Source organism: Aulostomus chinensis, chromosome 18 (genome assembly GCF_037954235.1).
Source record: "Aulostomus chinensis isolate RoL2024-O1b breed Wild chromosome 18, RoL_Achi_v1.0, whole genome shotgun sequence".
Taxonomy (NCBI): Eukaryota; Metazoa; Chordata; class Actinopteri; order Syngnathiformes; family Aulostomidae; genus Aulostomus; species Aulostomus chinensis.
Window position 1 is genome coordinate 21,851,043 of NC_141337.1, and position 108,175 is coordinate 21,959,217.

The window sequence follows — 108,175 nt, forward strand, 5'->3', positions numbered from 1 at the left end:
AGAGTGTGTGAGTGTGTGTTTGCGTGCGTACGTTGTGTCCATTCCACGGATGCTTTGTGTGTGTCTGTGTGGGTGTATCTCTTTGTGTAGAAGGGGGTGGGAGGCTGAGCAGGCGGGGAGGATGCTATAAATAGAAAGCTCTCCAGCTCCTCTCAGAGGGGATGCTGTGAGAGGGAAAGAAAGAAAGAAAGTAAGAAAGAAAGAACGAACAAAATAATGAAAAGAAAGAAGGAAAAAGAAGGAGAGGAGAAGGAGAAAGGAAAGAAAGGTAGAAAGAAAGGAAGAAAGAAAGAAAGAGGCTGCTCTATGGTTGCCTGGAAGACACAGAATGAGGAGAGGAGAGGCAGTGAGCCATGGTGTCACTTCCTTCTTAGGGTGATGCCCATAAAAGGATAAATCCACAGGAAGGAGGTTCTTCTCTATTTGTTTTATCCGTGACTCCTTAAAATAGAGAATGAAGCATCAAGAGGACCTGCGAAGGGGGAACTGGGGATGTGCTCCGCCAAAATAAATTAGTGAAAAAATAAAGCACTGGAATAATTGTGGTCTCTCTCTCTCTCTCAGTTAGACTCACGCACACAGAACCCACGTTCCACTGTACCTGAATTATCCTTCTAATAGTGACATCTGTGGAACTTTGGGAGGACTTCAGAAATGATGTGACTAGCCCTCAAAAGACTGGGATGTTTCAGCATAAAAGATCAGCGAATTTTCAGCTGAATGTGAAATATTTTCAAACATAAAAACCAACGACTCGGACGGATGTTGAATTCTCGCAGAAATTAAACTTGGATGTAAAACCAACAAAAGGCTGGAGACCAAAGCCGAGCCTGATGAGCAAATTCACTGTGATCAAATGTGATGACACGGTGAGTAACGTTCCAGCAAACCATCGTGTGCTGGCAGGAGGGCCCTCTCACGGCTGACGTACGCGTGGGTGTCACTGAGCTGGACACATCCAGTCATCAGAGCTTGTCTTTACATCCTCAGGCCTTCGTGAGGCGACCAGGTGACTTTTACCATTTTTATTTTAAACGTTTTGAGGGTATCTTGACAGTATTTGTCATCATTTTGTCTTTGTTGTTTTTTTAACCATGTAATTTGATCAAGGTATATTTGTCCATTTCTGCACGGAGAAGAAATAAAAAAATACTTGACATGGGACAGATTTAACATATAGAAGGTGCAATTAAACTCTACTTTACTGAACTGCTCATCAGACCAAGTTAAAGTAACTTCATGATGTTTGGGACACACTGGATTTTCAAACGGTTATTTGATGTCCTCTCAAGAACCAGACGAGGAGAGAAACCCCCTTCTCTCCTCTCTGTGTGCATCAGACAGCTGAGACCCGCAGAGACCTGCTGACCTCTAGTTAGCTCTGCACAATGAATGGAAGCGAATGGGCAAGCTAGCATACCCTACCTCTGTCCTACCCACTCAGCCCCCATACCTGTAGTTCATCCTTTGTGTAAGCTGGTTCAGATCATCAGATCATTTTGGATGAAAGCATAACTCATTACTTTTGATGGTGCTCTGCTACACAGCCCATCCGCTACCATTCATTGTGCTAAGCTAACTAGCAATCACCTCCATCACAGAGGAGAAGAAGGTGTGCATCTTCTTGTCTGTCTCTGAGCAGGATGGCCAATAATATTAAAATAATTGTTATAAATTGTCATAAATGATATAGAAATAGTACTCACAAAAATATCTGGCAAGTTCCTTTATAGCTGACATGTCACCCCCCCCCCCCATGTAGTATTACCTCTTTCAAAAAAAATAAATGACACATCTATACAAATGAACATACAGTTCATGGTACAAGCAGTAAAGACATAGACCTAAAACTAAACACACCCACACATGCAGCACACATTCATCCCCACCTACACACACACACACACACACACACACACACACACACACACACACACACACACACACGGAGGAGTGCATTTTTCCGCACTTTTGCTGCAACCACTGATTGTTCTGGAGGTGGTCCCTCATCAGGTTGCACACCAGGAATTAGCCTGGTCCGTGCACTGCAGGGTTTTCTGTGTGCGCTGCTTCATCTGCTGTAAAAAGAAAAAGAAAAAAAAGAAGCTTCACTCTCTTTATTTTTGCTCAGTCCTGCACCTCCCCCCCATTCCACATGTTAGGTTTTCAGTTTGATAAACTTTCTGCACTAAATCTGTCCATTACTTTATTAGCTGGCGCTGGTTTCAGCCAATTTCCTCCCAATTGCTTCAGTCCTGTGACGCTAAGAATGCTGGTTAGGTATTTTTTCAGCTCGGAGCACGACGCCGGGGGGGAGGAAACCAGGACGTACAGAGCTAGGAGCCTGTCACATCCACCCAAACACCTCGTGCTTGTGATTTTGTGTTCACCGCCTCATCTGATAGAGTAGAAACATGTGCTTTCTCTTCCCCACATTTTCTCCAGTATTTGTTTTACTTTGCTGTATACTGTAAGGAGGCTAATACAATATTGAGTCTGTCTTTATTGACAGTTGTAGTCTCAGTTCTAATTTTAGCTGCTCCCGTTTAAAACTATTCTTGCCATCTTCCAGAATCTCACACCGAACGTACAATGTATTCGTTTTCCTAGCACTCCATTAAGTGTTTCACTGTGAGAGGAAGTTCTGCTACAGCGGGACGTTCTGTGTTTATTTCACATAAACTTCTAATTTGCAAGTCTGGTTTGGAGAGATCATTCAGGATCTTTCTTCGCCAGATTTAGTTTACCAGCAGTTGGAAAAAATGTTTTACTCTTTTTTTTAATCAACCGTGTTGAGTAAATTATTATTATTATTATTATTATTATTATTATTATTATTATTATTATTATGTATAACAGCTGGGTTCCCCCAAGTTCTATTGGAAATGATTTGTAATTGTGACATCATTCCCTCTATGAGAGGAGGAGGAGTCTCGCCGGTGCGTGAACCAGTCACCTGAATGACTGGGTTCTGGTGCTGCCCTCTCATACTGGATGATCGAGCAGGTGTGCGGCGATGATGACGGCCAGAGAGAATCAAACTTTTGAAAATCAGACTTCAAGAACCTGGACCGGTGATGGTCACCGGTCCAGGTTCTTTCACAGACAAACCTGAGAGTTTGCGTCACCATGAGCTCCATCAAAAGCCAGAAGAATTTTAATCTCTGATTTTAGATTAATGCAGGAAAAAAGAACAACAACAAAAAACGCTCAGTGACTTCATCATGGACACACAGCTTCAACATACCCACAACTTCCTTTGTGCTTCTTCTTTTTTTTTATAGGCGATGATGTCAAAATTCCACTTCTTGCCACAACAACTTCTTGTAGTCTCCTTCAGCCACTTGTTAGTAACTGCAGTTTTGAGGGCAGCGCTTTGTTTACTGACATTTTATGCAATGAAGGAGATGTTTTCAGGCATTTAACTAAAAAACCCTTTCAAATATAGCCGGGTGAGACCATCTGCGATCTCCTATCTGGAACCAGCACGACAGGCAACTTCTTGCATCTCGCTGTTCTTACTGAGTCTATTTCTGCAAAAACTCCACTTACTAGTGATGTCATCAGCCACAAGAACCAATCAGAACCATCTGTTAGGGGGCAGAAGAAAAATTTGCCTTCCACCTCTACTGATGATATTAATAAATATGAACATAATAACTGAGTAACAGGAGAGATGTTCAGGCCCAGACCCAGGCTCGGTGTAGGCGTCCATCAGCCTCGACCAGTGGAGGTGACAGAGAAAGAGCGAGAGAGAGAAACAGGAAGACGAGGACAGAGACAGAAGAGGAGAATTACACCATAGACAAGCACACAACAACAAGGACAACAACGACTACAATGACAACAACAACAACAACAACAACAACACACTAATAGCACCGAAAGAGAACTTCTACTGCTAACAGCATGTATTGATGATAGCAGTAATATCAGCGATCATCAGACACTCCTGGACTGAAGAGGCTAGAAAAGAAAAACACACAGAGGTTGAGATGAAGAAACCAGGCGCTCTTCAACTTGCCTCTGTGTTTTAGGACTCATAACCGCTCACCACTCAAGTGTTCATTTAGAATAATGTTCCAAAATATTCTGATACATCGATAACTGCAGATTTAACCTCAGACAGTGAAATGTGGTTGCGTAACAGAAAAAAGGGACTTTAAATATGAATAACTTAAAAAAAGAAGCGTCTGCATAGTGTTGGAGACATTAACCTTTACGTGTTAATGTGAGACATCACCCTAGGAACTGTCTCGGGAGGCACGCAGGCCCTGGGTGGCCCCTCATCATTCCACCCCCTCAGATGATCCAAGCATGCCACCAGCTCCAATCCATCACGCTGTAGTAACTGTTCACGTGTAGCAGTTACCTGTGTGTGTGTGTGTGTGTGTGTGTGTGTGTGTGTGTGTGTGTGTGTGTGTGTGTGTGTGTGTGTGTGGACGTGTGCTTCCCTGACAGCGTGCGTGTGTCTGGGCTGCTCGGGTTACGTAAGAGGCAGGCAGAGCGGCTCTGGGCGCAGCGGTGCTCCAGCTGCCCGATCCTATCTCTTTAAAAGACACGGAGCTGTTCCGCTCTGCGTGTGTGCGCGTGTGTGCGCGTGTGCATGTGTACGTGTGTTTGGAGGAGAAATTACGAGACAGAGGGCCACTCTGTTGTGGAGGAGGAGGACTGGGCGATCGCAAACACAACACGGACGCTCTTTTCGCTCAGATTCGAGCAGCCGGAGCAGGAGATTCTTCATCTGCGTTTGATTCGGTCCGATTGCGCCTCTCGCGCGTGGATGGGCTCGGCGGGCGCATCTCTCGCCTCTCGACAGGAAATAACGGACAGGGCGGCCTCCTAATATTTATTTATTTCAGCCTATCTGTGCCGCAACGTTGGGAGAAACGTGATCGAGGGATAACAGCGATGGATTAATGGCCGAGTGAATTTTCATTTGAGAGGTAAGAGATTCTGAAAATAAGGCAGATGACATGGGTGCAGCGTGTGTGTGTATGAGAGAGAGAGAGGGAGAGAGAGAGAGAGAGAGTATCCTGGTGATATCTGTGGTTGTGATGGGTGACGGTGTGTTGGGTTATGGCAGCAGCAGCAGCAGCAGCAGCATCCACACTGCGGCTCTGCGCTCCTCCGTGGCGGAGGAGACTGCAGAGGCGTCGGGGTGATGGGCTGAGCGGCTCTGGGTGGTCCAGCTCTTTGTGTTCACGGAGGAATCTGTGGGAGACGAAGCTGATCAGCCGCATCGAGCTGCGGATTATTAACAAACACCATGACGTCAGCGTCTGTCAGTGACGCAACCGCCTTTGGTTCTCATTTGAGCAGCAGTGGGATTTCTTTCTCCTAAAAACAACAACAACAAAAACAACAACAACAAAAAACAGTGACTCAACCTTTTCTCGGGTGTCTTTATTGTGGATCAACACCCTGTAGCTGGGCTCCAGCCACGGCATGAAATGTGTTGTTGTCTTGGACATCATTTCATCACATCCGCCCATCAATAACCCTGTTTGTTTGTTGTTTTTGGGTGAAATATGTGGGAATGCCTTTAGAGTCATGGAGCTTCTGACTAATGCTTGGCAGCACAGCTCACCTTTGAATGTGCGGCCTGCTCAGGTTGTTGAACACGCACCCAGTAGCCCTCACAGTTACCAGTGGAAACAGACAACACATGGCAGTGTAGCTCCACATCCAGGGAGCTGCACACCAGCAGTGTGCTGAAACAACTCATCAACATGTCCTTCTGTAGGAATATGTCACATGATGGAAAAACAACCTGCATTTCAACTGGGCTTCCCAAAGATTAAAGGGATAGTTCACCCAAAAACTGAAAATTCAGACATCATCTAACGGAGATTTTTTGTTCAAAGAAACTGGAGTTTCACAGGAAAAGGTGTTGCAGTAAACTCCCAAGCAATCAACGTGGACGGTGAGACATTTTCAAACATAAACAAAACCTCATAATAAAAGCATGATTGCCTCACGCTGCTCATCTGAAGTCCCCCAAGGGCCCCGGAGCCTCAACAGGTGAAGCTCTTCAGAAAAACGACTCCCTGACACCATGTTGTTAGAGCTCCAGCAGCATTTTGTGGACTTAAAAAACTTTTTTGTCAACCTTCCATAAATGAGGGTGAATTTTCATGTTTGGGTGCTCTTTTCCTTTAATCATGCATCAGAACATTATTGGACCAATGTCATCAATAATTTAATTACCACCAACCAGCTGATGCACAAATTATGGCCCTTTAAAACTCACCGGGGACCTCTGGTGATCCAGCTTCAGTTTGGTTGGTCACTTCTTTGAAACTCCAGAATGCGAGAGGAGTCAGTATCTTCAGCTTGACGCTAATAGCGACTCATAGCAACCAATCACAAAAACATCCATTTACAAGCTCTCAAGGGCATCGTCCGGTATCATTCACGTCTTCTTCCTCAAGCTGTGTGCTCAGTAATCCACAAACACTGATTGGAGATTAAAAAAGTATACACACCAGAACACCTCAGGTTCCACGCCACACCATCAGCTCATGCTAGCGAGATGGTTCAACTGCATGTGCTAGCTGGTGCCTAGATTTGTTGTGGCGGAGGAGCACCACTAGCTTCAAGCTAAATAAACATGGCTGGCTCCTTCTGCATTTTGGAGTCATAAGACATAACACAGCAGTGAAAACAGTCTTCGGGAGCTCAAGAGCTCAACAGTGATCGCCCAACTTGGTGCCAGATGGAGTGACATTCCCTCCAGGCATCGATGAGATGCACCAGGGAATGGAATGGCCATGTGTTGATGCTGACCTTTGACCACCAACATCTCAGGGAATCCGTTCATCCTCGTGTCCAAGTGGGCTTTTGCGCCGATTGTGAATAAAATCTCACCAAGGCATTGTGGAGAAATTACTTTCACAAGAATGTTATTCCATTCACGGCCTGAATCCTTCAAACACTCTGGTTGTTGTACCTTGATGACATCACTCTGCCATTGCGAGGGTTACAGTATTTTTCACTCACTCACTCACTCACTCACTCACTCACTCAGTGACATGAATAACAGCCATCAATTGGGCACAGACACAAAAACCCAAACCAGGATTTTAAACTGTTTAAATCTGGGTTTGTCAGTGACGTAAATGAGCAAAGCCGTCTCTCAGACAGCGGGGGACCACGGTTGTGGCGACTGATAATTGTAGTCTGACTTGACAAAGGGTTAGGAGCTGCAGCTGCTGAGACACTTACAAAAACCAAACAAAAGCACACACGCATTTTACCACTGACTTTTAGCCCTCAGTTTAGTCTCACAGTGGGGAGATAAACCCTGGTGAGTGTTTGTAACATCTCTTGTGTATCTCACATACCTGACAGTCCTGCAGGCTCACAAAGACTACGAGAGGTTCACAATAGATGTCAGAGATGAGAGCCTTCAGGTTCAGAGGAATGTCAGGCTTTGCTCTCTGTCTGGGAAACTAACTGGATGTTGAAAAAGTCCCCACCTGCGTAACAACGAAGTTCGTGCACAAGAACGAGGCCTAATTGTTTCCTGACCAACCATCCATTCCTTTTCTAACCCGCTTATTTGTTGAGGGTTGAACCAGCGACCCTTCGGTCGCTAGACGGCCACTCTACCTCTGAGCCACGCCGCTCCTGTCTGCTGACCTTGAAGGGTAAATTCACTGAATTCTATCACAAGCATATTTCTATACAAAGCTGCCAATCCTAGCAAATTCTTTCAAGTTACATTTTAGTTTCATTGATCCAGAGTTTGCCTTTTAAAAAAATGTTTTTTGGGTTAAATTTTGTCTTAAATTAAATCTTGATTGCACAACATAATGACAGTGGAATAAAGACACCAAATTGGGCCTTGCTGGCACACTTTTTCTGACTGTTGAATTTCACCGTATCCACTGTCACCATCTTAATCGTGCCGTGTCTGTAATTTCATTATAAACGTAAAACAACACAATACCATCCTGGTGATGGGGTTCGGGTTCCTCGTCTTAAGGGCTCCTAATGCATTAATATTTTAAAACCAACAGTTTTATCAGAAGTATGTTACATTAACAAAACTGAAGATTACATAGCTTATTTATTTTCTACAAATGTTTCTCTTGGCCAGTGCCGCACAGTCAGAAAGTTGTGGGTTTGATTCCGCTGGCTGGCTGGACCGTTGTGTGTGGAGTCTGCATGTTCTCTCCGTGCCTGCTCTCTCCGGATGCTCCAGCTTCCTCCCACACACCAAAAACATGCTAGTTTGGTTCACTGGAGACTCTAAATTGCCCGTAGGTGTGAACATGAGTGTGAATGATGGTCCGGCCCTATGTGTGGGCCCTGTGATGGACTGGTGATTGGTCCTTCTCACCCGATGACAGCTGGGATTGGCTCCAGGCCCTGCGACCTCAAACAGGGCAAGTGGTATAGACAATGGATGGATGGATCTTTCTTGGCCAGTAATAGCTCATGCTTACATAACTCTTCATGCATGACCTCAAATTATAAGGCTCAAGTCCAAGTGAAGCCGTGAGACAACACTTTCTCCACGTGAACTCTGCAGGGGGGATGAACTCTTTCATTCCAAAATAAAGTCCCTCAATTGGTGGTTAGTCAGTTCAGTTGGGTTTAGATCTGTTAAGGTCAAGACATGTAATTCCGTATTTTGGTGCTCGTCAGTTTGAGTCATTGTTGTATGGTCACGCAGTACCAAGAAGTTACGGTAACTAACTGACTCCCCGAACTCTTAACCTGACCAGTGTGAGGAAGCCCAGCCGTGGTCCAGACCAGCCTCCCTGCAGAGGAAACTAATTTAGTCCCATTCTTTCAGTCAATACTCAGAGCTTGTGACCAGGTGAGGGTTGGTACCTCAACAGGTAAAGTGACAGTGCGTCAAATTGCCCAAGGCACCAAAGGAGCCACAAACACAACAACAACAACAGGACACAGCATACAAATACCTAGTGATCCCCTTGGCCTGTTGCTGAGGCCGGGGGCATCTGCCAGCCTGGCACCTGCATGACCAGCTGCTGCTAACGCACTCAGATGTGGCGCAGTGATGCACACATGGACCGAAACGGGTTGACTAAGTCATGGAGATGAACCTTTCTGGGTTTTTTGTTGGACGCTCACACACCTTTTCATCCAGCGTGTTGGCTGAGTGAGAGACAGGACATCTACAGGTCTGGTACACTGTTGTGGGAAAGAGGGTCCCCTGTGGTCGGTGTCTCAGGCTCCTAGGTTGAATGGTGTCGGTGAAGGCAGGACAGGTTATACTTGAGAGACGCCCAGCGCTTGGCCAGATTCAACCCTGCCTGTGTCGACTGCAGGGGAAGCTCGCACCCACTTGTCCTTAGTTTTTAATGCTTATGATGCCCAGGAGAGGAGTGTCCACTGGGCGAGGCCCTGGATGCTCAGGGGATTGCTGCCAAAAAGTGTTGTGAAAAGCTGCGAGCGTTCCGATAGAATGGGGACGCCATGTCTTCCCATGCTTTAGTTGTATGAAAATGAATCCCAGAGCTGCAGCTCCCATGCTGGTCCACAGCACCTCGGAGCTCCGCTTCTCTCCTGGCCAGCACAACACTTAACTGCTCTGCTCTTCCTCAGTCCACACATTTACATGTTAAATTATTGTGTTACATGTAGAAACATGAATCTGACTTAAACTGTATTGTCAAATGATACACTAACATTCCTAGAAAATATGCTTAGGAATCAGATTATTCTGGCATGTGTGAGCCTCATTGGGCCTGGCGGTCTACAGTTATCCCCTCGGTCCTGCTACGGCGTCTAACCTGGGAGTCGAGCAGCGAGGGAGGGATCATCATGGCGGGCAAACTTTAGGATGCCTCAGGTTTATTAGCTGATTACCAGTTTCTGCCAGCTCTGATATTATTTCTTCTTATGTTCCACTGATATTATTGAGTCTTGGTCTTTTCCACAAAAGCTGTTGTGTCAGAAATAAGACTTCCCACTATCAGCAGTGATTCAGGGAAACGACACAACTCAGATACCATCAAGTCCACTTCTGTTGATGTCTTGGTCAGCTGTTCTTTAGGAGCAACACGAGTCCACCGTTGGACAGATATGCCGCTACTGCTGGTTATCTTCTGAAATAAGTCACGCCAAAGGTGAACGAGAAGAAAGTCTGACTGCAACTAGTTGTGGGGGGGGGGGGGGGCGTGGTACTACCCTCTGATCGGGGGGCAGATATACTTCGGTGAATAAACTGGTTCTCCATTTATGTACAACAGCGATAATAAACCAAGTTAATGGCAGCTGTTCATGTAAAGTCACCGTCAGGTGTAAGCAAACAAAAGGATTTTTCAGACCCTTAAACCTTTTCCACCCTAAAATACACACACACACACACACACACACACACACACACACACACACACACACACACAATCTATCTACAATATCTGTAAAATGGTTGGAAGTTGACTTTAACTCTTTGTTTTGTCTCTACCACCTCTAACACGCTCAGCTGTTGCATTATTTTGATTAGATTCTGAATGACATCCGAAAAGAACCAAAGTATGTCTGACGAGTCAAAATGTAAAGAGGAGGAAAAGACAAAGATGGACTGAGGAAAGGAAGGATGAACACCAAGCGGAACCCTAATGGTGAACAACTGCCACAACCCCAGAATACAAGCGTTACTGCAATACAAACCACTGATTTAAGGCCTGTCACATCTACTTGTAGCCCACTGTAGAAGATAAAACGCTTTCAGAGTGGGAGCTACGTAGACATTTCAAAAGCAAAATAAATTGGCGAAGTCTTTATGGATATATACATATATATATATATATATATATATATATATATATATATATATATATATATATATATGTATATATATATATATAATTATTCTTTTCTCAGTGGCAGACACCAAACCTGCAGAAGGCCTGTACGCTGAGTGTTGTCGGGGCGTCTAAGTGGTCAGAGGCAGTGGGAGCTGAAGCCTGCAGACAAAGCAGGAGAGCTGCAGCAGAAATGGATGATTTACTGGAATGTTCTGTTCATCTCTCGTGATGCTCGATCCTCACTAATATCATTCCAGGTTATCATGATGTGGTACTGCTTCGCTGACACGGATGAGCCCAGTGGGGAAGACAGTGGCAATGTCTGTCATCAATGATTAATTGTAGCATCAGACTGATTGATTTAACTGTGTGGGTCATGTTGGTCTGCTTCCTGCTCTCTGAGCCATCGCTGTCAAGGGTTCTGAGTCTTCTCCCATCATGCATCTGTGGGTTGTTTGTAAGACCTTCTGAATGGAGTTGAAATGTTGGTTCCTGAGCTGTGACACTTGGAAACCTATGAGTACCGAGTGGTGTAGGAATGAGTCTCAAAACTGATTATAGTTATTTAAATGCTGAGCTTAAGATATTCAAATGTTGTTGGTTTTTTTCATGGGCATGAAATACGTATTTGGATACAGGACTTGTGAACTTTGAAGTTGTTTATGTGTCTTAAAAATGGCGTTTGCTCACAAGTGGCCAAACCAGATGAGAGCGGTTGCTGCAGGCATCACCTTGAAAGCAGCGTCAGCAGCGTGAAGCTGTCAGATCGTGGAGGTGCAGGCAGGAGCAGATGCAGGGGATGAAGTTCTGAGGAACATCTTTGATGAAAGTCACAAAAACAAATACTAACACAACACAGAGAAACTAAATTTTACAGTAACTTACAGCACATGGGAAAAAAACGAGGGAGAGCGAACAGGTCAGCTGAGCAGAGGGTCTGACAATGACTGAAGCACAGCACCAGAGTAAAACACAAACTCAACTAATCCCACTCGAGGGAACGGAGCTGGTTAGGTGGGGAGCACTGGGATCAGAGCTGTGGAGGACCAGGAAAGAACAGCAAACTGACACAAAACGCAAGTGGAATTCAAAACAGAACGGGAATGAACTCCAACCTGTAAACTACGGGAAACACTGAATAACGAAGGTCTTTACTGAGCTCGTCCGCATCCAAACTGAAAAGTCCAAAACCAACTCAGGGTGTCGCTTGTTGGTAGGTGAACGTTCGCGTGGGTCGTCCCAGTTCCACCGCTGAGACATGAAGTGGCCTCTGGTTGAGGGGCCTCATGACGACGTCAACTTCAGGCGTGGGGCCTCCGGGGACATCGGCAGCTCAGCTGGACTGTACCACAACCACATCTGACAAGACGCTAACTCTGTTTTATAGGTTGTTGGTGAGCATGCTCACATGCCCACTCATAAACAAATAATCATCATATTTATCTTATTAAGCGGTCATGTGACCAGCTGTGGCCGATATTATTTTTTACTGGATTATGGGACATCTGATTGAAACTCAAGAAACTGTGCAGTTTTCCATTGTATTCTGTGCATATAAACAGGTTAATCTGATTTGTTGGAATCTTTAATCTGAGCAGACGTGCTGCCGTCGGCGTCGGCATCAGCCTCGCCACGTCGAGGAGATGTTTTGGGAATGGTAAATGTGAGTTTTGCATCATTTACTCAGAGAAGTGCCTGGATCATACAAATCAGGTTTTTACAGCTATTACATTGTTTAAATACATGTAAACGCATCAAATCAGATTATTGCCATTAACGGATTATCGACAGTTATGGATTATTGACATTCATCGGATTACTGTGGGCATTCGTTTACACATTCATTTATTCACGTCCGCTCAGGGACTACAGATGACATCATGCTGTTAATCAACTCTGCTGCACTGTCACTGAAGTGGCAACTGAAATGCTGAGCAAAGGAGGTCTCCTGGAGTGCGTTGAGCTGCGGGTTCACGGTAAACGGATGAAGCGACACCTCAACCTGTGGACAATCAGAACAGTCACACCAACGGGACTCAAACACACAATAACCCCCCCCCCCCCCCCCCCCAAAAAAAAAGAATTCAACCTTGAGCATTGAACTTTTCAAGTCAAGAAAAATCAAAAGATGAATGGAAAGATGGATGCCTATGAACAGGTTATCCAAATATGTTGGCATGGCATCCAAAAAAAGAAAAAAGCAACACATTCTGAGAAATCATTTGATTTTTCCTCCACACTTAATGGTTGATTTCCCACCTAAACTAACGATGAAATAAATGCTGTGCATCAGATAAAAAAAAAAATGGTTGCAGGAATCCAGGGGATGTTACAAATTCTTCCCACAACTGCAGGAAACAAATGATCCAGCCTGAGTTCACCGCGGCTGTTGACTGTTGTTGCTGACTCGGGAGGGGAGACGAGTGACTGGGTTGGCGTGAGGAGAGGGTTGATGTGGCGGCAGCGGCTCGGGTCCACTAACGTTACTAACATTGTGACCTGACGTCGCTCAGTTGGTGCTGAGCTTGAAAAACTTAGCAGAGCAACAAAACAAAAAAAAATAGAACTGAAACTCCGTCGCTGTCCTCCAGGCTGCTTTTACCACAGCTGCCAGATTGTAGGGAAGCCCAGGATGCATCACTGTGGTGCCGTGGCTACGATCGTGATGATAATGATGATGCACTACAAACAAAAAAAACCAGGAAATTCTTGTGGAGTCATGATGAGAAAGTGACCAATCGGCTTCTTGAAAGGAGTTTACCTGAGTTTAAAAATCCCTCCTACTGTGTACGTGGGTTTCTGCAGAAGCAAAAAGGTAGAGAACCCTCGCTGAAGGTTTTTTTGTGTTTGAGCTGAATCCCTTTGAGGAGAGGTGCACTTCACTGCAAAGACGCTGAACGCCTCTGACTCTTGTGTTATCATGACTGAATCTGAGCGGTGCAGCAGGTTATTCAGGACAAAGTCTCATTACAAACAAACCAGGATAAGAGATGAGAATGAAGGCTCGCCTACTGAGGATCTGAAGTAAAGTACCTCAAATATCTTAAGACAAGCGAGCCTCTCCACTTCTCCTCACACTTCAGCGCACCTCTACAAACAGTACATCAAATCTCTCGCTGTAAGTTCTCGGGGGAGAATCCAGAAGTATCCACTGAAGAGTTGTAGTACAAAGACACCAGGCAGGCGAGAGCAGGTGTGGAGGGACTCGTGGCTGGAAAATGAGCTTCAGGAGGTCCATTTCCTTCAAAATTGTCAGGGATTTGTTTTTTCAGTTTTTGCCCTTCTGACCATGTTGACATTACAGTTTACCTGCATCAAATATGGAGGAGCAATTAGAGAAGCATCCGTTTTTACCAGCTCTGCCTCCTGACTTTGACTGCTGCCTCTGTTTTTTGTTGGATCTGAATTCTTTTTATATTTGTTAAAGGGATAACTTCACCAAAAGAGTGGTTTGTTGTTTTGGGGTTATTTTTGCCTTTGAAGTGCTCACAAGTAGGTGACTTTAGCTCACAGAGACACTGCTCCCCCTTGGCTCCAACTCCAGAATGGACAAAGAGCCAGCTGTGCATGTCAGGACCAAGCTAAAGGCAACTGATGCTCAAAAATGTCAGGTTACAATTTCTTAAAGGCATCGCCTGCTATAATCCAAGAGTTGGTTTCACAGCCGCATGCTCAGTGATCCACAAACACTTGGATTTGAGCTAAAAAAACAAGCAACAAATTGTAACCCTTCAAGTTCAGCGTTTGTTTAGGCTGTTGTTAGCTTCAAGCTAAATCTATGTGGCTAACACTTTCTGACTCCTGGAGCCACAAATAGGTGACACAGGAGGGACAAACATTCTTTCTGAGCTCAAGGCACCCATTTGTGAGTAACTGAAAGACAAAATACAGTTTATGGGTGATTATTGAGGAATCATTATTATCACTGAAAGGATTCTGGGTTTTTATTTTGTCTTTTGGAGTGAAGTATGACGCTGTGGTAGAAACTCTGACACTTTTATGTGAACATGCTCACAACGAGACCAACGTTATTTAGCAAATTCTTTTGTCCAAACCAACTTACAAAAGCATCTTTTGCATAACGTGAAAGCAAAAAAAAAAGAAGAAGAAGAAGAAGAACCACCTTTGTGTTGCTGCTTATCCAGTATTGTGATTGCTTGTGATTCTCACCAGCTCACTTTAAGATGACCTTGATACGCTGACGCTGCTTCATGATCCAGTTGTGTTACCAAAAAAGAAGGAGTGGGCATAAAGGGTGAAGTGGCCAGCATCTACTGATGTAACTGGAGAGCACAGAACAGCTCTGCTGCACCGCCGCCCTCAGCTTCGCTGCTCAAAACCTGTACCTGTACAGAATACCTGTACAAGGAAATGGACGAAGAGCTGTCATGTCAGTTATGAGGAGGCAAACAAAGGGCTTGTCCCTCCCTCTGTGGTATTTTACCGATGACAATGTGAAGAGGGAAAAAATAAACAGCCACAGGGAAAAAATGTCGCCACCACCCAGCCCTAGGAAGAGGGGGGCCAAGAGAAGAGGTGCCAGAGATAAAGAGAGAAAGGTCAGCAGATGGTGTGCTGTGCAGCGGGCCTGTGCGTGAGTAGCACAAGCACGTAGTTGTTCTTTCTGAGATGAGACTCACAGTCTCACCAACAGACGTGAACACCTGTACATCATCGTTTCCAGCATCAAGCAGAAAGTCATCAAACACGAGCTTATGAAGTGTGTTTGATGAGATAATCACCACACAAACATCCCTTTTATGGTTTTTGAAGTGGAAATGTAATTGTTGGAGGTGCACAGCTGAAGGTTGAAGGAAATACACCACCAACGCATGACTTTAGCACCAAAACAACCTGCCCGGCACTCTTTTTTAATTCTTCTGTCTTTTGATTCTGTGTAACGTCTGCAGTAATCTCTGGAGTTTTTGTAGTTTGTCAGCGCCAATTTCCAGAGACATATTGTAAAGGATTAGAAACCTATCCATCTTCTACACCGCTTATCCTGTTAAGGGTGAGGGGGTGGAGCCTATCCCAGCTGACATTGGGTGAGAGGCGGGGTTCACCCTGGACGGGTCGCCAGTCTGTTGCAGGGCCATCAGGAGCAATGAGGGGTTCAGTATCTTGCTCAAGGACACTTGGACATGGTCACCAAGGGGAGGGAGGATCGAACCAGCGACCCTTCGGTTGCTGGACGGCCTCTCTATCACTGAGCCATGCCGCCCCAGATTAGAAATTAGGGCTGCACGATATTGGAAAAAACTGAATTGTGATTTTTTTTTTTTAACCCTGCGATATACACAGTATTGCGATTTGAAAAAAACAGGAAATAGGAAATGAAAAAGGAATTTTCACCAGATGACCTGAATAGCACTTCATGTTAAGCTGCACTGAAGTGGAACGTCAGACTGACGTAGAGCTCCGTTGTCCGACTGGACCACAAGTCCATCGTCGCTGAATAACCCTCCACATCTCACAGCTCTGTTCGAACTTCTGCCTTGCATTTTTGTACAGCTCCAGGCCAACAACTTGAGAAAAAAATATCATACCGTTTGTCAAGCGAGCTGATCGTTTTTTTTTTTTAAAACTATCTTTGGAGACGGTATAAAAGTGTATCGTGTCTGTAGCCAGTTGAAACGTGACGGCATCCGTTATTTCTTTCTTCCGTTGGGAACCTCCATCATACGGTGTAACGCTTACAAAGGCTTCTGAAATGTTTTTTTTTTTGTTTTGGTCCACATTCAGATCTGGCTTTGCATTCGTCGTGCTGAGCTGTGTGGTGCCAACGTAAATGGTCAAACAAATTAGTTGTGTTACCTCTCGCTGTGCCAGGAGGTGCAAGGCACTGTCGCCACAGAACACGCTTGGTTAATATCATCCTTCTTGTAGCCGAAATAATTCCAGATAACTGTCGCTTTTCTTTTTGGCACCAAGTCTTTGTTTTCGGTGATTTCCTCTTGTTCGGTGCTTATTTTTCAAAGTGTTACCAGCGACTCACTCCATATGCAGGGGAGTGGTCTGCTTGGCAAACTGATCAAAAGCGATTGCGACTGGTGGATTGCTGCGTGCGGTGTGTGTCATGTACCCTTGAAATTAGACAAGAACGCGTTAAGTTCATTTGCCTCCTACATCGTATGGCCTGCAATGTGACTATCAGGCACACGTACATTGTGATAACGATATATCATGCAGCTCTATTAGAAATCCATCCATCCATCCATTTTCTACCTCTACCTTGCTGGGGGGTGGGGTGGGAGGTGGAGCCTATCCCAGCAGCCTTCCCCCTGGACAGGTCACCAGTCCATGGCAGGGCCAACACATAGAGACAGACAACCATTGGCTCTCCCAGCCACACCTACGGTCAATTTAGAGTCTGGATTAACCTGGTCCCTCTTGATGTCTTTGGACTGTGGAGGAAGCTGGAGTACCAGAGAGAACCCAGCAGGAACAGGGAGAACATGGAGACTCACACAGAAAGACCCCGTACTGCAGCCGGGGCTCCACCCACAACCTTCTTGCTGGGGGGCCACAGTGAGGACCACTGCTCCACCGGGCTGCCCAGCTTTGCACATTGCCCAATTAGAAATCCATAATTTTAATTTTTACTGATATATTTTTTCTGTTGAACAAAACATAAAAACAGTTGAAGCTAATGCGAACCACATCAGCTTAAGTTTCAGCTGAAAACCCATCCAAACATGGCCACTGAGAGGAGTGAGCAGGATGTTCAACGAGGTCTTTCCGTGTTTTCAGACTCATTCCTAAACTACAGTGGTGTTAGGGGTGCGAGGAGTTAACAGCGTCTGAGCACACAAGGGTGCACGACAGCCTGAAAGGGTGGAGGCGCCCAGGAGGTGTGTTGGGGTTTGGCATCTGTCCTTGCATCACAGATAGGGAGCAGCACCCTGATGTGACGCCATGCAGACGTTGTTCCCGATGCCTTGTGATTCAATTTCACCCGTTGTGTTTTCTTTTCCCGTCAGTGTGTTTTCCTCCATGTGCAGCACGCCAAGCCTCAGGTTTAGCACGTCCCTGTCTCAGAGACGATCAACATATACCGAAGTGTGGAACGTCATTTGTTGAAACAGTGTTTTACTTTCAGAGATATATTGTAAAGCAATATAGTACATATGTAGTGGTAACAGCTGTGAGCTGGAGCCATGACGTGTCTGTCCCATTCTTGTTGTCTCGCGATATCTCTGGAACACCACGAAGGACTTTCTTTAAGTTTGGCTCAGCTGTCCATTGTTACTCGATCATCAAACTATTTTGGAAAGAATTTGTTGGTCAAAGGTCAAGGTCACTTTGACAGGTAGACTTTGCAGTGGCATTTAACCGCAGTCCTGTGTTCCCAGTGTAATTTTTCAAACATCTGTTTTGTAGGTGCTGGTTATTGTGGTCCTCCTGGATAGCAATGGTTCAGTAACAGTAGTAGTCGATTCTATTGTTCATCACAACCCAGGACCATACGAACGCTTGTCTGAAGTCAAAGACCGTGATGCACACTCCAAAACTGAGTCAGCAGTCTTGTACCCTTCAGTTCACTTCGAATCCTTTCTGTTCTTGGGTATTTACTTTTGGCCTCCTGAAGTCAAGTCAGTTTTATTTGTACGGCATCAAACCCCAACCAAAGTTCTGTCCTGACTCTGTCCAAGTAGAGCTGGTCCAGCACTTCACTCCTTCAGTGAACCTCCACCCAACAATTCTCCATCAGCAAGCACATCCTGCAACAGCAGCCACCAGAACCTTCCTTTACCAGCAGGAAGGTGGAGCAGATCCAGGATCAGTGGGGACGGAGAGAGAGCAGGAGAGCAAGACAGAGACAAAGACAGAGAATGGAGGAAGACAGAAAGACAGTAGGAAAGAGGGACAGAGATAAAGAGAGAGTAGAAAGGAGGAGAGACTGATGGACAGACAGGGACGTGAGCAGGTGGAGCTACGGGTGGCAGCTGGAGCCTCTTGAGGGGAGAAGAAGAGGACTTAGTAACACGTATGAGGACAGGAGGAGTAGAGAGAAGCCCAGTGCATCATGGGAGATCCCAGCAGTCTGAGCCTGTAGCAGCAGATCTGAGGGCCAGCCTAAGCAGTCCTGACTATAAGCCTGATCAACAAGGAGGTCTTAAGTCTGCTCTTAAACCTAGAGAGGGGGTCTGGGTCCTGGACTGAAACTGGGAGACGGTTCCACAGGAGGGGAGCCTGATAGCTGAAGGCTCTGGCTCCATTCTACTGTTAGAACTCTAGGAACCAGCAGGAACCCTGCATCCTGGGAGTGAAGGGTTCTAGCTGGATCATAGGGGACTATGAGCTCTGTCAGGGATGAAGGAGCCTGACTGTTGAGGACTTTGATGGTAGAAGAAGAATTTTGAATTCTGTTCTGAAGACCAATATTGTTCTTTTGAGGCAACAGCAGTACGTTTGAGGAAACTCTCTCACTCCCAAAACTGGACAGAACGATTATTGTCTTGTGTATCTATTTTAGAGTGAGGCTGTAACATGAGGTGGAATTTGTTGTCTGACCAGAAGCTCACTTTTCCCCTTTTTAAACTCAAAATCCCGTTTGTTAATTTAAGGGTGTATTGTCTGATTCATGGCGTTACATTTTAAGTGTCCTCAAGCAAGATTCTGAACTTCAAAAAGAGAAACGTAACAATATCGGCCCAGCTGATGTTAGTTTAGTTACAATGTGGACACAAGTGGGGATCCTGGAGGTGAATCCAGCCTCAGCAACAGTTCCATGAATCATGGAAGTCAGGGTGACTAAGGGAAGTGCAACTAAGTGATTCATCAGCTCGGTGTCACAGCGTGTGTGCTTTGCCCCGCAACCAAGGTCTTTTGCAGCGATCACCTCTGTGTTCTTGTGGCGCTCCGTGACCCAAGGCACTGTGGGATAAACACAGTAATGGCGTTCTTTAACACAGTCTTGTTATGCTCGGTTGAGCTATACTCAGAGGAGAGGAGATGATGACGAAGACTGCTGGATGAGTTCAAAGCAGAGTGTGAAACGGAGTGGGCTCCAAGTGTCTGCAGGGATATCCTCCAGCGCCCAGTCAGCAGCTTTCATGAAATGATTGAATGTATACGAGACGTAATGATAAATGTATCACAGGATGCAATTTTACTTGACAATAAATCATGTCAGAAAAGAAAGTGGAAGTGGGTGGTTATTATCTCAACAATCGTTCAGCTGGCGATCAACGTCAAGCTTGGCGTGTGCATTCCTGCCACTTCTCGGAAATGCAGTGTCTAGTTTGACCTACTGGGGTTTGAGGGTCTAGGCCCTAGGGTCAGACCCTAGACTCTAGGGTCTCATGTCACAAGACTTTTGAGATGACGGACTGAGTGGACAGATTCTGACCGACCGAAGACACGATTTTGGAAAGCTTTGATTCTGTGTTTCATGTGTCGATCAAATCAGAGATCAAAGACGAGAGCTCGTTGGACAGAATTCCACATTGGCTGAGATTAAAGTCAGAGATCAAAGTCAAAGTTGATCAGGGAACGCCACACAGTCCATGGCCTCGCCCCTCCATCAACAAGTAATGCAAGAGCTTCAGTTTTTAGGCATGTAGTCGCAATTTCAGTCGCGTGTTAGAGATCAAAGTTAGAGATCCAAGTAACAGCCCAGAGATCAAAGTGACGACTCTGATATTTGTCACGGAAATTTTGTGAGGTCTCACAACCCCTGAGCCCTGAAACAAAGTACGCTACGGCAGGCTGTCATTGAAATACATAAAGTGCAACATTTTACACGGTGAAAAGAATTTTAGACAATCCAAGTAATCGTATAATTTTTGTTGAAGTGTGGCATCGATTGCAGCATCCCTGTGATTAAACAATAAATGTGCAAGATTACGGATGAAATGACTCCTGTGTGAGTCAGGCTCCTAACAAGAGCTGTTCGTTATCGGCCTCATTACCAGTTAAACCATATTTATTCCTCGCTGAGGGAATTGGATCCCTCACACAGCACCGATCACTGTTTTGCCGGGACATTCGGACCAAGTGCTGAATCATGATTACAAGAACTGCTGCTCGTGTCTTGGGAGTCGGATCTGCTGGAGGCTTTGAATTATTCTCATTTTAATTAGGGAGACGGCCACGTTATTTGTCCGTGACACGTGCAGCAAGACACATGTAACGCTTGCATTGTGTTTGTGCACTCCAGGAAACAAGGTTCTCTTGAAGGAAATAGGCTGACTGAACGGCACGGCTTGATGAGGATGACAGTTAAATTATCAAGTGATGGATGTCTTAGTGTTGCTTGTGGAGGATCCCGGGCGTCAGAGCGGGCCTGTGCTTCAGGATCTCTTCCCCCTGACAGAGGCGGCACACAGCCACATGATGTAGGGTGGTAAATATCGATTGTGCTGTAGCTACACATTCGCTATTCTCAGATGAAAGGACGTCTTTCTCATTTGAACCTGGGCTGTCACGTTCCTCAGCTGCTGTGCGATGGGACTCCTCCTAAAGGCTTCGTAGGCTTCATCGGCTCGAGCTGACAACGTTATTGTATCATGTAATGGAGAAACCTCAGTGATACCGCAGGGGAGGCAGAGCCAGGCTCCATCTGCTCAGGGAGCGACTACAAAATACATGACATTGATCAAACGTGAAATACTAAAAGATGAGGCCTTATAGTTAAAAAAAATGCTCTCAGTACTTAATTGGCAATATGTGTAGATGAGTCGATGTGAGCGTTCATGGATGTAGCGGGCGATGGCAGCACAGCTGGTTGTTTCAGTTGAGTGGGGCTGAAGAATGCTGTTGTGAGTGAAGCCCTATAGTCGGGGTGTTACGTAACTGATGGGTTTTGAGCCTGTGAGCTCTCCTCCTGCTGCTGACACAGTGAGATGGCACAGAATAGGCTGGATGAGGCCATTGGCTCCAGCAGATCATTTACACTCTGATGTGTTTTTGCTTTCACTTGAACATCCAGCTGATTGAAACATCATGCTGATGGATACGGCTTTTCTTTATTATCTTTGTTTCATCTTTGTTTGATCAGATCTGTCACGAGGTATCATGAGCTCATGGTTGTTCCCTCCTGCCTCCCTTACAGTTGACTCCAGAATGCAGAAAGAACTGGCCATACATGCACTTTGACTATTGTGTTTATCATGAGTGTAAATACATCTTCTGTGCCAAGTTTCAAGTCAATCAGACTTTGTGTTTAAGAGTCGGAAAAAGTTGATTTCACAATTTTCACGATTTTGCGGAAAAAAATGTATCTGCCTAAATGGGCGTGGCCTATCACATGCAGTTCAGCTCAAACTTGAGCAAAAGTGTGGATTTTAGGGCTCAACTATGTAATATTCTATGTGTAATAGTTGCTAGTAATATATATATATATATAAATATTATATATATATATACACATACATATATAGATAGATAGATAGATAGATAGATAGATAGATAGATAGAAAGATGATAGATAGATATCCATCCATTTTTTCCACTTATCCTGATTAAGGGTCGTGGGGGGCTGGAGCCTATCCCAGCAGCCTTCAAGTGAGAGGCGGGGTCACCCTGGACAGGTCACCAGTCCATGGCAGGGCCAACACATAGAGACAGACAACCATTGGCTCTTCCAGCCACGCCTACGGTCAATTTAGAGTCTGGATTAACCTGGTCCCCTCTTGATGTCTTTGGACTGTGGAGGAAGCTGGAGTACCAGAGAGAACCCAGCAGGAACAGGGAGAACATGGAGACTCACACAGAAAGACCCTGTGCACCAGCCGGGGCTCCACCCACAACCTTCTTGCTGTGAGGGCCACAGTGATGAGCCCTGCTCCACTGTGCAGCCTTATCTATATCTATATCTAGATATAGATATAGATATTTGTGTCTGAGTTACATGCAGTGCTTTGTACTGTTGTCATTACCACTTTTATTGATGGAATAATACAGCAAAAAAGCTGAGGACACTTGGCTCTCTGGCACTCCTGCTAGGAGGAAGCCTCGTTCTGAGCCCCCTTGGGCCTGGACCCCTGTTCACACTTCCAGCTGGACGTTAGTTTGACACTTTGCTGAATGAGCATGGATGAGCACAAGAGAGTTGGTTCAACTAATGCACCAGCTGGCTGACTTTGCTGCTACCATGAACAAGCATTGGACCTTATGGGTTCTAGATTGTTTGTTTTTTTCAAACTAAAATGAATATGTTTGTGGATTACTGAGCAAACAGTAGGATGAAGAACATGGATTATACAGATGATGCACTTGAGAGGTTGTTAATCTTTTCAGGCAGATTTGCATTAGTGGGCATTCGCCATTAGCTTCAAGCTAACGATGATTAGCTGGCTTTTTCTGCATGCAGGAGTCACAAAGTAGAAATGCAGGTGGGGGGGGGGGGGCATAACTGTGAGTCCAAGACACCTATTTGTGAGTACTTCAAAGGCAAAAGATGACGAATAACTTTACCTCAAGTTGCACCGAGCAGATTTACTCTACAAAATGTTTCCCTCCCAGTCCTGATCATCAGATTGCAGCTGCGAAGGAGCTGGTGCAATAATGTGAAATATATGAAACTTGACATGACATATAGGTGAACGTGAATGGGGATAGGCTGAACCCACTGTAGCTGAGAACTGAGCAAACTCAGTGGCAGATGTACAAACATGTCCGTCATAATTAGCTGCATGAACCACGCAAACTGATCATGCATTCTGCCTGTTGCAGGAGTGGTTCTGTCACCCAGAGAGCGTCTCCACGCAGGCTGGGGGATGTACGGCAGTCTTTGGCTTTACCGGGTGACAAAACATGATTCTGAGTAGACAATTAAACAAGCAACGGGAGACACTGCCTGCCTCCACTGGCATAAAACGATCACGAATACTTTTGTAGTGTTGGATGTATAAAACAAACGAAACAGTTAGAGAGTCACAGAATATGCTGACAAGCCACAGTTTCCTGCTGAACTGAAAATATGAAAAACAAGCAGACATCCTGCTTGCATCATCACAACACAGGAGATTGTTCTGTATCACGGATGGTGTGATGCTCTCTGTCAGGTTAAAAATAAAAATAAAATGCTAGAAGAGGTTGCAAAATGGGGCGGCACGGTGGAGCAGTGGTCAGCACTGTGGCCTCACAGCAAGAAGGTTCTGGGTTCGAGCCCCGTCTCGCTGAATTTAGATTTCTTTTAATGTCCATCAGTGGTTCAAGGATTCAATTCAGATCAGGTAAAGCAGAACCGGTGTGGAACGGAGTGAACTGTTGCACTCCTCTAATGGCCAGTTGAGGAGCAGAGAACATGTCAGATTGTATGGACGTTTTAAAGAAAACGGTTTTACCGCACACGTGATTTATTGTGTCAGAAGTTTCACAGAAATCACTGGTGTCAGGTTTTCTTCAGTACAGCATGAAATTCATTAAATAGTGTGGATAAAACATTTTTAGAGAATTAAAGAAATGCTAAAGTTCTATTTTTGTGTTTGTGGATTTTTTTTTTTTTTTCAAAGTCGGTCCTATGCTGCGTATTACTATACAAGCAGTGCTCTTTGTGACGCTCTCAGGTCAGTTACTGCATCTCTCATAAGGCATTTTCAGATCCCTGACATCGGTTAAATCATTTCCCAGTCAAACATTGTTTCTCATCCTATTAGCATTTGAAAATGATCTGTTTGACACTTCTAAATCAGTAGTTGGAACACGGAGAACCGCATCTCGGAATGTAATGCACACCCATCATGTTCTGCTGCTCTTCTCATGCCAGAATTAAGTCATGCACGTCACCTCACAAGAGCTGATTATCACCTCTGACTCGCTAGTTTTCATGTAACTTTATTTCACTGGTGTTCTGATCTCAGTTTAAACAGTTTGAATAGATTCTGATGGCAGAAGTGAATAAAAATGGACAAAAACCTATCAAAACTCCCAAGTGATCATCGACCAGCCCTGCACTGACACCCGTTTATATGTTCTGGCTCCATCATAGTTCCAAGTCCTAAAATGTTCATTACTTCATGTTCTTGATGACGATGCAGCATGACACTTGATGTGGATGTGGAGAATTTGTCTCCAGGAAATGAGCTTGTCTCAAGCTGTCCACAGTAAATGGACGCAGGAGAGTGTTACCTATACTTGTTCAGCCACAGTACTGGTGGAAAACAAAATGTGTGATTGTTTTGTAGTAATGTTGTTATCGTTCCAAAGTAGTTCATGCTCCTTGCTAAGCCTCATCTTTCCCTGTGATTAAAAGTATCAACGCTGTCATTTTTGTCAAAGTTGGAGAAGTCCTCTTCATCTTCTTCATCTTTCTCCGTGATTGAAAGGGTTCTCTCTTCTTTCCCCAGGTTCCCGATGTTGAACATGTCCACCCCCAGTGAGCTGAAGTCTCCCTGCGTGACTCGCAACGGTATGGTGAAGTTGCCCCCCAGCCAACCCAACTGTCTGGGCAGCGCAAGTATCACCAAAGGCACACCCGCTGCCAAGAACCGTCTGTGCCAGTCCTCCTCGGTGCCCTCCATCCTGCCTCCTCCCCCGTCCTCCCTGCCCTACCACCACCACCACCACCTGGACAGCACAGGCATGCCACATTCAGCAGCCTCTCTCTTGTGTACTGATCTGGAGCCTGGGAAGCCTCTGGTGGGTCTGAAGCCGTCCCTTCGTCAACTACCCCCCCTGACTCTACCCAAACCCATACTGCTGGAGCGCCAGCTTGTCCTGGATGAGAAGCTGCTCAACCGGCTGCTCTGGTACTTCACCACAGCTGAAAAATGTGTGCTGGCACAGGTGTGCAAGACATGGCGCAAAGTGTTGTACCAGCCCAAGTTCTGGGAGGGCGTGACACCCATCTTACATGCCAAGGAGCTTTATACCCTGCTGCCCAACGGGGAGAAGGAGTTTGTCAGTCTGCAAGCCTTTGCACTGCGTGGCTTCCAGTCTTTCTGCTTAGTGGGTGTGTCAGACCTGGACATTTGTGAGTTCATTGATAACTACCCGCTCTCCAAGAAAGGCGTACGCTCAGTCAGCCTCAAGAGGTCCACCATCACAGACGCTGGGTTGGAGGTGAGTCTGGAGGTGCTGGGATAAACTAAAAAGAATGTTAGTTGAAGATGAATTTGCTTGTGACGCCTGGGAAATGAGTCAAAAAATGTTTCTGTTTCTCTTTGTATATAACATTGGATGTTATTTTGTCAAGAAGCAGAGGTCACGTGCTTACCATGGGGCTGGAGGACAAGGAAATGACATTTAGCGTTATTAGATCATGTGTTTCTGAGGTGCCACAAATAAGACCTTCCCAAATTTATAATAAATAATTTGTTTATGAAGCCTCGGTGATAACTGGAGGTTTGTGGTGTGAAAACGAATTGCACAAAAGCATTTAAGCTGAATGATAAATGGTCAAAGCACAGGCCCCTGAGGAACTCCATGAATCATAATTTTTGCAGGCATGGTGGAGTCATTGCTGATGTGATCTGATAAACCCGACGAGTGCAGGTATGATGGTCAGCAGTGTCAAACGCAGCTGAGAGATCTAAATAAACAACAGTTCTCAGTGTGACTTTGTATGATGCACTCAAATAAACTACGGCTGTGCATGAATTCACTAGATTGGTAACAGCTTTCGCCAGGTTTTAAGAGAGAAAGACACAAATGTACATGAACTGTACAGTTCTGACTCTTCTGTATATGTATGGGGCAGCACGGTGGAGCAGTGGTCCTCACTGTGGCCCCCCAGCAAGAAGGTTGTGGGTGGAGCCCCGGCTGGAGCACGGGGTCTTTCTGCGTGAGGTCCATGTTCTCCCTGTTCCTGCTGGGTTCTCTCTGGTACTCCAGCTTCCTCCACAGTCCAAAGACATCAAGAGGGACCAGGTTAATCCAGACTCTAAATTGACCGTAGGCGTGGCTGGGAGAGCCAATGGTTGTCTGTCTCTATGTGTTGGCCCTGCCATGGACTGGTGACCCGTCCAGGGGGAAGGCTGCTGGGATAGGCTCCACCCCCACCACCCTGAACAGGAGAAGAGGGAGAAGATGGATGTGTGGATGGATGGATGGAGACATGGATGGAGAGATGGATGGATGGAGGGATGAATGAATGGAGGGATGGATGGATATGTGTGGCTACCTTTCAGACATGGATTGTTACAAAGCAGCAGCAAAACACTGACATAATGACTCTGTTTTATTAGCTCTGCCTTTGTGCTCTTGTATTCCACTGCCATGAACAAAAGAGGTTTAATGCTGGCAGAGTGTTTCTCAGATGGCTTTTCATACCTGCTAGGCTAGGGTGCTATTCTGGGACGAATGGTTGGTTGCCATGGAGAAAGCTGGAATTGTTGGCAGCATGTTCTATATATGGGCTTTCCTGTTGTGGGGTGCTGATGCGTGCATTACCATTTCATTACAACATGAAACAGAAAGAACTGAAATAGAAACTGAAGATAAAAAAAAAATGTTTTGACAGGATGATATTGTGTTCAACTGTACATGAGACCACAGAGAATATTTAATATAAATTCAGTTCTGACTGTGTTGCTGCTCATTTTCACCTCGCAAAGGCGTCTACCATGGAGAACTTAGTTTCATGATGCGTGGCAAAGTGACTACCATGAAAGTTCTTGTGAAAGAGAAGTGTTTGTTCCCAATGTTGAATACTGAAAGGATGCACTCGTCCTGCTTCGTTTCCAAAAATAAGATTCTGAGACAAAAGAGGAAGAACCAAACCCGATGACAAGGTTAGGATGTCTTTCTACCTAGTGAGCTGAAAACAGTCCAATGAAAATGTCAAGACCAAAGTTGCAGTTGAAAAGCAGTACTGCAGAGCCAGATATGTACAACTTGAGTGTGAGGGCGCAGTATGAATATGTGGGGATCTGTATATTCATTTTAAGAATATCAGTTTATCTACCTAATCTAATTAATAGGTTACTACCTAATTAATTAATCTAAATTAACTGCATTTATCAATTTAACCCATGACAAGCAATTAAAATACCTAAATTAAAATATATCAGAACACTTCTTTTCAACAAAAATGCTCACAAATATGAGCCAAACAGGACCTACAGACCATCTCAGGCCACAGTTCTGCAGCCGCAGGTCCCAACTTTCTGTTTCCATTGTCGTTGACCAAACCACTGAGTGTGTTCAGCGGTGCATGCGGGGTGCTCTTCTTTTAGTTTCTACGGTCTAGACGCAGCTAAGGCAAGTAGCCAGTGGCTATCAGCCATCAAAGGTAGCCAGGACCTCCGTCTGGTGGCCTGAGATGCTCTGTAGGTCACATTTGGCAAGCAGCCACTGGCTACTCACAGCTCTCCGTTTACAAGCCGAATCGATGCCTGGGGCCAAGGGTCAAGGGAGGGATTGATCGTGCACTGGTTTTCTTTGTTACTTTATCTATATTTCATTCATTCATTCATTTGGCTCATCTTATTTACTTGATTCTATATAGTGAACTGTTTTTGGGGAGACGTGGTGGTGAGGGAATTAGCACGGCAAGCCCACCCGCCAACCAGGGGCTCACTGTGTGGAGTTTGCATGTTCTCCCTGTGTTTGCATGAATTCTCTCCACATGCCCAAAACATACATGTGCATTTTTTAAATTTACATGTAAAGATTTCAAATAAATCTCTAAATAGTGCAAAAAGTTTTCAATGCTTTGGGGACGTGGAAAAGTTGGTATTCCGACTAACGAAACGGATGCAGCTTTAGTTGGTTCAGGTTTGACTGGCGCTCCTGTAATTGCATCATCTCTCTGCGCCCTCTTCTTCTTCAGTGGTAGGCAGGAGAATTGTGCCTCCGACTGCTGCGCTGCACCATAAACAAAGAAACCACGTAACACTGAAGAGAATGGAGATGCACATATTCACGTTTTCCCTTGCAGAAGTTTTGAAAATTGACTTAAAATTTACCATAGATTTGCATGTAGACCTGACGAGTGTGAATGCTAGTGAGGAGCAGCTACATGTGTAACGGTTGAGCGCCATGACAATCATGGCGTTTTTGGTGCTTTTACCCTTTCACACATAGTCTGTTCCTGGAATACCTTCCAGGCACCAGAGGTGATTGTAACAGTTCACACATGGAGACATTCCTGTCTTGTGCTTGTTCATTCATGTGTCCTGCAGATATTTGGGGCAAGATGACCTGCGGTGGGCAGTCATATGCCCCTCCCCTTAGAGATGGATTCATAGTGTTAAATCAGTGCAATAAGTTATAGAGTGAGCATGAGTAATCATAGCCTCCACTGCAGCCCACGAAATCTAACTACAGACCACAGCAGCCCCCTCGAAACAACGCTCTTCCTCAGACGTATTTCTACATGCTTCATCTGCAGTCTGAGCTGATTTGGACTTTAAGTTCTTGTCAGCTCATGCACTGCTTATTCCACATCCTTTTAACTCCCAAACTATTTGCTCCATTTCAGCATTGTTAGAAGTTCATGGAGAAACTCAACACATAAGCTGCCAGGTAGTAGGTTAGGAGGGAGCTCCTCATAGACCCAACGCACCCCTGCTAACCAAGCAGAAGACAAGAACGTTCCAGAATGGAGGGAGAATGGGTTTTATTCTGTTATTTTGGAATCAGTTCAATTACTTTTTTTTAACCTCTTTCGTTGCTGCAAACCACAAAACAAAATGGTTCTCCTCTCAACATCCATCCATTTTCTACCTCTTATCCTGTTAAGGGGTGGGGGGGTGGGGGTGGAGCCTATCCCAGCGGCCTTCCCCCTGGACAGGTCACCTGTCCATCTCAGGGCCAGCACATAGAGACAGACAACCATTGGCTCTCCCAGCCACGCCTACGGTCAATTTAGAGTCTGGATTAACCTGGTCCCTCTTGATGTCTTTGGACTGTGGAGGAAGCTGGAGTACCAGAGAGAACCCAGCAGGAACAGGGAGAACATGGAGACTCACACAGATAGACCCCGCGCTCCAGCCGGGGCTCCACCCACAACCTTCTTGCTGGGGGGCCACAGTGTGGACCACTGCACCCCCTCCCAACATTAATGACATTTTTCACTCAGGTACTGTCTAGTCACTGCCTGTGTGTCTATCATGACTTTTTAGAGGCCACATAGAAGACAGAACGTAGTCCCACCCATACAGGAGTGGAAACTCTTCATGTGCTCCACTGACTTGAAATGCAAAAAAAGGCCGAAAAGCTGCTGTTGAGTGGGATGAGCCACCAACATGATGGGGGGGGACTAGTGGATCAGGTGTGAGCATGAGGCTTCAGCAGGACTACACTGATATCAAAGCTGCGGGGAAGCTGACATGCAGTGTAGCAACAGTTTAAAACAAGCATTCTGTCTTTAATAAGTCAGATGTCACTGAAAGTTAAGCTGGCATGCTAAAATACAGCTCACGTCGCCTGAAGCAGGAGTTTCTGCTGAGCGACAAGTTAGTGTTTGAAATGCAGCTTTGCCTCCATCTGCATGTGAGTACGAGTGAAAGACATTGTAGTTTGTTGCAGTTAAGGTAGAAGACCATTATATTAAGGTCAAGGTGCAAAGGTCAAGGAAAACCTCATTATCCCTGAGGGGCAAATGTGACTGCCCACCTCCAGAGTGGCTCCAGAAATAAACTTCCCTTTCAGCTCCTCCACTGACGTGTCAGCAAATTCTTTACATATAGATTTTAACTACAGGAACTAAGATGAGCAGCAAGCAGTTGAACTGGGAACAGAAAATATTAACTTTGAGTCAAAAGCATATCAGGAAAACAGAAAAAAAGGCAAGGCACATAATTTCCTGAAGAGTCCATGAAGTACTCGCCCATAAGGCATTGCAAACAATATTTCCAACCCCGCATTGTTTGAAAAAACTACGTTTTGTGACCTCATGACCATTTTGTTGTTGCTGGCGGGAACTCGTTTAACTTAAGATGGGCACCAGTGACGGGTTTAGTATTTTCCAAGGTAACAGTGCGCCCCAGCAGTAAGAGGTGTAGCTGGAACATGTTTCAGCACGTCAAATAAAGTGCGCCTCCCTTAAAAGAGGGTTAATATCCTCGAAACTTGAGTCTCCTGCAGGAGCAGAGGCCATCGACCTGCTCACTCGTGGTGAGAGTTGACCTTGGGTGGTGATAATCGACTCCTCTGTGGAGGATATAACAAGATTTTACCTTCTGGAATCAAGGTGGGCGGACAGCCATCAGACAAAGACCACTTGGAGGAATAAATATAATGTGACATATAATGTAAATGTACAGTGAGGTTTTAAAAAATCCCAAACAAGGGCAGCCGAAAAAAAGAAAAAGAATTCCTAAGTCTGTTGATCCTTTGCAGCCCATTTAGCTTTCCAACAGCGAATGACCATAATCGTCTGGTGGCAGCTGTCAAATTGGATGTTTCAGCTTCATACTGGCATTTTTATCTTGAAGCCTTCAGCATTTCGGCCCTCAGTTGCATATCATAGGGTAATTACCACTGCGTGTGTGATTCACACAGGTTGTGCTTATATTACAGGTCATGTTGGAGCAAATGCAAGGCCTGATGCATCTGGAACTGTCGGGCTGCAACGACTTCACGGAGGCTGGGCTGTGGTCCAGTCTAAACGCCCGGTTAACCTCTCTTAGTGTCAGTGACTGCATCAATGTGGCAGACGATGCCATCGCTGCTATCTCACAGCTCCTGCCCAACCTGTCAGAGTTGAGCCTGCAGGCCTACCACGTGACGGACACAGCCATGGCCTACTTCACCGCTAAGCAGGTAGGAGTCGGCGCCAAGGGCAGACATGTTATGGTCATGAGGCGTTTGTCTGTCAGCAGGAAAACTCTGAGGCGGGTTTTGCTAAACTTGGTGGAGACTGTGGTGTAGATCAACTCAAACCTGGTTTGTTTACTTATTTAGTTTGTAGAATTGGGACAGGACACATGAATCAAGATCTCACTAATATCACTAAATTCCCTCAGTAGTCCTACGGCCGGTACCATGAAAATCCGTTCTACAGGACATGGCACAACCGAGCCCTACAAACGGGCTCTCGTGTGCCCTCTGGTTTGCAGTCTTGCAGTAACCTCATTATTCATAAACGCTATGGACAAGAATATTTTCTTTTTAGATTTAGGATGCCCTCATATGAAGATTCCACAACAAATGTCAGCTCGTGGTTTGGTCTTTAGGGTGCGAGGACTCTGTTCTCATTCACGAGGGCTTTGTTCATTATTTATCCCGCAAACAGAGTGGAGCATTTAGCTGCTGAGGAGAGGAGAGACCAGGAGCCTCGTGGGTCCTGCATCCCCCCCACAGTGACACTCAAGTCCTGATATCCAGCACCAAACTGACTCAGTGCTGAGAGCATAAGATTGGAGATTTTTTATTGAAAATAAATTGACATAAGCTATGATACAGCTTGTTTTCAGCGACTACTGGAGATCAGCCCTATGAAACAATCACGACGGAACTTGTTCCCTCAATTTAATCATTCTATGCTTTTGAATAAGTTATATCTTCTAGCCAGAAATGAATTACGTTGAGGGATCGTATATCTTGTGGCCTGGGAAATAAGTAACCTGAGGGAACAGGTAGCATCCTGCGGCCTCTGTACTTGATATTAATGAACAAACGTGGTGTTCACACGTCTGCCGCTGCCTCTCCTCAAACAACTTTCCAGCACAATTGAATATAAACAAGAGTCCTTTGCTCCTCCCATGTTTTTAGGGTTATACTCTCTGTTGGGATCATTTAAAAAGTGTTGAACTGTTTTTTGTTTTTCAACCATCTTATCAGCTAAACTAAACCCCCTCCACCCACAGGGCTACACCACCCACACTTTGCGGCTTCACTCCTGCTGGGAGATCACCAATCATGGTGTGGTAAACATGGTGCACAGCCTTCCCAACCTGACGGCCCTCAGCCTCTCCGGCTGCTCCAAGATCACCGACGATGGAGTGGAGCTGGTGGCCGAGAACCTGCGGAAGCTACGCAGTCTAGACTTGTCTTGGTGCCCCCGCATCACCGACATGGCCCTGGAGTACATCGCCTGTGACCTGCATAAACTGGAGGAACTGGTGCTTGACAGGTCAGTGTGTGAGTTGTCATATAGAGGCCGATCCAGTGAGAGCAGCGGTGGGAGGAGGAGCAGGTAGCTGGTGTCTCCCTGGTTCCTCTCCTTCTTCGTGCAGATCTGTTCTGCTTCCAGTGAAAACACTGCACTTTGACTCATACATTCATTCATACGTACTCAGATGTGAGCTCCAGCTTGAGTCGGTCTCCTCGTACTCAGGCTGCATCTGTGCACTCCTGAAATGTTACATCTCCCACTTCTGCCCTCACTCTCAGATTTTGGTGCGAGCTCTCAAAAACCAGAAGCCAGTACATCAAAATGTGGTGTTGACCAATCAATGCAAGAGGAGTCATTTTTCAGGTGTCAGAAAGGTTTATGATGAAAGGAACGTGCCACATTTTTGTTAAGTGCATTTGGTGTCCATCATTTGTGGAGTCAGACAAGCAGACAGAGGCCCTTCTCTCCTCTCTGGTACATTATGGAGCCCCAGAGCTGCTGTGGGCTTTGTTAGCACTGCAAATATGCAAATGAAGCATATATTAATAATACGGCATACATTCCCAGAATGTAAGTCTAAACATTTGATGAAGCCAGGTTCAAAGTTCTTGTTTCATTTTCTTGACGTACGGAGTGATGGAGGGCTGATGTGTTCTTGTAGGCACGCCTGGACGTTAGCGTTGTGAGATTTAGCACGTTTGAATAATTTATCAATGTATGTGTGCTGTTTTGTATCGTTTTGCTGTTGAGATGTTATAATACACTGCAGGTGAAGGTAAAGCCCACTAGATGAACTACTTTGACATCCATACATCTCTCTCTCTCTCGCTCTCTCTCTCTCTCTCTCTGTGACATAAATCGCAAAATAGCAATAGAAAGATTAAAATAGAAATGTGTAAAAAATAAAACAATGTACCTTCATCAGGTTCATCATAGAAGAGAGACAGTGAACTGTGGGGACGGTCAGGAGGAGGCGTCCCCCCTGGTTTGGGCCTCGACCACCTGGTTTGGCCCAGATCCACCTTATGTCCCGTCTGAAGCTTCACGCCGTCGTGCTGCTTCCCACGTTGCACTTGATGAAGCGACAAATCATTGCAGGGATTTCTGGCAATGGCTGGCTAAACTTCCTTTGGGGTGAAGTCTGACATCCGTGGCCTCTTGTCTCCTCTTTCTGTCCTTTGTTGTGAAGTCAACCTCATTTCCAACCTCAAAAGCCTCTCAATCACCCTTAAACTCAAGATAGTGAACATACATGTCCTTCACCACGTCAGGCTGAGCACACGCCACACCCTGGCGCCCGACTCGCTTTTCCTTCTCCAGTTAAATACTGCGAACTCTGACTGCACCAGTAGGTTTGTGGATCTCTGTTTGGTTTTGGCGTTGTTCAAGATTTGGTTGCTTGTGGTGACTCGATCTTTCTTGCATGCGTCTTCTGTGTTTCAACTCCGCTCGCTTGAGGACTTTCCTCCTCAGTTTCTTGATCTGAACTTGAGACACTTGCAGGCAAAAAGCCTCTTATTCACTTGTGTGTAGTTGTGTTTTTTGGGTTCGCCAGACTAGACGAGTGTGTGTGTAAACAGAAGTCCTGTCATTCAAATCACATTCTGAATTCGGAGTGTTCTGACTTTGAGCTCAGAGTCCCTCTTTGATCTTTGTCTGCAATGTCTGAGTTCTCACTTTGATCTGACGTCAGTCCCTCTTTCCTCTCAAGTGAGTTAGTTTGTGGATTGCCGGTCGTATGATGCCAGGTGTGGACCCTGCTTTGTATGGTTAATGTGAGATATTGTACCATAATGTGGAAGTGTGGAACTCCACTTATAGCAACTGCAGACTCTCTGAGCTAACCTGCTAACCCCTGCTACCTTTGGGCACGTGCTGCTACCTGCTAGCATCTCTGCCGACACAGCTCCATGCCACAACTTGAATCCTGTATTTGTTTCTATCCCAACGTGTTAAAGTCTCAGTGGACCCGTCAGGCTGCTGCTGTAAAACGAACTAAAAATGATGACAGCGTGATTCACTTTCAGGCAACTTTATCATTCCAAAAAAAGGCGAGTTCATTTGCTGCTCGGCACATCACAAGCACCCAAGAAACATTTCAAAGGGTGTTTAAAGCACAGATCATTGGGTGAAGAAATCATGTTCAAAATGTCATGAGATTTGACAACCGTCTGAGTTTAGTCGCCTGATAGCAGCCTGAAAGACTGGGAGTGATGGTTATGTCTCCTGTCTACAGAACATTTGTATTCCTGGCTCACTCAGTCCTGTTAACACTGAACAGGACGCTGACTTGCATCACTCATTTCTCCAGTCAAAAGCCTGAAGAAAAACCCAAACATTCCCAGCATGTTTTAATGAATAAAATGCACTTTAAAAAAACGGGGCTGTAAATGACAAATGAGCAGGATTAACGGCTGTATGAGTGTGTAAATGTCGCGTGGACGTGCAGGTGTGAAGTGTGGTGAAGCAGATGGAATGTGTTACAACGGCACAATGCCCTCATATAATAGAGTGACTAACTCCTGCTTTCAATGCACAGAAAAACACAGAGGAAAATAGTATATTAGCCCAGTCCCATCGGGGGGGTGTTTCTGCTGAGCTCAGGTCCAAACAGAGGACTTGCTCATCAATTGTGCTTCCAAGTATTGCACTCTGTAGCAGCAAGGTCCCATAATTCACACAAACCAGTGCAGGGCCCATTCAGGTCTACCTGTCAACAGAGGCCTGACTGGTTTTTGTCAGTGCTGATACCGAGCCAGCCTGCCTCAGACCGGACATCTGGCTGTTCTAGCAAATGCAAGAGGGGCCGGGCCCAGTTGGTGGGCCACAAGGCTGCTGTCACCACCAGCAATACAGCGAACAAAGTCTGGCCAAATAAAACAAAACAAACATAAACAGAGGTGGCTCACCGGTCTAAACCAGGGTTTTGCAAAGGTTTTGTATCTGTTCACGACCCCTCTAGAATAGCGGCGTGTTCGTGACCCCGCTCCTGCTGGCCCACTCCCTGCACCTTTTTTTTGTGTGTGCCAAATTTCACTCTGTCCACAACGGTTTGATGCTATCTAAAAAAACTGCGTCACCACAAAACATGAACATGTACATTTACTTTTGGTCCATAACAGGAGAGCCCAAACTTTTTTCCTTTGAGGGCCAAAGCTCGAGCTGAAACCCAAACACACGGTGTACTGTTGAGATGCCTTCAGTCTGTGCACCACTTTCTCCACGTCTTCATCCATTTTATTAAGTTCCTGAATCGCCCCCCACGGTGATAACTAAAGTTTTCTGAATCTGAATACGTTTTTACTTTAATCACGACAAGCGAGGGCATCACAGGCAATGTTAGCTTAGCATCGTTGGATGAAATTCTGAAATGATAATTATGAGGGATTTATTGGCAAAATTGTTCAGGAATCTGTGTTGTCACTGTCAGGCTGTAGGGGGTGCTAGGGAGCACCTTGTGACAGAGCAGCACCACCGCCTGGCTGGTTACTGAACTACTTTTCTACCACACCGTCAAAGAGGTTCTCGTACATAAATGTGCTACGCTTGTGAAAATGAAAACCAAGCCTCCCTTGAATGCTGATTTATAATGTTTCTGCTCTTTCTTCTTCTCTTTCTTCCCTTTTCTCATTGCACAAAACGCTCTGGAGGTCCTGGAAGACGAGTGGAAATATTCCAAATAGCTGGTGGTGGCGAAAGCATTATTAACTGACAAAAAAAAGACCCAGCAGAGCAGATTTTGACAAAATAATGAAAACTATTTTCATTCTGATTATTATTATTGTTACTTTTTATATATAAATGGCAGGCCACATTTGGGCCATCATTGAGCCAAAGCTGTCAGGTAAACAAGTGTAGTTGCTGAGACGTGGCCCCCTCATGTGGCGTATGAGATCGTGACGGCTTTGAGTGTTTATGCTGCGAGATGTTTTGAGGAGTTTTCATCGGCTACGTGGGTACCAAGCTGACTGACGCAGCGAGCGCTACGTCCTACTGGGGCAGACTCTCACCAGTCCCTGCTACACAAACCCAGACGGATGCTGGGACAGCCAGTGTTACTGCCCTGGAACATTTGTGCAGAACGATTGTTCAGAGGAAACATGATAATCATGATGTGGTTTACTTGCAGGTGTGTACGAATCACAGACACCGGTCTGGGCTACTTGTCCACGATGTCATCATTAAGGAGCCTCTACCTGCGCTGGTGTTGTCAGGTAACACAAATGGCCAAGACTCTATGTCACACCAGGTTGAAGTGATTTCTGGAGTGTGTGCATGGTGATAGAAGCATTTATTACTCTTGTACATGTGGGGCTGCAGTTAAAGCACTGACACACTAGTTAGCGACGGGGTGTCCGTGCCACTGTGTTAAGATTCTACAAATCTTCCTCTAAGGGCAGCGGCGCTTCATTTTTGAGAGAGGAAACTTATCAGTGATGAACGACAGAATCAAAGCGACATGCTGCAAATTGATGACACGTTTTTATACATCAACTGACTTATCATCTCAACATTGTGGAATCACCAAAATCACCTGGCTATCTGAAGTCAGCACAAATACTTAGTGAGTATTCTTAAAGTGAAACGCACCCTAAAACAAAGATGTTTTCCCCCTCCTTCATTACTTCTTTGTGGTTCCAGAATGTAGAAAGAACCAGTTGTGTATAGTTAGCTTGAAGCTAATGGAGACTGATGGCTAACAGCAGCAGAACTGTCCAGACATGTCTGTGTCGAACCTCTCAAGCCCATCGTCCTTTGTAATCCTCTTCATCCAGCCTCATGCTCCGTCATCCACAAACACTCGGAGCTAAAAACAAACCTACAAGCGCTCATCAGGACCAATCAGAGGTTCAGCATCTCACTTTTGAGAGGTGCAGAGGTGGTGATCGAGCCAGGGACCCTTCGGTTGCTAGATGGCTGCTCTGTCTCCTGAGCCATGCTGCTCGTTCCTCCTACCGCCCCTCCTAGAGTTCCTACAATAAGAAGAAGAATCCTCACAGGCTCCTTCCACTTCATGCCTTCAGGCTCGCCACATTCCTGCTCAGTAGGAATGAAACTCTTGAAATGATGTCGAACTTCCAGAATCTATGAGTAGAAAATAATTGATTGTTTCAAAAGTAAACGCCGTCCACTGCAGACACACTCTGTTCATTGCTGAGGGGAAATGCAGTCACAGCCTAACCTACCAACAATGCTATCGCTACTAAACGAGCTCGATAATCTCTGTGAAAGATTAGTCTGCCGATTGAGTTCATAACCTACAAAAAATGTTCCCAAGCTGAAGATATAAAAGTGTGTGTGTGTGTGTGTGTGTGTGTGTGTGTGTGTGTGTGTGTGTGTGTGTGTGTGTGTGTGTGTGTGTGTGTGTGTCATGTGCAGGTGCAGGACTTTGGACTGCAGCATTTGTTTGGAATGAGGAGTCTTCGTCTACTATCCCTAGCAGGTGGGATCTGTAGTTTTATTATTCCATCCATCATCCATCAATTTTCTACTTCTTATCCTGTTCAGGGTGGTGGGGGTGGAGCCTATCCCAGCAGCCTTCACCCTGGACAGGTCACCAGTCCATGGCAGGGCCAACACATAGAGACAGACAACCATTGGCTCTCCCAGTCACGCCTACGGTCAATTTAGAGTCTGGATTAACCTGGTCCCTCTTGATGTCTTTGGACTGTGGAGGAAGCTGGAGTACCAGAGAGAACCCAGCAGGAACAGGGAGAACATGGAGACTCACACAGAAAGACCCTGTGCTGCAGCCGGGGCTCCACCCACATCCTTCTAGCTGGGGGGCCACAGTGAGGACCACTGCTCCACCGTGCCGCCCAGCTTTATTTTTCATTACTTCTTATTACGTTTATTGTTTCTGTTTCTGATTTGAGATCTGAATGGTTCAGTAAATAATGACAAAATGTCCACAAATAACAAAGAAGAACAAAGATACCGTTCACATATCATTCAGCTCTCCACCGACCCACTCACCTCTGCTGGCAGCGCCCTCTAGTGTCTGCTCCACTACATTACATTGGAGAGAAGAGATGACCACATCTGGTCATGATAAGAACCTAAACATTAGAGGAATATTGGATCTGAATATCTCGTGATCAGACCAGCAGTTTGTGCTGCCCTCTGAGCATGAATAGACCGAATACGGCGGCCTCTAGACTGCTGGAACCAGAAGAACGTAGAGCCCTAGATTTACTGAGCTGTGAGCAATAAACTGCATGAATAAACAAATGCAATCGAGTGCATACACACACATTTCCAATCAGATCCATGAAGGTGTGTTCAAACCCTTTCAACTCAGCACATTCCTAGCTGGTAGACCCCACTGCTGATATCCACCTCCATCTTTAACCCTGAATGGCTTAAAAAAATGTGATTAGACGGAAGTTTGTGTGAGGAAGATCGAACCCTTGTTCGTGTTTGAGATTTTAAGGACACTTGTTTTGATTTCCATCGTGAAACTAGTAATTCCCAGTGACTAGTGTACTAATCTACTCGTGCCAGGCCTAAGACTCCCTGATTACCCAACGCTGTGCCTCCTGCTGTGTTGCTCCAGGTTGCCCCCTGTTGACCACCACCGGTCTGTCAGGCCTCATCCAGCTGCAGGAGCTGGAGGAGTTGGAGCTGACCAACTGCCCCGGAGCCACCGCCGAGCTCTTCAAATACTACTCCCAGCACCTGCCCCACTGCATGGTCATCGAATAAGACCGCTGACCCTCCGCCCCGCCCTCCACCCACTGACCGACCAACCAACTGCAATATTCCAACCTTCCTCATCTTAACTCTTCCTCACTCCTCTCAAATGCCAGCCAGGAGACTGCAATGCTCCTACAGTACCACACCATTCCTCATGACCCCCCCCCCCCGACCCTCGCACCCCGACCATCTTCTTCCACACTCCCCAGGATGCATGATGGGATGGCGTTTGAGATTCATTTAGGAAGACGCTGGAGTGGGAAGCTTGGTGTGACGTCTTGTCCGACAGCAAGTTTCATTTTTTTGGAAAAGCTTTTTTTGAAGACGCGGATGATTTCTCTCGGCTGGTTGGATGCTCAAGGAAGTGACGCGTGCGGATCCAGCTGCAGCGCTGAGGAATCCGAAAAAAGGGGGAGGACTTGTGTCGGGTTGATATGATGGAACTCACACATGTGCTTATACATTTTTAACACGCTCGCACACATACTGTATAATGCCAGTGAAAGAAATGAGGTCCTCAGACCCGAGTACTAACGTTTCTATCTCCATCACTCTGTAATATAACTGCTGTTATTCTTTTTCTCAGAAAGTTCAGTGTTCTCTTGTTTGGAGACGGACAGACAACCAGCCAGAGGAGCGGGAATCAGAGAACCAACACAAGATGGAAGGAACTTCTCTTTTTCTCCCTCAGTGTGAAGTGTGTGTCATAGACTCATAGGTTCCTGTCTTTTTGGGATACCACGCCCCTTTCCCCATTTCTGTAACTTATCAGAAATCCAAAAAAGGAGAAAAATTTGAAAAACAGCTGTTTACATTGTTTTTGTGTTGGAGATGCACGCTTGACTGGCTCATTGTGTCACATTTTTCTCCCCCCTCCTTTTTTTAATTTAAGTACACATTTAAAGGATAGAGAATGAGGCTGTTGTAAACTTTGACTTGTGTTTTTTTAAGGGGTTGTGTGTCAGCGAGGCAGTGCAACACGTAGGAGCAGAGCGTGCACAGGGTTTCACCACTGTAGGGCTTCATCTGGTGGGACGTCTCATTTTGGAATTATTCACTTTACTTTTTTCCTCTTTCAGCTTTTAATGTTGGTGGAAACACACATGAAGGTTCCGTGTTTCAGTTTGATCTTGAGTGTTTCTGAAGCTGACAGTGTGGACCTGCTGAGGTCAGGTTACTTTGGGGATTTCAGTATTTATCACCTCCACCCAGGAGGTCATGTTTGCGGTGCTGTTTGTTCGTCCGTCAGCAGGATTACACAGAAACAACTGGGTCTGTTTTCATGGTGGGAGGTGGAGAAAAGAGGAACCCATTCACTTTTTGTTGTTGTTCCACAGGGACCTTGGTGGAGGTCTGCGCTGTGCGAGTGCACTTCAGTTCAAAAAGTGTCCAGCGCAGGTGGGCAGGAGCTCCGGGTCCTTGTACACGACGGCGTCTGAATTACTGTCAGTTTTCCCAGCAACCCAGAGTCAGACAAATGAACCTGAGTCACCCACAGCACGACAACCTGTGTCTGGTCAGGCAGGACTAAACCCGGAAGTTTGTGTTTGCTGTGTACAACAGTGAGGACTTTCATGATGACAATGATTTAATAGCGCTCAATTCTCCACTCTCAAAGCATAAACACATGGATAAACCAGATACAACAAACAAAAGCAAAGGAACAGACAAACAAACCAGCAAACAAAAACTGCAGATCTCCAAACAAAATGACGCAGCAAAGCGCTCATCCCGCGCTGTTGGTGAGGACAGAAAAAAAAGTGGCGTAAAAGTGGTGCGGTTATGAAAGAATTGCAATCCCTGTATTGTTGCATAAGCAGTACTACTGCAGTAGTACTGTCGTCTTCAGCACCAGGCATCCCAGAGCCACAGGAAATATCTCGGCAGCTTTAACTGTTGATTTGCGTAGGACAGCCGGCATTGACAGTTGCACCTCAGAGAAACTGCTGGATAGCAAACGTGGAAGAGCAGCGGCAACTTTCAGGTGCTGATTGTGTGTTTTGAGATATCTGGTACGTCTGATGTGACAGGGTTTCTTCTAGAATCAGAACGAATGAGTCCGTCTCTGGTTTCCAGTGGTCTTTGAGATGTGTTTAGTCTCCCTTTGTTGGACAAGTTGTGAGAAAACTGGACCCAGAAGTCCGATGGGAGACAGTTTCAAACGTGTGACCCACAACACCGACATGGATTGATGCAGCACGAACCACGTCCATCACTAATGGAGCCTCTTGTGCTGTCGGGATGTTCTCAGGTCAGTGGGGACGCTCACATGACCAGCAGTTTCACACTGATGTCCTTGAGCAGCGTTTACCGGTTAAATTCTACAGGATTTGGCCTTTTTCTGAATTTAGAACTTGTCGGTTCAGACGTGAGCTTTGCCTGTAATAGAAGTGTTTCAGGAGCATGAATACAGTAACAACGCAGTAGTTTGTATGTGCTTCTCCAGATTTAGACAGCACGCCGTCTCGTCTGTTTCGCTATGCTAGCTTGATGCTAGCATGCAGACCGCTCATTAGCCGTGTAGCTCTCATCCTACTTCCTGCAATAAAACCAAAGTCGTGGAACTTAATGAAATAAGACAACAGTTGAATAACATGAAAGACGGATCGTTTTCCCTTCACGTTTGCAAAGTCTGAGAAATGATGAAAATGTCAGCGCGAAACCGAACGGGAAGGAAACTGACTTTAGCTCCGCCCCTTATCTCTTTAATGTCATCACTGCAACATTTTTTTGAATAAGAGCAAACTTGGTGAAGATACATCTGGTTTATCTGGATTTAGGGTCACATTTCAATCCATAATTGTTGCTCAGCTTGGCCAAAACACAGCACTCAACAGGCCTTCACACTGAAAACATCTGTCTGATTCTGGGTTAAAGGAGAGAAATAAAAGTTTCCTGTAAACCAAAGTACAAATTCAACACAGAAAAAAAAAAAGGAAAAACAAAGCATTTCCAAAGCAAGTCCTTTCTTTAGCACTGTCATTTAACATGAACAGGAAATGGGGGAGCCCGGTAGCGAGCCGCCGTGATGGGATTTTTGCCTCGTACGTGTCCTCAGATGTGCTTACTGCCAACTGAACGGACTGGCCTGAGGTCAGCCAGTGTCAGGTTGTGCCAAATGCATCTCCAGCAGTGCGGCTGCTCGCCTCATCACTGACGCCACTGAAACAGACTGTACAGCTGCAGACCATGCATGTTTTTAGTTGATCTGCCTTTGTATTTCTAGAAGGCTCATTTCAGAGGCTCTCCTCCATCTCTTCATTGTATATAAGTATATTTATTTATTTATCTATTTATTTAAATTAATTTGTGTCTCATTTACCTGATTTATTTATTGAAGAGACATTGCTTCAGAATTTGTGCCAGCATTGATTGTTGGTTTAGATTTGTTTTTTTAATTATGATTCTTCTGGCATTTCAACCCCTAAAAGACATAATCTACTTAGTGCTGACAAGGTACATTTACTGTCATTGTCTTGAAATGGGCAGCAAAATACAGAGTATTTGATGTCTGAGATTTACCTCCGTCATGGCTAAGCAATGTTTACATTGTACTACTACAAATACTACTACAATGATGAAGGACACGGTTACTGATGTGGTTTTATGCAAGATGAAGATCTGTGGAAGCTCATTACGACACAAACCTGATCTCGGAGGCTAGCTGCGAACTGCTGGCTCAGCGCTTGGGAGAGTTAAAATGATTTACTGGTGCAGTGGTTCTCAACCCATGGGTTGGGACCCCCAGCGAGGGCGAGACAGTATTGTGGGGGAGTGGGGTTGCAAAATGGTTTTGCAAAAACAAGAAGAAAAAAGAAAACAAAATTGGAACTGGAGACTGTTTTGGTGCATTTTATTGGCTTTAACAGTGATAACATTTGTCTTGGCACTGATTTTATTGAGTGTGAAAGCACCGGCACTTAAAAACTATAACTTCTAATGAAGATTTGGAAAAAAAAAAAGAGTTCTTAAACTATGGCCTGTAAGAGTTCAAGGCTATGAGTGGGGAAACTGGGGTGATGTACACTGGCCCGTCGTAAAACAGCCTCAACTATACAACGTGTATTTCTTTCCATTATTGTACTTTTAGGTCTAAAGTACACATGTTTACTGTGATGGTGCAGCTAAATGTACTGGTTAGCCTCCTCAATTAAAAGCATAGTTAAATATGAGTCACAGTTCCCCTCTGTTGCCCCAAAGCAGAGATGTGGAACAGCTGAAGGGAGGGAGCAGGGAGGAGCAGGAGGGAGGGAGCAGGGAGGGAGCAGGGAGGGAGCAGGAGGGAGCAGGGAGGGAGCAGGGAGGGAGCAGGAGGGAGCAGGGAGGAGCAGGAGGGAGCAGGAGGGAGGGAGCAGGGAGGAGCAGGAGGGAGCAGGGAGGGAGCAGGAGGGAGCAGGGAGGAGCAGGAGGGAGCAGGGAGGAGCAGGAGGGAGCAGGAGGGAGCAGGGAGGAGCAGGAGGGAGCAGGGAGGAGCAGGAGGGAGCAGGGAGGAGCAGGAGGGAGCAGGGACGTCACCAGTGTGTCACATCTGTAATGAGCTTCAAGTGCAAGTTTACATATCATCAATTGTTACATGCACAGTCATGCATTTCTTAGCTTACAAGCGACTAACAACCAATCCAAGTCTACGGAACATTAGCTGAGGTATATTTTCAAAGCTGAATATTTCCTGTCACTCCTGTACTGTCTACAGTCTTTAGCCTACATCTGTCAACATTTTGTTACAACCCTTGTACAGCACAACTTTAAGTAAGCAGTAAAATAAAGACTGACAGTTTACTGATAACGTTGAAACTGACTGCATGTGTGTGGTCTTTTAATCTCTGTGTATTTTGGCCTCTTATTTTGAAGAGCGACCGTCTCGGCATTGCTTTCCCTTGGATGGAAGTTGATTGAAGGCATCCAGACTTTTTTTTCCCGCCCTCACTTCGTTGTCCCTCCAGAATGCAGGAGGAGCCAGCCATGTAGACTCAAGTTGAAGATGAACAGCGGCAGCAACAAAACAAAACAAAGCTAAACGACCACAAAGCTTCTGCTGACATGCTCCGCTACTGGTGCTGCCATGAGGCTGCATCACGCTGGAAGGGTTCTACGTGTTTGTGGGTTACTGAGCCTGCGGCTGGAAGACGAGGCTGTGGACAATTCTTCACAATTCACTGTGAGTGAGCAAGCGCAGCATTACTGGAGAGTTTTTCTGTCACTAGCTGTCAAGCTAAATATGCTGTACGTCGCTGGCTCTTTCTGCGTTCTGGAGTGACAGAGAGGGAATGTAGGAGTGCTCACAGAGCTGCCGTAGCGATCCGCCTGTCGCACCCATGTGCCGTCACTACTGTCACTTATCATCAAGACCAGCAAGACACCTGAAGTCCTTCAACTGAGACAGAAACTCAATCCATGTCAAAGTCAGACAGCGACCCTGAGGTCCATCCATCCTTCAACTGGAATGCAGGGCCGACCTGCGGCCCCCACAGGTGAAGTCGGCTGTGAGGCGATCCCTCAAGAGAAGAAGACACAGCACAGACGCCAGGGGGGTCAATGGAAACCAGGAAGTACAATGTGTGAATTGCAGCTTCTTGTCCAAACAACCAGTCCCATAAGGCCACTGATTGACTTCCACTGGTCGATTTGCAACCCAAATATTCATATTTTGCCACAAGGGGGCATCATGATGCCACTTGTGCTTCCTGTCTATGCCTGTAAAGAATCCATGATCCTGAAGGGCATGTCGGACCAGGCCATGACAGTAACTGACTGGATCTCTGGAGCTTACAGGCCAGCTTCAGCAGAATGGTTGTTGATGTGAGGCAAGACATCCCTCCTACTGTCTGTAAAGACACAGGCAAGCTAGGCTCTACTGGGAAATCCTTTTTATTTGTGTGAGCATTTTTTTTTTTTTTTAATTGTCTTCACGACATCATGTGTATCTGGAATCCTTGATGTGTAACTTGGGACATTTTCTTGATATCTGGATGTTTTGTCTTTAAAAAATGAATCTCAAACCCCAACTTCTGGTTAAAATCCTCATATACAGCACCAGGAGAGGTTAGCCGCTAGCTGCTAGCCTTTACACAGATGGACAGGTGTATTTTGATCATGAGGCTGGAAGGGGGGGGGGGGGCGTGGCTGAGTGCTCAGGTAAAAGCAATGAGAACTAATGAGTAGCATCAAAATTGTGGCTGGTATGAGCCCATCACAACACATCCTCGACCCCCACGATGATTTTCCTGCTTTCACAAGTCACAATGTCTGCTGTGAAAAAGGTGGAGGTGTATGAATGTAATCACTGATACTAGAAACCCAGTTAACACACACACACACACACACACACACACACACACACACACACACACACACACACACACACACACAAATGTGGAAAAGTCATTGAAATTTAATGGCGTTTGCTTCAGGCTGCATGGGAGCAGGAGTAGCTACTGGTAGCCACCAGAGGGCACCACTGCACAGGTTAATAGAAGCCTAAAGCTCTGTTTTCACAGGCCTCCAATAACAAGATGTTTGTTTTAGCAGAGCACATCTTCTTTCTTCCACTTTCTTTCAGTCAGGTTTTTAAAAATTCCAAAACAAATCTTCATTTGTGAAACGTCTGTGCTGTGCTCACTACTTCGACTTCTCATACATCTGTTTCAACTCACGCGTTTCAGGATGCAGCAGTGGTGCAGCCGGAGTGTAGTGACAGCTGAGAGAGGCTCATCGCGTGACAAGGCTGAGGAAGTGATGGTGTGAGAGCGCTGCCACCACAGCCCTCACTGCTCAGCCTCAAGCCTGCGGTTGTCTCGATTCGCCCTCTAATTCTCAGCACCCCTTCCAGACCTTTATCAAACTCTCAGATTGTCATTACACTGAGGCATGACGTGGGTTTCAGATTCCCAGTCTCACATGAGCATTAAGGGGCTGGACACAATGACAAACTTTCTCCCTCAGTCTTGACCAGAAAGATCCAGACAAGGTTCAGCTCTCACATGTGATGTGTAGCGCTGGATACACGGCAGCTCATCCTGGAGAGCATCAGCAACCCGGCCGAACTGTTATGCACTAGTGGTGTGTGAGGGCCTGTCCTGCTCACTGACCGCATCTGTGGAGGCTCCAACACAAACACACACACGAGCTGATGCACTTTAGGGTCCAGAGGAGGAACGCTGGCACTTCAGCTACTGTGGCGCTGCATTCAAACCAGGGGCATAAAAACATTCTGTTGTCTTTATCTCTTGATCTCTTTCACCATCTACATCAGTCTCACACAGACACACACACACACACACACACACACACACACACACACACATACACACACACACACACGAGGCACAAGGTTTCCTGTGAAGGTTACTGGGGGTCATGTCTGAGAAGTGGAAATGAAACACAAGAGGAACTTTGAGGTGTGTAGATGGCACAGTGTGTCTGCTGTGTGTGTGTGTCTGCTGTGTGTGTGTGTGTGTGTCTGCTGTGTGTGTGTGTGTGTGTGTGTGTGAGAGAGAGAGAGAGAGAGAGAGAGAGAGAGAGTGGAGAAGGAGAGAACTGTTGGTTTAATACCCATCTTGTGCAATTCTCAGAGCTGACAAGACATACATGGGAGGTGTGTGTGAATGTGTGTGTTAGGGGTGATTAAGCAATGGCAAGATTATGGAAAGACATAGATTCCTATAACACAGAGACAGAGAGAGAGGAACAGAGAGTTAGGGAGAGAGACAGAGGGGGAGAGAGAGAGAGAAACAGAGTTAGAGAGAGACAGGGAGAGAGAGAGAGAGAGAGACAGAGGGGGAGAGAGAGAGAGAAACAGAGTTAGAGAGAGACAGAGGGAGAGAGAGAGAGACAGAGAGTTAGAGCGAGAGAGAGAGCCCAACTGAATGTAATTCGGACTGACAGCTAGCCTTCACGCTCTGACGCACCTCACCTCCCAAAATGGATGCAGAAGGAACATTCTACACACACACACACACACACACACACACACACACACACACACACACACACACACACACACACACACAAATGGACTGTCAACAGCAGCTGAAAACTCAAAACATTAAGTGAGGAATGAGGACGTGGAGGTGGGTTGAATAGAGACAGACATACAGACAGAAAGGCAGACAAACAGAGGGATAGACAGACATACAATACAGACGGAGGGACAGACGGAGGGACAGACAGAGGGACAGGAAGGCCAGACTAGCAGCTCACCAAGCCAGCAGGTGGTACAAAGCAGAGTCAGTTCTCTCCTGAACTCTTCCCTCCTGTAGCTGATACCCTGAAGACGCTCGTAGACTCTGGGCATCAGTGGTGTAACTGTTGTTGTCAGAGGCTCTGAGCGGAGCATCGTGGGAACGTCACATGCCCAGGCAGCAACGACTCCCATCTTTCGAAGCCAAACCAGAACGAGAACCAAACGTGTGCAAACCTTAGACAGACGTTGCCCAGAATTTGGATGACGAATCTCTCAGCCGCAGCAGGAACATGACAGACAGCTGTGTGGGGGGGATGGAGCATCCCTGGTCCCTGTCTCACTGCACACTGGGGGACAAATTGGAGGGTTGATGCTTTTTTTGTTTTGGCTGTTGTGAAGAGAATTGAAACTCATTTGTCTTGGACTATAGCGCGATAGTTGAATTCCAAAAGGGAGGTCTGTTGGAGGATAAAAGCATTTCATAGTTCTGTTCTGTGGCATGAAGTACGTCAGGAAATACGACACTTGGCAGACCCTACTGCCGCTGTGAATCTGAAAGCTGTGGTGACACACAGAAAGCCCCTCCACTTCACCAAGCTCCCGCACTCAGCCGGCGCCACCAACACACGCACCACGTTCACCAGTGAGTCTCCTCAGCATCCACAAGTGCGCATCACATCTGGGAAACTGAGAAGAAGACCGCCACTGGAAGGAACACCAGGCTGAATGATGGGAGCCAGCACGCCAGCACACACGGAGCACACGGAGGATGAGAGATCGAGGTACAAGTACGTCAAAGTCAGCACAGTAAAACTACAGTTATTTAACTTCTTGATTCTTTTTTTGTGAATGGTGTGTGCAACACTGCGTTTTACATCTTTACATTAATTAGACAGTTTATTTGCAATTTCACCACAACAACGTCAGAGGCGACCTACAACAGATCCTGAACACAGGAGAGGAGACACTCCTGCTCCAGCTGCTCGTGAAGTGACATAAAGTCAGGAGCCCCAATCTCATTGAATAACACACTGAAGCTGCTCCCTACCAGCGTGCTGTACCAGGACGCCAAGGTTATCTGACAGCTGACTGACCTCCACTGTCTTCTAGTGTCTGCTACCGAACCGTTGGGGGGTGACTGGTAACTCGATGTATCAGATCAATTTTACAGACATTTTTACGTCTTCAGCTCTTCTAATTGAGTTGATTGGTAGGTTAGTTCATGGTTTTAAGTCATATTTGACTCTGATTAATAAGTTGGGTGAAGTAGAAATGTTACCAGGGCAACCGATGGGACTTGTTACTGCGTTATCATCAAAGGGTTCCAGTCTTCCAGTCTTACCTACAGAGCCGCAGGGATGTGAGCTGATTGATGGAAATTTTGGAAAATGTGAAAAGTTGTTTAGTTTTTAGTTCGTTAGGTTGGAAATTCCTGGAAGTGATTCTGAAGAGTCTATGAGATGCCGCCGCCGCCGCTGCCACCGCCACTGTACCCGCCACTGTACCCGCCTTGGCTCCTGGGTGGAACTGGGTGTGACCCTGTGCTATTATCCTGCTGCACCTGCCGTCCTGGCGCCTCCTCTTCTTTTCTTTGGGAGCACCACAGCAAATGTCATTGTCTTGTTGATATTTTTACATTGGAGAGTTGCAATATTCTGGCTGCCCTGGTTTCAGTGCTCTGACTGCAGGAAGTTTTACCTCACAGCTGGAGCAGCACAGTGGACCAACAAAGACATCCCACTACTTTAAAAAGTCTAAACTAATAAAGAACAAGATATAGAGAGAGAGATGTCTATATCTCTGCGCCACAAGTAGATCCACTACACGAGCCCCTGCTCTCGGCTCATCTGAACTCTTTATTGTAACGCAGGCCTACAGGAACTAATTCCTCCATTTTAAAACACAAGGCCCGTTTCAACCTGCTGGAAGGAAAAGTTGTAAAAGTGTTTATGATGCAAAGCAGTGAAGTATGATCTGGTGAAGTAGAAAGGGAAGAAAAGAAATGTGGAGGTGAAAGTGATTTAGAGGGGTTGAGGGGGGTAATAGGAGACAGTGAGGTGTGATGTAGCGCTGTGAGGAAAATGGAGAAGTAGGGGTGCATTATTAGCAAAGATTGAGTGTCATTTAATGCAGGAGTGAGTGGAGAAATTATTGCATGGCTGCTACACTAGCTGACTATAGATGTGACACATAGCTCATAAGGCTGCTATCCCAGCTGAATGAGAATGATCCCATTATTGCAGGCTGAATACTAACCGCTACAGCTCAGATAGGGCTGGCAGCAAAGAGCTGAGCTGGCTAATGACTGTATGTCACTGTAATGGTGTGTCTCTATCAAGTGGCTGTGCCTCTGTGGGATGCTTAGCTCTTCATCACTCCACCACACCGACTCAACTCCTCTTTATCCTGCTGCGGATGACCTTGTCAGTGGTGCTTTAGCTGAAAAAGTCATCTTTGCTAGAGGTCACAAGCACCATTACATCTCCATCTTCAGCTCTGAAGCTCCAATCTAAATTTGAAGCCACCTGCCACGTGGGGACAGATGGTGTTCTTTTTTTCCTCCAAGTAAAGAAAGATTCTGATCGCCTGTACCAACGGCTTGGGAACAATTAGCTGCGCTGATTCAGATGCATCCCATATAGAAGGCCATTCTCCTCCAGCATTATTCACTTGAATGTCCTGTGGGCTGTCACCAAGTAGAAAACGTAGATATTTCATTCTTAAATGCTCCAGACATAATTTTCACTCCAAGTATAGCAGAATTTAACCGATGTCTGAGGCCTGATCTTCAGCGAGGTAATGCCTGAAGGGTCAACACACCTGGAGGGGGGTGGGGGCGTGCTGTCAATTAGATCACGTACACAAATGTGAATCAGTCACTGACATGGAGTCAGTCTCAGGGTTGTAAGATGCGCAGGGGGGACTTTAAATTCCAGATTCTTTCCTTTTATTATTTGAAGGTCATTTGAAGCTGTTTGAGTAATTTAAGATTCAGTAACAAATTGTTATGATGAAATTGTAACCAAGTGTATTGTTAAAATCTGGAATAAATGTACCATTCAGACATCTGAGCTATTTCAGACATTTGGGAACCTGGCCAGGCGGCACGGTGGTGCACTGGTCCTCACTGTGGCCCCCAGCAAGAAGGTTGTGGGTGGAGCCCCGGCTGCAGCATGGGATCTTTCTGGGTGAGTCTCCATGTTCTCCCTGTTCCTGCTGGGTTCTCTCTGGTACTCCAGCTTCCTCCACAGTCCAAAGACATCAAGAGGGACCAGGTTAATCCAGACTCTAAATTGACCGTAGGCGTGGCTGGGAGAGCCAATGGTTGTCTGTCTCTATGTGTTGGCCCTGCCATGGACTGGTGACCCGTCCAGGGTGAAGGCTGCTGGGATAGGCTCCACCCCCCACCACCCTGAACAGGAGAAGAGGGGGAACTTGGAGGGATGGATGGATGGATGGATTGATGGAGATGGATGAATGCATGTATGGAGATGGCTGGATGATGGATGGATGTATGGATGGATGTATGGATGGAAACCTGGCCTGGACCAGGGTGCACTTGACTCCAAAGTCCAGTTCATTTGATTCGTGTGAATACAAAACATCCCTGAGTTTGCTTCCAACGGTGGTTTCTTTTCCTCCAAAACCTCAACAGTCACGTGGGATGTGTCCCTTCCATCCTGCGAGATGTCTGGTCGACGCTGAAACAGGAAGACAAGCAGGGGGGTCGTCGGTGGCGTCTCCAAGATTATAAAAACAGCCGTCATAACGTGGAGTCATTTGACTGATGTGGTTACCTTATCGTCTTTGTGTGTACCGTGGACTACAAAGCAACTCAGTGTGCACTGAACAAAACACTTGAAATATTGTATATCTTGTATAAACGTCTTTTATCTAAACACAGCCCATTTTGGTAACTTGTGTTGAGGTCATTGCTCAGACGTGAGGCTACCGAGCACATCCCTGCAGCCAGCTCCTCAACTCTACCTGACGCTGCTTGTGTGAAACTATAACTCTTATTTCCTGCATGAAGCATTTTCTCTAACCACTGCAATGCCAAATTAACTATCAATCCCAAGTGCTTGCATCTTGTCATTTTCATTCATATTTCCTCACTCAGGAAAATCTACAATCACTCACAGTCGCTCGGCAAGATTTCCGAGCAAAGCGCAGATACATTTCCACACCACACTAAAATGATGTGGAACAAGTCGAGTTCCCAACAAGATACAGAACAAAGGCACAAAGCCTCACAGAAGCTTTAAGTATGGACGCAGACGGGAAATCATTCTTTATGTTCTGGCGAAATCAAACAGGATGGTTTGTTCGGCGTCTTTGGTCAGAGAGAGCATTCCTCCATCACCACTGCTGAAACGTAGGCCAGCAGCACCTTAAGTGTGACATCAATACAAACAGGATGAGGAAGTAACTGCCCCTTTTGTCTTGTGAACGCGTGTTTGAACCAGTAGGTACAGTGTAGCATTCCACCCTGACACTCAACGCTTCTTCTGCTATTTTCAAGTCAGGCCCGATTTCTCCATGTGTGTAGGTTGTAATGATTGATAGAGACAAAAATGATTGGAATCATTCCAGGACTGAGCAAGAACACTATGATCATAACTGCAAAAACTGCTGCATGATGAACTACCCCATCAGAGACCGTCCACCATTTTTTGGCAGGCTCCCCCTTCTCTCCTTGTGCTCTGCTCTGCTCCGGCTCCAACAAATATAGATGACGATCCCACTGAAATACATCCTCTACACTGCAATCAGCTAAATATTCAACCATGACTTTGGAATTAAATTGGAACATTTCCTCGTTGTCACGGCTGAATTAATGCTCTGGTCATTTTCAGCATGACTTCTGCAAAAATGTGAAAATGAAGAGAAAGTGAAATTTAACTGGAGGTCAGTGCAAAGGACTGTTTCTCCACATCTCCTCCCACTTAACATGATCACGTCACACCAAATACACAAAGACAACACCCAACACTAATCCAACCTCCACCTGCATCTACGCCCCGGATGGCCAAACACTGGAACACTTCAAATCATTGTGCATCCTGCTTTCTTCCATCTCCGTAACATCGCTAAGATCAGACACATCCTGGCTCAAGAAGATGCAGAAAAACTAGTCCCTGCTTTTGTCACTTCCAGGCTGGATTACTGCACCTCCCTCCTACCAAGCTGGACTAATAAGTCCCTAAAGACTCTCCAGCTGGTCCAGAACGCTGCTGCCCGTGTGTTGACTTGAACTGGTAGAAGAGACCAGGTCTCTCCTGGACTGCGTCTCTGCACGGCTCCCTGTCAGATTCAGAACAGAATTCAAAATTCTCCTTCTAACATACAAAGTCCTCAACAGTCAGGCTCCTTCATCCCTGACAGAGCTCCTAGTCCCCTATGATCCAGCTAGAACCCTCCACTCCCAGGATGCAGGGTTCCTGCTGGTTCCTAGAGTTCTAACAGTGGAATGGAGCCAGAGCCTTCAGCTATCAGGCTCCCCAGTCTCCCAGTTTCAGTCCAGGACCCAGACCCCCTCTCTAGGTTTAAGAGCAGACTTAAGACCTCCTTGTTGATCAGGCTTATAGTTAGGACTGCTTAGGCTGGCCCTTAGATCTGCTGCTATAGGCTCAGACTGCTGGGATCTCCCATGATGCACTGGGCTTCTCTCTCCTCCTCCTGTCCTCATACGTGTTACTAACTCCTCTTCTTCTCCCCTCATCCCAGATCCTGGTGCTGCTGGAGGAGGCTCCAGACCTGAAGAGGCTCCAGCTGCCACCCGTAGCTCCACCTGCTCACGTCCCCGTCTGTCCATCAGTCTCTCCTCCTGTCTCTCTCTCTTTATCTCTGTCCCTATCTTTCCTTCTCATACAAATATAATTGACTTGACTCCCTATCAATCAGTTCAATCCATCCATCCATCTTCAACTGCTTATTCCAAGTCAGGTCATGGATGTAGCAGTTCCAGCAGAGACCCCAAACCTCTCTTTCCCTTATCAACAAAGAGTTCCCAGGCCAGCATGGAGACACAGTCCCTCCCCCTGGTCCTCCGTCTGACCCACAGCCTCGTCCCAGCTGGATACATGGAACACTTCCCCAGGGCAGCGCCCAGGTTGCATCCTGGCTGGAACAACCTTAACCGGCTCAGTTCAATGCGAAGGAGCAGCAGCTCTAGTCCGAGTCTCGAGTCTCGAATGACTGAACTTCTCACCCTCCTGAGGAAACCCATTTTGTTCGCTTGAATTCATGACTTCATCCTTTCAGTTATGACCCAAATTTAGTGACCATAAGTGAGAGTAGGAACAGAGACTGACCGGTAGATCAAGAGCTTTGCCTTCCGGCTCAGCTCCCCTTTTTCAACCCCAGTGCGGTAAAGCAAAACTGACCCCGTTGCTCTGGTTCGCCGGCCCAGTACAGCTCCACAGTCCCGTCACTGACGAACCCCTGTGTTCAGACAAAACGAGTCCAGAGTGAAAAAACACTGGAATGTCTTTGCGTGTCATCATTAACACCATGAACTTGCGCCGGCATGAAAAGTGAAATGAAATACGAAGACAAATATATCAACATGTTTACATCATCTTTGCCTTTTAATGTTCGTGGCAGCAGCCTGGTAAACCAGACCAACAATTCGCTGTGTGAATGACTTTACTCCGTGAACGACGCCATCAAACTCAACCGCTCCTGCTGGTCGCTGATTGGTCCAGCCAGAAATGTGGTGTGTGTGCAACCGTAAGATGACCACACGTCGCCAAACAGAGTCTCAGTGACCCTGGCCCCTGTTGCAATGGTGATAATGCCACTTGGGCTGTTGAAGCTGATCCAAGATCAGCTACTACAGCCATAACGGAATCTTTCACAACCAGTAACAGAATTGTAGGAAGTTAATTTGTAAAGTTTTTGCACACATTCACCCTGGCACCTGCGTTTGTCCTGCTGTGTAAACAGTGCCACATCATCAACTTTTATCTGTAACTCGTCTGTGCATTTTGCTCACTGACATCATTTTATCCTGTGGTCTAACCACAAATAGGTATGGCTCCCCAGGGCGTGATTGCTATATTCCAGGGAACTGGACTTTGAGGTTCCTCCCCTGAGACTATCTATCTTTTCCTGATAAAGAGTGCAAGTCTGAAAGCCGTGAGCTATCAGTCATGCTGTTAGTTCATGGTTATCATCAGCGGTGGCCAAGGCCATTAGCCCAAAGACATTAGCAGCAGCCATCAGCAAGGCCATTAACTCCTCTCCCTGCTAAAAGGCGACTGTCCCTCACAAAGACTCATTAAGGAGATGAAGAGAGAGATGGTGAATGCAGGGAAAGACAGGAAATGAAGAAAGAAGGAAGAGGGCAGGGGCAGTTGAGAGAGTACGGTAAAGGGGGAAAAGGAGGGGCGGATATCATTTCCCCCAAATTGCAATCAAACGTTTGTGGAGCATACACTCTTAAGCTCCTTTCTAGCAAGCTCCTCATCTAAAATGGTTTGATTAAAATTTAAAAAGGAAAATTAAATTCTTAACCATATATTATGAGCAATGAGGAATGAATGAAAACTTCCAGATGCTCCGCCAAATTTTAGCACTCATGTGTGGCACCGTCTCTGGTTTCTAGTTTCAGTGGTGAAAAAGATATTAAGAGGAGCAAATGCCTCTTAGCTGCTGGATAATTAATCTCCGTGTGGATTTCAGGGCTCCAGAACCCCACTGGAGGCCTAACTGCTAGCTTAGCTGCATGAAATGCTAGCACGCCATCTCAAAAGTCAAAAACCTATTTCTGCAAAACAGTGTTTGCCTGTCTTAACAGAACGAGGGTTCTGATAAATATTCGTTTGGGAAAAAAGTGTTGAAAATTACCCGGTGCTGCTATTTTATCAGATATATACCCAGAACCGCTGCTTGAGTAACTCATAATAAGCTGTGGGTGTGTGTGTGAGAGAGAGAGAGAGAGAGAGAGAGAGAGAGAGAGAGAGCATGACTGCAGGGCTTGCCTCTGCTGCCTTTCTGAAAAGAAACTAAATTCTACATCTATTTCTACCTCTGCTTTTTTCTCCAGAACCCCACAAAAAGCGATGGGGCACAAGCAGCAGCACCAGGCAGCTCCAAACACGCAGCACTTCTACTACAAAAGCTGATATGTTACGGTCTCATTCCAACTGTAGAAGTCAGTCTGGGTAGCTGTTAGCAAGTTGAAAACATGTCGCGTAATGGAGGATCGTCTGATGTCAAGTAGGTGTTGAATTCCACCTGGAAGCTTGCTGGGCCAATGTTATTGTCAATATTCACCAATGAAAAAAGCAGCAATAGCTGGGAATGCTATGATTCGACTCAACCGATGAGCTTTCAAACGACTCTGGCTAAAGGTTCCATCTGGTGCACTCTGTAACAAAGAATAAATCAGGAGTGCAGTGGTCAATATCGCCGTTGTACTTTGGTTAGGGTAGCAACAACACAGCGCCAGAAGTCTCCAGTTTTGGGGAAGTACCACATCAAGCGTGACTGCATCTTGATTCTTGAGCTGTAAAAAAAACTTGTAATGCAACAGCATTAAACTGACGGTTTTTGGCGTGTGGGAGGAGGCTGTGTGCCATCTGCTGAATGTCCATTGGGTCATCTTTTAACTGTTTTCATTGTGTTTTATACTTAAATTATTATTTATATTCATAATGCAGCCAGCAAAGTTTCCTCCTGTGACCTTCAGGAGGACTTCAGAAACGCGTAGAGGAGAAGCATTCGTTAAGGGCGTCAGGCGCCAAACGAGGTGAGCAGCTCGCTTTTTTTTTTTTTCTTTTTTTAAGTTCTGGTTTGTGCTTCTGTTCTCTGATTGCTGACAGAAAAATAAAAGATTAAAAAAACAACTAAGATCTGAATTTCCCAAATCAAATAATGAATAGGTTAACCCTTATAGCCCGATTGGCCCGCCGCCGGGCTGAAAAACGCTGGACGTAATTGGGCGCTGTAAAAATGTACGGAAATTTGACGGCAATGTTTACTTTTGACTCTAATGCTCACAAAACAGGGTCGGGTGTCTGTTTTAGAGCAAACGTTACCTTTTCATGGTGACTTTAATCTGTTTTGGTACAAAATCGGGACATTTAAATTTTGCGACCACAGCGGAATCAAAGTTGAATAGTGTCGCATAGACTTCTTCTTTACGGCAGTGTTTGTAGTCTTTGGAAAGGGGAGAAGCTACTGAATCGATCGACACCTACCATTCCAAGAACTACAAATCCCAGCTACATAAAACTTCGAGCGTAAAACCTGCGCAAACTATGCGCTCTTGCCGTCTTTTACACGCGCGCCCCACAGATGAAGGCAGGCCGCTGAACAAAAGCCAAAAGCTCCAATAGTTAGTAGTACACAACTAAAATTAAAATTTATTGTAATTTGGAGCCAGTTTTCATCAGAGGTAGAAAATAATTCCTTTGGCACAATTTGAAAACTGAGTTCTCTCCTGGGTGTATCCTTACAAAATTCTTGATCAAGGCTTCACTGTTTGCCCAAATTCTATCAACTTTGGTAAATTTGTGGTCAAGGAGTGGATGAAGCTAATCAGTGGTGTCTGGGTGCATGAAATCATTGCTAGCATGGTGTTTTCCTCTGTCAAAAAAAGAAAATATTTTGGTGAGAGTAAAAAACGTAATTTTTTCTCTGGTTTATTCCAATTTACTCAGGCTTAATGACAGATACAACACTTCTGACACTTGAAACACATTCTCTGAAGTCCCTAGATGTCCAAGGACACCAAGAACATGCATGTAACCTTTAGTAACCCAGCAAGCAGGCCCACACTGGGCCCACAAAGGCCTGTAAGACTTTGCTCATTGGCAATACGCTGGCCCCTTAGTGCTGGCCCCGCAGCAGGCAGCCCTAACTAAACCCACGGGGCACCTGCACTGGCCCTGTGAGGGCCCGCAGCAGGCAGCCCTAACTAAACCCACGGGGCACCTGTACTGGCCCTGTGAGGGCCCGCAGCAGGCAGCCCTTATTTAGCCTTCACTAGGCCCTCATTTAGCCCACACTGATATTGCAGGTAATTACCCTGCTAATCATACATTTATAAATACACTAGTTTCACACATCTAAAATGGATGCACTCACTGATTCTCGCTTGTGTCAAAAACGCACGATTCAATAAACACACACACACATAACACACTTGAGTTCTTTTTTATACCAAACTTTATTAGTACTTCACTGGTACATTACAATATTAGAACACAGAGAGAAGGAAGCCTCCTGCTGATTTTTGTTAAGCCTCCTGCCGATTGTTTAAAAATTATTATTACCATTTTTTAAATTTAAACACAGCACAAAACACAACACAACAGTCTATGGTTGAAACCCTATGGTTGAAACCGAAACAGGGTGACGTCATCAGTTCATCGCAGAATCGCGCGACAGACGCGAGGGAGCATAAGGAGAAGGTAGTTAGCGCAGTTCGCGCGGGAGTACAGAGATCTCGCGGGAGGCGTCACGCGCGAGGCATGAAGCAGCCACGGGGAGGAGGACTCCTGCGAGACCACGGCGTGTCAAGCACCGCAACGTGAGTATGACGGGCAGCAATATCGCATGTAGCGTAGTGGGGCCTGATCCGTGTACCCTTCGTTCTTTCGTTTTTCTGTTTCCAAACCAAATTAAAAAAAACAAAAAAACAACTTTGTTTTTTTGTTTTTTCTCTTTAAAACCAGAACGGGAAAACAGAAATACAGAATAACACAAAATCACATGTATCATTTGTTCTTTCTATTTATTTTTGGAAATCGAAAATCAAAAAATGAAAAAGGGTTAATATGCTATATTGTTAATGAAATTGCACATGCAAAAGGTGATAAAGTACTTTTTATTGGTATTTATTTGATTCTTATTCAAGACACTTTGATAAGAATGAGGAGACGGTGCCTTTACCGGCCACTCGCTCGTTCGCACCCGGCGCCGGTCTCTCTCTCTCTCTCTCTCTCTCTCTCTCTCTCTCTCTCTCTCGCTCCATCACTCACTCACTACGCACACTCGTCACGCACTGCCTCATTCACGTCCGGAGCTGCGCTGTTCTTAACACGTAGCATTCTTGACTCTCACTTGACTCCGTGTTTGTTGTCGAAGATGCTGTCTTTGCGCAGGCAATAAAATGTTTTTGTGAATGGAATAGCTGGTCATGAAAGTTGTGTCACGTGTCAATAAAAAGAGTTAGATCAAGATAGGAGGTTAAAGAAAAGTTTGAAAGCATCAGTAGGCTGGGTTGATGAGAGTGCGTTTGAGACCCCAGCAACCATGAGTGAGGCGTCGAGCGACAGCAAGCGGATTATAGTGTTGGAGTCCATATTTGATGGGTTATGAAGGTGAATCTTATATCAAAGACGGTTAGATAAATAGAATATCTTTGCTTATATTGTCTAGTAGTGGAATAAATCAGATTGCACGGTAGTATCTCTGCTTTATAATAGTTTGTAACTCAATGGGCCGCTTATGAACGTCATACGGCTGCCTCTTGAGCCAATCAGACGGCGAATTTTCCGGGCCGTCCCAATAGCCACTCCGCGTCCCGATAGCCACTCCGCGTCTGCCGCAGCTTCATAACACTCACAACACAACATTCATAGTAGCTGCATCCACGCACATTCTTACTGTGATGCGTGCGTCCGCGGATACAGAGGCAGACACACACACACACAAAGACAAAGACAGACAGGCGCGCGTCTTCATCCCTGCGGGCTGGCGCTTTAGCGCAGGCACAAAAAAATCCCTCACGGAACCGTTCATTGACCGAACCACATGGGAACCCCCCCCCCCCCCCCCCCGAGGGCGCGGCCATGAACAACTAATGTTGGGACAACAGAACAGATAAAAACCGTGATTGCCACTGAATGAGTAACATCCCTCAGACAGAGACTGATAGAGAGCCATATTACGGAGCAGTTTTGAGAAAGGAAAGCTAGCTTGCAGTACCAACTTAGCTAACATCCTGCGAAAAACAGTTCAAATTAAAAAGTTAAAATTCATGGTTTAGAGAGAAAATAACTGAGAAATGTCTTGGAAATTTCCAGTGACCCACTCACCCTATTGAACTAATCAAATTAATGACATAAATCTATGAATATTACCAGAAAATCAGGAGCCCAGTCGATGTCTTTTCTCTGCGCCTTTTCTGAAATTCCCTTCAAAAAAAGTGAGGGAAAAGACATGGGCTGCCAACAAAAAATAAGCGTGGGCCCACAGGTGCAAAAGTCCTTTGGGCCCCATGTGGGCAAACCTGCACTGGACCTGTTAGGGTTTGGTCTGGGCTGGCCCTAGCCCACAGCGCCCGCAAAAAGCCTGCATGGGCCCCACTGGGACCTGTTTGCAGGGAAAGTGTAGTAATGACACATTTACTATGGGTATGTCTTTTTAGGCCTTTTTTCCTGAAAATATGCTGTGAGTGGAAGAGTTTAAGGAAAAAAACAACAATTTTTTGTTGAAATTGTAAAATTGTTTCCTTGCTCTGATGTCATCAGGGATGTGGATGGAATGCGGGTTACACTGACGGACAACGTCCTCAGTCCCTGCCAGTGCTTAGGACTTCCTAGCTTGTGAAAGGCCAAATTGCGTGAGTTTACCACCGACGGCTATCTTCTCACGTCTTGCTACTGTCTTTTTTTCAACAGACCTACAAAAGGTAGCACTAATAGTGCAGTGAGTGAGTGTGCACATACGGTAGATTTGTGTGCGCACACCGGGAGTGGCAGGATTGAATCCTGGCGGCGCGCCTGACAAAAGGGAAAACGGGTGTCTAAAAATCCACCAGAATGCAGGAAATTAAATGGATGAAACTCAAAATTTTCTGGGGGAGGACCACCAGACCCCCCCACCTGATTTTTAGTACCCCTAATACTCAAGTGAAAGCTACGTGCCTGGCTCCAACCCTGATGATTCACATCAGCTGATTGGACTTGATGTCCATGGCGTGTACCGAACAGCTGACTGACACCTCTGTCCATCTACTCCATATTTTAACTCGTCTTACAGCTTCTGCATGTACCCGACTTTATAGGCCGTATTTAAGCGATCCTACGTTCACTTATAAGGCACAAGTGCTTTGGAGCTTGTCCGGGGAGTTCCGGTCGGTTCAGCAATGAATATTCCGGGTGAAAGGTGTAAAGTGGTCCTCTTCACACTCCAAATTAATCAAGCGTGTGTTTGTAACCTCTCCCACTCCCTTCAAGAGCCAGGCGTGCCGGCCCCTCGGCGTGCCGGCCCCTCGGCGTACCGGGGCCGGTCTGAGGAATCCACAGTTTTCATTTGAGGAATCCATTTGGTTGTGACTTTCTAACAAACCGCTGGGAGGCCTTCCTCTGCCCTGTCAGGTTTGTAACTGCAGTCTTTAGATGTGCCGCTTAGACGTCTCAGGGTATTCATGGAAACATCGCGGCCTCTGAAAGCAGCGTCGTCTCCAAACTCAATAATTAATGAAGGCGATCTCCATAAAAAAAGTAATAAAGAAATAACGCGGAAAGCTCCTGGCACACCATAAATACACACCCCTTTGTCTCCTGTGCTTGAATGTGTGCTGTCTCCCAAACGCTGGGGACCCACCAATCATGTGCGCTGCAGTGTGTGTGTGTGTGTGTGTGTGTGTGTGTGTGTGTGTGTGTGTGCAGCTAACAACCAAACAAACCATCAGCCCTCTGCAGGAAGACAATAACACACTCACATCACTTCAGACTGGGATTTGCGCGAAGCTGCACTTTCGTTGGCGTTTTGTGACATCACCTGTGCGTACTTTGATACATGAATCAGGGTTTGTGTTGATTTTCTCCACAAGGGTTTTATTTAATTGTCTGTGTTATTTCTATGTGTGCCTTTAAGTCAGGAGACTTCAAAAATTTCAAGATGTTCTTATAATGACAATAAAGTTTGATTGATTGATTGATAGCTTTATAGCCTGATACAATATCAACGTTCCTGCTTTTCATATTCATTTTTGTTAAAATAAGAATTCATGTTTTGGACTAATAATAATAATTGTAAATACGTTATGGTGTGCGGTTGGTTTTCAGAGCAGCAGCTTCACCTGCCAGCGCCTCCTGTGACGGTGAGGGAGGCGGTCAGCGTGGATGTTTGGAGGAACTGTGGCTTCCACATGAAAAGAGGGATCCAAAAAAAGAGTTGGACAAAGAAAATGCATTTTGCAAACATTTGTCACCACCACGGTGGAGCAGTGGTCAGCACTGGGGGAACCCCGCCTCTCGCCTGGAGGCTGCTGGGATGGATGGATGGATGGATGGATGGATGGATGGTGTCACCACCATTAGATATTCGATTAACACAACCAACTCTTAAACTCACCTGGCAAGACGCTGTACCTGCTCCTGTAGAATATTGTGATATTTTGTAAAACCCTCATGCTATCGTACCGTGACCCACGTGTCAGGATGTGTTACGTGTCTTCTTGCCAATGTGTGCCTCTCAAGGGAGAGAAGTGATGCGAACAATCCGTCCCACCTCCCCTGTTGATCTCACTGATGAGGCGTATTCTCTAACTCTGGAACGTCAGCAGCTGGTCATGATGTGTGTGGCGTGGTAACTCTCGCTATCATCATCAGGAAGTGTTACGGGGGACTGGAGGTGAGTGTTGTCTGAGTCTGCTTCTGCCTCATTCCTCTCACAGACAAGGTGTGTCAGTCTGGTTGTTGTTCGTGGGTGAACACTGTGTTCTGCTGGGGGGGGGGGGGGCAATGGTTTAATATAAGAAGAATGATATCAGAGTTGGATTTGGGGCACAAGAGATGATGGCGGAGATATTATTCTTATTTTTCTCTCCGAGACTCCAGAGGGGACTGAATGACAAAGCTCCCTTCTCTCTCTCTCTCTCTCTCTCTCTCTCTCTCTCTCTCTCTCTCTCTAACACACACACACACACACACACACACACAAGCAGACAGTGCACTGGATGTCAATAGGTTTGTTTGGGAGCCAGGATCAGGTGATTCACTATGTAGGTCAGAGGAAGAAACCAGGCAGAGAAGAGCAAAGTGTCAGGATAGTTAATAATGAATCAATCCTTTTCTCTCTCGCCGCCTCGTCCTGACACAGACTGGAGACGGACAAACACCTGTGTCCTCGGGGAGCCTTCAGCTTGGATAATCCCCTAAAGGTGCAATTCATGAATGTGTTGTCATTACTGGTAGACCTAAATTTAAGTTTTCCTGTATCAACAATGGGTATTTCCTCTGAGCAGCCTCACACGTGCACGCACTGAACATTTTGAGGAACGACGCCATTCCTGGTAGCGCAAGGGAGAACCCACAAAGGCTGGCGTAGTATAGAGATGGGTGGTACGGCAGAATGATTGACGCTCATACCCACAGAGGCTGGTGGCACAGGATATCCTGCTGTAGGCGTCTGCGGATGAAGAGGAAGTGCAATCTGCAACAGCTCATAGGAAACAAGCTTCAGAAAATATCAGCGTGGAGCGATGGCGAGCAGCAAAATGACATCAGGCGCAAAAAACAGGCAGTTTTACCAAACGTATGATGACTGGAGGTCCATACCTGAGAGGATACGGGATGGAAATATGGAATTTATGTGTGGGTGTGAGTGATGTCAGCGTCCCTACGAATGATACCTACTTTTACAAATTATTTTCCTTTTTTTCTCTGACTATAGAACTTATCGATACTATAGGAGTGTATTATATATCACATATAAGACAATATAAATGGTAACCGCTTGCATCTCTGCAATGCAAGAAGTAGTGACAAAAAAAAATAAAGATGTTGATGAAAGCGCACGAACACCAGAACTGGTTGATACCTCCTCTCAACAGGTGAGTTCACTCTGTCACATGAAACTGTTCACAAAGACCCTGGTCAGAGTTCATTTTAGCCTGAAACAAGCTAGCGCCAATTCTTTTGACCTCCCGATGCAGCGGCGAGTCGTCGTAGCTCACGATCGCTGTGGTTCACCTCAGTGACTCACCTGAGGGTTCCGTCTTGAAGGCTCTGTTGGAGGCGTGAGCTCCAGCTGTCCTGGCTGGAGCTCACGCCTCCAACTTCTCATTTCCGCAAGTGAATATTTGATTTCAGTACAGTAAAAAAAAGCAGCTCAGTTCATCAATTAGCACCAAATCATAACAAAATGTATCTCATGATGTTGTGGAAATGGAGATTATTTAAGAAGCAGTAATTCTCCATGAGCAAGCAACAAAAAACTGCCTTTAAACAGGCAGAAACGCAGCACAGACCCAGGCTCTGGGTGGGCGGCCGTCCGCCTCGACCAGCAGGACGGAGAGACGGGGATAGAAAAACGTAGTAATCATCAGCATAATAATGCTCGTTATTATCAAGTACAATCTGCACCTCCACATCCTCATTGCTCACATAATGTTTTGAGTTTTCAGCTCCTGTTGACAAAGTCCATTTTGTGTGTGTGTGTGTGTGTGTGTGTGTGTTATGCACTGGATACTGTTTCTCGTGCTTGTTCTTGTGAGAACAGTCCTGAGGAAACTGGAGCCAGGTAGGAAGCAAGGGAGGAGGCACAGGAAGTGAAGGGAGAGAGCGAGGAGGAGGTGATCCAGATGGGGGGAGGCAGAGCTCCATATCTCAAACAATGGGGGAGCTGTGACATGATGGGATTCCCCTACATTCCCCTGTTTGTCCCAGACACAGATGCTCGCTGTGACAACAGAGTGCGAGCTGCAGTCATGTGCAGGAATGAGAACCGTGATGCACTCGTGTTTGTGCATAGAAGGCTCATTGTTGCAGGGAAACGATGGAACAAAATAAGATCTTCAGTTACACAAAAAACAAAAACCCAGAGAAATTCAGCAGCGTGAGCTCGTGGCCGTCTCAGGTGCAGCAGAGGATCTTAGTGGTCGCGTCTGCTGATAGAACGAGCGACTTATGAATGCATTGTGTAACAAGTTGCGCAGTGCAGAGATGTCGGACCTTACACAACAGACCCACATATTTCCACATACACGCACACACACGCACACACACACTCAAGCATGTTTTTGCCCACATTACTGCCACTGCCACAGTAATGGGGTCACTGACAGCCTGCTGAGAGCTCTGCTGCTCCCCTTTTGTCTGTTTGCCTTCATGTGATTCTCTCTCTCTCTCTCTCTCTGTCTGTCTCTCTCGCTCTCAAGAGCCTCAAGAGTCTTTGTTGTCCCTTCATTGTGATTGGTTTACTTGGAAGTGTGCCCTGTTTTAATTTACCGCCCCGGGGCAGATACATTAACCTCTGTAGATTCATGACTACAGCTGTGTGTCCATGCACAGACATTAATCTGCATATGTGTTGGTTTTCAGCAGATCGATGAAGCCGTGCACGCGTGCGGTTCTGTATTATATTGTATGTTTTATAAATCGCTGTGTACTTTTTCACACATGCACGCCACTAATGACTAAATCAGTCACGGATGGCGGTGGACACAGCCTCTGTACTTCCTCTATGAACCGCTGCTGCTGGCCCTTCATTCTTCGGACATCTCCACTCACATCCAATTCACCAAAGCATTGAGATGAGGAGATCGATTCGGTTTTGAGGTCTTTGCAGTGTTGTCACTCATAAATTTTGATACGAAGAGCAGCAGACTGGGACTGCAGCCAATAAGTCAGCTACGTCATGCTCCTGGAGTCAAACTGTGCACGGGGATGATGTATTTCTGTTGGTTAACCCGCAAGCTACCTTCACGCGTTCCTTCAACCGGTGAGATTTTTACACTGGATTTGAAAATAAGGTCATGAGAATTTCATGCTTTGCTCGGCAAGATGATTTAAACTCATCTGCATGAATACGACTTTTATGATTTCTGAGGCATGAAGTAAACATGAGCAGTGCAAAGCTAACAATGCTGTGAGCAAACTATTCTGCAGGTGCATGACTTCAGCGTCACTGCAGCTAGCTTCAGGCCGCCTCCGCTCTCACCACGTGGTTTTTCTTCAGGGGGAAAACATGCTAAAACATGCTAAGCTCGTGTCAACGAGGTCACACTGACTGAAATGTCACCAGCAAAGTAAACTCCTGCCAGTCTAAGTCACTGGCTTGGAGTTCACTCTGGCCCAGCTTCCCTCAGCTAGTACCAGGACCAGCGTGGATGTGCTGAGAAAGACCTCCAGCATCATCATCATCATCATCATCAGCATCAGCATCATCATCATCATCAGCAGCAGCAGCATCAGCATCATCATCATCACCATCAGTAAGGCGAGGGCTCAACAGCAACAACACCGGAACCACGCCTTTAATGTTGCGTAATCCATCACAGAACACGGGGGACTGAACAGCTGCATAAGTCACCTCCTCTTCCACCACCTGGAGAGAAAACAGACGCCAAGAGGTCCTGGAAAAGGCCGCCGCCATCTTACCCCGATGACATCTTACCCTGATGACATCATTGGCTGATAAAAACAACAACAACAACAACAAAAACTTTACTGGTCAACATCCAAGAAAAACTTTGAAAAAAGAGGACACATTAAAACTGAAAAGGAAAAAAACTTCTTCTCTGACTAAATTGATGGAACGCTGCATTTCCATAGAAGGACGCAGTTTCTGGAACGATCTAAAGAATCGACCTGCACGTTTTAGAGAGCAATTAAAACCAGTATGTTGATGAAACATGATGAGAGTTCGAGAATTGTTCTGATTTATCAAAGATGAACAAAAACAGCAACCATAACAACGAGACCAAAGGCTGTGTGGACCTGTAGATACTTTATTAATTTTGAGTAAGTTTGTTTCTTGTATTTGGAAACTGATTTCTAAGTATAAAGCAGCAGAGAAAATAAGATCTTTCTTCTTTTGCTCCCTTTGATACAAGATTTAGAAGCTTTTTTGGTTCATGTTATATTGTTATTTTTTTCCCGTTGCCGTTGAGTGAAACAAAGGATTAAATAAATTATTCTGATGGATAAATAAATCTGGTTCCAGAGTCTGTGCTGGTCCAGGATTATCCTGATTTACGAGGGCGATCAGTGTTCAGCACTTCCTACTACTTCTATCTTTGTGAGGACCTTGCCCCGTTACACTGACCTCAACCGTCACAACTAACTGCCTGATTCTAACCCTGACCCTAAAACCAAGTCTTGACCTTCAAACAGCCCTTTGAAGTTGTGAGGACCGGTCGAAATGTCCTCCCTTCCCAAAAATGTCCTCACCCTGTTAGTTAGATGGGTATTTTGGTCCTCACTATGTCACAACTACACACACACACACACACACACACACACACACACACACACAAAGCCAAGACCTAAAGTGGAAAAGCTTGTTTCGAGGCGAACCCTCAAGAGCAGATGCACATACTATATTCATGTGTGTGTTCTAGCGTGTGCTGTGACTCGTGTTCACTCTCTGTCTGTGTGCCTGTTACAAGCTGGCGTGTCAGTCCTGGCTGGGATAGTGCATGTACCCTGACATGCATACATGCACAATTTTGTAGGCCGACCCAGAAGTTAACATCTCCATGGTTCCCTCCACTAAAAGCCGGTTAGATTTTTATGCTGGATCCCGGATTCTTGTCGAAAATCAGCTCGGTGGCAACTTCTGTGTCGTAGGAATTATTCCTGCCTCACTCCTGTTTCTGTGGCAAATCATTCATCTCCCAGTTTGCATCTTTCTTGAAAAAAGCAAAACCCACCGTAAGAGTAACGACCTTTTATTTTTGCGAAATATATGGAGGTTTTTTTGTATATAAATTTGCAGTTTTCATCAACCTTTTCAAGTGCGATGCATAAAAGAACTTCAGAATAACCTGGTTAGCTGAAACAGTGTGAGCCACCGGAAGTACAGGCAGTTATAGAGGACAGACTTTGAGGGGTGCCACGCTGGATTAGAATCACTCCTTGTGCATCATAGCAAACACAGGAGAATTATTATTCTTCACAGTTACAATCTCAGTCCCGAGCTCCTCACCTGACAGCTGCTGGGATATTCGGACATTGCATGAACCTCAGAGCAGTGCGAGGAAGCAGCGATCCGGGAGAAACTCATTCGCGATCTTATTCTGCAGTCGTCACAGTGCTGGAGAGTTTGTCTGATAGTATGCCGACTAAATTAGCCTTAACTTGTTTTTCTGCAACTTTTAATTACTATGCTGCCCCCTACAGTTGTGGAGGTTTGAATACAAACAGGTATTTTTAATGGCGATCTGTCGTCATTGCATTTAGGAACCTGACTTCACTAATCCCAGACGTGGGTGATTTCAGGTAGTTATGTTTTGGTAACACTTTACAATGATGGTAGTTAATGCTCAGTTAGTTCACTATTAACCAATTATTAATAAAGTATTACTAATAGTTAATTAAGCAGTCACTAACCATGATTAATGCATCCTAATTGTAAAGTGCTACCTGTTAAGATTAATATGCATATATGTATTCTTGATGTCTACATGCTACATATGTGTAGTTGATTTGATATGCATTGTCATATTTTTTAATAAAATATTAAATTGTCAGTTAATTGCGTTGACACAAAACTAACTCTGAGTGCAAGACGCTGCTTTTCTCTGTTCATGTCGTCTTCACCAGCAGTAAAAGCTTTGACGGAGCCTCGCACTGTTAGCATCTGGGATTTGCCTCGCACTGACCCGTAAATAATGGTGACAAAAGGATATCCACCAGCAGGGCGGAACGCACTCACCAACCACAGGAGCAGCGTCACGTGGTACATAAATATAAATAGACCCACGTACAAAACCAACACGACCTCACTGACGACGACACGCACAAGCACGCAATGCACAGGACATTTAATGCAGCTCAGCACACCTGAACATACATACAGTCCTTGTGTACATAAATGCCTGACACACACACACACACACACACACGCACGCACAATGTGATACAAGTGTGTGCTCTCCTGTGTGATGAGGGGGCGCTGTAATAATAGAAGCCACCCTTCAGCATGAAGCTCTTTCATGCTCTGATGAACAAAAGTATCCCTTCAGACTTCAGCATGGTCTTCAAGACAATAAACACCACCAACAGAAGTGAACCCCTGTGAGGGTGCAGCACAACACCGACACCAGCAGAGCAACACCCAACGGGCATTCAGGGGCTTCACAGGTTCCAACACCGGAACCTCATTGGTAGGAAATTGTGAAATAATATCTATCAAGCAGACGTTTATCAGCATCCACGCCATGTTTCTGTTCCATCCTCCATCCAGGAACCTTGATGCATGATGCAGCCGGGTCAGGTGACCCAGCTGATCTCTACATGCGTGGTCTTTACGCAGCACCTGTCATGAGAATGAAAGCTGGTGAGCAATGAACCAGGTGGGATGAGGACTGCAGAGGAGCCGGAGCCAAAGACTGCTGGAGTCCAGGTTCCTGAAGGTTGGGTTTCACGACTGGAAACTGATATAGAATTAATCGTGGAGGTGCGTAGAACGATTGATTCATGACGGATGCAATGTTCTGGAGTGGAACCCAAAATGGAAGAAGAAGAGGAGGTTGGGTGCGTATTTATAGCAGTGGTGTGTTCTTGTTCTTGACTGTATCGAGCCTCTCTGCCTTAGTGGTACTAAAAGCACTTTACAGTGTTGCCACATCCACCCATTCACACTCACCCACCGGTGGTGGAGGCCGGCACACAAGGCACCAACCTACTCATCAAGAGCCATTTGGGGAGTTCAGCATGTTTGCTCAAGGACACTTCAACCCGGCCTCTCACAGTCTGTGATTTTAGTTTCTCCCAAAAGTGCAAAACCCCTGACTAGAAGTTCTCATCACTACTAGAAGAAGAAAGAAGGTCTGAAGACTTGGGTCCTGGCCTTCACCTGCACACACCTGGTAACTGTGCATCTGATGTACATGTACTCTACATTACTGCATCACAGTGATATTTTGTGTTTTCTGGGATATACATCAGGGTTCATTCAACTCAAGGCCCCGGAGACATGGAACACAAACGCAACAAAAGACTGTACAAACAAATCTGTTTCACACGGCATGCATCACATCGCATGCATCCTGAACGCAGACATGAGCTACCTCCTCCAACATTGCGTGAACGCTGCTGTGCTGTAAAAGATGTGTGATATCAACCATAAATGCCTTCATACATGAATCTGAGTGGGTCTGTTTTCTTTTTCACCCCAGGCACACAGAATCACAGCGCCATCTAATCAGGATCTATTTTTATAACTCTGTCTATCCAGCCTTCTCCCCTCGGCCTCCCTCCCCTTTTGCACTTTAGCCGTTTGCTCGCCTACATCTCCGTCCCCCATCGCTCTTCTCTCCAGCTCTCTCTGAAAAGTTTAACCTACTTACAGCACAGCTGTCTAATTAATAATGGAGGAGAGACAGTTACTATCAGCGTCTCCATCAGCAGGATCAAGCATTTGATCTTTACTGCTCTCCCGCCCCCACCCCCAGTCTGCTCCTGTCTCATTTCATCTCCTCTGTGTTCATTTCTCTTCTCTTATGAAAATATAATAAAATCACTCTTGAAAATGATGATTCTGTCTTTTATGGTCCAATAGTGTATCAGTATTCTGACTCTGGCCTCCTGCGGTTTTATGAAATATGTATGACGTCACACCAACTAGACACATCACTTGGATAAGACCTAAAAAAGCAGTTACATGACACAGATTTGAAAAAAAAAACTTAGTTTGGCATGAAGAAAAGTGTTTGCATCTTCTGTCAGGATCGCAGGAAAGCCTTCATCTTGAATGAGGTCAGCCAACATTAAATCCCTTTGGAGAGAGTTCCGAGTAATCGAAACCCTCTCTTTCCTACATGGGTGCGAACACGCAGAACAGTCAGGTGTAAAGAGCATTGTTGGCACAGACCATGAAGCCACTGGTTTCTATGGAGAAGTGAATAAAAAGAGACTAAACTTAGTGGGGTTTTATTAATAAAACTCAACCAGTGCGACATCTGTGTACACAGATGGCCGGTCCGACTGGGCGTATAAAAAATACAACAATCGATAAACTCCTTAAAACCAGTGACAAACATGCAAAGTTCAAACAGCCATCGAAGACGTTGGGCAGAAACTTGCGGGAACAAGACGCAGTACGAGGAGTTTCCTGGCTCTGAAACAGAGGCCTAACTTCACTTTGAGCCCTTGAGATCAGATTTGTAACATGAGACAACTGGAAATCAATAAGAAATCACAAGCACGTATAACTTCCATAAAGTTCCATTTTTTCCCCTTGGGGGGTTAAGGTGTCTTGAAGTTTGGATCTGCGTTTAACAACAACGCTAGTTTCTGCATACGGGACTGAACCATGTAAAAAAAACTGTAGCTATCAAAGTCCTGGACGAGAGAGGATGAGCAGCAATAAATGACGGTGTCATCGGTGTAAAAAATGCTACACAGCGTGTGATTCATTGTCAAATGTGCAGTTCATTGATATAAATAGAGAACAAGGTGGGTCCCTAAACACAACCGTGGGGTACACCCTTTGACGTCACCAGAAGAGAGGAGGTGCGTTGTGTTCAGTCAGACAAGTAACTGATGTTTGCTGTGACGCGCTAACGTCACTAAAACGCTTTTTTGCCAGACTGATAAATAATGGCCACATAAATCAGCCAGGGGTCGGGAACCTTCTTGGCTGAGTGAGCCACCAAAGCCAAATATTTTGAAACGTATTTTTGGGAGAGCCATGTAATATTTCCTTTCCTCATGCAGAACGTCACTGGTAAAATACCTTGCAATCACACCGAACTGGGATAAATGGCTTAAAGCGAGGGGAAAGAATGTCCTTCATTTATGTCCTTCACTTGTGTTTCCTCCACTTGATCTGCCATGATGATGGCACGACCGTGAACTTTTTATTCGCTTGATCGTCTTGTCTTTATACGAAATGTCGTCAAGAAGTTCATTGGCCACATCGAGCCGGAATGTTTTGGCATCCTCGCCATCTGTGAATGGCTTCCTGTTCCTCACCGTTGCTAAAGATCCAGCAAAGCTGAACTCCAGTCACCTTGTTGGGTCCGTACACAGAGTTGCTGCTGACTAGCTTGCACTCTGCACAGTCGCTCTTGGCTACTTATGCTAACGCTTCCTGGATACTTCGATGTAAATGTTCGATGCTTCATATTTAATCGTTTCATCGATGAAATTTTATCATTGCATATTCGACGCACCGCAGCACCTGCTCTCTCTATGCAGGTGCATTCCTCTGCCCATTCGTCCTGAACTGTACGGTGCTCCTCACCTTTTTTTCTTTCTGCCATCTTCTTCATCAGAAGGGTGGCGCTGCATGAGCTAGCTGGCTAAAAGGAGGGAAGTTTACTTCTTGACCTCACAACGACCCGTGTAGGCCACCGCATTATCCAATAAAAGCAGAGGATCCTCCTGTGCTCCGAAGGACAGCTGGGATTGGCTGAGCCACCGCCAATCCTGAACAGGAGCGATGAGTTTCTATATTCTTGTTACTGGCTGTACATGAAAAGACCTAAATAAACATGTCTGGTGCTGCTTTTTTTAATCAAACATTAATCGAGCACAAAGAAATCGTGAATTGTTGAGATCTGGGTCTGTTGGCTCGTTTTCTGTCTCTCCTTTTTACACTTCACTTATCAAAACAATGCAGTGCTAATCAGATCAGTCTTGCGTGATTAGCGGATGTACAAATTTATCTGAAATCATCCGTGACATGGGAGGCATGTCTTATGAAACAGGCCACATCATCACGAGTTAAACTGCAAGTGAGAGAGCAACACACCGAAGCAAAGTAAACGAAACTCACCGCAAAACAATGCAGACACTTGTTTTTTAATAAAATCACGATGCACATCCAGACAGGGGCTGCACGGTGGAGCAGTGGTCCTCTCTGTGGCCTCACAGCAAGAAGGTTCCGGGTTCGTGTCCCAACTTGGGCGCGGGATCTTTCTGGGTGAGTCTCCATGTTCTCCCTGTTCCTGCGTGGGTTCTCTCTGGTACTCCAGCTTCCTCCACAGTCCAAAGACATCAAGAGGGACCAGGTTAATCCAGACTCTAAATTGACCGTAGGCGTGGCTGGGAGAGCCAATGGTTGTCTGTCTCTATGTGTTGGCCCTGCCATGGACTGGTGACCTGTCCAGGGTGAACCCCGCCTCTCGCCCATAGCCACTGGGATAGGCTCCAGCCCCCCCGTGACCCTTACTAGTCAGGAATAAGCAGAAGATGATGATGGATGGACATCCAGACAGAGGAACCAAATAAGAGCAAGTCTATAACACGATGCCAAAAAATTGGGAAATGTGATGAGGTTGGTGATTTTAGTCTTTTTGTGACAATTTTTCCAGCCATCCATTTTCTATACCACTTATCCGTTCACTGGGGGGGAGGGGTCGGGGGTGGAGCCTATCCCAGCTGACATTGGGTGAGAGGCGGGGTTCACCCTGGACGGGTCGCCAGTCCATCCCAGGTCCATCAGGAGCAATTAGGGGTTCAGTATCTTGCTCAGGGACACTTGGACGTGGTCACCGGGGGAAGTGAGGATCGCACCAGCGACCCTTCGGTTGCTAGATGGCCACTCTGCCTTGGAGCCCAAAAAAAAAAAAATCCTGATCCTTAAATAATTAATACGTGCTTTTATATAGTTGAGAAATGATGAGCTGTATATCACCCTCAAGCCTCCTCTCTGCTGCCAACACTTTACTCGTCCTCACTTTCTGCTCCATCTCCTTCGCACCTCACTCATCCGTGGCCCCCCTCCTCTCCCTCACCCACGCCCTGCTAACTGTTGCTGGTCTGCTCACTTTGTCCACTTTGCTGGTGGAATGGGATTTGGGGATTTTTTGTTTTTACCACAGAGGATATGTGACTGGTTCAGTTTGTTTTTGATGAGATTTCCACCTTTCCACCAAACACACACACACACACACACTCACACACACACACACACACACACACACACACACACACACACGGGAACCTCTAAATCTACTTATCTAATTATGGTGGCCTCAGAACAATGGGCCATTTTAAAAAGTAGTTCTGGGGCTAAACTTGGCATGACATCACCGACCCAATTCACCCCCCCCCCCCCCACCTCCACTTTGACAGCTCACACAGCGGATCAGAACCGGACCTCGTTTGGTCACGCACGTTCACTTCCATTAACATGCAGGATTGATAACTTCAGGAACGTGATAAATGTACTTCATCTCACTCTGGTCTCCACCACCACTTCTCTCTCCCTGAGCTTCTGTCAGAGATGAACTGAGTAATGAGAAGCCTGCCCTCCTTTAATTTGTGGTCACATGACTACTTTTGTTTACCAGATGGGGGGAGGGTGGGTCGCTTTCCCCAGTGGCTCCACTTACCCCCGTCTCCCCTCCCAATGACACATGAGTTCCAGGTGAAAATATTTCCTATATGCATGTACTATCAATATTACTGAGTGTACAGGTGTGTAGTAATGATCGTACAAGAAGAGGCAGAAAACAACAACAGATAGGTGGAGCTCGTGCGCAGCTGATGTCACTCGTGAAAGGAGAGAGAGGGAGGTGTGGGGGGGAGGCCATCGGGTACAGGCCGGAGGTTACCACAGGACACTGCTGCCTGCCCGCCCGACCGCGCCGCCCCGGCTGCTGCTGGACCTCCTCGACCGGCAGCGACAACACAAACCGACCGCTCCCCCCGACCTCAGTCAGGCTCGCTGTTTGAACGCAGAGCGGTGAACTTCCAAGTGTTACACGGGCGCGTTAAATGCGTGGCGGTTGCGTGTTTTTACCGCCGTGGACGGACGCTCGAGACTCTCGGAACAACCGGATTGATCCGCTGCAGGCGGACACGGATTTAACCGCAAACGCCGCCGGTCGTCTCATGGAGGAGTAGACCGGCCGTGCCGCCGCCTGGAGACGCTCAAACACGGGACACATGTTTATGTTTTTACTGTCCGGGAGTCAAACTGTGGACTTGTAGCCTACAAACTCGGACACACACGCGCGCGCGCGCGCATGCACGAGCATTAGAAGGAGTTCCACGCGCACGTGTCGGCGAGGTAAGGCTCCGTCTCGCTCGTGGTTGACACGTCCCGCAGGCAGCGCGTCGGTGACGGGGACGACATTGAGCCGGGACCGTTGGTGAGAAGCCACACAAACACGGAGGGTAAAGTTTGTCGGGACCTTTCAAGGGCTGAAAGGTCATAGGGACACCCGCTCCCTCCCCCTCCTCCCCCTCCTCCTCCTCCTCCCTTCGCTCTGTTGGGAAGATGTGAACTCTTCCTTGCCTCTCCTCGCCGTCTTTTTATCTCTCTTTTTTTTTTTTTAAAAAAATCTCTTTTCGGTACTAAGAGATCGAGGCGTCTGTCTCTCCCCGGGGATGTACGAGAGCGTGGATGTCGTGGGTTTCAGCCCCAGCAGCCCCAGCGGCAGCGGCAGCGGCGGCTCCTTCCTCGGCATGGACTACTATCACAGACCGCCGGGGCTCGGGCCGGAGAAAGGATTCCTGTCCGCTGTAGCGGGTCTTCAGCGTCCCTTCGGAGGGTCCTTGGTGACCGGCAGACACTGGAGCGGATCGAGCCACTGTGAGTCCCGAACACGATCACCCAGAACCTGCAGGCTCACCAGTGGAACCAGTTCATTGTGAACTGGTTCATCACATAGAGTGACACTGCGATATATGCTGATCCTTCCACATCACAAGTGTTAGTGATTTTAGTTACAAACATTTAGAATACATGAATTCAAAATGAATTAAAGTCAAGATGATACGACAATGATTATTAATACTATTCCAAAGTAGTAGCACACATTTTACCTGCAGATTTCCACCATTTCTGTTGAGGAAAATTTCATCAACCTGTTTGTCTGAAAGCTCCGTTCACTCATGGAAATAAACGAAGACATTCATGTCAAGATGGAGCAGCAAATATTAAACTCAACTTAATTGCTACCTGCTCCATGCAACATAAACAGAATTTTAGTTTGAACCCAACCTGATTCTTCTCAGCCCGCCCTAACTGACATGCAGGGTATCTAAATATGTGCTGAATTTTCTAAGAACTTTTCCAGGTCTGCGTATCACTGTTAACGACCACTTTCCCAGGTGTTTGATGAACCCTGTAGAATTAAACTGCGGATATCAACAGGTCAGCTGTAGCTGCATATTCCTGCTTTTTTAAAAGAGAAAACAACCAAACCGATACGAGTCCTGATACTAGTGTTGATTCCCTTTGCTCAGTTGTCTTCCTGTTTGCTCAGCATCAATGATTAGGACGCGAGGGGCCTGGACACACAACCTAGAAAACTGAGGAAAAATGTTACTTTTTCACATTCCCAGTGTTTACATGTAGTTTGTGTTGTTTCCAGTTCAGTATAGAATGAATATGAACATGAGATAATGCTGTGTTTGATGCTGATGGTATTGACAGCAGTCAGTGTCGGCCACAATGTGCACTGAAACAAGGCCCGCCTGCGCCTCGGCCGTTCCTGCCGTGTTGCTGGTGTCACGCAGCGATGACGTACTGCAGCTGCTCCCCGTTTGTGTTCGTTGTTGTGTGGTGTAGTGAGGTAGTGGCGATTCCCTCCTCTACTGTGTCGGTGTCACGGCTGGTTGTGAGTGTCCTGGTCTGTGTGAGAGTGTGAAAACATCAGTGTGTGTGTGTGTGTGTGTGTGTGTGTGTGTTTGTGCCCGCGCCCTCCACCTCTTAAATGGGAAGTGAACATGTTGTGTTACTCACTTGAACCTCACTTACATTCACATGGTTTCTGTTGCTGTGAAATTCGACCTGCCAGGCTCTTAATTTGTTGCCTCAATTAAGTGTGCAGTTCTCCTTTTTTTGTTGTTTTTTTGGATTTGTCTCCTGCTTTGCAAGGCCAGAACTGCTGAGAATTCTGTTTGAGATCATCCACCTCTGTGGGAGTGGGGATGATGCCGTCCCATCAGGACCGCGCTCGGTTGTGTGTCCGTGCGGTGCCGGAGCTGTGAGGGTTTGTGTTTGTTGTGCGTCAGCGTGGTTGCTGCTGGAGGACGGCGGCCGGCCTGAGCTGGAGCTCGGTGCGTCTCTCTGCTCGGGACCGGGCTCCCAGCATTTACAGCCTGTCAACATGAATCACACAGGCTTACTGTAGGAATGTTTTCCTTTTTTTAAAGTTTGCCCCAGATACTGAGAGTTGTGTAACATTTTACACCACATTGGAAACATCTCACAATGAAAACAGCATTATTAGGATGCATGTGATTGCATTAACCAGGGGGGAAGCTTTACCTCAAGGAAATGCAGTTAATGACTGGTTAGTAACACCTGTATGGAGTTGTATGATTATGGAACCTTTCAAATCATTAAGGCATGAATTATTGTGAATATTAGAGATGATTTATTGAATCAGATAAGAAAAAGCAGGGTCGTGTCCCTTTTTCCTGTGGCAACAAATCACTACCAAATTTATGAAACTTAACAAATGAAGCAGGTGTTGTACAACACTCGTTCAATTCATTGAGCTTAAAGAGACCCAACAATTCTTCGTGAGGGAGCAGAGTTTTGGACAGAGAGACGATCCCGAAAACCCTGCAGGTCAACAGGCAGGAATGTGGAGCTGTCCGAGGCTCTCCATGGGTGGCCATCGGCCGTGACTGGATGGACTGAAAGAAAGCACAAGGCGACAGGTAGAGAAGGGCGAAGCAGACAGAGAGACAGAGAGAGAAGCAAAGTCAAGCCGTTCACAATTATTGTCTTAGGAAATTCTGATGCCTTTAGTTCACCAGCTACGAGCCACAAAGCCACCAGCTAGCTATCAGCTAGTTTGATCCTTGCACGGTATTTTGACCTCAGACCAGCACATTTCATTGGAAAGAAGTCGTTCTATAATTAGAACATTCAGATGTGTCTCTTTTGGTACATGTTCAGCATCTACACATCAAAAATGCTGCAGTGAAATCCTCCCAGCCGTCGTCTGCTGATACCTGCCGCTGGCGTTTTATTTCATGGGATTTTGAAGCTTGGTGTTTACTTTGCAGCTTTGCTCTGAGATCATTTCAATGTTCAGATGAAAGAAGAAGGATGTAAGTTAGAAATTCTAACTTTGGGCTTTGAACCAGCCTTCACCGGCATCCTGCTGAAGGTTCCTGAGTCTGCGAAGTGGACCCCGAGTGCATTACACTCCTCCAGCTACGCAGATGTCACGGCTTACAAGATACACTGCAGTTGGTCAGGCACACTCAGTGCACGCGCAGTCTTGAATGTGCGAGCAGAGATGGGGAAGCCTTGTGTCGATGATGTGGAGGTGGAGCGGGAGCGGAGGATCGTGGAGGAAGAGCGAGTGGGTGCAGATGTGTCTGCGTCTGTTTAGCCCAGAGTCAGAAACGGATCAGGTTGCGCTGAAAAATCCATTTGTTGTGGGTTTTATGGTGGCAGCCTGCCACTAATAAATGAATATTTGGGAAACATTGAAGTCCTTTCAGATCATTTCTTTCAAGTCATGAATATAAAGTCAAGTGGAGTCCTAAATCAAAACTTGAAACTAAATTTTCACTTTGAGTCAGCCAGCCGGTCCCCCATCTGTGACAAAAGGCTATGCAGCGAATATAGTGGCAGTAAAATACACCGTATATGAAAATAGGTAATGAACTCAGTTATTCCACGACCTGGGCCTGAGTCCCTCCTCTCAAACAAAGCTGCAATGGCAGCAGCCTGGTCAGCAGGCGCCCGCCAGCCGTCCTGTGTGACCACCTGAATATTGAGCTTTGGCTTTACATTACACGCCCGGCTCATAACCACGGACCCCAGAGTCTGGAGGCGTCCCACGGTTACCGATCGCTGGTCAGTCCTCTTCATCAGGCTGTTATCATCCCCCAGCTCTCCCCCCGTATCCCGCCGTCATCTGCATCATCAGTGTCCCGCTAAGTTCAGAGGGGATGTTTGTTGCTGACATCAGCAAGAGCAGCGACTGACCAGCGTCTGCCATCAATAAGACCACAGAGTTGCTGGGCAAGTGCTCCAAACATGAAGAGCAACTAATAACTGGTCTGGGGCGCGTCTTAAATGGGTTTAGTAAAAATCTAAATGAGTGCGACCTAAATAAACCAGCAGGAACTCACTGGTTTGTGTGTGGGGCGACTGCCGAGGTGCCGGGGTGGGCTCGGTGGCACAGGACCGGTGGAAGGGATCGCTCAACACCTGGATTAAAGGAAGTCTTAAATGTTGCCAGTAAACCTGCGCTCACCAGGACTTTGGTAAAGGAGATACAAGATTGTGTTGTGAGCGAATGAGAGAACAGCGCAATGAATATATGGATGTTTCTGACCCGGCTGTGATTAAAACACACACACACACACACACACACACACTGTTCCTGCTTATGTAGGATCAGAGGGGGGCTTAGAGACTCAGGGGTGTGTGTGTATGTGTGTGTGTGTGAGACTGGAATGGAAATCGTCTAACGGGTTCAAAGGTCAAAGGCCATACACAGACACAGGCACAGACATCTACATTCAACGACCGCCCAGTGACAGAAGTAGCTGGGGGACTCGTGTGTGTGTGTGTGTGTGTGTGTGTGTGTGTGTGTGTTTGGGTGTGATCCAGAGCAATGACTCACTGACAATTGGGAAGTGACCTACATCTCTCCCTCTCTCCTTGTTCACCTTCTATCTGCCTCTTTCTTTCCTGTGTCAGCTGCCCAGTCATCACTTCTCCACACTGAATGACCCCTCTTTCTGTCTGCTGGACGCACACACACACACACACACACACACACACACACACATACACACACACACACACACATACTCACAGTCTTCCTCACAGTTAGTATGGGAATGTGAGGGTATACTGAGTAAGTTTTACTTGAGTGTGAGTGTGTGAAGAGGGAGGAGGTGCAGAGTTGGTGTCAGTGTTTAGATTTAATAGAGGTCTTTATTTCTTGCGTGTTGGATCGCAGCCGTCGGGTAGAAGGATAGCGGTGGGAACCTGGTTGGGAGTTAATTTGTTCTCAACAGAGTCCTTTAGGCATCTTCATCCTTCATGCCGCATTGTTCCTACTTCTTAGATACAAGGTAAAGAAGAGTGTAACATGAGCCTGCACTACGAGGCTGCACCAGCTCCTTCCCTGACGTTAGGAGCAGACTGAACTTGCCGGTGCAACATCTCGGTGCACCAGAACGACAGCCGGCCAGTCAGCTGGTTGTGCTTCCAGCTTATATTGCGTCTATCCATTCTTTACCTATCGCTTGGTCCAAACTAAAGAGTAAATAAGTGGCAGAGCTGCTGTGTTTCTTGGGTTACAACGATAATATTCCAGTATTAACCTGATACACTCTGAATACGTCACTGCCATGCACGTCCTTGAGCTGGTCAGTCAGGAGGAGCAGTATTCAGGTTATATTCCAACCTTGCATGCATTATGAAGGCACATTGTAGAGGTATAGATACTTGGTGATCTCCCGATGAAGTACGACAGGAGGTTTGGCAACTGCTCCTCCGTGTGTGGCCCACCTGCCGGCGAGTGTTACAAACTGGACTGGAAGCTGAGGTTTTTTTTTTTCTGCGTCGTTGGCAAGAAATCACTGCGACTGCACCAACGTGACATTTCAGGTCAGATTCCAGAAGGACAACACGACGGTGCAGAATGGTTGGTGCTGCCGACCGTGAACATAGGAAGGCAAATGGAATTTTATGTTTGTATCATGTAAACGCCGTAATTGAAATATTAATTAGAATAAGATCAATAGTTGGATTATTGCCTGGAGAGAAGTGACGGTGTTTCCATGGTTACTAATTCATTCTTATTGCTCTGCTCTGGTGTTAAACTCATTGCAGAGGGCTGATGGAAGCCAGTGGTTTGTCTGAGCCACTGCTTGCATGTTGGTTGTGGCAAATTACTGCGTTCACCCAGGTTTAGTGTTCCATCGATGCTGATCGCAGCAGAGGCCGTAAAGTTCGCTGCAGGGTCATGTGACCCGCGAGTGAATGCTCATCAAACCTGTTCTCACTGCAAACAGAAGCCAGATGGTAACCAGTGGTGGCAGACTTTTTTGTGGCTATAGAATGAATTTGACACTTCATAAATGTCGTATCATGCCAACGATCAAAAGTCAGTTTGAGTTTGACTCCTACTGTTCTTCAGAAAACATCCCATCCGTGTTTTTCTCCTCGAGGGAATAGAGAGAAGTTCCGTTAACCCCAAAAGAAGCTGTGAGGTGGAGGCTCATGACCTCATGGTGGCAGTTGGAATTATTCCACATGTAAGTTCTAAGATTACTGACCTCAGGGCTCCTGGGCTTCTCGTTGAACGTTACTAATGTTACCGTTTTGTCAACAAATATTCCCGTTATCATGGAGTGCTGGGACCCGTTTAGACAGCAGGTTTAGTGAAAACCCTGAGTTTGTTAACCCTGACATGAGGGCAGGTCTGAGTCGATGCTGTCTCCTCTTCAAGAGCCGAATACGCTTTTCAATCCTCATTCATTCATTCATTCATTACGAGTCACACTCATGCTTGCAGAGTTTCTTCATCTGTCTGTTTTGATACTCTGTCAGCTACTCTATATGAATAGACAGTTAGCAGCGAGGCCTGAGTGCTGTGGGAATGACAATAGACATCGAGCTGCTGTTGAACACGGCGCCTCCGTTTGTCAAGGGCGGCTGCACATCTGCAAACTCTTACACGTGTGTGCGAGTGAGTGTGAAACAATCATTTTAGAGGACCTGAGTGATTTTCCTCAGTCAAACGTGTATCTGCATGGTCTCATCCGTCCCCATCGCCAGCATCAAAGCCACCGCGCACTGAAATAGCCACTGAATGAGATCTCCTTCGTTCAGTGTGTTCATTTTAAGTGGCTTCCTCCTTCACTTCTCATCTGTGGGATTGCACATAAATGCCAATCAGGTTTAAGCTTCGCTACATCACACTGGTTTCCACCTGGCATTTATAAGTATGATCAGATATGAAATGAGTCATCGCAGTTGCACCTTGAGCAGCAAATGTCTCCTGCGCAGATTCTGTCGCCGCATAAATCACAGATTTCCACACAAAATGCAAACAATATGCGGGGCTTGCATGATTTCATGATCCCCTGCATTTTCGTTGCAAAATCGTCACACACGTCTTTGCAGAAAGTTGAAAAATGTTGCGCTGACTTCACACACGAGCAGCCATTTTCCTCCTGCTGCCTTGGCAACGTCGTGAAGTGACGTCATCAGAAAGCTTCAAACCCCAGGAAGACGTTACGACGGAGTCCACAAATCAGTCTGACTGGCCAACAAAAATAAGCTTGGAACTCGTTTGACTCATCAGGGTTTCAGTTTCAGCCGTGTTTATTTTGGTCAGAAATAAAACCAGACCAGAGCTGAAGTGTTCCCAGCACTTCCTGTGGCGTAGTGCGCTTGCTTATCATGGGAAGTCATGAGAAACGAGTCCTGACATGAAGGTGGTCGCCTGGTGAGAACGGAGGGTCGGGGGAATCACTTTTTTTCTTATTCATTAAACTTCAGTTTTTGCAAATTCCCGCAATTTCATAGCATAAAATTGCACAAGGATCCTGCATATTCCATCGCATTCTTGAAGAAAACGCGCCGCACAATGGAGTATTTTTGCCTGCAACAATCACAAAAAAACGTCTGCATTTTTCTGGCAGGACTGATCAATGCTGGCGTCTAATGGTCGTGCTCTACCTCCTCAGAGTTGATTAATTTAATCAGCTGCTCTGAAACTGAAAACGTTTCCCATCTGAGGATAAACCAGCTCACAGTTCAGGGTCAGACTCCCAGTTCGTGGAGCCTGTTCTCTGAAACGGGCCCTGGTGGTTCCTGAGGTCGCTCCTGTCGTTGTCAGCTCTTGTTCTTGAGCAGCGTCACTCACCTGCAGGTGGTGCGTTGAGTGGCAGTCACGCCCACCTGAGTGAGCCCGGGCTTTAGGGTGGAGTGTGGAGATCTGAGACGTGTCCACAGCTGCAGGGATGTTGAAGTCTTTGGGCTCAAGTTGTCCAGTGAGTGGAATGGTGATAAAGGAATTGCTGCAGGTAGAGGAGTGATGTGTGGTGCAGCGAGGACTCCAGGGACGAGTGGACCATTTTAGGAATAAATATACTGGGTGTTGGTTGTGGAACCAGGAGCTAACTTCATTTTCTCCATTGTTGTTTCATCACACCTTTAAAGATGTATTTTTCTATATCCAAACCAGGAACCAAGCCAAGCAGTGAGCAGCAGAACTGGGACCATAAGACGTTTGACTCGGCATAAAGAGATCAACCAAAACACAATCATCTGAAAAGTTAACGGACTACTCACCCTCCAAGCCATCGCAAAGGCGATCTTCAACCCCAAATCATTGAAAGCAACAATACTTCCTGATGAGCCGACCAATGGTGTTCCTGCTAGCGAACTACTCACAAGTTAACATTCAACATCTAAACATTCATTTCTTGTCAGAAGGTGAAATCATGTCTCTGCAGCTTGATTCTTCTTGAACAGTCACGGGAAGTCTTCGAACTAAAAACGGCCAGTGACCGTGTTGAGCTCAGTAAATGTTGTCATGGCAACAGAACACTTCCACCAATCAGAGACGCTGCTGAATTGTGGTTAGTGAAGTATTACAGATTTCGAGAATACGAGATAACGAACAAAACCTGTTTTTCTTCAAAGGAGGTTGATGACCTACCAACTCGGAGCTTTTACAGTAGCAGAATGCCCTCATTTCACAACCTGCTCGCTGGCGGTGAGTCAACCTCAGATGGTTACGACATTACGCCTGATAAACAAGTCCTCCTTTCTGTGGAGGCTGGGAGTTTCACTTCCAGAGCCTCACTATTACTCATCGCCAGCATCCCCAGTAAAGAGGCGTGCGTCCTGTTGTGAGGGATCATCTGTAAACGTGCTCCAGCAATGATGGTTGAACTGGAACGGAAATTTCACACAAATGTGGGAAGCAATCGGAAGCAATCACACCCCAAGCAGAGATTAACACAAAATCAGAGATAGTTAGGAAGAGGGGGGTGCAAACAGAAGTTAAAAAGAGGTCAGACGGTGCTTTAGGGAACCGTTGGCTAGTGTGTCAGCGAGAAGAAAGCAGAGAGAGATAAAGCAGGGGGAGAAAGAGTGAGGGATGGTGTGATGGCCGAAGAGGAGGAGGAGGAGGAGGAGGATCTCTTTATTTCTGTGTAAAGAGAGCAGGCCAGTGGAGGGGAGTTGAATCTCCTCCATGGTGGAATGTCTGGTATGGCTACTTAAGTAGGGGGAGGGGAGTGTGTGTGTGCCTGGAAGTGTGTTAGGTTAGAGGTTAGAGGAGGCAGGGAGCGAGACAGGGACCAGCAGAGCCACTCTGAAGCACAGGGTCGTGACCACAGAATGTGTCACAGTCTATCTTTGCCACTTCTCTGAACAGAAATAAAAGATGGAGCGAATGAGGCCAGACACAAAATGAGGGTTTCAAGGTTGGGAAGCTTCAATCGGTGTTATTTGTCAATATAAAACAAAAGTTTGGGAGGAAACTCAAAGCAGCACCTTTTATTTTATGTGATATGTGGGCTCCCTCTTGTTACTCTTACTGATTCCCTGGGTGGCACTGGGCACAGAATCCACTGTCACACCAACAAACTGGTATTATTTTGTGTGTCTGATATCGGGCTGACATGCGTGCCGTGGGGGTGCAGGTCAGATGCTCAGTAATTGTTGAGGCCACAACAAAATATACATTTCTAGGAGGACAGCCAGCCTTGGGTGATCCTCCCATGTTCCTTCCACTCACTTACAGAGCAGACATCAGAGCGGCGAGGGAAGAGAGCTGCGTCATGGCAGCTGACGGCGAGCGCGATTTAAACCGTATCCCCAAACCAAACTCCTCTACAAAGCACGGATTGATGAGCAGCACTAATCGTTATCATGATCCAATTAGTTTGGCAGCATCTCCATCCATTTAGCTGAATTAAACCACGGCAAATCCAACAACTCTTGTAAGCCTGGCTGTCTGACAGCCTTTGATTTTATGATTTGTCTGAACGTCCACGAGTGCTACAAAAGTATGGCGTTGATGAAGGGAAGGAGCCGTGTACCTGCACCGAGGCGGGAAGCTGCCGCCTCTCCATCACTCCTGGACAAGAAGAGTGATAATTCCCAGGTTAGTGAATGACCAGCCAGCGTGTGTGACCTGGTCGTGTGTCTCTCTTCTCTCTGAGCCGTCTTTGAGAAGTCGCGTCAGTCATTGAGGTTCCCGATGGCTGATGCTGACATCGGGGTCGTTTCGCTCAACTCCTCCTCTTTGCTCATCATCTGTTGTTTATGATAAGGAAACTTTGTTGGAATGTGATCTGTGAGGTTCGTCAGCGCCGCTCATAGAAGCAGGCGTGAGGAGATGCAAAGTTACCTTTCTGTCCTTTTCTCTGGCGCGTCGCGCTCGGCCTCACAAAGGCAGTCGCAACTGGTGAATTAAACCGAAATGAAGCATCTTGGGCTTGTATACAATCTTTGGTCAGTGTCGGAGAAGCAGCACGGAGGACAGGGATTGAGTTTCTGATGTATTTTTGCTCCAAACATAGACTGAGTGATGTCAGAGCGCCACTGCTGGAGCTCAGACGGACAAGACTACAGGTTGCGAGGGTTACAGGCAAAGGCAACGAGCTTTCATTCCTCCATGTTGTTGATAGCGGAGCTCAGACCGCCAGTTGTATGTGTGTCTGTCTGAGATTGGGGGAGCCACAAGCCAGCTACACATTACTGCATGCACTCGGCCGATAAACAGCCGTGTGCACTGCAGGGTCATGTGACAAGGAACTGAATGCTGATAAAAATTTTGCAGACAAAAGCCGAGTGTTAGCTGGTTTTGTGGCCCGTGGGACCGGGGCGATATGTACACCTGTTGAACAGATAATATTGACATAAGCAAATATCAGCCAGTCCAAATGAGCTGCTCTGACGATGGTCTGATGTTGGTGTGCGTGTGGTGGTGTGTTTCAGCAGTTTAAATGAAAAATACAGCAGTGAGGTAATAAAGGAGGCGGGCCAGTCCTCACCTCATTGGTCACAGCTCCTTTGGCCCTTTGTTCCTCACCACACACATGGGAAAGAGCAGCATCTCAGCTTGGGGAGTGCAATCCCTCACCATCCATGCACCTGAGCCCGTCTTCTACCACCGCGTTTTGGTACCAGGCCAGATGTCACTCCGGATGCATGAATGCCATTAAATTGTGTCCGACCTTTGACCCAGTTCACGTCAAATGCAAAGTACAGTGATACCCGTTTTTAAAAGTCTTTTCAGTCCAGATCCCTAAATCTCCCCTTGTCTCTTCCTGCAGCTATTGAGACTGAGAGTACCAGTTCTGGAGAGGACTTGCTGGTCCCAAGTCCCCCGTCACCACCACCTCCACCTCGTGTCTACAAGCCCTGCTTTGTGTGTCAGGACAAGTCTTCGGGATACCACTACGGGGTCAGCGCCTGCGAGGGCTGCAAGGTACGCACAGCTACTGTCACACAACCACAGCATAAAAAGGCCAGCACTGACTCTGGGTCAGTTGTTAGCAAATGTGAAGAGATGCAGGCTGCAGCAGGAAACCTGAAGGAAGAATAATTACACAATCACACTGCAGTGTTTGTGTAACGTGTCAATGAACAGGTCAGAAAACTTAACACCTCCCCCCTGGATCTGTAAGCCTCTTTGCTTCATTTAATCCAGCAAACACACACGTAATGCATGCGATCACAAGTGTGTGTACTCCTGTTGTGTAGGAGTTTCCTCCGTTAACCACAAAGTGACTTGCTTGCATCAACAAATGTCACCTTGAGCTCGAACAAATGACTTTGATTGAAATATTTGAATCTTTGTAGTCGGGGGAATAAAGGCGGGACCTCTGAACTTGTGTCCTCCAGTAATCTCCTACTCTCCTTTATTTCCAGGGTTTCTTTCGAAGGAGCATTCAGAAAAACATTGTGTACACATGTCATCGAGACAAAGTGTGCGTCATAAACAAGGTAACAAGGAACCGGTGTCAGTCCTGTCGGCTGCAGAAGTGTCTGGATGTCGGCATGTCCAAGGAGTGTGAGTAGGACCTATTTACACCGTCAGGGTATTCGTGCATGGAAAAGCACAAGATTTAAAGAAAGCCGTTTAATTAGAAAGGCAAACAATTGTAAATTGACAAGGAATTATTAATGACACGATAATAGAGGCAGAGGGATTCTATTATGTATGAATTAGAGCAACATTGAAGTGTCACGAAGCGATCAATGATCCTGATTCTGAGGCAGCGCTGCCAGGATCAGTTAGTTTCACTGCAGTCAGGAAATCAAGAAGGTTGTTGCATTGAGTCAACCATGTCCTGCCGACACAAGGAAAGCTCTTGGTTTGATCCAGATCCCTACAAAAATCCCACCACAATCATTCCAATGCGTATTTAAGGCAAATGAGAATAATGATGTAAATACGAACGTTCCTTCTGATAGCTCAGTTAATATCGGAACCATCAAAATACTTGCCTTCAGACATCTTTTAGCCACTGCTGGTCATCAGTCGTTAGATACGCCCCAGAACATAGCCCAGCCTAACTTATCAGCAGTTTTTACTTTAAGTGGGTCCAACATTTCCTAAATAAACTTCATACTGCATTGAAGAAGGTTTGAAGCTGTTAACTGAGACAATAAAGTCATTTGGAAAATGTCTACTGAGGTAGCAAATCAAGTGAGACGAGTCTTTGCTCATCAGCTCCGCTCTCAGCGTACATCCACTTGAATCTTGATATTTGTCTCCCTCTGGTGGTGCGTTACCGTAAACTATCCACCTACCCATGTGTTTGTGCGGGCGGCCTGCCTTTAAACAGTCCCAGGATGCAAGTGCCACACATGACTGCTGGTTCCTGCTGGTACAAAGTTTAGATTCGGCTGAAGTCAGTTTGAGTTTCAGCTCTGAGTTATTAACATCTGATGAGCTTCGATGTGTCTCAGCAGGAAAACTGGACTTTCAAACCAAAAAGGCTAATTTTGGAAGATTCATTAGTCATGTCTGATGGTCTGGAATACATTATCGTCATCATCTGAACTTTAGAATGTATTAGATCCTTATTTGATGAATTGAGATTAAAGTTTTACACCAAACTGGAATAAACGGTGTCGACACAGGAATCGGCTCAGTGTGTTCATCCGATGGTAGCCTGCCTTAAAGTTCAGCAGGGAAAACTCACTTTCTCTTCTCTTTGTGAGCTCATCACCTGAAAGTGAAGCTGAGGAAGAACTAAGGCGACCACCCAGGGACTGGTAACAGCCCAGTGGAAGGCTTTGTCAACGCGTTGAGTGTCCAGTCTGGATTTTAGCTGAATCTAACCAGCGCTCCCTCCACCCCTCCCTCCGTCTCTTCCTCCATGGTCAGTGGTGCGAAATGACAGAACGAAGAAGAAGAAGGAGGAGAAGAGGCAGGGGGAGCCAGAGATCTACGTCTTGTCGGCGGACACAGAGCAGATGATCGAGCGAGTTCGCCGAGCTCATCAGGACACGTTCCCGTCCCTCTGTCAGCTGGGAAAGTACACTACGGTACTTACAACCCCTCAGACAAGCAGGAAGGGCCTTGAGAGTGGCAGGATTTTTTAGCCTATTTTGACTAGATATTCTAACCCTGTAACCCTGATGTGCAGAGCAACAGCGCGGAGCATCGCGTCCCTCTGGATGTTAGTCTGTGGGACAAGTTCAGCGAACTCTCCACCAAATGCATCATTAAGACGGTGGAGTTTGCCAAGCAGCTGCCGGGCTTCACGACGTTAACCATCGCTGATCAGATCACCCTGCTCAAAGCTGCCTGCCTCGACATACTGGTGGGTCTCTCACCCCTGTGACGCTGGTAGACAACTCACCAGTGAGCTGCATGGAAACGTTTGTGCACATCAGGATAAAACAAGTCCTCTTTGTTGGTCTGTGGTTCTGGTTTCTAGATTCTGCGGATCTGCACCCGCTACACTCCAGACCAGGACACCATGACCTTCTCAGACGGCTTGACTCTGAACCGCACCCAGATGCACAATGCCGGCTTCGGGCCTCTCACGGATCTGGTGTTCTCCTTCGCCAACCAGCTGCTCCCCTTGGAGATGGATGATGCAGAGACAGGATTACTTAGCGCCATCTGCCTCCTCTGTGGAGGTACTGCACTGGAAAGAACAAACACTAAAAAAATGATTACGTTTAATGTCTGTGTGTTCTGATTTTGTGTCTGTGTGTGTTTGTGTATCCATGTGCAGACCGTCAGGACTTGGAAGAGTCAGACAAAGTGGATGTTCTTCAGGAGCCGATGCTCGAAGCCTTGAAGGTTTGCCACCTTGTTCTAGCTTCCGTCAGCACACTGCGACAGTTTCTCTGTTTGCTCTCTGGTTGAAGGTGTGTGTGTGTGCGCGCGCGCGTGTGTCTGTGTGCTTCTGTCGCTTCATCTTCATCATCATCTTCATGTTTGTCCAGATCTACGTGAGACGAAGGAGGCCTGATAAACCCTGTATGTTCCCCAAGATACTGATGAAGATTACTGACCTCAGGAGCATCAGTGTGAAGGGTGAGACACACACACACACACACGTATCTCTATCTTTCATGGACATTATCCATTCCCTGTCCTTTTGCGCCCCTCCTAACCATCACGACTAAATACCTGACCCTTTGACCCTGACCCTAAACATTGACCTTCAAACAGCCCTTTAAGATTATGAGGACCAGCTAACACATCCTCACAATAAAACTGTCCACATAGCGCTATGTCCACATCATGTGTCCAGAGTCGGTTGACAGTAGAGCAGAAAGACACACACTCCACGTCCTTCAACTGCAGAGAGAACGGGTCATTGCAGAAAAAACACGCCAGTCTTACATGTGCAGAAATGGAAGTTCATGTCATCTTAGACACGGAAGACGTGTCAAAATCACTTCCTGAATATGAGGAAGGGGTTTTTAAGGTATAAAACGTCAACTCTGAAACACAGATTTGAAACATTTCCCATGTGACACCCACACAAACACGACTGTGAAACTCTCGGGATTACAGTCTAAATCCATGAGATTATGGGCCCTATTGAAGCGATCAATGGCGCCAGGTGGTTGGCGCTCTGTGTGAGCCGTGCGTGAGTTCAGCTTCATTGTGGTATTTAGAGAGCACAAACCGCAACGCAAAGGGCCGGTCCTGAGAGGCCTAATTATTCATAGCTGTGTTCGGGGCGTGACGTCATTCATCTGAGAGCCTGCTGTCATTCCCTCGGAAGCCCAGGATGCACCAGGACTTCGGGTGTTGCTGTTTCAGTTGCAGACACGTTTCAACTGGTGAGCGGCGAGTGCTCCTCACCTGGAGAAACGGACTCCTCATGTGTCAGGTGAAGACACCAGGACATCTTAAGTTTACATACGGGAGCAGCAGGAATCCACTGAAACTGTTAGGGGCGAAGCAGGCCTGGAAGGAGGTGAAGTAGATCTGGGAGGAGGTGGAGCATATCTGGGAGGAGGAGGAGCAGGCCTGGGAGGAGGTGTAGCATGTCTGGGAGGAGGAGGAGCAGGCCTGGGAGGAGGTGGAGCATGTCTGGGAGGAGGAGGGCAGGTCTAGGAGAATGAGGAGCGGGTGTGGGAGGAGGCTGGTGCCGAGCACCTGCTGGTCTTTGAATATCTCGTCCCTCTTGACTCCTCTGACCAAAGGCCAGCTTCTTCTGGGTCTGTGGAGCAAACGTGTCCTGGTGGTCTCAAGGCACCACGATCGCACCAAACCAGCCTTATTGTGCAGGCAGAGCCCAGGTCCATGAGCTGGTCAGAGGGCAAGGGCGCTTGGCGTGAACACATGGAACTCATGTTCTCTCTCTGGATCTAGTTTGGCACACGTCAAAGCCAGGGGTGTGAGGTCAAGGCAAGGCAAGGCAAGGCAAGGCAAGGCAATTTTATTTGTAGAGCCCGTTTTCACAAACAGTTTGTCTCAAAGGGCTTCACATGGCATCATAACAACATCCTCTGCCCTCAGACCCTCACATCGACTGAGGAAAAACTCCATAGAAAACCCTTTTAACAGGGAAAAATCTGAGAAACCTCAGGGTGAGCAACAGAGGAGGATCCCTCACCCAGGACGGACAGACGTGCAGTAGATGTTGTTACGGACAAGAAAACAGTTTACAATACAAAATGTGGGAAACACGGAAATGTTAATAACAGCTGAAGAAGGAAGCTTCTGGTAGGGGAGGCAGGGAGAGCAAGCCAGCTTGATGGGGGACTGGATGGCAGACTGGTTCATGGAAGGGGAGCGCAGGCCGGTGTAACAGTAGGGAATAAGGGGGGGGGGGGGGGGGCGATGCAGGCGGCGGTTGGGGCTCCGGTGGATCTGTGGAAACACAGAGAGACTGCGAGACACCAAGGCCAAACTATAAAGTGCAACAAGTAAAATGTGCAGGGAGGAGAGGAGGAGAGAGGGGGAGAGGAGAGGAGAGGAGGGAAGGGCTCAATGTAACCTGATGTGTCCCCCAGCAGTCTCAGCCTATAGCAGCATAGCTATCAGTGGTTCAGAGCTACCTGAACCAGTCCTAACTGAAGGCTCTGTCATAGAGGAAGGTCTTAAGCCTGGACTTAAACGTAGTTAAAGTGTCTGCCTCTCTGACCCATGGAGAGAGCTGGTTCCAAAGTAGAGGAGCCCAGTAACTAAAAGCTCTACCTCCCAGTCTGTTTGTATTGATACTGGGAGTCACTAAAAGACCTGCATTCTGGGAGCGGAGTGCTCTGGTGGGACAGTAGGGACTAATGAGCTCTTTCAAATAGGATGGAGCTTTATCATTGAGAGCCTTATAAGTTAGCAGAAGGACTTTGAAGTCGATTCTAGATCCTACAGGAAGCCAGTGGAGAGAAGCTAAAGTGGGAGAAATGTGTTCTCTCTTCTTAACTCCCGTCAAAACCCTCGCTGCAGCGTTCTGGACCAGCTGGAGACTCTTTAGAGAGTATTTAGGACATCCTGACAAGAGAGAGTTGCAGTAGTCCAGCCGAGAAGTGATAAATGCATGCACCAGTTTTTCAGCATCACTCTGGGAAAGGATATTCCTAATCTTAGCGATACTTCGCAGATGGAAGAAGGCGGTCCTAGTCACATGCTTTATGTGGGAGCTTAAGGAAAGGTCCTGGTCAAAAATGACTCCAAGGTTCCTTGCAGTTGTACTCAAAGTTAGGGTGATGCCATCTAGAGTAGAGATCCGATTCAAGAGTGTGTCCCTGTGGTGTTTAGGTCCAAAAATGATTACCTCAGTTTTATCTGAATTGAGCATTAAGAAGTTAGAAGACATCCAGGATTTAATGTCTTTCAGGCAGTCTTGCAGATGAGTAAACTGGCTTGTGTCGTCTGGCTCCATCGACAAGTAAAGTTGTGTGTCATCTGCATAACAGTGGAAGTTGATCGAGTGCTTCCGGATTATGTCACCTAATGGGAGCATGTAAAGAGTGAAGAGAATCGGTCCTAAAACTGAACCCTGTGGTACACCATATGTAACTCTGCTATACTGCTGGAAAACTCTCCTTCTCTCCCGTGTTGTGTTTGCCATCCGTTCCCGGAGTATCAAAGGCCCTCCTCTCCTCCAGTTCGTCTGGTCAGGAATGACGGGTCAGTACAGAGGGACACAATCCCGGTGCAGCCTGAGAACCCTGACCAGCTGCAGCATCCCAGTGCAGCCTGAGAACCCTGACCAGCTGCAGCATCCCGGTGCAGCCTGAGAACCCGGACCAGCTGCAGCATCCCAGTGCAGCCTGAGAACCCTGACCAGCTGCAGCATCCCGGTGCAGCCTGAGAACCCGGACCAGCTGCAGCATCCCAGTGCAGCCTGAGAACCCGGACCAGCTGCAGCATCCCAGTGCAGCCTGAGAACCCTGACCAGCTGCAGCATCCCGGTGCAGCCTGAGAACCCGGACCAGCTGCAGCATCCCAGTGCAGCCTGAGAACCCGGACCAGCTGCAGCATCCCAGTGCAGCCTGAGAACCCGGACCAGCTGCAGCATCCCGGTGCAAAAGTGTCCAGTGAGGGTTCAAAAGGGTGAGGGAGGGACACGGGTGGAGTCATCAAAATACCAGAGGAAATAATAAAAGCCTGGCACTCACTAAATCTGTAGAATCATAACTCATGAGAGACAAGGAGTGAAATATTTAATGGTCCCATCCTCCTAGTGTGTGATGTGTGTATGACCAACACACCTCACCAAGGGACTCGGCCCACCAACAACCAGAGTCTCCACTCACAAAGCTCAAAGTCTCATGCAATATCAAGTGGAGATGAAGCTAAATGTGGCTCGCTGTCAGCTACCTGCTACATCCACTGTGGTAGCGGTGTGTGTGTGTGTGTGACTATCAATTCAGAGAGTAATTTCAACCACTCGCTGTCTGACTTTGAACCCCCGTTAATCTGATCCAGGAGAAAAGGTTTTGGACCGGCCCCGAACCGCTGGAGTCGGCCACAACTCCTCTCCTTACTGCCACAACACATTTCAGTTTGAAGCATGTTTTTTAAACCAAATTTCCAAAGCCAATGTTGATAGCTTCCGTTATCCTGAATATTCTGTTTGCACCTCTGTTTTCCCAGGAGCTGAGCGGGTGATCACGCTGAAGATGGAAATTCCCGGTTCCATGCCCCCGCTGATTCGGGAGATGCTGGAGAACTCTGAGGGACTGGAGGGGCACGGAGGAGGCAAAGGTGGAGGCAAAGCCAGAGAAAGAGGGGGCAAAGAAAAGGAGGAACCGGAGCTCGGAAGCTGTCATCTGTCGCCTAAATCGGTTTCCTCTCCCAGCCAGAGCCCGGCGTCCTGCTCCCCTTCCCCCTCCAGCTGAAGCTCCCCACCCAGCACCTCTGCCTGGCTCTGCACCACCAACCACACAATAGAGGCAGGAACGGGCTGCACCAGACCATGTGGAGGACTGACGGAGTCGGTCTGGACGTGGAGGTCCACATCAGACGCTTCCTGCAGAATGAATTCAGGTTGTAGCTTTAGCGATGCTGTGAGGAGTCGTGCAGCTCTCACTGGTTTTATACGCTCAGTGTACAAATGTGATCTACTTTTTTTTGAAAATCTCGTTATGAAGCCAACAAGGTGTCACTGTCTGGACTCTTCGATCTGCACCTACCTGTGTTCTTACTGACCTCTCAGCTGCGTACTGCAGGTAAACTGTAAATAGATGAAAAACCTCATGCATTTTCTCCCTGATGAAAATCCCTGTATGCAAACTCCTGATGTATAAATACTGTATATTGTACATAAAGAGGCTATCAGAGAAGAGAGCTGAGATGGACCGACACAAGAAGTTATTTTCCTACATGTACATGTGTATATACTGTATCTCTTGAAAGCAGCTGAACCTGTAAAGAGGTCTTCCTTTGTCCCCTTTCAAGCCTGAAACACCCCCCCCCCCAATAATCCTTGACTCATTTTCATTCACCGAAAGGAGACATTTTTTATATCTGACAGCAGATACATTTGTCTGTGCGTCACTTTGCAGCAGAGACGATGGATGTGGACATTTTGAAATGACACACTTGTGTACCTTACCAAAGCAAACCGTGAGTTTATGTCCAAGATGTCTGAAAATGTTTGCACCCCAACACCCAGAGTTTACAGAGTGCCACTGCCTCACTACAGCCGCCCGACTGTCAGGTACACGTCTTTTTACTCCAGATCCAGTGTCGTCCTCTTCAATGTACGTGAGGTTAAATTCATGTAAACGATAGAAATGCAGACTTCAATAAATTCTCCTCTTATATCCTGAAATCGTGTGTGTGTGTGTGTGTTCTTTGCTGCTCAGTGTAAAATAGTGAACCTGTCTTTATATTAGAGACTTGGAAAAAATCCTCCTCCGATATCTTCCATCCAATATTTTTGGATTTGGCCTTGCGACGACTGTCTGGTCTGGTTGAAGTCACACCAGTTCATTTGCAGAGCTGAACAGACCCCCATTGCAATGTGGAGCATAAATACTATATTTTTTATTTTAAAACATTATTTATGTTCATCCATCCATCGTCATCTTCCGCTTATTCCTTACACGTAAGGGTCGCAGGGGGGCTGGAGCCTATCCCAGCATCTACGGGTGAGAGGCAGGGTTCCCCCTGGACAGGTCGCCAGTCCATCGCAGGATCAACACATAGAGACAGACAACCATTCACACTCACATTCATACCCACGGTCAATTTAGAGTATCAATCAGCCTCGTCACCAATTGCATGTCTTTGGACTGTGGAGGAAGCTGGAGTACCAGAGAGAACCCACACAGGAACAGGGAGAACATGGAGACTCACACAGAAAGATCCCGCGCCCGAGCCGGGACTCGAACCCGGAACCTTCTTGCTGTGAGGCCACAGTGCTAACCACTGCACCACCGTGCAGCCCTATTTATGTTCATGTTTTGCTCTATTTAATATTTTTTAAAAATCTGTAGTTTGGCACAGTCTTTTTGTGCAAAAATAAATTGCAAAGCTGAATTCAGTTTCCTCATAAATGTAAGCAGTTCCTGTTCAAAGGGACTTTCATAGCTGGGGAGGCTTTGTATCTGGAGGAGGAGGTCTCCTCCAGTGAGTGGAAGACTGAAGAGCAGGGAGGTGGAAGCATGGACGGTAGAAGGTAAAGAACTGTTGACGACTGCAGCATAATCAACCCTGTCAGCACGGGTTGAGGAACGCGTCACTCCAGTCATACTTTAATGACAAACAACTTCAACATGAGGAGTCCAACGCTTTTTTTTTGTCAGTTCAAATGTCAAAACCATCAGCTAAGGAGAAACCGGGTCCTGGTTTTGAGCCCAGTCAGACTCAGACTGAGTTCCTGAAGGTTGGAAACCTCCTCCTGCATCTCCAGCTGTTTGTTCGCTTGATCTTGACCTCTCCTTCAGACTCCAGCGCTGGCAGCTTCTCTACATGACCCTAAAGAACGGGTCTTTGATGCAGCACTGGCATGCAGTATAACTTCTACTCTCAGAACTTCATTTATCAGCACTCTACTCTCTCGCACTCTGGTTGGATGTAAAACTACATTTCATTGTACTTGTATTTGTGCAGTGACAGTACTGCTGTATCTACTCTAGCGTGTTCAGTGTGTTCACACATTGCTTGAAGACACGTGACCACATGCATCGGCCCCAACCACCGAGTGATCAGCTTTGCAAACAAACACCTGCTTCACTTCCCTTTGCAAAGGTTTTGATAGGCGTTACAGTAGCAGAAGTATTTATTTCTGAACATTCTGCAGAGTCGGAGTCCTTGTTTGTGTGTGTGTGTGTGTGTGTGTGTGTGTGTGTGTGTCTGTGTGTAAAAGACAAAACAATAGATAGGACACATTAAAACAAAGGCGTTTCTATAAATTACAAGCAACGCATGCACGTATTTGACTCAAAATGTGTGAAAAAGAAACTTTATGTCACGGCAGACACTCTGACTACTTTTAAGTCCAGGCTTAAGATCTTCCTCTATGACAGAGCCTTCAGTTAGGACTGGTTCAGGTAGCTCTGAACCATTGATAGCTATGCTGCTACAGGCTTAGACTGCTGGGGGACACATCAGGTTACATGGAGCCCTCCCCTCCTCTCCTCCCCTCCCCTCTCCCATATATATATATATATATATATATATATATATATATATATATATATATATATATATATATATATATATATATATATATATACTGTATATATACATACACAAATGCTATCAGTTTGGGATGTCTTTTTTCAGCCCTCAACAAATATGCACCTTTGTTTTAATGTGTCCTTTCATCGCTGAAAATCTAATCTTTCAAATCTATTGTTTTGTCTTTTACACACACACACACACACACACACACACACACACACACACACACACACACACACACACACACAAGGACTCTGACTCTGCCCAATGTTCAGAAATAAATACTTCTGCAAATATTTTCAAATAAATTTGTCGATGAAACTTTCCTCAAACAGATTATTGGCATTTGATTGACTTTATTTTATTCTGTAGTTTCAAAGTTTTCCATATGTTGCTGTTGGATGACATCACACGTCTGCATGGGTTGTCTGACTCTGGCTCTCAGCGTGAGAGGTTAAAAGTGCGCCGCAACTTCTCTGTCACAACAGGATAAACCCTGGCTCTTCCAAAGCCGTTGAAGTCGGTCATTAAAGAGACGGAGTAGGCGCCCATGTTGTCGATGAGAAGCCAGTCACCCACGTCCAGCTGAGGGAGCCAGTAGTTCTCAAATACTTTGTCGATGCTGTCGCAGGTTGGGCCCCAAATAACAGAGCAGAACTTCTGCTCGCTGCTCTCAACTTCCTACGTAGAACACAAACATCAGGGTGGAACATCCACATCATACAGGACTTTTGTATTAAAATGTTTGTCAAAAATGTGGATTTTCTGGTCACTGAGATCTTTACGACTTGTACGCTGTAGGTGATGTGAGTTCTAAACTCTGTTCTGATACGACTGGGTCATTGTTCTACTGCTGGTTCTCTATCAACTGATCGACTCCAGACATCAAGACATGGGTTCAGTCCTGATACCAAGGGGACCGCGCCTGACCTTCTCTCCTAGCCCACAAACTCTGTCTCAGTGGTATCGTCAGTGGGGAAGAGGGCTTGAATCGGGTCAGAGACATTTGTGTCCAGGCGCCTCTCAGCTCCCTGGCTTTGATAAAGAATGGAAGTTCTACGTTCCCAAGTTCTGCTCCTCCTGTGTTAATACGCGATCCAGACATCTGATGAGCAAAATTCTCAATGTGTTCCAACGGTAGCTTTAAAAACCAATAACTGACAAGTGGAACAACACTGTGTGGCCAAGAATTAGCATTTCCTTCAGTGAGGCAAAAACCTAGCATGCATCAGGTATGAGATAAGTAAGACTTCAGTGCTGACGACAGACTTTTTGTTGTTAGCAATCAACTGAATCAATGTGCCGAAGCACAGTACTGGAAACCTTTACCCTGGGAAGGTACGGCGCAAGGCAGTTTGTGACAGGTTCAGTGAGAATGCAGCTCATGGAGCCGTAGACGCCATCACTGATGTAGTACACCATCTTCCTCTTCTCCTCGTTGTCTGTAAAAAGTACAAATATCTCAAGTTACTGCAATGGCAACTAGATGTATCGCAGCTAATACGTAAGAGCTTGTCAGCGTTGTGTAGCGGCAACATTCTCGTGAGACTGAAAGTCATAAGGACGTCAACATTACAACTGTCTTCAGCCGCGTCGTGGTTGTCGACTCTTTTGGCAATGACGCTGACAGCCAGCGTGAAGACCGACTCTACGTAGTAACGTCCCGGCTCAGCAATAACCTGCACCCCACTCTCAGGAGGGAAGAATTCCTCCAGCGCTCCGTTGATGACTTCTGAAAACTAGCAGAATACATGAGATCGTGAGCATATTGGACAAATTATTGCAACTCCAGTGCTGTGACCAGAATAGTGGGAGGCCGACAGCAACCGTTACCGCTGATGTTCTTGCCCCTACGATCTATGGGATAACTCAACAGCTATCACATGACCAAGTTTCCTTCGACCCCCAACAGTATTTGCAAAGTTTGATAACCCTTAGGACTCTACAAAGGTATGGAACTGGTTCTCATGTTGGACGCAGGCGAAGACCTCGGCACAGGGAAAAGAAGGCTGCGGCGATGATGTCATTTTACAGGCCAACCAGGGAGTTGGAGTCGTCATGGTCTGGCACGTCCAGAAGCCAGTGAGATTGTACATTTGATTTTAGATGAGCCAGCATTTTTAAGGTACAAAGGAATTCAGGAGAGCGGTATTTCCCACTGCTCATTGTTCTGATTATGTTGTCATAGAATAAAAACCTTTGCTTCATCTGGCGTGAACCACAGACCTCAAACCCAGTGACTGAGATGGGAAGCGGCGATGCTAACTCGTTTTAACGCTCACGCTTGGACGACACTATCAACCCTCCAACACCGACGCCGGGGGATTTCTTGTCATGTGATTTTCATCGTGTTACTGCTGTCCCCCACGGTTTTTCGCTTAATGTGACGGTGCATATTGGGAAATTAAAGAAAAGTAGTCCAATCTGGCACACAGTGTTGTACTTTAATATATTCATTCATTGTCTTCCGCTTATTCCTGTCCACTGCTGCCATTTTGGCTCCAAACTTTGAACTTAACACATAGAGACAGACAACCATTGGCTCTCCCAGCCACGCCTACGGTCAATTTAGAGTCTGGATTAACCTGGTCCCTCTTGATGTCTTTGGACTGTGGGAGGAAGCTGGAGTACCAGAGAGAACCCAGCAGGAACAGGGAGAACATGGAGACTCACACAGAAAGACCCCGTGCTCCAGCCGGGGCTCCACCCACAACCTTCTTGCTGGGGGGCCACAGTGAGGACCACTGCTCCACCGTGCAGCCGTACTTTCATATATTTTGATGAAAACTATATTTTATCAGACATAAAATATACCCAGCGTTAGTGGCGGTGTTACTAATTTGAAGGTTGTTGTTCTAGGGTCAAGTAAGAATGCTTGTACAGTTTTATCCCACTCTCAAGTTGATGAGCTGAAATTCCTCAACAAGGTGATCAGTCCTGGGTAAGAAGAAAACATTTTTGTCAGAGTGCCGAGACCTGGAAGAGTGAACAGATATTGTGTGCATGCCGTTTCACCTCTTCAAATGTCAGAGGGTAGTCGTCCCTCCCCGGCAGCCCCCCGCCGATGTCCAGCAGGCTCATGTGGAAGCCCCTCGCATTCTGTAAGACACATCAATGCTTCTGTCAAATTAGGAGTGAGAAAATAAATCGTTCAGCTTTGTGAGCCACCAGCTACTGGCTAACGCTGAACTGGACAGAAAGACATCTTTGCATATCTCCTACGTACAGGAAAGGGAGGGAAAAAGAGCAAGAGAAACTCGAGTCTTGCCTTGGACTTGGCCCTCGAAGACTTGAGTTCAAAGAGGCAAAAGACGACTTGGGCTTTCCAGACAAGACTTCGAAGGGTTGTGGCACAATCTGCTCTGACAGCATGAATCCGATCACCAGTGACTCATCTGGCTTAAAAGGGAACTTCAAGTTTTTTCAATGTTCCTTATTTTATTAGTCTATGTGAGGGATGGAAAGAACTGCTTTTGAAATCACTCCAATGGGGAGCAAAGCCAGAGCAGCCATGATGGCTTCCATCAAACTACATTCACTACAAGGGCATATTTTCACACTGACAGGCCATCACTCGCTCGGGTGAAGCATCCAGGAAAACAGGCCAGGTTCCCCTTTAACTGCTTTCTGTTGTCTTGGTAGGAGGGGATGGAATGATACCCTCTCCTACCCAACCTGCCTGAGCCATGAGCTCAGACCTTCTCTCTGCTGCCCCAGTCGGCGCAACCAGTGAGGAGGACGCAACAGCAGGGGGGCGTTCAGGCTCAACAGAGAATCGGTCACAACAAACATGGCTGTACCTTTTGCATTGCGATGAGCTGTTTTTTGTTTTCGTGATGACTTACCGCTATATCAAAGACATGGCGAGCGTCGGCGATGGCCCACCTGAACGCTGCCGTGTCAGTACACTTGCTGCCTACATGGAAGCTGACCCCAGTCACATTCAAGCCCAGCTCGGCAGCACGCTCCAGCAGCTTGTCCACTGCTGCCATTTTGGCTCCAAACTTTGAACTGAGTTGTAACACTGAGTTGGTGTCATCCACCGTGATGCGTAGCACCAGTCTGGAATGTGTGAATTAGCACTCAGAAACGCTTTCAGGTCAGTTCACACCAAACCTAGAAGGAAGCGGATCCACTTGCTTACCTGGCTTTGGCATGAAAACGAGAGATTTTCAGGAGTTCCTCCTCATTGTCGAAGGTCATCAGATCGATTCCGTGGGCGCAGGCACATCTGATGTGAGACTGCGGTTTTATTGTATGTGCATAAATGATTTTATCAGGTGTCACTCCGAGGGACAGGGCCGACTGAATCTCACCCTGTGCCACAGCAGAATATTTTATATTATTGTATTTCCAGAGACAAAGACTGCAAGAACAAAGATAAATATGTGCTGGATTGTAAAACCTTGCTGGCACAGTCGAAACCTGCGTCCAGAGCCTTCAGCATCCTGATGACCGCTGGGGAGGAGTTGCACTTGACCGCGTAGAAAGGCTTAACTCGAGGGAGGTTCGCTCGCCACCTGAGGTGCCGCTCATACAAGCCGTCCAGGTTCAGCACAAAGAAGGGGTCCTCGCTGCCCTAAATGAATCATTCACAGAAATTCATGTTGTTTTTAGGTTTCAAGCTCTTTCAAAGTACTCACATAATAAAACTACACTTCCTGTGTGCCGTCAGGAAACCTAATGAGTCCTACGCCTCATGAAAGTCTAGTTCCCGACTCTGTAAGCTTGCTTCATTTAAGCAAGCTTGTGTTCCTTTACTGTGGCCTCTGTTGATTCAGGTTCAGTAACCATGGTGATGGATGCCCCAGAACTAGCCTGGTCCGGGCTACGCCAACCGCCAAGCTCATTCCAGCGAATGAATGAAAGCGACGTCAGGTGTTGTGTCTTTTACTCCCAAACCAGCAGATAAAGGAAAACTCATGTACAAAGAATGCAAACCCAAGTGTTGAAGCCCACAGTTTGCTAATATCACCTCTTCTATTCTTATCGTATCCACTTGTTCATGTTCTAATGTCCATGATGTTCCTGTCAGCACGACCGACTCCACTGGGCTTGGTGAACTCATTCTCTCTTCTGTGTTCAACTGTTACTGAGTCAGAGCTGTAGCATCCCCGCATGGCTCCTTCTGCTGTCAGGGCTTCTTCTCGGAGTCAGGCCTGACTAAACGAGCTGGACGCTACGCTGGAGAGGGCGAGGACGCCAACTCAAAAATAGAAATGAGCAGAGGCATCGGGAGCCGATCGACTCAATATTCATGAATGCAAAAAAATCTGTCATGAATATCGGATCATACGCGTGTACTGCAGATGTGTGTGAATATATCATGTACATGCAAAGATTTTGTATTCCTGTTTGCTGCTTAATAAACTTGAATAAGTGTACAGGAACACGACTGCCTCGAAATCTGTCCAAGGTGAAAATGTCACCATAGCAGAGCCCTTAGGCTTCAGGGCAAAGGTTAACACAATCTAAACTACACAAAATACACAAAATAGGAACAATGATCCAACCAGACAATGGGGAGGGAATGAGAAATGAACGAGCCAGTGATGGTAGTAGTACTGTAGAAGTAGTACTAGTAGTAATAAGTTCCTGATACTCACCAGTGAAGTTTGCTCTTCCATTTTATTGAGGATGAAACGTTCGATGGTCGTTCCATCAGGTAGAATGTTGAAGCCACAATTCTCGCCCAACGAATCTTTCAAATGTAGAAAACGATGGCGAGGGGGGACAAGCAGAGCAGCAAAGTCAAGCATTTATTACAAAACGATAGCGACAACAGCAGCACATCAAATTAGGTTTGTTGGCATGATTGGCATTTGTCTGTAGTCAGAAAGTCCCTGACGCAGCAGTCGCACTGACGGGTAGCTGACGTCATGGAGCGCCAGTCTGAGGGGGTCCTGCCTACCGTGGCTCGTACGCTCTTCCATCGCTCCGAACCCTGAAGAGTCAAATACTTTCAAATGAACAGACGCTTTGTTGCAGCTTCTCTGGAACTGTAGGATTGATTGCAGTACTCACCTGCGTTGCAGCGTGTTTTATAATGCCCCCCCCCCCCCCCCACTGAAGTAAGACAAACATGCGGTTTACCTGGGGATGTCTGCAGAGGAACTCCTGCTCCGGCAGTGAGAGGCAGTCAGAGAGGCTGGCGGAGGCACAGGAACACGATCATAAGGAAAAAAATAAAAGCATGTAATGAATAATTGAGGATTTCAGAAAAGTCCCATGCAGCCACATGATCTGAGGCTTTCATGAGACCCCAGGCAGAGGTGTGGTCCGGATCTGCTCCTGACTGAAAGGTCACACACACGCATGCAGGCCGGTTTTACGACCTCACTGTCAAATGTTCAGTACCCAAAATAAATCATCACCTGCGCCAGCGACACACTTACATGCTTTTGGAACTCTTTGGTGAGCAGTGATGAAAGCATAGAAAATGATACCAAGTGAAACGTTCACAGGTGACGACACACATCTGGACCGGCCCACACATCTGGACCGGCCCACACATCTGTACCGGTCCACACATCTGTACCGGTCCCATATTAGTCACACTGGGCCTTTTTTCAGACAATTATCGTTCCCCTGAACTGAGCTGTAGCATCTGTCGTTCTCGCTACACATCAGGAACTTAATTCACATTCATTTCCGTGTTAAAAGCGCCCGTCCTCAGGTTGTCAGCGTGTAACGTTAACATGCTGACTCCCCCTCTGCACGTCAACTCTCGCTCACAATAGGTCACGTCTGCAGAAGGGCATGTTTCATCCCTCAGGGCCGGCGCCAGCGCGCACACCTGATCCCTCACACCTGCTGTGCACCTTCATGCCAGGGGGACTGCACCCACGTGAAGCTGTAGTTCCTCCCTCAAGCAGAATTTTAATCAGAAGTGATACTTTTCAAAAAGATCAGCAAACAGTGGAAGGAATTAACTACTGCATTAATTCCTGGGGAAAAAAAATGCCTTGGGACAAGCTCCGAAGATTCCCAGGCACTGACTGTCCTGATGATCAGCTCCCGTTCCTCCAAGAAGCAGAGGTCAGAGGAGGTCAGAGCAGGTCAAAGGTCCCAGGCATCACCCAAATAAGGTCATGGAAACATGACAACTTCCAGTCCATTGGTCACTTAGAAGTTTCTCTCTACGTTCATCCAATAAAAGTTTCTATGTTGATTTTTATCGACTTTTTTCTCACGTGGGGGAAAAAGGGACCAGCGAGGAGACACAACAGCAGGAAATTAAACATGATGTTTTATAATAGCATGCCAAGCATCCATGACACTTGTCATGAACCCATCAGGCTACAGTCACACTCACCTTCTGGAACACAAATGACTGTTGACATGTAGGCAAACAATCGGTGAGAAGATGTTTTCCGTTTAAGTTTACCTGCATTAACAAGCACAGGAAAAAGCAGCCTCAGGTCATCCAGTGCACTTATTACAAAATAATCTTCACCTGCAGTCCCCGACCCTCCGTTCTCACCGGGCTACCACCTTCATGTCAGGACTCGTTTCTAATGACTTCCCATGACAAGCAGGCGCACTACGCCACAGGAAGTGCTGGGAACACCTCAGCTCTCATCTGGTTTCAGCTCAGACTGAAATAAACACAGGGCTGAAACCTCGACAAGTCAAACGAGTTTTCAAGCTTATTTTTGTTGGCCAGTGAGACTGATTTACGGACTTCGTCGTGACGTCTTCCCGGGGTTTGCCGCTTTCTGATGACGTCACTTCACGACGTTCCTAAGGCAGCAGGAGGAAAATGGCTGCTCGTGTGAAGTCAGCGCAACATTTTTCAACTTTCTGCGAAGACGTGTGCGACTTTCTTTGCAATGAGAACGCAGGGATCATGAAATCACGCAAGCCCCACATATTTTGCGCGTTTTGCATGGAAATCATGCAGCAAAAGTGTGGCTTCTTTGAAAAAATGCGGCCCCCGCGTAAATGTTCAGACTTGGGCTGATTTTGTGTCGAATTCTGAAATTGCATAATCCCATTTTTTTTCTGGAGGGACGAGAAGCACAGTCGCCGTGTCAGAAAACCGTCTCCTCTCCAGTGAGTGGTTCGACAGTTATCAGCGTAAGACAACGCGCTCTAAGTGGCCAGTTGCCCCGTTGGCTCCTTTCCACTCCAGCTGCTCTGGGGCTGCAGGCAGCTCCGACTTTGCTCCATACAGAAGAAACGTCAGCTTTTATCACAGAGACTAAAAAAGTTAGGAAAGTAGGAAGTGGAAAGAGTCCAGGTTGGGAAAAGAAATGTCCCCCTTTAACAGGAAAAACTATAGAAAATTATGAGCCACTCTGAAGAACTCTCTGGGTTAGGAAAAGGGCTCCCACTGTAGTTTGCTTATTCAGTGGTCAAAAATGTAAAAGACGGCATTCACTAGCCTCTATGAGCGCTGATGTTCTGTTCTAGTTCTGCTCTTACAGGTAGCACAGGATGAGTTCTCATGACGGACGGAACGCCACCCTCCAGCAAAAACAAACAGATCGATGCACAGCATCAAAATCATCCTGCACAGCATGGCTGCCATGATGATGTATTCACAACGGAATCTACAAGTTCTGTATCTGTAGTCAGCTGCTCGTGGGCGTGGCTTTGACCAGAGGTGTTTTGGTGTGTGTTTGAATGCCTTTAACCAAAAAAAGTTGTAAAAACATGTCTGGGCCCCCACCTCCACCTGCGGGACACAACAGGAGCAACCCAAGCGGCAGTTTCGATTGCAACTAAAACCACCAAGGCTAAATTAATTAATTGCAACAGTTTGACTAGAAATCTTAATAAAGAGTAAAATGAAGTTCTGGCTTTGTAAGTGTAGATTATAAATGACACTATTTTGTACTACCAATTACATCTTTGCTGTTCTTTGAAAGACGCTTCTGAATTTCATTTAATGAAACTTTAACACATGAAAGGAAACACCAGGCTGAAAGAGGACAGATCCCCCCCCCCCCCGGTGTGACGTGCTTGGCCCATCCAACTAAGAAGTTTTAAGCTTGGATAGTCAGAATTATACGTGCTCATAAATGTCTGTGTGTCTGATCGGGTGTGTGCTCAGTGAGGTTGATTCAACACAAAAGTAAACACTGTCACAAATGATCTCATCTGCCGACACCTCCCAAATATTTGACAACTTTACTTTCACAGCAGTGACATTTAATGACATAATTAGCTTGAGTAGAGTCCTGGCTGAGGCGCTGAACAGGACGTCCATGTTGGCACAGCAGGACTCCTCCTACACCAGACGCTCAGGAGGTCTTCGCTTCACTCCTGCCTGGACTGAGAGGTATGATAAATATTACACACACACACACACACACACACTACTGTCAGCTGAACATCTAGTAGAGGGAACTTACAGTACACATTGTACTCCAATACTCCTTTTAGAGATTGATGAACAGTACATGTACTGCCTAGCTTTTCTATAACATGTCCTGTATTCCCATATTGTCATTTATTCACACTTACTGGATGACAGAAGTACTCATCAGGGAGGAAGTGCAGGATCAGGTGGGGGGCTGCGGACCTCGAGGTGCTCCCTGAGGGGGCCAGATGTGAAGGGGGCCAGCAGGAGACTGGAATCAGCTGTAAATCAGCCGTGTTTGGGCACTCAGCCTCCATCAGTGAGCGAGCGGCCGGTCAGGGTTCCACAGCACGAGATGCCAGCAGACTCCAAGAACATTTTCACAAAAGCCAGTTGAGTAAAAACGACACACGCTGCCGGCGTTGGTCACTGAACTGGGCTCCGCATTTCTCTTCACTTCTTGAATTCTCTGTTCAGGCGGACCCTTGCGAGTGCCTCAATCACCCAATCACACACACCGCAGGGCGCCAGTCCACTCATCAGGAGCAAGTAGGGGTTCACTTTCTTTCTTGAGGACTCTTTGACTCTCAGGTCTCTACCACCCCTCACAAATCAAGAGCAACTTTATTGTTAAGATTCCCTGACAACTCACTGACGTTTTTGGACTAAATCTTGGACAGCGTTTTTCTTAGGGAAGGGCAAGATGCTCATGAGGCTGGATTCAAAGTCACCTGTACATTTAACCATCCCGCCACGACTTGAGCCAGGATGGAACCCCAGCGCACGACTCAAGCAAGTTCAGGATGAAGGAAGGTTCATAACAAAACCGCTCCTCTGAGGGCAGAAGGCTTGAAAGCGAAAACTCAGAGTCCCTCTGAGAAGGAACGCTGAGCCAAACAAGTAACAAAGAAATTCAAAGTTCAAACAAGAGAATGAACGTGGCACGGACAAAAAACCTGACCAGACCGAAGCATCAACAAAAGCTCAAACCTGACGACGCGTGGAACAAAAACGCAAACTTAACGATTGGCATAGCACGGTTTGACATCGAGGACAAGACGAACCAGCACCAAAGACCAGGCTACAGTGACACACCAGGGGATTGGAGCAGGTGGACACAATCAGACCAGCGGGAAACACACCAGGGGGGAGGAGAAGCTGCCAGAAACGAGAGGAGAGTTCGATTTCAAAATAAAACGGGAAATCACGAGACAAAATAGACAAGGCAATCGAAACCCACCGCCACATGCATGGACATGACGCTTGCATCATCACAGCAACTTAAGTCCATGACTGTGTTTAATTTTGACCAATGAAAACTCAAGTGGTCACCGCGTTTCAGTCATGACCTCAACACGAGCGCAGCACCTCAGCTGGCATTCAAAGGGCACATTACAACACGTCGGCTTTGCGTGACGCAATGTTCCAGTTGTGGAAGTTTTGAGGATTTATGAAAAAGTCCCCGTGACGCTAACAATGACATGCGCTCAAAGGGGACCTATCATGCTTTTCCAGCTCTTCCGACTTGTAAATCCGTTTCAAGTGTTGGCTCCTTGTGGACGTGTGGTGTCACGAGGTGGGCGTGTGTTAAAGTCATCCTGGGGCAGCTTCAGGCGGCTCTGCACTGCTGAAAACGTTGGGATTTGGAGAGGGTTTTTTCAGAAGTCACATTCTGTGATGTCACAACTTCGGGGGAAGCTCCATAGAAGCCAACTCACCTGGCTCTGGTCTCAGTGCCCGGCAGTGTTGCCGCCCACGCCGCTCTGCCACGGAAGTACACGGTGCAGACTACAGAGCTACGGTGATGTCATCCCATCCCATGGACTTCCCAAAGAAGACCAATTAAAGCAACAAAAGGAAGATTTTTGTTTTTGGGGAGCAGGTAACTCTTTCACCTCGCCGCTCGTGTGCTCTCCACGGTGGCGAGCAGGACACGAACCACAGGCTGGACGTAACGTGCTGACCGTGTCTCGTCTGTTTGTAGCTCTGAGCGGCGGTGAAAGGACCGCTCTCAGTGTGAATACAAGACGAACGGCTGTACCCATGAAGCCGGCGTTTTTAAAATGCTGAAACTGTAAACAAGCGGGTGAGACGACTTCCTTGCATGTGAGAAGAGGCGTCTTAATATGCAGTGGGGGGGGGGGGGCAGGCCCCTCGATACGTTGACCAATCTCAGCAGAGTGGGCGTGGCAGGGGCGGAGAAGGCCTGAGTGTGTGGGGTGGGGTGGTGAATGCAAGCGTTTCAAAGGGAAGCAGGAGAGAGGCAGAAGGGAGGATGCAATCATTTTGGAGTTTTTTATTGATCGAATCTTTCTACTGTGCCCCCGGGGGCCCCCGCCGCGTTGAAGCGCCCGAGATGAGCAGCACCTGGAAGCTTCATTCACTCCTTCAGTCCTTCACCCTAAAATGTTTTGTTTTTTTTGTACGTAAATCCTCACAACGTGGTTGTGTAAGGAGCGTTTTCTCCAGTCCATACGAACAGAGCCGGCCCCACCCGATTTGGCGCCCTAGGTGGGAGTTTATATGGCGCCCACTTCCATTGGCGATTTACATACACTTACAAAAGAAATCCAATAGCAGAGTGTTTACCATTGTCTTTATAAGATAACGTCATCCAATTTACATGCTCAGCAAAGTACAGTACAAAATAAATCTGAAGTACGACATAAATCCTGTTGCGCTCTCTGGTTGTTGACCTCCCGCTCCTCACCACCAGCAGCGGCTCCGCTGGTCCACGAACGAGGAACACACCGTTCGTCGTTGTTTGCGTCTTCATTCTTTGTGCAACACATCTCTCAGCATTCTTTCATTT

The 108,175-nt window shown here is 46.5% G+C and overlaps 3 protein-coding genes and 2 long non-coding RNA genes across 7 annotated transcripts; 3 read left to right on the forward strand and 2 right to left on the reverse strand.

The window, feature by feature from the left end:
• The first annotated feature begins 4,496 nt into the window (after positions 1 to 4,496).
• Positions 4,497 to 43,673, forward strand: fbxl16 (F-box and leucine-rich repeat protein 16). Its single transcript, XM_086185629.1, has 7 exons — positions 4,497 to 4,946; positions 25,085 to 25,799; positions 31,203 to 31,445; positions 32,492 to 32,757; positions 36,869 to 36,953; positions 38,119 to 38,182; positions 39,296 to 43,673. Exons 2-7 carry the CDS (start codon positions 25,092 to 25,094, stop codon positions 39,442 to 39,444), a joined length of 1,515 nt encoding a protein of 504 aa, XP_086041755.1. The 5' UTR covers positions 4,497 to 4,946; positions 25,085 to 25,091; the 3' UTR covers positions 39,445 to 43,673.
• An 18,411-nt stretch (positions 43,674 to 62,084) lies between these two features.
• LOC147245692 (uncharacterized) lies at positions 62,085 to 63,372 on the forward strand. Its single transcript, XR_015110080.1, has 3 exons — positions 62,085 to 62,212; positions 62,681 to 62,741; positions 62,826 to 63,372. It is a non-coding gene; the product is annotated as an uncharacterized LOC147245692 (long non-coding RNA).
• A 10,655-nt stretch (positions 63,373 to 74,027) lies between these two features.
• On the forward strand, positions 74,028 to 94,192 carry LOC147245693 (retinoic acid receptor alpha-A-like). 2 transcript variants are annotated; one of them, XM_086184283.1, is made up of 10 exons: positions 74,028 to 74,630; positions 74,841 to 75,073; positions 85,771 to 85,925; positions 86,369 to 86,510; positions 87,834 to 87,994; positions 88,096 to 88,272; positions 88,390 to 88,594; positions 88,693 to 88,760; positions 88,907 to 88,997; positions 93,021 to 94,192. In XM_086184283.1, exons 2-10 carry the CDS (start codon positions 74,869 to 74,871, stop codon positions 93,263 to 93,265), a joined length of 1,449 nt encoding a protein of 482 aa, XP_086040409.1. In that variant the 5' UTR covers positions 74,028 to 74,630; positions 74,841 to 74,868; the 3' UTR covers positions 93,266 to 94,192. The 2 variants fall into 2 exon arrangements, with proteins under 2 accessions (XP_086040409.1, XP_086040408.1); XM_086184282.1 differs by having other exon boundaries at positions 74,028 to 75,073.
• Positions 94,193 to 96,427: 2,235 nt separating this feature from the next.
• On the reverse strand, positions 96,428 to 104,508 carry LOC147245694 (ornithine decarboxylase-like). Of its 2 annotated transcripts, XM_086184174.1 has the most exons (10): positions 103,372 to 104,508; positions 102,150 to 102,204; positions 101,663 to 101,757; positions 100,462 to 100,635; positions 100,201 to 100,373; positions 99,902 to 100,118; positions 99,072 to 99,155; positions 97,633 to 97,795; positions 97,386 to 97,498; positions 96,428 to 96,737 (listed from the first exon to the last, which is right to left on the reverse strand). In XM_086184174.1, exons 3-10 carry the CDS (start codon positions 101,681 to 101,683, stop codon positions 96,498 to 96,500), a joined length of 1,185 nt encoding a protein of 394 aa, XP_086040300.1. In that variant the 5' UTR covers positions 101,684 to 101,757; positions 102,150 to 102,204; positions 103,372 to 104,508; the 3' UTR covers positions 96,428 to 96,497. The 2 variants fall into 2 exon arrangements, with proteins under 2 accessions (XP_086040300.1, XP_086040298.1); XM_086184172.1 differs by lacking the exons at positions 102,150 to 102,204; positions 103,372 to 104,508 and having other exon boundaries at positions 101,663 to 102,069.
• A 669-nt stretch (positions 104,509 to 105,177) lies between these two features.
• LOC147245695 (uncharacterized) lies at positions 105,178 to 107,453 on the reverse strand. The gene is made up of 3 exons (XR_015110006.1): positions 107,082 to 107,453; positions 105,528 to 106,990; positions 105,178 to 105,335 (listed from the first exon to the last, which is right to left on the reverse strand). It is a non-coding gene; the product is annotated as an uncharacterized LOC147245695 (long non-coding RNA).
• Between the last annotated feature and the right edge of the window lie 722 nt (positions 107,454 to 108,175).

Coding starts and splice junctions, on each gene's coding strand:
- LOC147245694 (XM_086184172.1), bottom strand. CDS start 101,815: ATGCTTGACTTTGCTGCTCTGCTTGTCCCCCCTCGCCATCGTTTTCTA. Junction 97,796..99,071: donor ACCCTCTGACATTTGAAGAG/GTGAAACGGCAT, acceptor GTATTCTGCTAG/TTTTCAGAAGTCATCAACGG. Junction 96,738..97,385: donor TTGCGCCGTACCTTCCCAGG/GTAAAGGTTTCC, acceptor TGTTCTACGTAG/GAAGTTGAGAGCAGCGAGCA.
- fbxl16 (XM_086185629.1), top strand. CDS start 25,092: ATGTTGAACATGTCCACCCCCAGTGAGCTGAAGTCTCCCTGCGTGACT. Junction 25,800..31,202: donor TCACAGACGCTGGGTTGGAG/GTGAGTCTGGAG, acceptor CTTATATTACAG/GTCATGTTGGAGCAAATGCA. Junction 31,446..32,491: donor CCTACTTCACCGCTAAGCAG/GTAGGAGTCGGC, acceptor CTCCACCCACAG/GGCTACACCACCCACACTTT.
- LOC147245693 (XM_086184282.1), top strand. CDS start 74,869: ATGTACGAGAGCGTGGATGTCGTGGGTTTCAGCCCCAGCAGCCCCAGC. Junction 86,511..87,833: donor TGTCGGCATGTCCAAGGAGT/GTGAGTAGGACC, acceptor CTCCATGGTCAG/TGGTGCGAAATGACAGAACG. Junction 87,995..88,095: donor AGCTGGGAAAGTACACTACG/GTACTTACAACC, acceptor CCTGATGTGCAG/AGCAACAGCGCGGAGCATCG.